Below are 144179 nucleotides of genomic sequence, written 5' to 3'. Positions count from 1 at the left end.
TGGTTACTATTGGAGCACATCGCCACCATTGAACAATTACCAAGAAAAACCTGATGCATCACATGGGTGCCCTGCCTCATCACATGGAGAGGGTGTCATGGAAAACCCCTACTAGCTCAGTTTATAATCTATAGGTGGGAGAAAGGCATCTCCAAGTAAACCAAGAGTGCCAGGTATCTCAAGTAAGCCAAATTTCCATGAAGGGGGTGCGTAGACATATATTTTAAGAAACATAAACATTAGCGCTAAGTAATGAGGTCGTAAGTACGACCATATATCGTTTGAGGGGTTAACCAAAAATTATAATGTGTATATCATAAAAAAACATTGCAATATGTGAAACCATTGAATTATATCCACACTGAAATCTAACCTTAGCAAAGAGGTGTGTGAACCTAGGAGTAATCATGGTAGGCGTTAGATCGCGGTAGCAAAATTAGGATAATTGTGAACCAATTATAAAAACACATAAAGTGGAGTCGATCTTAATTCCATAAGGCATATAGGTCAAACCTGAGATGCAGTAATTCTGGAAGAGGATGGGTGTATTTATGACAATAAAGGAGTTATTGTTATAGATAAGTTCATTTAGTCTAGAATGTTAATGTGAATACATTAAGTTATGAATTGGAAAAAAACATTGGTTATGTTTCTTTATAGAGGGGAAATTTGATAGTACAAGAGTTGTGCCTCCCAGTCAAAGAGATAAAAGAATGGACCTTTGCCTCATCCTCTTCAATCTATTGTATTCTGCAATATACTTCAATCTGTCTTATCCAATTGTTTATCTTTTCTGCATTAGGTTCTTTATTAAACATGGGGAAATCAAATTTTACATCCAACCTAAAAAAAGAATTTTTAGAAGAATCATTATGCTGATTAGTAGAATGGTGGAAATAAGATGAAGAAATGGAACATTCACTTGAAGGTGGAGATGGAGGCTCAAGAGGTTCTCCTCAATTTCGTTGATTTACTGAAGCATTGTCCTCTACTTTCTCTTTCTTCTTTTCCTTTTTTTCCACTCTCTTCTCATATTCTACAAACAACTTATCTACCTTATTTTCCATGTTGTAGAAGGAATTTACAAAATCTTTCTCATTCCCACTAGAAGCATCATCATCTACCATTTTCCTTATTTATTTTGTATGTCCAATATCTGGGTCAAAAGACTTAAGTTTTCCTTCACCCTTTTTGAGCTTAGCCTTATTCATACTCATAAGTCACATCAGTAAGAAAATCACTTGGATACCAAACTTGATCTAGTATGCTTCTGATACCAATAAGATCCAAGATCTTTTCTTTGGTTGATTTTAGCAGAATTGCATGCAAGATAATGTAAAAGACATGTACAAAAATACTTAAATAAAAAGAAATATAAAGGATACCATAAAGACAACACACACATAAATTTGAAAATAGAGTTCATCCAATGTGGACTTCATCACCGAGCCCTACTTCAATACAAGGGGAGGTCACTTCATTCATCTCAACAAAAATTAAAATGAGTACATGGAAAAATACATCATTATACCTCAAATCCTTGGATTGACTTGAAGTTTCATTGCTCAAAACATAATAATCACAACACTAGCAGGCATGTCTCATCCTTTTAAGACTTTTGACTATAAACATAAGCCACTTTTGAAAGGTGCATTGTTGTCTTGAACGCCATGTCCAAGAATTAATAAAAAATGTGAGCTTCTGCCATGAGTTTGGATATCCACTGCTCATATGCAAATATAAACCATTCCATTGAAATACTTGTGAAATTATAGTTTAAATGAGTATCAACTCATCTATATTCTACCATTGTCATACCTAGACCCCACTGAGAATCTTTAAGATTCCTCAATAGCATTTAAAAATAATATTCTAAGAATATTTTTGGGAATATTCCACCATAATATGATTTTTCAACATGTGTGGCCATGGCAAAGTTCCACCCACCTAGTCATGGTTCCATTACCTTTGAATTCTGCCTGTTAGCCTCTGCTCACAGCTTTGTCGACATTCGTTGTAATTGCCAACCATTTGTATAACCGTTATATATCTATATATATATATATACATATATATATATATATATATATATATATTACAACATGAGTTTTAAATGATATATATATATATAGATAGTTATATATATCATTTAAAACTCATGTTGTAATAGATATATATATATATATATATATATATATATATATGTATTAAGCCAATAAGCGAATTTCTAACCACTAAATAACTAACCACTAAACGAGTTTAAGTATATGTGTTATGTTATAAAATTTTCCATTTAATTTAAATTGTGGGCCATTGGTTTGATTTATTTGCCATTTAATTTAAAATTGTCCACCAAGTACATAACTCCCACAAAGTTTATTTAGTTGGATTAGACCAATAGGCCACCAACGGGGTGCTAAGTGGGACCATCTGATTGGGCCACATGGCTTCTTATTATTGGGCTACTTAATGCCACTAAATTTAGCGAGGTGCCACCATATTTGTTAGTGCTCCTAACTTTAACCCTAACTAATACCTTCACCATATTTAGCGAGACTATCCCAACTTTAGCTGTTAAGTTGGTTGGAGTGGAATTTTGGCTGAACATAAATTCTACATACAAACCCAATTTGATGCTTCTTTTGCAGTATTGGAAAAATTATGACGAGTTCTCCAATCTACTCTTAATTTCATTGCAATATGAGAACCTTTATTTTTGTGCCATTAGGGATACACCATGATCAATACCCTTTAATATTCCTAGATTTCCTATTAGCGAGCTTCTTAATCCTGAACTTGACATCTTCTAAAGAAAAAATATCTTCCTTTATAGGAGTATTTGTAATGTTTCCCATGGTGTCCGAGGAGTCATAAAGATTCTTAATATAGATATTCTGATCCTTCAAGAGGATTGAGTTATCTTCTTTCATTTTATGAACAAGAATATTCCTCCAAAACTTTATGGGCTCAACTTTAGAGAGGTGAAGAAGACACTCATGCCTCTTATTCATATAACACATTTTCTTCCTTTTCATAAGAGCTTTATACACTCTTATTTTTTCAAGTTCTATACTCTCATTAGGAGCATCTCTAATCACTTTCTTGACAAAGTTACAATCCTTATCATACCAAGGATTGGAAGTTTTATCATTCTTTTATATGATACCTCGGTAGAGAATTTGTTAATGGTAGTGGGGAGGGTTGTAGTAAAATTGTGGTAGATGTGATCATATTATCATTATATGTTAAGAGACCTAAATCCCTTATTAAATATTTTAAGAATAGATCCATTTTACTTTTGTCAAAATGAGTGTTCGTTTGGCTCTCACCTTTATTTTACATGTGGTTGGTGTGCATATCAATATTTAGGGTCAAGAATAAAGGTTTGTGGTCAGAATCATGCTGATGGTCATCTAGGAGGTCAAAACTAACAATACAGTTGAGAACCCATCAAGGATAATTTTAGGGGCGAATGTTCGCCCTTTGGCGAAATTAAGGGGTTTTAAATTTTTAGTGGGCGAATATTTTGTATCATAGTACATTTTTATAAATCACCTCAAATAGACCACCTTATTTTAAGGGAGAGGGTAAAAAAGGTAAATTTAGCCCTTGAAATTAGGACTTACAACCTTCCATTCGCCCATTTTCAAGAATAGGTTTTATTTAAGTGAATCCTATGGGAAAAATACCATATTTATAAAAGAGGTATGGTAAATTAATAAAAATATAAATAAATGAGAAGTATGGTAAATAAAAAAAACATTCTTTATATTTACTCCATAAGTCACCTTATATACATGTAACGGTGTAAACAAATAAAAATATAAGTAAAGTAGAGGTATGGTAAATAAATAAAACGTCTTTTTATACTTACTCAAATGGTATGGTAAATAAATAAAAATATAAATAAACTAGACGTATCGTAAATAAATAAAACCTCTTTTTATATTTAGTCCATAACCCTCATACTATTTATGAAGGCTCAAGAAAGAGGTTTTATTTAAGTGAATCGTATGGGCCAAATACCATATTTGTAAAAGAGGTATGGTAAATTAATAAAAATATAAATAAACGAGAGGTATGGTAAACAAATAAAACATTTTTTTATATTTACTCCATAAGTCGCCTTATATTTACGAACACTCAAAAAATGGGTTATATTTAGGTGAAACCTATGGCCAAAATACTATGGGACAAATACCATGGACTAGATTGTTATTAATACCATGCAAAATACCATTATTAACCCTAATATTAGAATTAATAAAAATAAAAATGGCACATGGTATTGACCCATGGTATTCACCAAAATGGCACATGGTATTGACCCATGGTATTCACCAAAATGGCACATGGTATTGACCCATGGTATTCACCTGGAATGTAGCCTATTTAAATGGAGGAATTAAACCAGCATGTAGCCTATGCTAAGATTCACTAGGACTTTACAAAGTTTTATTATTTAGTGAAAGACTGGCCAAGATCTTACAAGATTTTATAATTGAGTAAAATATTCGCCATGCCTGGTGAGAGATTCGCCAAAAAATTATATATACATATTATATTATTGATAAAATCGCCTTCCATTTTTCCTATATACCATGGAGATTCGCCCATTTATTATATTTATAAATTTAGGGGGGTTCTTAAAATTTTCCCTGGAACCCATGTATCAGATATTGCATAGTCCATAACATTGCTTCCAAGCCCATGAATATAATTCATTTGGCCAAATGTGGGCCACTTATTAATCTTGTTACAAATAATCAAGTCTTGTGAGTTGCAAAGCTTGATTAACTTGATACCAAATAAGTTATTAGTTATATATTTTGAATTTACTGGCTAAGTCATAATCCTCAATAAATCACAAGGAATTAGGGTTAGTGTTATTACTTAGTAGAGTGTCTTGGTTCGTAGCAATTCTAGCATTGAAGTCCCCAAGCATAAGGATAGTTGTAGTCTAACTTATAGACAAAATGATTTTTGTCATAATTTGGTAGAGATTTTTAAAAACTTGAGTTGAACTTGTCTAATCCGTAGAATTCTAGTGCCCCTAGGATTTTTGATAGTAATTTCTCCCTTTATGTATTGAAAAATGTGTTTTAAACAAGTACTAAATCCGTATAAGCATCCAAAAATGTTTTTTGAACAACAAAAAATCACGCTTTTGTTTCAGATTGTTGTCTAGTGAAAATACCATTTTATCACTACACAACTATATATGTATATATATTAATATCCTACAAGAAAATCAAAATTTTAGTTAATAGAAAAAAATTCTATTTTATTTAATTTTTAAATAGAATTAATACATTCCATTTTAAAAATATTGATAATAATTTAAAAAATATATATAAATTATAAATTTATAGATAATCATAGTGTAGGAAGTAAAAATATTATTATTATTTTCTTTTAAATTGAAAACATGTAATAAAATCTTTGTCAACCAAAAAAAATTATAAAATAATTTATCGTTACCTATGAAAATCATAAGTAAAAAACATTTTTATTTTAATATTTTTTATATTAATATAAAAACACTTTAATAACCATAACCATTTCTATACATAATAGTTATCTTACATTTTATTCTAAAATTATAAATATATTTGATTGTATAGTTCATATATACATATTGTAATGTAATATATATATATATATATATATATATATATATATATATATATATAACTACTTTATTGTTGCCTATCATATATATGTGTGTGTGTGTGTGTGTGTATGTATTTTCTCCCTACAATTTTACTCAAATTTCAAGCTGGAGCACTCGCTATATGCATAATGTAGTTCATCATCCAAAGAGTGCCCTTGTTTCTTACTTTTGATGGACCTTGCTACACAAAAAATTATAAACACATGAAAAAAAATGATTGCAATCAGGTTTTACATGTATTTCTCAAATTTTTTGTAGCACGGTCCATCAAAAGTATAAAATATGGGCACTGCTTGGATGAGAAATTAAATTTTGCATCCAATGAGTGCTCCCACTTGAATCTGAGTAAAACAGTAGGGAGATAAGTTGAAAATATGAGTTGAAAAAGTAGTTTTTTTTTTCTACATTTTTACTCCAAAAATGGTGAATCATACCCCATGGTAGACATCATCATGATGAATCATATTGGTTCTTATAAAGCTGATTTTGGTTTTACACTTTTGTTTTGAGACCTATTTTTGACCTCAAAATTTCTCTAATTAACAACAAACGAAAGGAAATAAGTATACTTGATATTCACATTCCCACAATATTCTTAATTCATTTCCTTCCACCTCCGAAACTTTTAAATTCTTATTGAGAATCTAGGAGGGCGGGGATGAATGTGCTCACTTATAACAGTCTAGAGATATGGTGCTTGCACCGTTAAATAATTATCTTCAACTACAAAAAGTTGAAAATTCAAAATACCACAAAAATGGAAACTATCTAATAAACATTTGAGATAGCTCCCAAATAGGAAGAAAATAATAAGTAGATTACTAAAGAAGGCAGATATATTAAATTGAAGTAGGAAGATATATCAAATCACGGAGCTCAAAAGGTTTGAGATTTTTCAGAACTATCAGAAGGTGTAAGTAGATGATTGAAGTGGATGCAGGTGGATTAAAACACTGAGACCCTTTGTAAATTTTGTAGAATTTACACTCCATTTTAAATTGAATATTTACCAACCCTCTATCCATAATCATGAAGTGACTATGCCAATAGTTTTAACACTCCTCAAATTGAAGAGTGATTTTTTAATCTAATCTCTATTTGTGAAGGGTGAATTTATTATGTAAACATCATTTTGGAAGAGAAAAAATTTAAACAAAATGTTCCTTGATGGGAAGTATAAAGGCTCAAAGTGTTAAAAGAATTTGATTGAATGGTAAAGAGAAATCCAAATTCCGTCCCTAGTAGTTCGTAAATTAATCCATGCTCAATGTCACCCAACAAATACATTCTTGATCCTTCGTGATGTCACTTTCCATAAGCGACGTATCACCACAATTACAGTCATGATTTTGCCACCCAATCTGCATCCAATTTTCACATCACCTACAACTATATATATTGTTGTTACGAGAAAAGAATAATAAGTGTGACCATTGACCAAACCTTTGCAATGATTGATCCCCTTGTTTTGTAGTCATCCCTCAATCACAACATTTCTTCACCTTCCTAATTTTCATTTCAAACATCATCATGATGAAGACGTCATTTCTCTTTAGTAGAGTGTCTTGGTTGATAGCAGTTCTAGCATTGAAGTCCCCAAGCATAAGGATAGTTGTACTGTAACTTATAGACAAAATGAATTTTTTCATAATTTGGTAGAGATTTTTAAAAACTTGAGTTGAACTTGTCTAATATGTAGAATTCTAGTGCCCGTGGGGTTTTTGGTAGTACTTTCTCCCTTTATGTATTCAAAAATGTGTTTTAAAAAAGTACTAAATCCGTCTAAGCATCCAAAAATGTTTTTCAAACAACAAAAAATCACACTCTTGTTCTGGTGAAATTACCATTTTATCACTACACAACTATATATATGTATATATATTGATATCCTACAAGAAAATCAAAATTTTAGTTAATAGAATTAATTATTTTTTAATAAAAGAATTCTATTTAATTTAATTTTTAAATAGAATTAATACATTCCATTTTAAAAAATATTGATAATAATTTAAAAAAAATAATATAAATTATAAATTTATAAATAATCATATTGTAGGAAGTAAAAATATTATTATTATTTTCTTTTAAATTAAAAACATGCTATAAAATCTGTCAACCAAAAAAAATTATAAAATACTTTATTGTTACCTATCAAAATCATAAGTAGAAAACCTTTTTATTTTAATATTTTTTATATTAATATAAAAAAACTTTAATAACCATAACCATTTCTATACATAATAGTTATCTTACATTTTATTCTAAAATTATAAATAAATTTGATTGTATAATTCATATATACATATTGTAATGTAATATATATATATATATATATATATATATATATATATTCTTTTTATTAACATAAAAAAACTTTATTAACCATAATCATGTTGGACACAGATTGTCATTGATGTCAATATGGCAATATTCAAGAGGAGGAGACAGAGCATATCGGAGCCAAGAAGAGCAAATGGAGCCAAGAGGAGCAGACCAAGCTAGAGGAGCCACATTGGAGCTATAGGAGGAGCCACATATATATATGCCATATATATGCCAAGAGGAGCAGAACTCATATAGATATGTTATCGGGCTAGTAAAACCCATTTATGCATGCTTTAACATTATCGGCGGTTAAAAATCTTATATATATGCATTCACAACTATTGGCGGGCACATATTACAAACACACTATTGGCGGAGAAGTTTATATATAAAGGCATATATATATATATATATAGATATATCGGCGACATCGCTAATCGGCGGTTCAGCTATGTGCCACCACTGAAACCTCCGATTGCGATAATAAAGCAGACCCGATGCATAATTATGTTATGGTTGAATGCTATATCGCATCCGCCCATCGCAACAACACACAAAGGCATGACACTCTCCCGATCGCCGATTGCGATAAGGCTGCGAACCCGATGGGAATATAGACTGTGGATTAATATCATATCGCATCTCAGTGATCGCAAGTCATAAGGGATGGCACTATAATCTGCCGATTGCGATAAAGGCGTGGACCCGATGGACTTATTAAAAACAATCTATAATATATCGCATCCAGAATGTTGGAACTATTCAAGGTGCAAGCTCTGAAATCCGGAGCCGAAACTATTATCAAGTGAAGTGTAAAACCATATCGGGTCCGCAGAACTCTTGTATCGCATCGAAGCAGCGGAGGTAGCGATCGCCGAAATCATCCGGAGCCGAAATCATATTAGAGAGCAGCCTAAAGGGAGATCGGGTCTGTTAAACCTTTGCGTTACAAATCCGTTGAAGCGAACCTACCGATATCCTGGACCCGAATTCAATATAGAGACGGGAGTATAAGAAGGTGTCGGGTCCGTGTTCCATCGGAGGATCGGGACTATTGTTTACGGCAAGTGCCGATATACATCGGACCCAAAACCGGTATAGAAGGGAGTCTAAAAGAGCATCGGGTCCGCTCCTCATCAGAGGTCAGGCCTTAAGAGTTTTGTTATGGTTGCGAAATCCGGACCCGCCGAAATTGTAAAGGCGGGTGCATAATAATTGAAGTTTGGCATTTGAATTAGAGCGGGGGTTTATAATGTTTTTCGTGTATTATATGATACATGGCCACGGGGTTAAGATATATATTAAAGCCTGTGTGATGGTTGATTAATGGCTCGGGTGGTGGCTTCCGATGGTTGATTATTGATAGAAAGCACCGAATAAAAGGTGGCTTCCGATGGTCGATTAAAGTGCTCGGTGATGGTTGATTAAAGCGCTCGGTGATGGTTGATTAAAGGCTCAGTTGGCGGCTTCCGATGGTCAATTAAAGCGCTCGGTGATGGTTGATTAAATCGCTCGGTGATGGTTGATTAAAGGCTCGGTTGGTGGCTTCTGATGGTTGATTAAAACGCTCGGGTGGTGGCTTCCGATGGTTGATTAAAACGCTCGGGTGGTGGCTTCCGATGGGTGATTAAACGCCTCCGATAAAGCCTGTAAGGTATTAACCACAGGTCAAGGGCCGAGTTTTATTTAAGAAAGGGGAGTTTGGGTTTGTTCTACTCAGATTTTGGAACACGTGTATAGATAGAAGAAGCAAAGGAATGGAAGCTGAAGTGTCAAAGTGATCAAGTGAGGAGGAAGCCAAAGAGCCAGCATGTAAGAGGAAACGAATGGACAGGGGCATGGAGCATATAAAAGCAGCAAAAACAGAGAACTATGTAGTCGTTGGTGGATGGCATAACTTGAGCATGAGATAGTGGAAGCAACAGAAGAAAAGGGGGCAGCAGAAGCAGTGGAAGCTAAAAAGAGCGTAGCAACACACCAGTGTATACCAAAGAGGTTGGAGCCTCAGAATTGAAAAGGATTGAAGTCCTTGGGAGTTGGTGCTCCTAAATCCAAGATTGGTGTCTTGGAAAAATAGAGTTGGTGCTCAGGAGGTTGGAGCTTCACCAAAGTCCAAGTTGGAGCTTGGCAACCAATTGTGACATTCTATTTATTGTATTTATTTTACTGCACAGTTATATTAATAAAAGAATTTATTCCTGCTATTCATTTTATGTTCTGAACATATATGATTTAACTAGTAAAACAATAGCGAGAAAAAGAAATACTGATTCACCCCCCTCTCAGTATTTCCAACAATTGGTATCAGAGCAGGCTTCTTCATTCTAGCCTAACAGCTTGAAAAAGGATCAGCAACCATGATGAGAAATCATCAAGCATTAGGAAAACCTCCTCTGTTCGATGGCACTAACTTTGGTTTTCTGAAGAAAAGAATGACTTACTATTTAATGTCCCTTGGACCTGAAGTCTGGCATTTTTGTCAAACTGAATACCAAGCGACTTCCACTCTTCCAACAGACCAAGACGAGAGGAAAGCCTACATTGCAAATGCAAAGGCCATGAACTCCACCACTAGTGGAATCACTGATTCCGAGTTTACAAAAATCATGCACTGTAACTCTGCCAAAGAAATGTGGGAGAAGCTAGCTAGTTTGTACGATGGAGACTCAAAAGTCAAAAAGGCAAAGCTTCAAACTCACAGAAGACAATTTGAAAGTTTGAAGATGGAAGAGGAAGAAGATATTGTAGCATACCTCCTCCGAGTAGCTGAAGTGGTAAATTCTCTGAAAGGATGGACGAAAAGGTTGAAGAAAGTACTATTGTACAAAAGGTATTAAGGTCCCTTCCAGACAGATTTGACTCCAAAATAAGTGCTATAGAAGAATCAAAGGATCTTGACACCCTCAAAATGGATGAACTCCATGGAATTCTCACTGCCTATGAAATGAGGAAAGGTGGACCTAGCTCCAAAGATGCAACATTCAAGGCCTCAAAGTCAAAGAAAGGGAAATAAAGGAATGACTGTAGTGATGAGTCAGATGTGGAATCCGAATTGGCTCAATATGTATGAAAGCTGAAGAGAGGATCTAAGATTAAAGGCAAGTATCCTCTTATCTATTTTAAATGTGGTAAAATAGGTCATTATGCAGCAAAATGTCCTCATAAACATGACAGTGATGATGAAAGAAATTCTAAAAGAATGACATACAAAAAGAAAGGGTTCAATAAGAAAAACCTTCTCTCCAAGCAAGATGAGTCTGATGAGGATGAGTTTATGGTCATCAAAAAGAAATCAGATGAGGAAAGCGATCATGATGAAAGCCAAGAAGCATTATTCATGGCACTCACAGATGATGATGACTCGGAGCAAGAAGGAAATGTGGATGAATCGTTATTAAGTGCCATTGAAGAGAACGAGAAACTACAGAACAAAATTATCTCTCTCAAAGTGGAAAACGAGGAAATAAGAAGGAGAGAAGATCTCTTGGAAACAAAGCTTAAGGAAAAAGAAGAGACTTGTGAAGAACGTGAGGCCGAAGTAGTATCTCTGAGAAAGGAGTTGGAGCAAATTAAAAAGGGTTGTAAAAGCTCTCAAATACTTGATACTATTCTGAAAAATCAAAAACCTCAACATGATAAGTCTCGAATAGGTTTCAAGGGAGAATCCTCAAGCACTAAGAATAATGCGAAAAGCTATGCTGATGCACTTTCCTGCAACCCAAAAGATGAAAAAGTATCTTATCAAAAGTGCATCCCAAATTCCAAGAATCAAGAAAGAGTTATTCCAAAGAAGAATGTGGAGTCGAATCATGGACACTACAGCAAATACAAACCTGTACTTCACCAAGGGCCCATCAAAAATCCAAAGGACGAGGGAGGAGTAATTCTCAGAAAGGAAGGCGAATTAAACTGTGGTTGCTTCAAAACCATATTTCTTGGACACTGTTTTCACTGTAAAATCTTCGGTCACCAAGCTAGACACTGCATGGCTCGCAGAAGTGAAAAGACAACGCAAAAGGACCGAGTAATCAACTCATATGCTCACAAAAGATAGGGACAAATCAAAACCTTCAATTCATTCGATCCCTTGACTAAATTTGATCTGACTTGCTCTTTTTGCTACAATAATGGACACTATGAAAAAAATTGCCCACTCAAAGGAAGAAAGACGAGTAGCAAGATCTCTACAATGGACAAATGCGGCTTGGCTCTATTTGCGCAAAATAATGGAAACCAGTGGTTTGTGGATAGTGGATGCTCTAGACACATGACAGGAGACAGAAGGAAATTTATCTCACTGAGCAAAAAGGAAGGGAATGTGTCCTTTGGAAGCGGAACTGGCAAAATTGTAGGAAGAGGAATAGTTACTCTAATCAATGGAAAAGGAAAAGCTCAAGATGCTCTGTTGGTTAACGGACTCAAACACAACCTTCTGAGTGTCAGCCAAATTTGTGATCAAGGACACAAGGTTGTCTTCAACACCAAAGACTGTGAAATAAGGAACTCTGTCTCTGGGAAACTTGTGGCAAAAGGAGTAAGAACACCAGACAATATTTACGTTCTGAACAAGATTCAGGAGAACAAATGTTACTTGAGTCAGGGAGATGAGAGTTGGTTGTGGCACAAGAGACTTGGGCATACCAGCTTCGAAAATCTGGTCAATATCAGCAAAATCAGAGCTGTACAAGACATCCCAAGGTTGTCCAAACCAAAGAAAGCAGTGTGTGGTCCATGTCAACATGGAAAATAGACCAGAACCAACCACAAGACAAAGGAACACTGTACATCAAAGCCCTTGGAGATCATCCATGCTGATGTGTGTGGGCCAACTAGAAATCAAGCACTCCAAGGAGAAAGGTACTTTATGTTATTTGTTGATGATTATACTAGAATGATGTGGATATATTTCATAAAGTATAAATCTGAAACTTTTGAGTGTTTTAAGAATCTAAAAGCCCTTATAGAAAACGAAAAAGATTTAAAAATTAAGTGTCTCAGAACATACAGAGGAGGAGAATTCACATCAAACGAGTTCAATGAGTTCTGCAATATTCATGGAATTAAAAGGGAATTCTCGGCTACAAGAACACCTCGGAAAAATGGGGTAGTTGAAAGACGAAACCGAACTGTCCAAGAAATGGCAAGAGCCATGCTATTAGAAGCAGACCTACAACCAAAATTCTGGAGGGAAGCAGTAGGGACAACTGTCTATACATTGAATCAGACTCAATTAAGACCAAATTGTGACAAAACTCCTTATGAGCTATGGAAAGGAAGACCTGCTTTGGTGAAGTACTTCAAAATATTTGGAAGCAAGTGCTTCATAAAAATAAATGATGGTTCACCTGGAAAATTTGATTCTCGGGTTGATGAGGGGATATTTCTTGGATACTCTCCATGGAGCAAGGCTTACAAGTGCTACAATTTTCGACTGAAGAAAATAGTGGAAAGCATCGATGTTAAGGTTGACGAAGATCTTCCAAAAAAGGAAATTGAAGAACAAGAAGATGACTTTCTCATTGAAGAAGAAGAATCTAAAGAAGAAGAGATAGATGATGAAGAAGAAGAAGAGGAAAGAGAACCGTCTCATACTCCTTCAAAGATGAAGTATGTAGAAAGATACCATCCAGAAGAACAGATCATTAGCGATAAAGATGAAGGTGTGCAGACCAGAAGAAGGATAACAACCTCATCCAAGAGAAAAGCCATTGCCCTCCTATCTATGATAGAACCAGAAACATCCACAGAAGCAAGTAAGGATCCTCATTGGGTAAAAGAAATGGAAGAAGAAATGTCCCAAATTGAGAAGAACAAGACATGGGAGCTGGTACCTCGTCCGAAGGACAAAAACATAATAGGAACCAAATGGGTGTTCAAAAATAAAATGAATGAGGAAGGACAGGTTATCAGAAACAAGGCAAGACTTGTCTGCAAAGGCTATTCACAAATTGAAGGAGTTGACTTTGAAGAGACATTTGCACCAGTGGCCCGTATGGAAGCTATTAGGATGTTCTTAGCATTTGCTTGCTCGAAAGGATTCAAAATCTATCAAATGGACGTGAAATTAGCATTTCTAAATGGCGAACTCAAGGAGGAAGTCTACATGGAGCAGCCAGAAGGTTTTGATCTGACAGTAGGAAAGGACCTAGTCTGTAAGTTGAAAAAGGCTTTGTATGGGCTGAAACAAGCCCCTAGAGCTTGGTATGCAAGACTGGATAACTATATCCAGCAACAAGGCTTCAGAAAGGGAGTGGCTGGAAGCAATCTATACATAAAGACAGATCAAGGTAAGTTACTAGTTGCTCTTGTTTATGTCGATGATCTGGTTTTTGCTAGTAATAATGATGAAATGAGCCATGAATTTTCTCAAAGCATGGAAAAAGAATTTGAGATGTCGATGATAGGAGAACTGTCCCACTTCCTTGGACTTCAAGTATCTCAAACCAGAGCAGGATTGTATATATCTCAAGCCAAATATCTAAAAGACATGCTCAAAAAATATGGAATGGAAGACTGTGCACCCATGAGCATCCCCATGACCACAAACTACAAACTGAGCAAAGATGATGACTCCCCTCTAGTAGATGCAACTCATTACAGGTCAATGATTGGAGCCCTCCTATACTTAACAGCTACACGACCTGACATAATGCAAGCAGTAGGAATGGTGGGAAGATTTCAATCGGCTCCCAAACAATCCCATTTATTAGCCGTAAAAAGAATCCTCAGATATCTAAAGGGAACTTCAGATTTCGGTCTTTGGTACCCAAGGAGCTCAACACTAATTGTAAATGCATACACTGATGTTGATTGGGCTGAAAATATAGATGATCGGAAAAGTACTAGTGGAAATGCATTCTTCCTAGGAGACTGTTTGGTATCCTAGCTCAGCAGAAAATAGTCATCCATATCATTATCCACAACCGAAGCCGAGCATATTGCTGCAGCAGACTGTTGTACTTAGATACTATGGATGAAGGAAGCGTTAAAGGATGTAAACATATGTACAGATCAACCAATTACTGTTTATTGTGACAACACTAGTGCTATGAGTCTCAGTAAAAATCCAGTGATGCACTCATGAACCAAACATATACCAATCAAGTATCATTTCCTCCGTGAGCAAGTAGCTGAACAAAACATCGCTCTGGAATATATAAGTACTAAGGAGCAGATAGCTGATATTTTCACTAAACCTCTTCCTCGGGAAGCATTCGAACACCTGCGACAAAAGATGGGGGTTATTCCTTTATCATCACTCAAGTCTATTCATAAAGATGCAGCAGGACAGGGGGAGCAACTTGACAGGGGGAGTTCGTATGCATTCCTTTGCCATTGATGTCAAAGGGGGAGAGAGCAGAAGAATATTGCCATGAATAACAAAGGGGGAGATTGTTGAACACATATTGTCATTGATGTCAATATGGCAATATTCAAGAGGAGGAGACAAAGCATATCGGAGCCAAGAAGAGCAAATGGAGCAAAGAGGAGCAGACCAAGCCAGAGGAGCCACATTGGAGCAAAGAGGAGCTATAGGAGGAGCCACATATATATATGCCAAGAGGAGCCACATTGGAGCAAAGAGGAGCTATAGGAGAAGCCACATATATATATGCCATATATATGCCAAGAGGAGCAGAACTCATATAGATATGTTATCGGGCTTGTAAAACCCATGTATGCATGCTTTAACATTATTGGCAGTTAAAAATCTTATATATATGCATTCACAACTATCGGCGGGCACATATTACAAACACACTATTGGCAGAGAAGTTTATATATAAAGGCATATATATATATATATATATCGGCGACATCCCTAATCGGCGGTTCAGCTATGTGCCACCACTGAAACCTCCGATTGCAATAATAATGCGGACCCGATGCAGAATTATGTTATGGTTGAATGTTATATCGCATCCGCCCATCGAAACAACACACAAAGGCATGACACTCTCTCGATCGCCGATTGCGATAAGGCTGCGGACCCGACGGGAATATAGGCTGTGGCTTAATATCATATCGCATCCACAGTGATCGCAAGTCATAAGGGATGGCACTATAATCTGCCGATTGCGATAGAGGCATGGACCCGATGGACTTATTAAAAACAGTCTATAACATATCGCATCCAGAATGTCGGAACTGTTCAAGGTGCAAGCTCCGAAATCTGGAGCCGAAATTATTATCAAGTGAAGTGTAAAACCATATCGGGTCCGCAGAACTCTTGTATCGCATCGGAGCAGCGGAGGTAGCGATCGCCGAAATCATCCAGAGCCGAAATCATATTAGAGAGCAGCCTAAAGGGAGATTGGGTCCGCTAAACCTTCGCGTTACAAATCTGCCGAAGTGACCTGCCGATATCCCGGACCCAAATTCAATATAGAGACGGGAGTATAAGAAGGTGTCGGGTCCGTGTTCCGTCGAGGGATCAGGACTATTGTTTACAGCGAGTGCCGATATACATCGGACCCGAAACCAGTATAGAAGGGAGTCTAAAAGAGCATCGGGTCTGCTCCTCATCGAAAGTCAGGCCTTAAGAGTTTTGTTATGGTTGCGAAATCCGGACCCGCCGAAATTGTAAAGGCGGGTGCATAATAATTGAAGTCCGGCATTTGAATTAGAGCGGGGGTTTATAATGTTTTCCGTGTATTATATGATACATGGCCGCGGGGTTAAGATATATATTAAAGCCTGTGTGATGGTTGATTAATGGCTCGGGTGGTGGCTTCCGATGGTTGATTATTGATAGAAAGCGCCGAATAAAAGGTGGCTTCCGATGGTTGATTAAAGCGCTCGGTGATGGTTGATTAAAGGCTCGGTTGGTGGCTTCCGATGGTCGATTAAAGCGCTCAGTGATGGTTGATTAAAGCGCTCGGTGATGGTTGATTAAAGGCTCGGTTGGTGGCTTCCGATGGTTGATTAAAACGCTCGGGTGGTGGCTTCCGATGGTTGATTAAAACGCTCGGGTGGTGGCTTCCGATGGGTGATTAAACGCCTCCGATAAAGCCTGTAAGGTATTAACCACAGGTCAAGGGCCGAGTTTTATTTAAGAAAGGGGAGTTTGGGTTTGTTCTACTCAGATTTTGGAACACGTGTATAGACAGAAGAAGCAAAGGAATGGAAGCCGAAGTGTCAAAGCGATCAAGTGAGGAGGAAGCCAAAGAGCCAGCATGTAAGAGGAAACGAATGGACAGGGGCATGGAGCATATAAAAGCAGCAAAAACAGAGAACTGCAGAGTCGTTGGTGGATGGCATAACTTGAGCATGAGATAGTGGAAGCAGCAAAAGAAAAGGGGGCAGCAGAAGCAGTGGAAGCTGAAAAGAGCGCAACAGCACACCAGTGTATACCAAAGAGGTTGGAGCCTCAGAATTGAAAAGGATTGAAGTCCTTGGGAGTTGGTGCTCCTAAATCCAAGATTGGTGTCTTGGCAAAATAGAGTTGGTGCTCAGGAGGTTGGAGCCTCACCAGAGTCCAAGTTGGAGCTTGGCAACCAATTGTGACATTCTATTTATTGTATTTATGTTACTGCACAGTTATATTAATAAAAGCATTTATTCTTGTTGTTCATTTTGTGTTCTGAACATATATGATTTAACTAGTAAAACAATAGTGAGAAAAAGAAATACTGATTCACCCCCTCTCAGTATTTCCAACAAATCTTTTCTTTTTTTTTTTCACCTAAGTGGAAAAACCTATCAACTCAGGTGTCAAAACCAACAGTGAGGACAGCCATCTCTGGCTGCTATCCGCGAATGTCGGTTTGACTCATCATAGTTAGATAGGAAAACCACGCCACCTGAAATAACCCGCTGGTGGTCCGTAAGGGAGCAGGCTCATCACTCCTGCCAGATGCCTCTGGGTCTTGGGCCGTTAACCTGTTTCCTTACGTCCGAGGAAGACGAGCTCTTAGCCAAGCAGAAGCAGTTTTACGGCATACTCCAGGCCGATTCCAACAAATCTTTTCTATATATAATAGTTATCTTATATTTTAATTTAAAATTATAAATAATTTTAATCTAAAATTATAAATAAATTAGATTGTATAATTCATATAAAAAAATTAATAACCATAATCATTTCCATATATATTATAATTATCTTACATTTTAATCTAAAATTATAAATAAACTGGATTGTATAATATACATGAAGGTCTGGTCATTGGTCCCATTTATTCTTATTTTCTCTAATTTGACAGAGAGCAGGTGACATGGAAAGGATGCAAAGTAAAAATGGGAAAGAGACAAGACGAATGGGGGCGGTTGACACTGAGCAACACACTCACTTCGATGTGGAAAGTAAATATGGAAAGGACGTACGACACATGGAGTGGGTGAGGAAAAGCAACGTAGTCTCTCGCATGTAACTTTAAGATTAAACATATGGAAAGGAGACTGAATTGACCCACCACTTAAAGTAAAGATGGCAGGGACAGAGGACAAATGGGGTAGTTGACAGTGAGCATCGAGTAATTGACCCACGACTAAAACCAACACAGTCTCTTCGCATGTGGAAAGTAAAGAAGGTGCGGAAATGGATTAGCATGCGTACTCAACAGGATTGTACGTATACTTTTCTTTATGTCTAATTGTGACGAGGTGCAATAACGCAATCGATAATGTCGTTACCAACTTTTATGACTCTTCGATTTATTGCCTGTCCTCTAACCATTCATTCTTGCAGAGTCGATCAATCATGTGGAAATCGTGCGACTCGTTTTCAATATCGCTTTTTCAATGAATCGACGGTTTTGTTTTTCTACACGATCCTTGAAATCTGAGGCATTTTTTTTTTAAAGTAACATTTCAGAGTGTTTAAAGAATCTTTTATATAATTTAATTAAAATAAATTAACATCAGAAGTCTTTATTTCACCAACTGACCAACAAACTTATTATTCACAAAGTATGATAATATATTTCATCATAATAAGTTGTAGAAGTTAATTTTAATTAAAATATGAAACAATACAAACCCTGCGACATCTTGGCAATGATAATATGGGAGTGATGGGACCGTGGTGTGATTATACGTGCCCGTAAGCAGGTTTATATTGCAATTTGTTGGTAATTTTTTTTAGATTTCGTCTTAAACCTTTTTTTATAAAGAAACTATCATATTAAATGAATATTTCAGAAACGATTTTTATAGAGTTTATTTTAGGATGGTATTAATTTTTTTTTTATAAAATATACATTTGAAAAAAATAAAGTAAAAATGACATGTAGTTTATAATTATGAAATAAACATTATTAAATATTATGAATTAACTATATTTTAAATAACAATTATAAAATATTTCATATAATTTTTTATTAGAATTAGAATTATTCAAAGTTATACAATAACAGGAGAGGTTTCGGGTTTTAATTTTGGTACGTTTATTTAATCTTGCATACTCGACCTACTTTCTACGTACGCAACTTAGTCTATGTAACTATATTAATAGAGATATAATTGTTTTACTATTAATATATATGTGATATGATGTAAATCTACAACCACGTAATTCCACAAGCTCAGATATGTGTGATCATAGTAAATAGTGGAACCAAAGCTTTATGTAGTTAAATGTAAAATTACTACTTAGATTTGGTCGTTTTTCGCTATATATAGATATATATTTATATTTTTAATATTTATATAATATAATATATTATATTATTTTTCGTTTATATTTTACTCAGTAATGTATATGATAATTAAAAATTGAGATGGTTTTTAAATTTTTAATTGGAAAAATCAATGTAATATAAAATAAATAACCATATGTTTTTTCGTTATAGTATTCACCTAAGTTAATTTATTTAGATAAATGATAATTTTTTTTTTTTATGTTTTCTTTTTTATATATATTTAGAATTTTTAATAAAATTTTTTATTTTATAATAATAATAATAATTTAATTGTAAAATTACTATTAAACCAAACATTAACAAGAATTTACTATGTTTATATAAAATAATTTACTATGCTAAAGAAAATAACATGTAGATATGTTTTTGGATAAAAACTAAAAAAAATGCATTATAACACCTCAATGCAGAAACTAAATAAAAATTGTTTGCAATAGCTAAAAGAAATAGTTACAAAGAGACACTTACCCATCTATAGATGGGGAAAGAATCCACAAAGGATATCGTGGAGCTGGGTGAAATCAACCAGTGAGAGAAAACTCGCAGACAGTAGGACTTGGCTAGACAATGAGTTCTGAGGCCCAAGGTACATGCTGTAGCTTGACTGATCTCAATTGTGAAGAGAAGAAAGTGCTCGGGGGAGAGTCTGGACGTGATTGCCAGGCTCGCCGCTGGGAGGAGAGACTTTCCAGGAGTTGCATGTTTGCAAGTATTAAATAGATAAGTCACTCGGATTTATATTTAGGAATTAATGATTAAAAATGAAAAATTAGTCGTTTGACTAATAGAATAAATTAAGGAGAAAAGTTTCATAAAAGTGTGTTTGGAACAAAACATAGAATTGAATTACCTATATTCCAAAGAACAAAAAGTAAATTTCATAAGCAATGCATGATAGAGCTATTTCACTATAACAAACAGATACACATGTATCCTTGAAACTACAAAAATAACATCTATAAGAACATGTTCAGAATCTCGAACAGATAATAGCAAGAAGGAGAAATAAGTTAAATATGTAAGAAATCATTGTTTGTTCATTCAAATTTTTACTGTTTTAAAAGAAGAGAAACGGAAAACGGAAAAGAGCCTACCCATCATTATAGGCTATAGACAGTAATGAATATATACCAGTAGAGGGAAACATAAAATTCATTCTTTCAAATGAAAAGGACTGAACATATATAGACTGTAATTTTAAAAACTTAAATTAAGCTGTAGCAGCAGAATTGGCTGTTTGGCCTGAAAATGTCACAATCATGAAATAACCCAACTCTCGAATAATTTTTAAATAGATGTCCACTCTTCAACATTTATTTTCTTTCAAAGAAAAATACCCAGGTAAACCCACAGTCAAAACTCATAACAACAATTCAAAACCCATGCTAATGCGGGAAGAAAAACATAACCAATGTACATAGACATCCAAATAAAGGTCTAACTCAACAAGTTTCGGTGTAAAGCCCCTGCCTGGAAAACATTTCTTCCATAGTGCAAATTACCATATAACTATTAAACATTTATGAACCATAGAGGATTTTTCGGACCTATAAACAACCAAGGAGAGTCATAAGCTCTTAAAAGCATAAATTATGTTGTCTTAACCACGCGAATAGCTTGTCGGCTACAGTGGGATACTTGAAATCATGTACCAGTGACCATAGAAGCCATTAGGAAGGTAAACCTGCTAGTGAAAAAATAAAAAAGATTCCGAGAAGGTGGCGACCGTACCTGAGACTAGAGGATTCCAGCAGATGGCTTTCCGCCTTCATTCGAGTAAAATTTATCAGTTAGCTGAATTTGGAAACATAAATATGCATGGAAATGTTAGAAGAAGTCTATGGAAGATATGAACAATAAGAAAATTGTGTTCTTACCTTCCGGTAATCGACCTCAGACCTGACTACCTTTCGTAGAATGGGAAGACCATCGAGCCACCCCTAGACGGTGGAAGCAACCAGTTAAACACTCCACTAGATGAAAGACCGAAGTGGATCCCAAATTCAGATAGTGTAGAAAGTTGAAACAACATTGGGTCAAGTAGTTTAGGATACCTTCCGGTGCGGGGCTGACTAAAATCTCCATTGCACACAACTGAAATGGTCATGAGCCAACCTAAAACCATTTAAAGTCCAACCTTGTTGTAGAACAACGAAAAACCAAAAGCCGCCAATAGCAAATGACTCCACAACCGGCCGGACACGGGGAGTTGGTTAGATGGTTAAACCCTAAACCCTCCCCACCATCAGATTTCCCATCAAAGATCAATGGGAGTAAATCAGGCCAGGTGTCACAGGTGAGCCCAACCCTTTGATGGACACATGCAGTGGGATCAACCATGGGTATTCTGCACATACTAGAGTACAAGAAACATTTAGCTGAGGTTCGATCATGGACAGCTACACCCATTGGGATCCATGCGAAAAGTAATTGCAGGCTAGCATATACATCATGAACTATGTTGTATTTAATATAAATAGTCAGGCCATAAGTGTGTCACTAAGAATCATGTAATCATTGTTATGTGTTAAATATTACTAATTATTTATTTATTTATTTAGATATTTCATAAATTATTTGTTTATGTTGTTACAAATGGTATTAGAGCTCAGGTTCATACACTGAGACTCTTTGGGGAATTATGTATATATGAATAAATGTGACATTAATCAAAATAACTAAGTTTGTGTGCATGTGAACATAGAGACCTGCATCAACACAAGAGGGGTCAGAATGCAGAGGAGCCCAGAACCACAAAACCCGCGAGAGACAACTTATGTGAATGCCAACCCTCACATTTGGATACAGCTAGGAGAGGAAACTCGTCAAGCTAATGTTGTTCTACTCTAAACCATTTAGCAACTGCATGTTGAGATGACAAATTTAATAACAGATAATGAATGACTACGACTAGGACATGAGAGAATTCTTAGAAGTCTATCCAATCAACAGAACCAACGAGATCTGGACCCGGTGCTGAAGATCAAGAGAAAAACCCAATGACTCAGCATGGAGAAGAGAATGCTGAGTCAACTGAGAAACATGGGGAAGATGAAGAAGGGCATTCAAACAATGTCTTCGACCAATGAAAGACAAAAAGACAAAACTTTGAGTTACAAGGAGAATTCAAAAAGTTTAAACTGTCACTCTTTGAAGGGGAATCTGAAGAGGAAGTGGAAGCTTGGTTAATTGACATGAGAAGATACTTTCAGATTTATGATTACATCAATAAATGGAAATCATGTTTGGAAGCTTATCGGTTAGGAGCTAAGGCTACCCTTTGGCAAGAAGAAATCAAAACGGTGAGAAAAATCGATGAAGAACAGGTTACGTGGAAAGAATTTCAAGGATAAGTATCTAACTAAACATTATTATGATGAAAAAGGAAAGGAATTCCACGAGTTAAGATTGGGAACCTTAACCATGGATGAATCCGTGAAGCAATTCACCTCCTTACTTTGCTATGTGCCTCATATGCAAGAAGAAAAGGCCAAAACTCTGTGTTTCATTAGTAGCCTACCCAATTTTATGAAGGAGAAGCTTGATTTTGATCACCCAAGAAACATGGATGATGTAGTGCGAAAAGCCCGCATCTACTACTAGCAAATGAAACAGAAAAATGAGGGACCTAAAGGAGGATTGAACAAGAAGGGAAGGAACTTGATCTGAAACAAACAAACACAATTTACTAATGGCAAAAATATATAGAAAAAACCTCTCGTTAAGTTTCCAGCAAGGAATCAGCCCAAGGCTACATATTCTGAAAGTAAATAGTCAGAAGGTGTTAATAAATCGGTTAATGACGAGTAGTCAAAACCACCTCTGCAATGTTGGGAATGTGGAGAACCCCACTATTACAAAAATTTTCTGCATAAAACAAGCACAAAACAACTATCAAATATGCGAGAAGCTTCCATGGTTGGAGAAGTGGCGAGGAGCATGCCCAAAATTATTACTTCTCTGGATGACCATCAAGTAGAATACCAGCCCACCATGATTGAATATGAAGGTATGATTGCTAAGCAACCTGTCTCTGTTCTGTTTGATCCTAGTGCTAGCCTAAGCTATGTTAGTCCTAAGGTTCTATAAAGTTGTCAACTACAAAGCAGTAAGTTTCCAAAACCATGGTTAGTGAAATTAGCCATCGGGGCAAAAAGAAAGGTAATTGAAAAAACATAACATTATCCTATAACAATTTCAGGACAACCCATTTACATTGACCTTAACATACTCCCTTTCGGTTCGTACGACATTTTAATAGGGATGGATAGGTTGGAAAAATCTTGGTACCTAGTTGATTGCAAGCAAAAAACTATTAATTTTATCACTGGGTCAGGCCAAAGGAAGCAACTTCAAGGAATCAAGACATATACCAAGTTGCATACTATTACTGCTAGTAAGCTAGGAAAACGCATTTGGAAAGGCTGTCAGATATATGTTGTCTAGGTGGGATTTACGAAGTCTAAAGATAAAATGACCTCCTTAGACAATATTCATGTTATTCATGAATTTTCTATTGTATTTTGTGAATCCATTCCTGGATTACCACCCAAGCATGATATTGATTTCATTATTGAACTAATTTTGGGTGCGGCCCCTGTATCCAAGGCCCCTTATCGCATTAGCATACTTGAGTTAATAGATTTCAAAATGCAGCTCCGTGAACTTCTGGATAAAAAGTATATCCGCCCTAGTGTGTCCCCTTGGGAAGCCCCCGTACTATTTGTATGAAAGAAAGACAAAACCTTGAGATTATGCATCAATTATCGTTAGTTAAATAAACTGACCATTAAACATAAGTATCCCTTGCCACATATTGATGATCTATTTGATCAGGTGCAAGGAGCCAAAGTATTCTCAAAAGTCGATTTAAGGTTTGGCTACCACTAGATAAGGATAAAGGAGGAAGACATTTGCAAAACTGCATTCCGAACTCGTTATGGTCATTACGAGTTTGTGCAGTTGCTATTTGGCCTCACAAACACCCAACTACTTTTATGAGTTTGATGCACGGTATTTTCTAGCCTTATCTTGATAAATTTGTACTGATTCCTATTGATGACATTTTAATATACTCCAAGAATCAGGAGGAGCATGAAAATCATATGAGGATAGTGTTGCAAACTCTGTGAGAAAATCAATTATATGCTAAATATAGCAAGTGTGACTTTTTCAAAAGTTAGATTCAGTACTTGGGTCACATTATATCAGTAGAGGGAATAGTGGTGGACCCAGAAAAGATCAAAACCATTATGGAATGGACCATCCCAAAGACGGTTGCTGATATCAGGTCATTCCTAGGTTTGGTCGGGTACTACCATTGGTTCATCAAAGGATTTTCAAAAATCTCTTTCCCAATGACCTCATTATAGAAAAAGGGACGCACTTTATGATGGACAACTGAATGTTAACAAAGCTTTGAAAGACTAAAGCACCTACCTATCACTGCACCTGTGTTAAAGGTAGCAGATCTAGAAAAGTATTTTGTGGTTTGTACGGATGCTAGTAAAGAAGGTGTTGGTGGAGTGCTGACATAAGAGGGAAAAGTTATTACTTACGAATCAAGGAAATTGAAGTAGTATGAGTAGCGATACTCTGCTTACGACCTTGAATCAACAGTAGTGTTGCATGCACTTAAAATGTGGTGACACTACTTGTTGGGGAAGAAATTTTTGCTATTAACAGATCATAGCAGCCTTACAAATTTCTTTAACCAGTCTAGCTTAAATGCTCGGCAGGCCAGATGGACAACATTTTTAAGTGAGTTCGATTTCGAAATGAAACATCTTAAAGGGAAGGAAAATCGAGTGGCCAATGCATTGAGCAAGAAATTACATTGTATTTATGAGGTCCAAATCAGTCAGGTACACTCAAACATCCTTGAAATCATAAAGGAAGCCTCCCTCAAGGATCTAGAGTACACTTTTCTTTGGCAATAGACAAAGGAAGCTCAGTTGAAAGGGGAAATATTAGATTTTGAAATAAATTCAGATAAGATCCTCACCTTCAAAAACAAAATATATGTTCCTAACCAAAATTATGTTAAACAATTGATATTGGATGAGTTCGATAGGAAACCATGTGTTGGTCACCCAGGGTACCAAAAGTTGCTTTTAGCCATCAAAAGGTTATTTTTCGCCTAGGTTAAGGAAATATGTCATTGAGTACTTCTCTAAATGTTTTGAATGTCAATTGGTGAAGGTGGAACATAAGCATCCCGCTGGTTTGTTACAACCATTTCCCATCCCAGAGTGGAAATGAGAGACCATATCTCTAGAATTCATCTCTGGCTTACCTTGCACCAAGAAGCATCACGACTCAATTATGGTGGTGGTGGACAAATTGAAAAAAACCACTCACTTTATACCTGTGAAATCCACTTACAAAACTGTGGAAATTGCAGACATATCTATGAGGGAAATCTTTCGTCTGCACGAAATACCTAGGGTGGTAATTTATGATAGGGATGTAAAATTTACATTCACATTCTGGAAAACCCTGTTTTTAGGATTGGGTACCCAGGTCTAATTTAGTATAGCTTACCATATTGAAACGGACGAACAAATCGAACGAGTAAATCAAGTGTTGGAGGAGATGTTATGTATGTTTTTGATGCAAGAGACACATAAGTGGGAAGACTCTCTCCACCTAGTGGAATTTTCTTATAATAATGGGCATCATGAATCATTGGGCATGAGCCCCTTTGTGGTTTTGTATGCGACAAGGTGTATGGTACCCATAGATTGGAATAATCCAATTAATAAGCTAGCCTTGGGTCCTGACATGCTAGCAAAAATGGAGGAGATGGTTAAGAATGTTTGACAAAATCTAAGGGCTGCCCAAGATAGATAGAAGATGTATGCAGATAAAAAGAGAATATACACATAATTTCAGCTAGGGGATCATGTATATCTAATAGTAAACCCCAAAAAAGTTCCTTACAATGGAGGGGTTGTGCCAAGTTAGCACCTCGGTACTGTGGACCCTTTCAAGTCTTGGAACAGATTGGACCGGTAGCCTATAAGCTTGCGTTACCAACCCATATTCGGGTCCACAATATTTTCCATGTTTCCCTGCTAAAACAATATGTGTACAACCCTCAGCATATAATTAGCTAGGAAAATATTCAGGTAATTAGTTAAGTAGAATACATAACTTTTGGATAAACTGTTTTGAGGAAGTTGTGATTGTGAATTGTATATGTGCAGGTCGAACCAGAAGGAGAGTTTCTGGCAGAACCTCTTCGTATTCTCAATCAGAGAGAAATCACCTTGTGGAAGCGAGCCATCACCTAGGTTAAAGTGTAGTGGAAGCACTTTGGCCCAGGTGAGGCCACCTGGGAAGAGAAGGAATTTACGAAGAAAGCCTATCGGGTGTTATTTTCTTAAATTAGAACGAACACCAGGGATGGTGTTCCTCATATGGGGGGGGAGATGTAAGACCCCAAGCTGCATAAACGATTACTGTAGTTAGTAAGTTTTATTTTTATATTTTACTGCATTAATTTTCTTAGTTTATGTTGTTAAAATGATAAATGGCTGAGGATGGAAGGCCAAGATATATTTGGTTACCTAATTAATGGATAATTAGGAGTTCAGGTATTTTAACAAAAATAAAAATTGTTTCCAATAGTTAAAAGAAATAGTTACAAAGGGACAGTTACCCATGTGACCCTGGGAGGGGAGATATATATGGGGGAAGAGTCTAGAGAGGATATCTTGGAGCTGGGTGAAATAAACCAGTTGGAGAATACTCGAAGATAGTTTGCAAGGTACAATACTTGAGGCTGGATAGTGAGTCTTGAGGCCCAAGGTACTTGACTGTAGCTAGACTTATCTTAACTGTGAAGAGAAGAAGGTGCTCGGGGGAGAGTCTGGACGTGATTTCCAAGCTTGCGACTTGGAGGAGAGACATTCTAGATAGGATTGGAGTTGCATGTTTGCAAGTATTAAACAGATAAGTAACTCAGATTTATATTTAAGAATTAATGATTGAATATGAAAAATTACTTGTTTCACTGACAGAATAAATTAAGGAGAAAAGTTCCATAAAAGTGAATTTCGAACAGAAAATAGAATTGAATTACTTAGATTCCAAAGAGAAGACAATAAATTTCATAAGAAACGCATGATAGAGCTTTTTCATTATAACAAACAGATACACATGTATCCTTGAAACTGTGAAGATAACATGTATAAAAACAGGTTCAGAATCTTGAACACATAATAGAAAGAAGGAGAAATAAGTTAAATATTTAAGAAGTCATTGACTGTTCATTCAAGCTGTAACTTTTTAAAAAAAAGAGAAACAGAAAAGAACCTACCCATCATTATAGACTACAAGAATCAGATAGTAATTAAAGTATACCAGTAAAGGGAAACAAAAAATTCATTCTCTTAAATGCAAAGGACTGAACATAGATAGACTGTAAGTTGAAGAAACTTAAATTAAGACATAGCAGCATAATTTTCTCTTTGGCCTGAAAATGTCACAATCATGAACTAACCCAACTCTCGAATCATTTTTAAATAGATGTCCAATGTTCAACATTTTATTCCCTTTAAGAGAAAAAAACCCAGGTAAAACCACAGTTGAAACTCATAACAACAGTTCAAAACCCATGCTAATGTCATGCGCAAAACATAACCAATGTACATAGACATCCAAATAAAGGTCTAGCTCACCAAGTTTCAGCATAAAGCCTCCACCCAAAAAACATTTCTTCCACGGTGCAAATTACCATATAACTATTAAACATTTATGAACCAGAGAGGATTTTTCTAACCTGTAAACACCCATGAAGAATCATAAGCTCTTAAAAGAACAAAAGGCGTTGTCTTAACCACATGAATAGCTTGTCATCTACATTGGGATACATGCAATCATGTACCAGTGATCACAAAATACATTAGGAAGGTAAACCTGCTAGCAAACGAATCGAAAGATGCTGAGAGGGCGGCAACCATACCCGAGATTGGAGGATTCCATCAGGTTTAGGTAACCGAATCTAGAAACAGATACCTACAGGGAACTGTTAGAAGAAATCTATGGAAGATATGAACAATAAGAAAACTATGTGCTTACCTTCCGGTAATCGACTTCGGACCTAGCTACCTTCCACAGAACCGAAAAACCATCGAGCCGCCCCTAGATGGTGGAGGCAACAAGTTGAACACTACACCAGATGAGAGACTAAATTGAATCCAAAACTCAAATAGCGTAAAAAACTGAAACAACATAGGGTCGAGTAGTTTAGGATACCTTTCGATGCGGGGCTAACCAAAGTATCCATTACACACAGTTGAAATGGTCATGAGGGAACCTAAAACCACCGAAGGCCAACCTCGTTGCAGAACAACGAAAAACCAAAAGCTGCCAATAGTAAATTACTCCATAGTCGGTCTGACGTGGGGAGTTGGTTACATGGTTAAACACTAAGCCTCACCACTATCAGATTTCCCATCAAAGATCAACGAGAGTAAATCAAGCCAGCTGTCGTAGGTGAGCCCAACCCTCTAACGGATACATGCAGTGGGATCAACCATGGGTATGCCGCATGTACTAGTGTACAGAAACATTTAACTGAGGTCCGATCATGGACGGCTACAACCATTGGGATCCATGCGAAAAATAATTGCAAGCAAGCGTATACATCGTGAACTGTTGTATTTAATATAAACAGACAAGCCATAAGTGCACCACTAGGGATCATGTAATCACTGTTTTGTGTTAAATATTACTAATTTTATTTATTTATTTATTTACATATTCCATAAATTGTTTGATTGTGGTGTTATATGCATAAAATTAATTATATGAACATACAAATCTATATCTCTCTACTCAATTAAATGATTTGTGGTTTGAAGAGGTTAAGAAAGTATTATGATGCTTTAAGGTCATCAATCTCACCCTTATAGTAATTTAGCTAGTCAAAACTTGAGATTATTCAACTTAAACTCTTTATAACATTCACTTTTACATGGTTTTGAATATATTTACTCTATAACAATTTAAATTCATCCAAGTCTTGGTCAACAACTCAAAAACCTCATACTCTTATTTTATTTAACATGAATTAGTAACGTCAAAAATTCCAAGTCTACCTTATATGAGGGTTTATGATTACCATGTAATAGATGATGTACAATTAATATATAATAATTTAACCATAAGAAAAGTTATAAATATCAAGTCTGCCTTAAATTGCGGTTTATGATTACTATGTCTTATACTTTATATGTAGATACCTTAAACTATGGTTTATTATTACTTTGTAATATATTTTGTACAATTAATGTATAAAATTTTAATTATAAAGAAAGTTATAAATCCAAGACTATATTAATTTGAGGTTAATAATTGCTATGTAGCATACTTTATATCTAGATTGTTTAGGAGATTTTTAGTTCTATAAACATTTAAATTAATCTAATGTAACTATCAATTAATTTTTACATAAAAGGATCGTACAAGGAGCAACTACTTGTTATAATAATATATTATTCTATATAAGACTAGTTGTAATTATTACACCAAATATAATTGTTTGGCAGACTTTAATTCACATAATTGTTAAAATAAATTATTTAAAAAATCTAATGATTTTTTTTGACAAATGTTTAATAATATTTATTTTATATTAAATTATAAAAACAAAAATAATGTAAGTACGAAAATACCATAACATAAAATAATAATATATAATTTGTATTTGTATTTTCATTTTTTTTAATAATATAATAAAATCATAATAAAATGTTTAACAAAGGAAAAAATTATCTACAAAATAATAATAATAGAACATGTTTCTAAAGAAGAAAAACTTGGGTGGAGGAGGAATTAAACCCGCCTTCCACTTGAGCTATTATTTTTTAATGAGATTAATCTAATTTGGATGAATTGATGAAATACAAATAATATAGAAAAGGTTTATCATTTAATGAAAAAAATATTTTATTTTAAAAGATTCTAAATTGTTAGATATAAAATATGCAAATTCCACTAATGTATATACCATGTAAGAGGGAGTAGATCAAAATAGAACCAAGTGCAATACATATCATCAAGAAGGAGTATATTTAATGAAGATCTAAAGAATCTTTAAAATCTAGGAAACATGTTACAAACTACTATTCTACTACATATTACATAGTACAGATAATTGATCAACATGATCTATCATCAAGATTATCATCACTAGCATATACATGGGATCCCTAATATGAACTACAAAATCATCCTTTTCCATAGAGTTTTTAAACTCCTTAGAATCCATAGGAACATCTACAACTACAATAGTATAACTTGCAAAAACATGGGCTAGCCAAGTGGCACATGCAGTCTTGGTATGTGCCATGCCTAGTGCTAGGTTGTAACTTACACTGAATCCTACTAGTGGATCTAGATCCTAACTAATTCCCCCGATTTGAAGTCATCAATATCAAAATTAGGATCAAACTCTATTGGGTGAGAGTCCTCCTCCAAATTCAAGGTTGGATCAACATCATCTAATACAATGATATTTGTATTAGGCCATCTATGTAAAACTAAACACACCCTAGTTTAAGGTTCCATTGCATGGAGGTGAGGTCATTTCAATAATTTTTCTCGACTTGGTTTTTCTCATTTGTGTCAATTCCATCAAAGATATAACAATTTCAATCACACCTAGAAGCACTAGAATTCTAGCCCATGACTCAAATTGTAGAGTTTTGTAATTAAGAACATTGGCTATCTAACAAATCCCACCAATGTGCTATGAAGATAAAGTTATTTTAAAAAAATAGATTTTCACATTGGATAAAAAATAAGTATTCAAGGGTTGAAAAATTTATCATTAAAAAAACGTAATTTTTTTTTATGATTGATTACTTTATTGGTCAACGTATCTTGCAATCATTGCTAGGCTTTTTCCAAAGTTACACATGGTTCTAGTGATCTATTAATGCATTGCTAGTTACTCCATATCATTAAGGACCATGCACTCCAAGAACTCATATAATCCACCTTTCACCTCCTTAGTTTGATCTTCTCCTAATTGAGTTATGTAATGATACCATTGGTTTAGGAAAAGCCGAAATTCATATATATGGTGATGGAGTTGATTGTTCCATATATTATCAGTGTTCTGCTAGATATGCATATAATTGGCTACTTTATCCTTGTAGGTTGTCCTTCTCTACTCCTTTTCTTGATAAATAGCCTTATAGATGTAGTTGATAGCCAGTTTTACCCCATCCCATAACTACAACACCTTAATAATGAGGTTGCTAATTTTCACAAGCGTTGTTACTTTTCTCCAAAAAATGTGATCCAAATATTTGATTTTTGTGTATATTCCACATTATTTTCAAAATTCATGATATCTAATTTAGTTCATCACTTGAGAATGTTTTTCTCAAATCTTTTGCTTGGGAAAGGAGAATTTGCATTATAAGGAAGTGAGCTGTAGATCTGATGTTTGAATCCATAACATGGTACTTTCCCTTAGTATTTCTTATCATATGGTTCAACACTCATGAGGGTTGTAGATTTATTACATGATTCACTTGGCATACTCTAGAGTGTTTTTCATCCAATCCTCTTTTTTTATGCCTTCAAGCATGAGGTCTAGGTAGTGTGTAGCCTATAGGGTCCAATATATGGTTTTCTATTTAGATTCTAACAATTTACTAGTAAAAATCTTTGATGGGGGTGTTAATGGTATTTATGAGATTTCCTTGGGGGCTTTGCTTCCTACCCTTAGACATGATGGTCATTTATGTTGAGTTGGCATGGACATCCCCTAACATGCATGTGCATGCAGGTCTCTAAAGCATCCCAAGTGTTTTAAAGTCACTCATGCAATGGACTTTAAGGCAATTGGTAGAGGTTTTAATAAAGGAGGCGAGGTTCAGTCCTCGACTTCCCTATTGTTGTTGTCTCTCTTGATTTGTGGTGAATGGTTCCTCCTTTACGAGTTTGTGTATGTTGTTGATATGGTGAATCCTGGGCTCATGGATTTCCCGTGGAGTAGGTCTCTATAGAGGGTAAAGTCTAGGCTTAGGGTCTTTGACCTCACATTGGTGCTCTTGGTGCACACTCTAGAGTGAGATAATCCTTCGACCCCCTCCATTATATTACAGGTCACCTAGCCCCTTTTCTTGTTTAACTATATTTTCTTTAATGTAGAGATTGAGTTTGTGTATTTCAAATTTTTACATTTGATATGGGCCCGGTCTCGGTATTATCATTTTGCCTAGTTTTGTAAGGTTTTATAGCTAGTTAGAATCTTATGGCTGGTGTTTTCCATAGAATTGGAATGTCTACTTTTGTCTTAAATTTCTTTGTGTGTTATCCTATTAATTTGAAGGTGAAGGCCTATGTGTTGGACCGATATTGGCTCTTCTAGTATCTGAAGCATCATTGTAACTCAAGTTTTTTGGGTTTCATGTGTTCTTACTCTTGCTTAATTGCACTAGGGTGGGGGAATTATTTCAGTTTCAACATCTGTGGTGCAGTCTCGAGGGGAATTCTCTCGATGTGAGGTATGTTTCATGAGCATTGGTGATGATATCACGGGTTGGTGCTCTAGCCATATTGAGGTTTCTTATGGTTTCATCTTTTGTTTCATTGCAGGTAGAGGTAAATTCAACAACTACTTCAGGTGCGCTTTGTTGTTGTTTCCATGTTTCCTAGGCAGTGTATACATTGTAGAAGTGGGGGTGGGGGTAATATTCCATATGTAGAATGAAGAGCGATATTGCTTGCTCGAGATTTGGCTACCTCAAATTTCAATATAGTGCTGCCAGAAACAAGAAGGGAAATAAAAAAAATGGAAACTAAAGTTGAGGTGGAGGGACTCCCACTCTAATTCATAAATCTTGGAGGATATGTCTACATGGATTCTAGTCCGCTGCCACACTAGGGGAATGAAGAAGAAATACCTGAATTTTGTTGCATTGCATTGGAGAATGAAAAACCTATTGGGGTGGTTTCTAAAGGATAAATAGGTAGAGTGGTACAATGTCATTTCCACCTGGGAGGACATTAAGAGAATGCTAAAAAAATGCTTTTGTTTGGAAAAAATTGATGCGTGATGTTTCCATGAAGAGGGGAACATTCACTGTGAATTTGATAATTCTGAACCTGCAGATCCTCTATGATCAAGTGCGAGAGCTCCTGGTACTATCTCTTTCATAATAATTTGAATGATCTATTATGTTTGTTAGTTTCTTAGTCTTTCTATTCATTTAGCTTTAGGTTGAACTATTCATGATGGCTTTGTTTTCTATCATGTACCTGGTCTTAGTGGTATTTTGAGTTTTGAGAGTTTTGTGAACATGGATGTCTATAAATGTTTTGTGAACATGGATATCTATAAAAATTTTGGTTTGTTAAATTCATGGTAGTTGAAATGAATACTTGTAAAGCTGTCAGTTGGATAGCTGCCAAAATAATGCAATCATGATTTTTTTTTAAAAGAGAAAGAATTAATTTAAAAAAATAGCAGTAAAAACATAGTTAGATTCATTGTTGTGATGAACTAAACAAAAATTTCATCTCCTTATTAACATGAAAATATAATATAAAAATATAAATAATGGGTTTTCATATTTCACATTATTAGGTGCATCAATAGATGTAAAAAAAACATGGTTCCTAGTTATCAAGTGGAAGGAAATTTATGATTTTATGGTTCTCTCAATTAGTACATCCATTTTACATGATGGTACAACCTATTTTGGTCCATGGAACTTTAAAATTCTTGAAGAATCTTTTTTTAAAATATATGCCCTCAAGTTATGCATATTATGGCCTTGTAAGTTCTTTTTGTAGCAATACCATTATCCCACATAAGTTGGTAATAAGGAGATCAGGATATAGTGGAGGCCATATCTACATCACACCACCATATAGTGATGTATTCAAATTTAATATATTGGTATTGTTTTTTCTAGTGTTTATATGAGGTAGGCTGAGTTTGACTTCATTGAGAGGAACTAACAAATATGGGGGAAGGTGTAAAATATCTTTGGATGTCATTTTTATTTTTAAGTTTCATATTAGGAGGGAGGGAAAATAATGATAGGGGTTCATAAAATTGGGATAAGGGATCAATGAAGATCCTTCAAGTAAATCAATACTATATTTTATTGTGATTGTAACAAATTGCCTCTTCCCCCCTATTTCATAATTTATTTATTTCCCTAGACTTCTCTTCTTCGAATTTCTCAAACTAATTCTGAAATTGTAATCTAATATATCCAATATCTTGTAATGGTTACTTATATGGGGAAATTTGGCTTCTCAAACTAGCCAAGTTTTGTTTCAACATATTAATTCCCCCTACCCATCTTTCCCCTTGATGTGTTTCTTACAAAATTTGCAACAAATCTCATTATACACAAGCTTAGCATTGATCCATGTAGGGTATTTGACTCTTAGGGAAATAATAAAATTTAAATGGAAATAAATATGAAAATATGAAACAGTACAAAGATTGTCTTAAAATGTAAAGTCATAGTACATACTCAAAAATTAAAGCTAGTCGAATTTAAGAAGATTGAAAGCATAAAATTTTAAAGACATATTTAAAATGTGAAATTTAATGGGGGGAAAAAATAGAGATACATTATCATTTAATTCTCAACATAGTTTGTAATGGGAAGAATAGAAAGTGTCCATGCGAACATGGCCCAGAAGTCCTCCATGCTGGAACATGGGTTGTATCCCCCTCACGTAGATGCCGAATTGACCACAAATGACCTAAGATAGCCTCCAAATATGCTTCAATCTCACTATAAGTCATTGCTATTAAATGTTTCTCTAGCACTTCAAACTCTCAAGGACAATGGTGTGAGACAAATGGAGGGTGTGGGAAGGGGTGGTGTGGGTTCACTTTGTAGTTTATTTTAGGGTTTAAATTTTTTTAAATTATGTAATAGGCGATTTAAAAAAGGTTGACTTAGTCATAGGCTCGCTTTTTAGTTTATTATAGTGTTTAAAATTCATGAAATTATGTTTTAGGTAATTTAAAAAAGGTTGAATTAATCATGTATAGGTCATGGTAGTGGGGGCCAAGGAAAGACTCACCCAAGTAGGTGCATACTCACTTGAGTTGTACTAGTTTGATACTGAATTAGATAATTCAAGATTCAAGTTCATTGGTTTGGTACAAAAATAGCCATCCAAAATAATCAATTAATCGGGTTAACATAAACTTGGATTGACATAACTAAGTTGAACAAGATTGACTTAGATTACGTGAAGTTGGGAACACTAATTTACAATACATTAAACATAACTTTATTATGTAAAATTATGAAATGATAACTCTTAAACACCATAACTAAAAAAATAATAAATTTTTTTTTTCCAAATATTACATCCATTTACATATACTAATTACAACTTCATATTTAAATATTTAATTGTTAAAATTGGAATCCCTTTACATCTACAAACCACATTCTTATATATATATATAATATAATATAATATAATATAAATGCAATTTGAGTGCACCTAGAAAGAAACTCAAAACAAGATGAGTACAAAGATTGAAATTATGGGAACTCAATTAAAAAAATGAAAGTATATATATATATATATATATATATATATATATATATATACATATACTTTCATTTTTGTAATTGAGTTCTCATAATTTCAATCTTGTCCTCTTCTTGTTTTGACTTTCTTTCTAGGTGTACTCAAATTGCGTTCATAATTAAGGTACCAAGTTGAAGGGAAACTAATCCTTTTCAGATATGTTATCATTTTTTTGTCTTTTTTGTATTTTTGCATTAGGTCTCAACTAGTTTACTTAACTTCTCCTACTATGCTATCTTTATATTTTCTTTAATAGAGTTATTATTAAAAAAAATCTACCTTATAGATAACAATGAAAAAAGTAAAGATACATAATAAACTTCTAACTACGTTACTATTATATGTTCAAGTAGATATTTTTACAACACAGTTGCAACTAATCATCCAATTAATGAAATACCCCCAACAACAAATGTCCATCATGAAAAAAATATATGATCAATACATTTAACCATCGATGAAGTTTCATATATTTCAAATAAATTGATCCCCACCACCATCACATTCACCTCCTCTAGCTAGAACGGCCACATGTGTGCATAATAGGATCATCATTTTCATTGGTGGAAGCATATATTTCTAGTGTGACTACAATTGCAAAATTTACCTACACAAAATATTGAAGCACCCAAAATGTTTCTTACTACTTTGGAGGAAGAGAATAATAAACTTTTAGACACGCATCACTAATTTCTTTTACATATTCAACCTTTCTTCTTTATTAAATAAAATCTAAACAATAAAGACATAATTTAAACAACAAGTCATTTCTCTTAAACTCTTATTTCTTCAACAAAACTATAAATTTTTTCTCTATAAATAGCTAATTAAATTTCCTATTTTAATAACGTAGCATGTTTTTCTTAACAAAGTTTTACTTCTTCTTTATGAAATTTTATAAAATTTTCCATATTCATAACATCTTTACACTGTCTTAACTCGTTGCAAAAATATATTCTCCATCTTCATTGGAATGAGTTTGATACCTTCTTAAACATGGTAATAGTTGTAACACAACATAGTCCCTAGTTCTATCGCTATCTAATAGATTAAGGCTATGTCTCTCTGTGTAGGTCCCACATTTTGTCGTTATTCAATAATTCCCACATTTTCACAATCTACCATTATTTCGACATCAACACCTCTATATCCCACACAATGGAAGCCACTTTTGCATAGATTTCCTTTGCACCTTCATATCTTGCATAATGAAAGCCATATTCGAAAAGATTCATCCATACTTCCACACTCTATAAAATTTGTGCAGTGCATAGAATGGAATATTTATCAACATCTTTGCGTTCTGAATGCTCGCATTTCGACAATCTACCATTTTCTTTTTATCTGAGAATTCTTGCATTTCCGTAATCTATCATTGTTTGTGCATCCGCACCTTTATATCCTACACATTAAAAGTCACATTTGCATATATTTCATCCGTACTTTCGCATAGTGTTGTCTACACTTCCACACTCCAGAAATTTGTCGTAGTGCACATAATGAAAGCTTTATCCCCATCTCCACATTCTAAACGTCTAAATTTCCACAATCTACCATTATTTCTGCATTCACAAATCCATGTCAAAAACATGAAAGCCACCTTCTCATAACTTTCCTTTGCACCTCCATATCTCACATAATGAAATCCATCTTCACATAACTTCGTCCACACTTTTGCTCTCCACAGAATTTCCATAGTGTGCATAATGAAATCTTTATCTACATCTGCACATTCTACACAATGTGTTATTAAGGTTATGTCTCTTTATTAATCAAAGAATTAGTTCAGGTGTTTATTCAATAAAAACACATCCTTGTGTTAATAGGTTCAATCCCTTAGAGACTCTTATGGCTAACCTCTCTCATGGAGGATTGGTTATGGGTGAAAGAGGCCCTGATACAAAACTTACTGAACTCATTCAAGAGCACATGATTTTGGTTTTAATGAGACTATTAAAGCACATTCCCTATTCTACACATGTCCCTTTATGGATTTTTCATACACTGGTATTCGCATCTATAAGCTAAATCCTTTCATGGCTTCACCCCATTATAAATGCATGGGGAATGTCTTAGGGTGGCATATTCACTATGATTTTGGTTCTGATGTGGAAGGGTTCCAACAATAGTGCTGCTCCTAGATGGCAAGGTTGGTTTCTTTAGATTCTAAGGAAGGTGTGTCTTCGTCCCTATTGTCATCACATTACTCTTATCACATACCTCCCTGATACAATACTAATAACCACATACTATGCTCCAATTTCTAATATTACTTCATCCAAATTTATTTTTATCAGTTGTCACATATAGAATTATTTAATCATCTTATAAACAAGGAGATCACATGCAATTATATTCATATTCTAAACTAATCAACAACATAAAGAATAAGGAGGAAAAAACATCGAGAACATCTTATGCAATTGAATCAAACTAGATTAGCTAAAAGATTGTCACTTGGAAAATCGAGCACCACCACCCAACCTGGAATTGACTTCCTCTAGTTGACCCCCAAGCCGAGAGTTCTTTCACATTGATCAACAACCTCTTGTTGATCTCTTCAATCGGTATTTAATTCCCTACTTCATGATATGGTTTCCTTTAGTGGTGTCCTGCTTTTGAGGATATTTTTATTAACCTCGCTAGGCTTTTCCCATAAAAGATCGCCTTTCTCTCCCATGAGGCTTTTATGTTTTTCCTAAACTTAACTTTTCTGTAGCTAAGAAACTTAATGGGTACTTATCTTCCATCCATTAATCTTATCTAGAATTTGAGCTAGAATTCTTATCATGAAAGAATTATCTATTCCCATTCACCAACAAGATTTCATTTTGCAAGAATATCATCTCTAGGTGTCTCGTTTTCCAAGCATTTAAATTCCCTTTATTTATTTGGTAATAAATTATTTACTCCCATTTTTACCCCCATGAGACCTAGCTTTTGTACTATAACTTAGTCTAGCTTTGGTCCAGCATGATAGCAATGGAGGGGTATTACAACTCTTATTATTTACCATATTGTCATTTATTTCTCTTGTATCATATCTGTAGTTTCTCCAGCTTACGCAGGGGTCCATGTTTTTTTTTCTTATTTCTCTATAACACAGATTCAATTCCTTCTTTCAAGTTGGTCATTGTAATGTCCACTTCATCACCCCAAATCTCTGAATCGAGGGGTATTTTGTTTAATTCTCTCATATTGGTTTGTGGAGTATGGTACCTTCGTAACTTCTCCATTTGGTTTTGATATTGTCAGTAATTAAGTTAGTAATTTTGTAGTTACCCTAACTTTTCTAGCTTCATTTTATCTTTGTCCTTTTCCATAATTGGTCATTTGGGATGTAGGGTTATCAATTCTGTTCGAGCTCAGTTGCACCATGTTATATCCTCCACCAAAACATAGTTAACTATTTTTTCTCACGGTCGATGATTTTTTCATTGTCCTTGGGTTCTCTACATCCTTAACATTGTCTATACATAAATGTCTGTTTCTAGTACCTTTAAAAATCTCACATTATTCTACTCCCTAAATAACCATGCCTATGAGGAAGCATCTACCCAGTCGCCATGGCAGGGCACTGGGTTCATCTTTGCCTCATCGTTGGAATTTGTTTTCCTAGGACTAAGTGGAAAACCACTTTGATTCAGCTCTTTCTAACAGGAGGAACAAAATTCTTCACTTAGAGGCAAAGGAGTTTAGGGACCGTTTATATTTTTTTGAATCAAAGATTAGTGACAACTGCCTTTGATGGATTCCTAATCTAGGAAAAATCAGGAAGAAGAAGCTACACTTCCTCCACTCACTATCTATACATTTTCAGTTATAAACATTGTTCCATCTGGTCATTTGCGATAAGGAGGTCATAATTTACAAGATATTTGTAGGGAAGGAGGAAATCAACAGAATTCTTCTGGATATCCACTATAATATGGACGATATCATGGCCAGGTTAACAAGGATAGAGTGGTTCATGCTGTCTCAATCAAATATTGAGTTTGATGCACAACTGGAAGCACTGAAAATCATCAATGCTCCTGCTAGGATTTCTCCTCAAAGCAACTCCTCTCCACTCTCTCTGGTCATCATTTTAGACTAAGACTTTCATCAGGGATATTGCACTTCTTTTTTGCATTTGGTTATTTTAGGTTTTTTGTTATAACTTTAACATAATGGGTTGATGAAATGCCACTTTGAAATATTGGTTTTTTTTTTGTATAGGTTTACTCATAGTAAAATCAATGCAATGGCATTGTAATTAGGTAGTTGGTATAGTATTATTCATAATATTTTTACCTAGTCCTATCCTTCTAATACTGACTTCTATAAGTTTTGTAAAGTCTTTGCGTAGTTAAGTTGTGGCATCTTAGGACTTCAATGATAGTAATGATGCATCTTGGGTAATCATCTGTTGAATTATGAGCTCCTAGAGTGTTGCCTTGATGTAAAAGGAGATATCAATGTAATATATTTCATCAACAACGAAAATATATTAGCTAACTTACAAAAAAAATATGAAATGTTTAGTTTTCCAATAAGAAAATTTAATATTTAAAAAAAATAGGCGTGAGGTTGGGAATTTCTACCCTTTTGGTTTGATCTTATCAAAAAAAAAGTTTGAAAATTTTGTGTATATGTTAATTGTCATTGTGTTAAATTTATGAAATATCTAGTTTCCTTCTATGTAAATTCAAGATTTATAAAGAATAGGTCTCTCACTAAGATTTTCTAACTTTTTGGTTTTATCTTTGGGAAAATATGCAAAATAATTAGAAAATTCATCTAAACAGTATTTGAAAAATATTTTGCAAAATAAATAATTTAAATATCTAATTAAAATTAATACTAAATAATTGTAAAACCATAACTAAAAAAAACATATTATATAAAGACGAATTAAAAAAAAAATTAAACCATTATAAAACACAAATTAAATATTGTATGAATAGGAGCAAATGAAATTATTTATTTATAACATTTGATCTTAAAAAATTGTACAAAGAAATTTTTATTCATGAATTTCATGAAAGTAATAATATAATTTCTCTACTCGATTGAAATTTTTATGCTGAGACATTTTATGAATTTTCTATATTCAATAATGTTTTAAATAACAAACACTTAGTATAAAGTGAGCTTGTTTCTACTTTAAAGGAAATAGAGTTTGGGGCGTTTGGGTGCAATGTTTTGTAAAAGGCCATCAAAGGTTATTGAACAAAAATCCTAAATTTTACAAGGCTTGTCTTTTCTGTTGCACATTTATTACATATTTAATTTCACATTGCATTTTCTCAAGAGTTGTATTTTGTCCCACACATTAACTACCTCTTTAATTTCACATCGCAAGATTGTTTCCTAAAATATGCACTCAAAGCTCATGGAAGGAAAGAAAACTTTTTGTTTATAGGGTGATTATTGTTAGCTTTCTCTTATATGGAATTATATTAGAGAAAAAAAGAAATTAGCACATGGCTAGAAAATTGGGAATAAAGGATAAAGGCAAAGATGGATTTAGAAAATATCATCTATGGATCAGGTAGCTTCAAGTCGGATCATAGTAGGAAATAAAATTTATCTTATATGTTGTTTTATTGATTTTAAGCAAGTGTTTGATGGAGTGCTTATAATTAAGTTTAGTAATAGGTTAGGAGAGTTGAAGTTTTTGTTTAAATTTTACATTTATATCATAAATGTTGTACAAGAATCTTCTTTCTATGTTTAACAATACAAATTGTTGGTTGAGAGAAATCAATGGTAATAAAAATGTTAAATAGAGTTGCCACATATGTTTTAACCTTTTTGGCATTTATTTTCACATGTTAAAGGCATATTTAAATCATGTAGGTTGAACTAACACTTCTTTAGTTATAGTACTCATCATCTTTATTTTGTACAGTAACCATATTTTTCATATGGTAAGGCATCTCTTTGATCTCAACAAACAAGTAAGAAAGCTCAAGGATTTTTGTTCTAGCGTAATTGTGTGATTGAATATTGATAACACAAAGGTTATGGTACTAAAAATAAAAAAAGGATATCCTATGCTAATATTTTTTTAAGGGTGGTTAACAGACACTGAGTGGTCACTACATCCATCGGAAAATATAGGTAGATCAACCCGAAAAGATCTACCCATCGTCCAAACTAGAAAGGCCTAATTTGAAGGGCGTCAAGGAGATTTGACCCCATGACCTCCCAATAGGCATGATACTTAGAAACAAGAACTTGACCTATTGATCTTTCCCTTGGGGTTATCCTATGTTAATCTTATATATGAAAATAACTACTTAAATAAAAATTTCCCAAAGAAATATCTTGGAGTCAACATTAATAATAAGCTTGGTTCAAACTATAAGATTGTGAAATTTATTAATGCATTTCTAGCTGTGGGAAAAAAAAAAATCCTCTTTGATGCTATTGTCACTCCTATTATCTTATATGAATGTGATTTTTTAGGCCGTAAAATATCTAAAGAATCACAAAGAAATATTGAGAAAATCCCAAAATGTATAGTTTGTAAAGGCAATGCACCCAATCTTATCCTCCTCATATAAGTTGGTCTTTCTTTCATGAAGATTATGGCTATGACTAGGTAACTAGTGTTTAAGTATAACACAACTAACCTGAAAGAAATAAATTCTTCCTAAGATTACTTCAAACTAAAGTAAATGACACTCATGACTTAAGAGGGGTTTGCATATGCCAAGAATTGGCTAAATCATTAAGGAATAGAGGAGAAGTTCATTATGTAAAATGTTGAGATCATCAAAGATACTATTTCATTTAAGTTTAAGAGTGCGGTTTTTGTCACTAACTGCCAAATGTGTTTTCAGTTGTCCAATGTGGAAAAAAGAAATAAAGATTGAATCCTTCTTCTAAGACACAAAAGCTTTCAAATTAAATAATTCTCTCTCCATTGGATAGTGCCTAGAACAAGCTTTCTGATGTTATATGGAACTCCTAAAATGGACCCCAGAATCAAAAGATATGGCCTATTGAAGTTCGAAGGTTTCATTGCCTTTGAAATAAAGGAGAAGAGCTTATTGGAGGTCTGGGAACATATTGAAAACCACATATTGGAGGTCCCTGGCAGCAATGAGGTAAGTGGATAAAATAGAAAACTAGCGATCAACGATCACCGATATCAGAGATCAGAAGTTCCAGCAATCCCGCATATCGGTGATCGCCGATGTCAGAGGTTCGGGCTAAAGTGTATATCAGCGATCACTGATCATCGATATCGGCAAGGTCAAAGCAAGCCTGCGATGGATTGATTGCCGATATCACAAATCTCATATCAAAAGGGTCTAGGGCTTCGCACATCAGCAATAGGAGAGTTGACATGTTGGCAGGGTAACAACTCTAAAAATGTTACGAAATGGAAAAGTTATGATATAGTGTAAAATCACCAAGAGGGCTGAAAACATTTTAAGAAAGGAGTTTAGCAAAAAACGAAGTATCGGTGGGCATTTTCTCTCTCCTCTGGGGGGCATGTGATAGAAAACTATTAGATTTGATAAGGTCATGGGGCAATTGATGTCATTATGACATGGCAGTATGGAGGAAACATGGCATGCTGATCTGGCATTTTCAGGGGTCATATGTTGGCATATCCAGGTGACACGTGTCACCACTCAGGAAGCGACATGATCTAGGAGGATACTGGAGAATTGATCCAGGTGGACCTTCAAAAGGTACCAGTGGCATGGTAAAAGGATCAAAACTCAAAGTTGTAGAATCTGGATAAACTTAGCATCAGATCGAAGTGCTTGTCATCCTGATTCTAATGGTGCTAATGACACTGGAATCTGAGTTCATATGAAGAAGTTAGAGCAAGTCAAAATTCAAGTTTTACTTATCCAGGTGGTAGAAGGAGATGACGTGAAAAAAGTCTCAGCGAATGGGGAAGCGCCAAGTGGCAGGCTTCCGTTGCATCCCACATATCACATATCGCAGAAAAACAGAGGTCACCGGTTAAGGAATCGACCCCTAGCATTGCTGATTTATGATGTGATAATGTATATCACGGATCAACAGTGGAAAAGTGTTTTAAGAATTGGCCCCTGGTAGATCCAGTTGCGATGCGATAAAATCACAATCACAAATCGCAACGTGAGCATGGACTATCACCCCGGTCACCGCTGATTACGATTTGCGATGGGGGACTTTCGGACCTGATACTTTTATGCACTATATTTTATAACCCCAACAAGTCCATTGTTATCACAGTTGTATGTAATTTGATATTTGTGATGGGAACTGTTGGATGTGATGTTTAATATGTTGTGTCCTATAGCTTGGTAGGTCCATTGTATTGCAAAGTGCCTGATTTTCTGGGCTTGGGACTATCCGCTGATGGTTGGAAACACCGATACTAAAAGCCTCCGATTTCCATGCATAGTTAAAGAAGTTTCGTGCCATGTTTGTAAGGGGTTTCGCCATAATTCTAAGGTTGTTTCCATGTATCATTCTTGCCTGAGATCCCTAATCTTAAGACAATCCCACTTGCTTAACTTGGTCTATTGTTCAGAACTCCCCGGGGTTTGAGGGATTTACTACCATGCTTATTTAAAGGGCCCTTTTGTGTGGGAAGACGGTAGAGAGGCCTGGCTGAATAGTTTAGAGAAGAAGATTGCAGCAGACCCTAACCCTGGCAGTAGGACAAGACCTCACCTTGAGCAACCTGGAGGTTTCGAGAAGTTGCAGAAGACTCGATTATCCAAATTGGGTGTTTCGATAGGTGTTTTTGCACGATTTTTCACCAGGAATTTAGTGGCAATGTCTGTTTCTAAAGTTGGGCTCTCCATTATTTGTCCATCTTCCATCTTGGAGGTATAAGGATTGTAAAGAACATTGCTTGTACTTTTATCTTGTTTTATGCCACTTAATGAATGAAGGCCTCCCCATTATTGAGCAGGGCCCAGAGACGTAGTCCAAATTGGAAGAACTCCATAATCGAATCATTATGTCATGATTTCATGTTCTTATGGTTATTTTTGCATTGTTTATATGCTTTCAAGTTCCACGGTTAATTAGATATGTGATATGTAATTCTGATGCACATGTAAGTAAGAAATCTTAGATCGAGTTTTGTATTAGAGGAGGTCTTTGTAGATGAGAATTACAAGAGATTATGCTAACCCGGAACAAGCTACGAAAAGGAGAAGGAACACTTAATTCCTTTGATCCTGAAGTAGGATGTGCATAACAAAGAAGAAACATGGCCAATGAAGAAGCTTGTTGGGAAGAGGAGTAGAATTTCAGCAAGGTATTCTACAATATGGGAGGAAAAGTGGAAAAGTTGTTCGTAGAGTATTAGAAGGCACTTGGGCATGAGAATAAGGATGCCGATGGCCATGGATTAGCAAATCCAAAAGGTGGTGGAGGAGATATTCCTCCCTCTCCCTCTTCAAGTCATAATTCTCATCACTCTCTTTGAGATTCCAATAATTCATCTAAGAAACTGTTCTTCAAGTTAGATGTAAAGATTGGCCCGCCCATGTATAATGGAGAGTATAATGCAGACAAAATTAATAACTCGATAAGATAAAAAGAGGTTTACTGGAAGATCCAGGAGATCAAAGAAGATGAGGCGAAAGCCCAATTACCATCTGTTCGGCTCAGTGGTACTGATCTCATTTGGTGAGAGAGTAAGTTGTAGAAGGGCAACACAAAGTCAAGTAACCTTCTGTCCTCTTGTTCGAGTTTTATTTCTACATTGAAAAACCAATTTTATCCTTTGGTTTATAAACAAAAGGCACTTATGGAATGGAAATGTCGGATGCAAGGTAAAGGCAAAAATGTGAAAATATTCACTTCAAAAGTTTGGAAACAAGCATTGAATTTGGGCATCTCATTATATTCGCCCAAGGCTATAAATAGCTATGTAGGTGTGCTACACAGTTACATAAGACACTCACTACTACTGTTCGAGCCTACTACAATTGATGCGGCCAACGTAAAGGCTATTCATCTTGAAATCTGAGGCAACAATGATAGAGATGAGAAATCCAAGAAGACATCGTTCAAACCTCAACATGGAAAATTCCAGAAGAAAGGCAAAGGGAATGATAAGAAGATTGTCGCAGCCAAGAAAGGGGACAGAGCAAGACCATCTTTCACTCATTGCAAGAAAGATGATCATGACAAGGACCACTACTGGAAGCCGCAATTTGAGATGAGACCGAAGAGATTTAGTGGAAAGGGGAATTAAAAGATAGTGGAAACATCGCCGGACATTGGATCGGATTTCAACAATCAGACATTGATCACAACTGTCAGTACAAGAGGTACTCTTTCTGTTAATGATACTTCTGATTTGATTCCAAGTACTAGTTATTTGAATGAGTGTAAGTAATGAGCAAAAGAGAATTGATTTATTCCATGTTAGAGTTGTTATAAAAGATATGAAGTTGGAAACTCTATTCGATTCAGTTTCCCAAGTAAACTTAATCTTAGAGTCCTTAGTGAAAAAGTTAGGCCTTGAAGCTAAGCCTCATCCGAGTCCATACCCGCTTGGTTCAGTAAGTGATAAAGACAAACTATAGTTAACCAAGTAGTGTAGCACTCGATTTGTTATTGCTTCCAAATTATTTGATGAGGTAGAGTTAGATGTTGTGACTTTGGACATCTATGGAATCATCTTGGGAAGCCCATATCTATATGACAGAAAGGAAGATTTCTTTCGGCATGAAAACAAATACCACCTTACAAAGGATGGGGTAGAACATGTAGTCAGAGATCATCATACTAAATTTAATGCTAGCCTTGTAAGAATAGGACAACTTAAATGACTGGTTAATTGCAGCAAAGGGTGCATGCTCATGATAGCAAGAGTGAAAGAGGTAGAGATGGTTGATGCTTTCAAAGGTTGTAATCGTGATCAAAAAAGAATTATTTGAAATTATTTTTGATTATGATGGATTGTTCCAGGAATTGAGAGGATTGGCCCCAAAATGAGAAATCCAACATGACACCAATTTGCAACAGGATGCTCCTTTTACCGAATGTTGGAATATATAGGATGGCTTCTATCAAGATGGAGGAGATCAAGAAATAGGTGCAGGAACCATTAAATCAAGAAGTCATCAGACAAAGTTCTTCTCCATGTGGCTCACCAATCGTGTTGGTGCCAAAGAAATATGGCACATGGAGAATGTGTATAGACTATAGGGCGCTAAACAAGATTACGGTGAAGAATCGTTACCCTCTCCCTCACATTGATGAATTGTTAGATCAGTCGAAAAATGTTGTTTATTTTACAAAGCTGGATTTGAAAAGTGGATATCACAAGGTTAGCATTGCAGAGCAATATGTTTGGAAGACTGCGTTCAAAACCGAATAGGTATTGTTCAAATGGATGGTGATGCTATTCGAACTGTGCAATGCTTCGGCCACGTTTATGAGGGTATTGAATGATCTTCTTAGGCCTTTTCTTGATCATTTTGTGATTGTATATATGGAAGATATTCTTGTTTATAGTAGGACATGGGATAAACATGTATGTCATGTGAACAAAGTGCTTGATGTTTTGAAAAATGAAGAAGTATAATGAAACTCTCAAAGTATGAGTTTTGGTAGATGTCTCTGGTTATTTAGGGCACATAGTTGGTAATGGGAAATTGAGGATAGATCGCTCTAAAGTAGATGTGATTATGAAATGGCTTGAGCCCACAAATGTTACAGAGGTCCAAATTTTTTTGGTCATGGTACAGTATTGGAGAAGATTCATTGTGAACTTCTATGTTATCACAACCCCCTTGCACACATTGACCAGTGTGAAGTAGACCTTTTAGTGGGGAGGAAAGCAACATAAATCCTTCGACAAGCTGAAAGAGAAGATCAACACAGAAACAATTCTAGCCTCACCAAACCTTCAGAATCCTTTTGAGATTGAAATGGATTCCAATGGATATGCCATCCACACTATATTGATGCAACAAAGAAAGCATGTATGTTACCATTCAGAGACTTTCTCCCAAGCTGTTGTGAATTATACCACGTACGACAGGGAGTTGTATGCCTTGTTTCAATGTTTAAAGAAGTGGAAACACTACTTGATCAACAAGGAGACTATCATCCATACAAATCATCAACCCTTGTAGTACCTTCAGTCACAAACCAAGCTTCAGCAAGCTCGTCACTTCAGATGGATGGGATTCCTCTAACAGTTTCATTTGGTAATATGATATAAGAAGGGCACCAACAAAAAAATACCATATATTCTTTCTCGCCCTCTTATTTGTACATCTCTAGTTTTGTAAAATGTTTCTTTATCCTTAGAAATTTATGCTAAACAATATGCTAACAATGATGATTTTAAAGAGATTTATGAAAAAGTGGCTCGTGGATCGTAAGTGGACAATTATCGTTTGCAGGAAAATATATTATACCACCTTGGAAAACTATGCATACCAATTGATGAAAGGGTTCATGTAATCTGAGATGCCCATATCTCTCTGGTGTCTAGTTATTTTGGGATTGAAAAGACTTTATGACATTTACAAAGGTTTTTCTTTTGGCCTCATATGAAAAACATTGTGAATCCCTTTGTAAAGGGTTGTGTGTTCTATTTCAAATCCCTCTAATAGAAAATCTGGGCTTTACACACCACTCCCTATTCCGACTCGACCATGGGAATGTATTTCCATGGACTTTGTAGGAGGTTTTCCTATGTCTACAAAAGGTCATGAATATTTGTATATCATTGTGGATCATTTTAGTAAAATGTGTATTTTAATGCCTTGTAAAAAGCAGGTCACTGTTGATCAGACTGCTTATCTTTTCTTTTAGCATGTTTGGGTCCATTTTGGGTTACCCACATCTATTGTGTCAGATCGAGACTTTCACTTTCTTGGAGAGTTTTGGACCACCTTTTGGAGAAGGATGGACACTAAGATGAAAATAAGTATGACATTTCACCCAGAGGCTGATGGGTAGACATAGGTTGTCAACCGCACCGTGGTACACTTGTTACAAGGCTATTGTGGAAAGCATCCCAAGTTGTGGCATGAAAATCTTCCTTATCTACAACATGCATACAATCAAGCAACACATTCATCTACATAGAGCTCATCGCTTGAGACATGTTTTGGCTATTTACCAAGAGATCCCTTAGACATGGTATTTGGGAAATATGAAGATGGAAATGAACAAGATGATAAGGAATCATTAGGAAATACAGGAGCAGTTGGAGAAGAGTTAAGCTCAGTATAAATCTCGACATGATAAGCACCGAGTTGACCATCAGTTTCATGTTGGGGATAGTTATGCCTCCACATCAGCAAGGAAATAATGAAGGGAGAAAGGAAGAAATTGAGACTCATTCGATATGGTCCCTTCACCATATTGGCAAAGATTGGAGACAATGTTTCTTGTCTTGAATTTCTTGCTTATATGAAAATGTATTTAGTAGTAAACGTTGAAAACTTAAAGCTTTATGAAGCTCCATTGATTATGGATACTGAAGAGGTTCCACAGATTCCCACAATGGATGATTTTGCACCATAGTATCTAAATAAGTTACATGAAGATATCATACTCGACCAAAAAATTAGAACTTCATGACGGGGAGATGTTGAGTACATTCATGTTGGCTTCAAAGGAATGCATCCAGGTAAAGCTTAATGAATGTAGATGGAAAACGTGGGGGAGCAATATCCTCACTTTCCAATTGACTGAAAAGGATTTTGGTTGTCCAAAAGCTCTTAGCGGGGAGGATTGATCCAGGAGGATGTTGGAGTATTGATCTAGGTGGATCTTCAAAAAGTACCAGTGGCATGGTAAAAGGCTCAAAACCCAAAGTGACAGAGTCTAGACAAACTTACCATCGGATCAAAGTGCTCATCATCCTCATTCCAATGGTGTGAACGGTACTTGAATCCGAGTTCATATGAAGAAGTTAGAGAAAGTCAAAGTTCAAGTTTGACATGTCTAGGTGGCACGATGAGATGACGTGGAAAAAGTCTCAGTGAATGGGGAAGCGCCAAGTGGTAGGCTACCATTGGGTCTTTCATATCATATATTGGAGAAAAATAGAGGTCACGGGTTAAGGAATCTACCCCTAGCATTGCTGATTTGTGATTGTGAAATCGCATATCACGGATTGACAATGGCCAAGTGTTTTAAGAATCGGCCCCTGGCAGAGCCAGTTATGATGCGATAAAATAGAAATCACACATTGCAGTGGGAGCATGGAGTTTAACCCTGGCCACCACCAATTCCGATTTGCGATCGGGGACTTTCGCACCCAATATTTCTATACACTGTATTTTATAACCCCAGCGAATCCGCTGTTATCACAGTTGTATGGATTTTGATATCCGCTGAGGGAAAGTGCTGATTGCGATTTGCGATGGGAACTCCTAGATGCAATGTTTTAATGTTGTGTCCTATAACCCATCGATTTCGTTGTATCAAAAAGTGCCTGTCTGTTTGGTCTTGGGACTGTTTGCTAATAGTAAAAGTCGTCGGTTTCCATGCAGAGTTAAAGAAGTTTCATGCAATGTTTGTAAGGAGTTTCACCATAACTGTAAGGTTGTTTCCATGTATCATTCTAACCTGAGATCCTTGATCTTAAGACAATCTCGACTTCTTTACTTGGTCTATTGTTTAGAACTCCTTGGGGTTTGAGGGATTTGCAGCCATGCTTATTTAAAGGACCTTGTTGTGTGGGAAGAGGGTAGAGACAATTGGATGAATAATTTAGAGAAGTAGATTGCAGCAGACCTTGACCTTGGCAGTAGGCCAGGACCTCAACTTGAACAGCAAGGAGGTTTTGACAAGTTGCAGAAGGTCCAATTATCCAAATTGGGTGTTTGGATAAGCAGTTTTGCACGATTTTTCACTAGGAGTTCAGTGGTATTGTCTATTTCTGAAGCTAGGCTCTCCATTCTTCGTCCATCTTCCATCATGGAGATATAAGGATTGTAAAGAATATTCCCTATATGTTTATCTCTTTTTATGCCACTTAATGAATGAAGGCCTCCCCACTATCAAGTGGGGCCCAAAGACGTAGTCCAAATTCGACGAACTCTATAATCAAATTTTCATGGTTTCATGTTCTTGTAGTTATCTCCGCATTGTTTATGTGGTTTGAATTTCATGGTTAATTAGCTCTATTATATGTAATTCTAATGCATCTGTAAATAAAAGATATTGGATCACAACATGTGGCAGTGATGATGTCACTAATTGGAGATCGACGTTCACAGGATGAGGCATGTTAATACATCAAAGTTAAATCCCTGATTGCAATCCATCGATAAAGGGTCGTCGAAAAGGGAAGTAACTCACAGTTATAAGGATTCAAAGAACCAAGAGCTAGGAAACAAGGGGTGATCACATATGAGCGGTCGGAAACATGGAGTAGCATGTAATAAACGTTCTATAAAGGTTCATATTGGGGAAACACCTGATATTGTTGGCCCAAACCAAAGTGGACATGTGTTATAAGGTGGGTCACATGATTATGTGTGCTTTATTCATCAAACCAATGGTTGGGCGGTGAAGTTGTTAAAGGTATTTTATGTGTTAAAGCCTTTGCATTGGCTATCCCTTATCCTCTTTCCATGTAGGCCAAACCAAATCTCATATCGCAATCGCAAGAGTTGGGAGGGTGCAACCAGAGGAAAGGATTAGAGATTCCCAATCTATGAGCTCTGATATTGTAAAAGGGTCCCAAGCGCATATGTAGTATGGACCTACATATTATGTGTTGGGACTGATTACAATGCAATATATCAAAGAATTAGTCATCGTTCCATTTAAAGAGGTTTTAGCTCCATAAGGCTTAGGCGTTGAGTCCCCAAGTTTCTACCATGCACTTTTCACCTAAGCCCGTGAGGCTAAGGCATAAGGGGCCAAAGGAGATTGACGATCGTAGCTTTATGAAACCTGCTCAGTTTAAAGTTCTCGAACTGCTTCATCCTTGATACACTTGTATGATTGTTTCACGGGGCACGATTGGTTCCGCTGGCTTAATAAAGAATGTAAGAAGGGACAAATGAGTTGGTAGTTATGTTTAGAATTTATTATGGCCATTATGGGTGATCGTACTAGTTCCTATAAGTGAAGAATTAAATTTGTTAAGATCGAAAGTGACAGGGAACCGACCAAGAGAGTATGAGGCGTAATTTAGCAGAAACATGTTGGACTAGAGGCCAGCAAAGAGACTGGCATGGAGATATTTTTACAGGACCATCATTTCAGTTTCACTGGTTAATTTTGTTTTACTAATTTTGATTTCTATTGTATTATTTTTTATTTCCAAGAAAAATATCTTTCTGTCATAACTAGTCATGCAGACAGTTGGAAGGTCTGGCTTGAGATATTTTATAATTTGCATGTTCTCCCTCTCCTTATAAAAGGGAGGAAGAAACACTTAGAAAATGTTATGAATCCTAAGATTAACTACATGTTATTTATGAGATTGTACGACTTCAAGACTTGCATATTTCAAAATATTAATGAAATGGTGGTGATTCCTACATTCAAGTACTACGATATGTTCCCTCTCTATTTAAATTGCACTATGTTCACATTTCCTCTCTGATTTCATGTAATTATAGCTTCAAGAAATAGTTCATATGTTCTTACAGATTCATTTGTATTGACTTGTTAATGCACATCCCTATATGTATCTTTGGGATTATATTTTTAAATAACACTCCATGAATCATAGAACCCAATCCTCTTTTATCTATTATGTCTGCATTTAACTCAGATAAGTGTAGAATTATTGAATTTTCAAGCTCTATATGATGCGTTATGCTATCTCCTTGTCTTATTTTATTACTCTGCAATAGCTGATTAAACTATAGGTCCTCGAACTACTCGGCCTCCACTAGTTCATACATATATTTATGTGAATTCTATATGTGAAAGAGTACTAGAAGTACATGGCTTATATTCTTGGATGAATGAACCAACCCATGTTGTTTATTGTATGTATTTACATGTGTAAAAATTTATATGATGTCTATGTTTTCCTGAAAATCATATGAGACACATAAAATCTAGGTGTTACTAGGCATTGGTCTTGTAAGCAATATGAGGTTATCTCTGGAAGCGACAACAATGGTTATGACTAGGTAACTAATGTATAAGTATAAAAAAACTAACATGTAAGAAATAAATTCTTCCTAAGATTACCTCAAACTAAAGTAAAATACCCTCATGACTTAAGAGGGTTTGGCATATGCCGAGAATTGACTAAATCATTAAGGAATAGAGGAGAAGTTCATTATTTGAAATTTTGATATCATCAAAGATACTATTGCAGTTAAGTTTAAGCAGAGACTGTGGTACCATAAATAATTAAAGGATAAGATAAAGTTAACATATTAAGAAGATGTAATTGACCCTAATCTAAATGATAAAAATTAGTTTTTCATTATTACATCAATAAGTTTATATATTTTGGAATTGAAAGGGAGATTCTGTATTGAAAAATGGGGATGTGTTCAATCATAATCCTCCCTTTTAATCTCACTATCCAATGTTAACCATGCATGAGGGTTAAAACCACTCCAAATACATGACCATCACTTCTCAAGAAAATGATCTATAATTAGAACGAAATGATTATTTTTTCATACAATTATTTGAATGATATATTTAGTTGTTGCAATTAAATATTTTTCCCAATGTTATAGTGAATGCAGATACCAAACAACAATGAAGCAACATGTGACAATAGTGTTGCAGTTGTTTTAGGTGGGAAAATACTACAGTGGGTTATACTAGTGAGAGATTGAATATTAGAGGTTTTAAAATTGTAAGATATGGAAAATTAGGGCATTTTTTTATTAGAAGTGTATATATAAATTATTTTAATTTTGATTAATTATGGAGAGATTTATGGTCATTTTTACTATTTAAAATCAAATTTAAAAATTAAATAATTAAATTTAGATCATTATTTTGGTTTATTATTAATTTTTTATTAAATTTATTGTCAAAAAGATGATATACATTTGTATAATTAAATAAATATGTACATTTATAGAAGGTGAGTAATTAGTTTATTGTATTTTTTCTTTTCATTTTCTTGTGTAAGAAATGTTTGATGATGAATTTTCCCATGTGAGGAGTTATGTTTCTATGTGTTTTCTTAGAGGTGGTGGTTTTGTGAGTAAATGTTGGTAATTTTTTGTCAGTGTTCATCAACAATTTAATTTATATTTTTCGATTGATAAATTAGATTAAGAAGAGAATTTAAATTTCTAAGATAAGAATAGACTTTCACCCAAAAAAATGAACAACAATCGTTTAGAGAAAGTCTTAAAATATTTTAAAAATATAAACAATTCATAATGTGTAAAAGTAATTAAAAAGTAAATATTATTATTATATTTTTTATAATTAAATATATTTTTTGCATTGTCAAATTTACAAAATAATTTATTTATATTAATTAAACCATAAGGAATCCCCATGTGGACCTTAAGTCACCCATATTCATTGGATTATGTTATACAATCGCTTAATCAATTATGATAATTTTCCCTTTGATATACTTTGGGAAGTTAATCAATTGTATAAAAGAGAGATATTTTTCATACCATGTACATAGGTTTATCACTAAAATATGCATGCGTCGAATATTAGTAAAATTTACAGAAGGGAATTCCAAACTCAACTAAAATAATTGCTTGCAACATTCTCCATTTGATGCATATGGTTTCTCTGTTTCGTACATTTCATTGTTAACATAGGATGACCACTTTGTCAAAATCTATGATTCCACAGTTAACAAAAAAGAGATATGCGTGGCACTAATATGCAGGAGAGGAGTAGCTTCACCTTAACATCTTGTAGTTATTAGTATAAACATTTTGTAAGTATATTAAATGGTATATATCCTTTACAAATTCTCTCTTATAACCAATTTCTCTATTTAAGAGTGTCTTTCCAAGAGATACCATATCCCTTGGAATTCTCAAAGTGTTTGAAGCCCTACAATTAGACACCCTTAATGTCTTCAAGAAGTTAAGAAAACCATGAATTTGTTTAGCACTTGTTGATAAGAAAATTAAAAAATGTGTGTATAATGTGAGATGTGTTTATGTCAATCTAAAGAAAATATTTGACATGCGCAAACACATTTAACATAGTCAACATTTTCAACCTTAATTGGTTATAATCAATCACAATGAAACAAAGATAATTATTCTCAATCTACAATCAACCATAGTGACTATAAATAATAATGAACCAAAGTCAATTATTGTCAACATTAGTCAACTATCATCAAATGTATAAACATGGTAATGTTATAGTCAACCATTGCAAACTTGTTTTTCAACTTCAACCTATAATCAACTATAGTTAACCATTTTGATCTCTTCTTAACCATATTCAAGCATCAAACTCAGCGATAGTTAGTTTTAGTTAGCACAGTTAATCTTTGACACATGCAAACATATTTAACCAACCGTGACATTTTTATGATAACATCTACTATAAGGGAGATGAAAATTACAGATATGAAAAGTGTCATTATATGGTTGTAAACCTGACACATACGAGACAAATGAGCCTAATCATTCTTCCCTTTTCTCTTTTAAAGTCCTTTGAATCTGCACATGTAAGCGCAATGAAATTATTAATTTTATTTTATATTTACAACAATAACTTGTAAATGTTTGGGCCTTATTCTCACGCTTCAAAATTTGTTTATGTTCCTATTATAAAATTTGGAAGGATGCACACTTCATTTGGCTAATTACATCAAAACATTTTCATGGAATTTTCAACTCTAACCGTAGAATACCAATATATTGCCCATCACCTCAATAGATATGATACAAGACATAGAATCCAAAAACATAGAGAGGAACCTCTTTTCCAATGATATTTCCACTTCAATACATTGAAATCAAGAGGTAATTTCCATTACAATATTTCAAGTATATACTGAATAATATAGTTTCTCAACTTATTGGATCATGAATATTTATAATGTACATTATTCCTCTTGAACTCTTTTCAATTTTGACAAAGTGAGGGTTATGATCATCCAAGAAATTCCATGGATATTAGTGATTATTGGATGAAAAAGTGGACATGCTTTTGGTTTGATATATTTTGGTCCCCTCACATTATTAAAACCATTTTACCAATAATCATGATGAAGGAAAGTTTGTAAAAGCAGAATGGTCAAATAGAAACAAATATTTGCTCAAAGAAATATGTCATGAGAAAGAAATTTTTGAAGAAATGTTGTACGTCATCGCCAAAAGGATCGTCATTATGATACACACTACATCGCTATCAAAGATATCTTGATAAAATGAAATGTGTTGCACAAGAAACCTAAATATGGTGCAACTTTTCATAACAAGGGAAAGCTTGGAGCAATGTGATATGCCAGAAGGAATGTTTTAGAGAGTTCAATGTGCCACACATAAACAAATGTTTCCACAATGCAATATGTCATGATAAAGGAAAATTTGGATTGATGGGATATTTCATACCTAAATGCATTTTATGTATGATATATATTGTGTTGTGATGAAGGAAAGTTTGAGAAATTTTGATTTATAGCATGCAAAGTATATTTGACACAATCTAATATATTATAACAAAGGTGTTTTAGGTATGATAATTTTCATCGTGATGATAGACATTTTGAGAAAGTGTTATGTGTGACATGCATGGAGACTTTGAAATGGTGTGAAAATTCACCAAAACTAAAAATTTGGAGCCAAGTGATATGCTTCAACCAAAAAATGTTTATGTTGATATGGTGAAAGCAAACAAATTTTCAAAAAATGGAAAAAACAATTTCCAAGTAATGTAATATGGTACCGTTCTTTGTGATGTAGAGACTGAAAATTTTAGAAGTTGTGATATATTACAAGGGAAGAAAATTTTATACTCAACGATATGTGATGATAGAGAAAACATTGGATTGATGCAATACGTCATGGCCAAAATCATTTCAGGTCCACTACACACACTTTCTTTTTATGCCCCCTCACAAAAACTTATTTTCCATTATGTATCATGTGGAACAAAACTTTGGTGTGGTGTGTTGTGTACCAAATACAGAAATTTGGAGGGAATACAATATCTCAGGAGGGATGTCTTTCCAAAAATTTTCTTGTCGTGATGAAGGATGGACTATGTGATGTGTTGCATTAAAAACAAATGACACAATATAACATGCCAAAAGAAAGGAAAGTTTTGAGTGATGAAATATTTCATGATGTTACATAGAAGAAACCTTTTATGCAAAATAATATGCCAAATAAAATGAAACTTTTATGCAATAAAAAATGTCATGCCTAGACAATGTTTATAGCCATGCAAAACAACATGGCCAAAGAATGTTTATTTCTATGCAAAAAATTGAATGATTTTTTTTCCATAATCATGGAATGTTGCACCAAGACATTTCATACATTAACATGCAAGATAAAAAGTTACATTGTGCACATAAGAGAAAAAAATTGAATCAACGCCTTACACCCAAGTCTAGGTATGACTGATACACATGAAATGAAATCTCCTAATATTATGTTGTGCATGGTTCAAAGTTTTCCATAGAAATACAACATGGAAGAGAATTTATTTCTGTGGTGATCAATAAAAACATAAACTTTACCACAAATTTTCTTTTACATGCACTCATAGTTATTTTTTCCATGACATGATGTTCTGCACTAAAATTTAGTTTAATCCCGAAAAATCACATAATGTCTTATCTACATCACACAACACACTTTCTCAAACATTGCTTCATAAATAAAAAGGGAAAATTCCTAATTTTTCCTTCACACTATCACAACAATCTCAACGTACTCAACCAATTTCAAAAATCAAACATTTCAAACATTTCACCTTATAATAATGTACTTTTTGCACCATCAAGAAAAAAAACAATTTGTAATATAATCGGTCAAAGATATCACAAGGATGATTTATTGTGATTGAAGTTGACAAAATTGAGTCTAGGTGAGTAATTGGACTCTGAAAGGTGTGTTAGCATCAACAACCATATTAAGGAAGAAACGAGAAGTCCCAACTAATAACATTGGTGCACTTTTTGTCAAGTTGGAAATGGTGATCCTAACCAATGTTCTTTGACAAGGTGGTAACGAGAGTGATCCTAACCAATGTGCTTTGACAATGTCATAAGAGCATGTTCACTAGTTTGTCTTATCTAGGAAGGTCATCCACTACATTAAGGACCTGTTGGAAACAATGATAACACTGGGGGGGGGTTGAATAAATATTAAGCCTAATTTAAACTTTTTACTCCAATTTAATTTTCTAATTCATAATTGGAAACCATCCATATAATGAGCAACAATATAAAATCAACATAGAAGCACACACAAGGTTTTACTTGGAAGCCCTTTCGAGAAAAAAACCACCAAATCTTGTTGTTGTTATTGATGTAAATAAGAGCACCTACTCTATTAAATCAATCCTTTTTGTGAGTAACCATTCAAAATAAGCACCAACCCCCTTTGATTGTTTGGTAGCACCAACTAACAGGAATCACCAAATCCCTCTTTTTGTAGACACCTGTCGAGCTTACCAGAAGCCCCATGTAAGGAACCAACCTCACATATTTTTTGCAAGGACCAACTTGCAACTTCTTGGAATTATTCAAGAGAAATTATAGGAGGCACCAACACCCCAGCCTTCTGAACCACCCACTAGAGATGGAAGCACCAACTTCCTGTATGTCGGCACCAACCCACACTCCAACAGGAATTGTATGCTCTCTGTAATTTGGCAGCCACTTTGCTTGATATCAGCTCTGTTCTCTCTACCCACACCGGTCACTTTGCAACAACCCACTATTATGCTCAACAATAGTCACTCATCACATTCCTCATAGCTATGTTCTCTTCTCTTCATCAACAGTCACTCAACTCTCAACCATTTTCTCTCCAAGGCACCCATATAGCTCTTGGCCTCTTTCACTTCACATACACCTTCTTCCTATCTCACACAAGTAACTTCCCCCTTACACACAACACACAAGAAACTTCCTCTATTCACACAACAATGCAGCTCTCAGGGTCTCCTACCTCTGTATAGGAATTCTCGACCTTTCTCTACAGAACTAACTCTCTCTCAGTCTTACACAGTATTTCACTCACTCAGACATTTTCCACTTATCTCACTTGCAAATATGCTACTCTCCCACCACATAACTCATTTGAGATTCATGGTTTTGTTCCTTTTCCACCCCCCCAATAGATGCTTCTACTTTGTCCTGCATTCACACTACAAGAGTGAACCTTGGTAGGGCTCTTCCATTCTACTACTACATATACCTTGGTCTTTGCCACTACATTAACCATGAGAATGGGAACTTTGTCAGTTTATCCATACTAGGAATGAATTCTCATTCCACCAGCACACTCCAACTAGGCACAATCCTCTCCGTGAACAAAAATCCTGTCACTGAGGCTCTCCATGCTTATTCATGGCTTCGCACAACTTGGTTGTACTTCGACACGACTTCTCTATGGACCATTATCTTCATTTCTTTATCTCATAGTTTTCTCCTGATCTTACTGACTCCATGAACCAACCTCATTGATCTACACTTTTTCTATGGTAGCCAACCCATTCATCCACTTAACTCACTAAGATGTGCATCAGAGAACATGAATAGCTTGCCTCCCCTAAAGGAAGATCCACCACTCTTTCCCAAATATTGTAGTCCTTGCTGCCTTGACCAGGGGATCTTTGTCAGTGACCATTAATCATGAGAACAACTCCTTTGTTTCTACATTCAACTTTGCATTTTATGACCCATATGCTCTTTAAATCCCTATACTTCCTTATCAGAGCGATTCCATATCGCAATCTTCACAATGGTAAAATATTCTAATCTTCTGATTTCCAATATTTGATAGGACTTATTGCAATAGTGTTATATCATAGCTTTTACTCATCGGGGCTTTTATTCTTAAATAGATTACGAAAACAGATTTTTGATGTCCTTGGCACCTTTTCTTTAGCCCCTTTCTATTTTTCCTCCATGGGACTGGGTGAACTGAATGGAGGCTTAACCTTAAGGTGCTAGGGAATTTTGTTCTTGCTTGGGGGCTATTAGTCCTTTTTTAAGAGCTTAGAGCCCTTGGTTCTATAAGTTCTTCTCAAACATGTACCATTCCAACATCGAAGGCCCCTTATCGACACTTTTTCAATTACCAACTATTATAAAGTGCTAACATCCTCAACCTTTGATATGCCAACCTTTGATAAGATGTGATCACTCCACGTGAAACTTCCTGAGTGGTGACACGTGTCACCCATATTTTCCCCCTTACGCCCTTCAAAATGCCAAAACTTCCTGCCCCGTGTCCTTCCGTAGCGCCACATCATGTTGACATTAGCTCCCACTCTACCTTATCGAGCCAATTAGATGCTGCCATGTGTGTTTATCAGAGCTAATCACATGTTTCCATGTGTCCTTATTGGAGCCAATCATATCTTTCCACGTGTCCTACTAGATGAGATACAAAAGGGCTCACCCACCTTTGTTTTTGCGATGAAATCCTTTGCTAATCCTTTATTGGAATTCCCAACAGATTTTAATGTTATCAACACTTCACCCATATCACAAATTTTACAAGGTTCTCACTTAGAAAGTTCTAATTTTATGATCATGGATCTCAAATGTCTCTAGACCTATGATATCCAATGTGTTGATATGCTTGATGCTCTTATGTTGTGATGCGATGGTATGCCCTACCTCTGATATGCAATCGTCGATATGGATGATGCTCTCGTGTTGCGATAGCCAATATGGTTGATGCTATGATGTTGCTATCGACAATATCTATTGACCTCCAAGATGTGATCGTTTATATGTTGATACGCCGATGTGTTGATCTCCGATATCCTAAACCTCTGATATTTTAGTATTATTTAGGACTTCAATTCCCTCATCATTGGCAAGCCATAACTTTTAATCTAGGAGTCCATTTTTGGACTTCCACATATAGTTGGAAATCTCTTCTAGAGAACTTTCGAATGGAGAGGGTCCGATGTAGGCTTTGAGTCCATCTGCTAGCTCTAATATAGCTCCAAACTCTCTGACATTATTTTCTCCTTAACTCTCTGGATAAAGGAACTCACAGCCAACATAATGATCCTCTTCATGAAGCCTGCAACTATCATGGACTTCCATTTGGTCCATTACTGTAATCATCCTTTTATGGCTTCTCCAGTAAGCTTGCTAGTATGATTATTTTCTACAAGAAGCCTGTAGCTACCATTAGATTCCTCCTGGGCCATTACTGCCAACATCTATTGCGCCAAGAATCCGAGCTTCTCTGGTTGAAATCAATGCCAAAACTCCTGTCAACAGCTAGGAAATTCTCTTGCCAATAGTTAGGCAATGCCAACTTGCCAACACATCTTCCTATCATGACTATTGACATCAATTCCAACACACTTCCAGATGCCTTCACTAGGCCACTGGCCATCTAGACAATTCCAATTGTCAAACAATCTCCCCTTTTGTAATTGATGGCAACAATCCATCCTTCTCTTCATGTGATGTCGGAACCTCATGTTGCTTCAACACATCTCATTGTGTGAGACACCAATGTCCTTCTTTCTTCTGGACATGCCATCACAACTTCTCAATAATTATCTCCCCCTTTTGAAATCAATGGCAAGGGGTTACAAATTTCATTTCTCTCCCCATGCAATCACTTGGCTGTGAAGACTAGAGTCTAGTTGTTGAGATGTGCATTCTGCCTCATGGACATATCTTCCAGGACTATCACTACTACTGCTCCATAAACTGGGCATATGAGATATGCTCCCCCTTAGCATATACTACCTCTAAATTTAATCCCCCTAGTTTTGGACACCTTATGGCTATTGGTTGAGCACTCTCTCCACTAATGCATCTTTTGTATCAAAAGTATTCATACCCATTAAACTGCTCATGGTATTGCTGCTCTTGAAATTACGAATTAATGATTATGGATGTCAGCTCGAACTTCTTCACTGCTACTACTACTTCTGAGACCGTGCTCACATTATTTGAGGATCTCCAATTCTCCCCTTGATATCATAATCATACAATAGGTATTGCTTCACATCTAATACCAATTGCACCAAAATAAATGATACAAATCAAACAATGTACCAGGAAAACTCTAATATTTCTTTTCTAAAAAAGAAATGTCCATTTACACACAAGGTTACTCAACATGACCCCAACACAACACATTGACATTGTGATACCAATTGAGGGTTAAGGGACATGAAAATCTTAGACCAATTATTTTTCATGAACAAAAGACTACAATGCATAATCAAACTCACAATTTAAATTAAATAAGGGTATTTCACCAAAGATGCAAGCCTTTCATTTTCTCAGCAATTTCCCTTTTTGAGGATTCCCATTATTGCTTGCTACTACTTATCAAAGTAGCTCCCCGTGAGCCAATGATATTTGATCCCCTGCAACATCTTTCTCACTTCTGTGTGAGGAGTGATTCTATGGACCTGACTTGACTATGAGCTTCCTTTCGTTCTACACTTCCACTGCAGCCCGTCTTCTTCCCACAACATAATATATTGTTATGTAATCCTCTTACTGGGTGCACTCCTCCTTTTCAATGCTGATACATTCAAAATAATTTTTTTATTGTAGTAATGAACAAGAAAACACAGCCATACCTTCGTCAATTAAACGCACCTTTCTGTTCACTCTCCTTAACTTCCTGCATCTAACTTATTTCGCCCCCTTGAGGCCCTTATCTTCCTTCACTGAAGAGAACTAGAGGATTTACTCCCCCTAAGTAGATCATCCCCCTTCTTTGTCCATACCTTCAAAGGTCGAGTTCTCACAAGAGAATTACCATCTTTCTTCTTATTTACCCCAGTTCAGGTCTTCTCTTGATTGCGCATGAATAAATGAAATTTATCTTTCACCTCTTTTTTCTTCACCCAAATCCACTTGGAGGCTTTTTGCCTTACAGAGGGTCTGCTACAAGAGTAGGAGGATCATAATCTCTATTTCTGCCTCCTCTATTCACCTCTCTCTATTGACACAGAGTGTTGAAGAAAAAATTGTATTTCTCAACTCCGTTGTTTGTCCTTGTCTTCAAATCTCGAACTGCTATATTCACATACATACACTAAGGAGTATGCCATTTCTTCTCATTTCTGTAGGGAGCTCTCTTGTGCCCAAGATTACCATGGTTTTAACATTCAACATGGCTTAAGAATGGGCCAAAGGAGTTACTCCTTTTGCCAATATTTTGTCAAAACTCCTATCGCCATCAACATTCCTTCTACTAGCCTTTTTGTGCATTCTTGGGTTGCTGCTACCCAACGCATCTTGTTTCCTTGCATGCCATCTACATTTTGTGGCTTTATGTCCAAAATTATTGCAAGAAAAACAATACCCATAGAAAGGATTATGTTGATAGATGTTACCCTTCCTTTGAAGGCGATGTTGTTGAGAAGGAAGGGTCCTCTACTGGCTCTTCATGTGCCTTCTGCGACATCTTGCATTGCTTCCATGCACTCTTTCTTGCAGCTTCCTAGACCTCTTCTGTTGCACTACCAGCTATTGCTTCTTGGCCATCTCTGACTGCCTTTTCTTCTCTTGTTGTTGTTTCTTTCCATGTTTCTACTATTGTCCAACAACCTTTCTTTCTTTGTTGTTGTTGAAACCTTGGACTTCCTTTACCTTGGAAGTTAAACTTTCAGCCTTTGCATTATTGGAGCTAGGCTCTTCCTTGAAACCCAAACAAGTCTTAATGAGAGAGGATATTTTCTTGCCAGTCATCTCATCCAAGACATTCTTTCTCCCCTAAAGGTTTTGATAATGAGACAACTCTTTATTTGAATTTTCTAAGTCATGTCTCAATGATACTACCTCATTTTGTAGTCTCCCATAGTAAGCTTCCTTCTCACACAAGGATAATTTTAAGGATGAAAGTTTGTCTTAAAGTTTAGAAACCTTGGTGAATCCTAATAGTCTCCAAATTGGAAATTATAATTTTTTTTTTGATATATTTATAAAAACAAGAAAATTTCTAATAGTTTTATATGTAGTATTTATACAGTTTTGGAAAATTTTAAGCTAAAATAATTTTATACTATAAAATTTGGGCGAATCATCTTTAAAAATAATGGAAATTAGTGATTTGTTTTTTTGAAAAACCATGGAAAATTAGCAAAATTGAAAATATTAGCCCCTAAAATTTTCCACGTTCTCACCCAACTGATTGGTTAACTTTCCATTCAATCTACTAGCCTCTTTTTGTTGAGCATTTAGTTCGACCATTTTTTTGCTCAACTTGTCATTCTTAAGCTCATATATTTTCAATTTCTTCTCTTGCTTGAGATTTTCCTCTAATAGGTCCTTGATCTCCTTTACAGCATATATCAAACTTTTTCTAAAAATATCCTTCATTTAGGTCCTTATCTTCACTATCATAGGTTCTAGCTGCATTACCGCAACGATCTAAGCCCATGTTTATGTCCATGGAGTCTTCCACAGGTCTATGGTTTGTGGCTTCTTGATCACTTTCAGTGATACCCCTTTTATCTCCACACGATGTATTCTATTCTCCTTCAGAGGATCCCTTCTTTGCTATTGCCAGTAAAATGGGTCTATCTTCATTAAAGCTACTATATGCATGGTTCTCTCTATCTTCAAGTGAATCACATGAACATCTAGATAATGAATTATGTATTTATTTACATTTATCACAAAGAAATAACATACCTTCCAAGAAACATGGTCTCTCCTCTGAGACATCTTCATGATCAACACCAGCGTGATGAGCAACAACTTCTCCATGTTTGGTTCATTGTTGGAGCAACAAGGATCCTTAGCCTCTTCTTGGGCCACATGCCTATCTTCATCATGTAGACATTGCAGTATGTCCATCACCTCTATTGTTGACTTACAATTCCTTAGTTTATCAGCATCTATCTTTCACAGCCCTTTCATAATGACCTCCTTGGATTTTTCATTATCTTCATTCTTTTCTCTAATCATAATGGAGATATGCATATCATCATCCCAAAGTACCAAATAGGCCACTATTCTAACCTTACAGACTTCATAGTGAAACCATGGTCTGATTCATTTAATAATGGGACTCATCCTCTATTACCCAAACTTTATTAGTCATTGTTTCCCTTTGATCTAACTTCTAGAAAATAAGTTATTCCTGAAGGAACTTCGCTCTGATACTTATTGTTGTAAACAATGATAATACTGAGAGAGGGGGTGAATTAGTATTAAGCCTAATTTTAAATTTTTAAATTTACTTTTCTAATTCATACTTGGAAACCATCCAAATAATGAGGAGCGATATAAAATCAACATAAAAGCACACACCATGAGCATCATAGACATGAGACATAAGGTTTTATGTGGAAATCCTTTCAAGGAAAAACTTGTTAGCTTAAGGGGGGCTGACTTAGGTGTAGAGTTGTTTGCTCCAAACAACAAAACCCTAACTGCTATCCCTTCTGGAAACAACCTGTGTAGCAGAGGCTGTAGTCTCACCTGAAGCACTATTGGGGGATGCTAGAACAAGGTTCCTACATCCAGGGACATGTGATAAGTGGTTCTCAATCTCTGACGGCCTAGATTTGTCTTCATGCACATCAGTATTCTTCCAGGGCTTGTTACTATAACTAGGGAAAAATGGCTTCTTGACCTTCACGAAGGTCTATGATCAGTATTTGTGGACCTTAAACAAACAATTTATCCACTTTCGTGAATTAATCAACAACACTAGATCTGATTTTGTGCAGATCTACTAAATTCATTGGAAAACGTAGCAGAAATAATTGTTATCTTCGCTAAACTAGATAACTACTTAAATCATGCATAAATGAGACAGATTCAATGGTTTCATGCAACATTCATTCATTATTCCATAGAGAACACATAATAAGAGACAAAATATAACATAAACAAAATCAACAGAAATGCTCAAATTGCACAATAATTCTTCAAATTCAGCCTTTATTGATCTTCATTGTCAGATTAGAAACTCTTCTACCCTACACACTCAGCTGCAGGGGTCCATGCACTCATCTACGGACTTACCAAGGCATCCTATGCACTCAGCTACAAGAGCCTTCCCTTTTCTCGCCTAAGCACAGGAAGCAAAGCCTTCCTGCCTTAACACTCACCCAAACAGTTTCTATCTTGATTCTTCGTTATCCTTCCTCTTCTAGACTTGCTATGACTCAAATATATAGCCTTCTCAATACAATACCATGGTCTGTGGACCATGGGTGAATCTTCAAACTGACTTAAACAAGGGGCTAATACCCTGTTGACTCATATCTACCTGCGTGTTGCACATCCACATTTCGAGGAGACTTTACATTTTTTACAAAAAATTATACAAAACTTGGGTTAACTAAGCCCAAAACTGACCCTAGGGACCCTATCCCAATAGGCCCCTAAAACAAATATTGTGACTCACCCTCAAGACACTTAGATGGTGCCTCGATCTTGCTGCGTAGACCTTCAAGCTCAACCTGTAACACTCCAACATCAGCAGTGCCCTGGGTCATAGCTTGTTGCACTTCTTCAACAAATTTTTTAGTTGTTGGGCACTCCATTGCTAGGTGCATCATCCTCTATGTCTGCTGTAGCACCTTAAGATTTTCCTTAGGTGAGAAAGTAAGATGACAAGCTTCCTCTAGCCACGGTTGTAATTTGGCCTTTAGCAGGGCCTCTTTCCTCTGTAATTCTTCCACTTGTGCTTGCAGTTTCTTCCCCTCTTGTAACATCGTGAGGTATTTTGCTGGCACCAAACTGCATGCATTCACTCGGGCCTCATCATACTGCATTGTGCCTCGAGGACATCATGTTCAGTTTATGTAGAGTCGGGTCCTCCTACAGATTTGTCCATAATTCCATTGCTACATCGAAAATCATTGTGTAGTCATTGACTGTGGCATCCAATGTGCCAATATTCTCCTTGATGGCTACTTTATGTTTCTCCCATATATTTGGCAAATTCGTTGCCTACAACTTCAACTGTAGCTATGTTATGTTCATTTGGAAATCGAAAGTCCCCCTGCCGACTTCCTCCTTTGATGCACGTACTGCAGGAGCCAATTTCCTTACTTTTGTTGTGGGTTTGGCATCCACAGGGATGTTTAGTTATGGCATTATTTTGTAGTCCTGTTCTATCGCTATCTCCAGGCTTTGATGTCGTGTCTGCATCTCCTCCTTTTCCTTCAACAGCCGAGTTTTCTCCATGAACAATTGATAATTGTTTACTTTAAACTCACTTATAACAGTGAGGGCGCGCTGCTCTCTAATCCTCAATTCCTTTGAAACCCCCTCATGTAGAACATGGAGGGTATAGAAAGAATTTTATTAAGAGCCCAATCATGGAGCTAAGCGGGCATATCTTGCTACCATAACTACTACCTGAGTAGTTGGGTGACTAGAAGACGATGTGACAAAAACAATAGATGATGGAAAAAATTGATGGGGAGAAGTTGAAATAGATAGTGGAGGACCCCAAATGATGTAAAAACAGTACCAGAACTTGAATTGACTTGTGAAGGGACTATTTTTTGAGACAAGACTATATTTTCAACAGTTTCCTAAACTTTATTAACCAAACTTTTTAGTTTACTAAACTGCTGAAGAATATTTCGAGTGAATTACTTTTCTGGAAGTGGGGTATAAGGACTAACAATAGATGAATCCACTAGAACTTTGGGAATATAGAATCAGGATCTAGTTTTGGAGAAAGGAACTTCAGAAGAAATTTTTGGTAAAGAGACAGATCTTCTAAGAGGGATATTACTTGCTTGACTTTCCACAACAATCCTCCCCTTCCTAAGTACTCTTTCAAGATCACAAACTACCACAAGGTGATTTGGATTAGGGTTCTTCCTATTATACCTCCTAGAAGCCAGTTTTTCTCATATAAAGTTGCATGAAGCTAATTTCACTAACAGCCAAAGAAACTATGAAAATTTCAGCCTATGATGTAACTCTAAAAATAAAACAAATCCCCAGGAAAATAATGGCAGAAGTGTCCTCAGACACATAATTTTTTTAATCAGAAAAAATAATTACATAATTGATTTGCAAGAGCTTACACCCGAACAACCAAACACTCTTGCAATGAGCTATTTATAAGCTCCATGTCCTAACTACCTCTAATTATGGATCACTTATTAAATAACAAATGTCCATTTACATTAAATGCTATTCAAACCAACTAGATAACTAATCTCCTAAAATAGAGCCTAAGATACGACACATTTGGATAGTCATATCTTGTTACAACAATATACTAATTTCTAATTGTCTCCATTAATTAATCATTCTAGAATAATAATTATTAATTTAATTCCCTAAATTAATAATTATTTTATTTCAATTTTATAACCTATGATAATAAATTATTTTTGGATCATCTAACATTCCCCCCTATGATCCAAAGATACATTACAACAGATACCAAGTTCATCCCTGAACTTAGTAAATTTTATTCTGCCAAGCGGTTTCGTGAAAATGTCGGAGATCTGATCTTCGGAAGGACAATAAACTGGTTTGAGGACATATTTGGCAATGCGAGACCTGATATGATGATACTTGGTGTCCACATGCTTTGTCTTTGAATGAAAAACTGGGTTCTTGGCAAGTTTGATGGCTGACTGGCTGTTAATGAACAATGATGTAGCTTCTGCCTAAGAAATGCCCAAGTCCTGCAAAATTCGACGCAACCAAACAATTTCACATGCTGCTTCCCATGCTGAAATGTACTCTGCTTCTACTGAAGAAGTGGCCACTGTAGCTTGTTTCTTACAACTCCAAGGTACTGTTGATGATCCCATGTTCATTAAATAACTGGATGTTGATGCTCGATCATCAATACTCCTAGCAAAGTCGGCATCAGAATATCCACCAAGTATAAAATTTTTAGTCTTTGTGTAAAGAAGACCAAAATCTTTTGTTCCTTGGATATATCGAAGAACTCTTTTGGCTGCATTCCAGTGGCTGTCTCTTGGTTCCTGCATAAAATGGGAAAGAATACTGACTGCATAAGATAGATCAGGACGAGTATTTGTCAAATAAATCAAGCTGCCAATCAACTGTCTGTAAGTTGTACTGTCCACCTTTTCCCCCCATTCAAATTTTGAAAGTTTCAAGTTTTGTTCCATGGGGGTGAGAACGGGCTTGCAATCTTGCATGCCAAATCGCTGAAGAACCTCTGCTGCATACTTACTCTGAGAAATGAAAATATGATGTGGACGTTGGAAGACTTCAACTCCAAGATAGTAGTGAAGTAATCCCAAATCTGTCATCTTAAAACCTGCATGTAACTCCCTTTTTACCTGTGCAATATGATCATCATGGTTGCCAGTAATGATCAAATCATCTACATACATAACAAGAATTACCAGATATTTTCCCTGTTGTCGCACATACAAAGTATCATGAGATTCACTTCGTTGAAAACCAACTTTCTTAAGGTATTCGTCCATCTTTGCATACCAAGCTCGAGGAGCTTGTTTTAATCCATATAAAGCCTTGATGAATTTGCAGACTTTATGTTCTTGTCCTTCAACTTCAAAACCTGGTGTTTGGGTCATATACACTTCCTCCTGTAAATCCCTATTGAGAAAAGCAATTTTCACATCCATTTGATGAACTTTCCATCCTTTTTGAGCGGCCAATGCAAGTGTTAATTGGATGGTGTTCCATTTAGCTGTTGGAGCAAAAGTTTCTTCATAATCAATGCCTTCCTGCTGTGCAAAACCTTTTGTGACAAGTTGTGCTTTATACTTGTCAAGTTCACCCTTCTGATTATACTTAATTTTGTAAACCCATTTACATCCTATGGGTTTAACATTTGTTGGACAATCAACAAGTTTCCAAGTGTTGTTATCAATTACTGCTTGATATTCTTCAACCATAGCCTGTTGCCATTATTTATGTTTTACTGCTTCTTTGTATGTGGAAGGTTCAGTAAAATCATTTGCTATCAAGGAAAAATTTCCTTCACTTCTATGTGCCCTTCTAGTGCCAGTTTTATTCTGTTCATCAGGCTTTACATCTTTCAAAAGTTGAACTGCCCATTTCGGAAGTTGGTGCTCACTTGTTTGCGCTTCTGTAAAGTCCCCATCATTGTAAAGAGGATTAATATAAACTGATGTTCGTCGTTCAGGTGAATAATGTGGAGAATCACCGTCAGAAGAACTGCTGCTGCTTGGAGATGCGGATGAACTGCTAGAAGACCCAGATGATGTTGTTGATGTAGATGGACTGGATGACTCATCTTCAGAGGAAGGAAAATCAAGTTCATACCAATTTGGTGAAGTTGGTTGACTTTGCATTTTTCCATTTCTTTTACTTTCCTTTGTTTCTAACTTGTGAAGAATATTTTCAATTTCTTCAGCACTCTTACTCTCTGTTTCATCAAAAATGACATACCTGCTCACAATGAATTTTCCATTGGTCAAAAGATGATACCCTTTCTTCTCATCAGAATAGCCAATCATTGTGCATTTTAAACTTCTTGATTCAAGCTTAGTTCGTTTTTCTTTCGGAACTAAGGCATAACACACTGACCCAAAAACTATAAGATGTTTAACTCGAGGTTTGAAACCAAACCAAGCTTCATAAGGTGTGATTCCATCTAAAGAAGCAGTTGGAGATCTGTTTCTTAAGTAGAGAGCTGTATGTATTGCTTCCGCCCAATATCTTGGACTTAACGTCTTGAATGTTAACATGGATCTCTCCATTCCTAACAAAGTGCGATTCATTCTTTCGACTACTCCATTTTGTTGTGGAGTGTAAACATTAGTGAGATGTTGTCTTATGCCATTTTCACTGCAATAAGTTTTGAATTCATTTGAAGTGAATTCTCCCCCATTATCCGTCCTGAGAGTACCTATCTTTTCTTTGACTTCATTTTCAACAAGTTGGCGAAAAATTTTAAACTTATCAAATGCTTCTGACTTGTTCTTCAAGAATTAAACCCAAGTCATTCTGCTGAAATCATCAATGAATAGTAAGAAATATTTGCAACTACCAAATGAAGTTTGTAGTGGACCACAAACATCACTGTGAACTAGTTGTAGCCGCCTGTTTGCACACCATGAACTTGTTGGAAAACTTTCACGATTTTGTTTGCCATAAATGCAAGCTTCACATTTTGCATTTTCCCTTTTGAATGTGGGAATTCCTTTAACCATTCCTTGTTTCTGCAATTGAGAAAGACTCTCAAAATTCAAATGTCCATATCTTACATGCCATAGTCTGGTAGGTGAAATACCTGTAGTCACTGCCCCTACAAAATCAGAATGCCTTGGAATAACTGTCCCTTTCATTCGTAACAATTTTCCATCTTCATAACTTGTCATAACTATTTTCAAGTTCTGTTTCACTGAATTAATCTTCACTAAACCATCTTCCATAATCACCTGATGTCCTGATTTTTGAATCGTGACTAAAGAGAGCAAATTTTTCTTGAAACTGGGTACATACCATACATTGGAAATCATTTTTTCTCCAATGTCAGGGAGAAAAACTTTTACTACTCCGTTTCCATAAGGAGTATGTTTTGTATCATCAGCAAGAAAAATGGAATTAAGTTGGCATTCTTGAAAATTCCAGAAAAAATCACGTCGACAAGTCATGTGCTGAGTTGCCCCGGAATCCAAGATCCAGGCATCTTCATAGTCACTTCTAGGATGGGATGAAATTTGTGATGCTGGTGAGGAAGTAAAAACATATTCTGAGTTATCTTCATCTTGATCATTTGCAAATTGTGCTGAATGCTGCTGAAACTTAGGAATTTTATTAAGTGAAGTTTGACAATCTTCAGCATAATAGCCAACTTTGTTACATCGTCGAAACACAATTTGACTTAAGTCTCTTCCTCTTCCTGAAAATTGTCCTCTGCCTCTGCTTTGACCTCTATTTTGAGATTGTCCTCTACCTTGATTATTATATCCTTGTCCTTGAAAATTGCCTCTTCCTTGGTTGTTTCCTCTACCTTGAAAATTATTTCTTCCTCCTCTGTTAAAATTGTTGCCTCTGCTTTGGCTTCGACCTCGATTATGTGCTGCTTGATTCAGATTCCATCTGCCTCTTCCTCGAGAACTATCTGTTGATGACTTACTAGTGCTGGCCTCTGTGAGAAAAACATCACCAACTTTCTTCTTCTTCCCAAAAGTTTTATCATGTTGACTCAACATTTCACAAAGTTCATCAAACTTTAGTTTTTCTAATTTCCCAGTTACTTTTAAAGTCTCTAAAAAATGCGTGTAGGAAGAAGGAAGTCCAGCAATTACAATTGTGACCATAAAGCTATCATCAATTGCGGGAAAACCAGCATTAATAATTTCCTGCCTAATATTCTTAAGTCTGGAGAGATATTCAAGAATATCACCATCTTCAGTTAATTTTTGTTGCAACAATTTTAACTGTAGATCAACCTTCTTTGATTCAGGCTGAGTATCAAAGAGGTCTTTAAAAGTTTTCAAGGCAATCCATGCATCTAAAGCATTTTCTATATGGACATACATTTCATCATTCACAGACGATTTAATAAGAGCTAGGGATTTAGCATTCTTGATTTCCCATTTTGCCAGTGCATCTGCATCTATGGGTTTATTCGGCTTAACATCTCCATCACATATTCCTTGTCATAATTAATTGTAAATGAGTGTGCTTTCGATGAGACGATGCCATGTTTTATAAGATTTGGTGCCTTCTAGTTTGTCGGAATCAGAAAACAAATTAATCAACTTAGACATTTTAGCATAGAAGCGTCGCACCAAGAATCAGAACAGAAAGGACAAGATAGTCAACACAACACACCATGTAAAAAACACGATCTATCGGGGCTTGGCCTTGACCCTCGAATAGTCGTCAAAACAGGAGAAAATTGACTGAGCTTTGCACTTGGCTCTAGTCAATTTCTCAAATTTTTACAAGGCAACTCTCAAAATTTGACTTTTTACAATGGTGCTTTTGCACAATATGGTAAAAAAGAAATTACCCCCCCTCAAAGTAAAAAATACTTTGAGTTACAATGTGATGATCCCAAAAAACTTCTTAAAAACAAATTACCCAACACACCTTATCGCTCCAAAAAATTACAATCACCTTATTGCTCCATCAACCATAAATTTAAAAAATCACCATATTTCTGCACAATACAATATTACAAATTTAATTCAGCTTCCATACATTCATCCTTGCCACCTTCAAGATTGTTGAAAAAATCAAGATTCAATTCTTGCGCGGTGCCATTTTTTTCAACTTTCGACACTGTAGTGTCATGGAACAAATCCAACAAAAACCACAGCTCCCGTATGTTTCATATCCTTATTGGGAAGTCCAGCAAAGTCAATGGGCATCTTGCTTTGAATACAACTACTGCAGATTACTGTTTTTCAGATGTTCAACGTATCTTGACTAGTGAGGGTGCAAATGGAAGTCTTCCTTTGATTTGTTCTGCTCAACCATCGAAACTCACTGAAGGCTCTTGTCCTGTTAAGAATGTAAAAGAGGTTGAACAAGCAATTAATGGGAGTAAACTTTTGACTGATTGCAAAACAGTGGATCCAGTGAAAAAATGTTGCAACCCTGTTTGTCAGCCTACCATTTCAGAAGTTGCAAGAAGACTTGCTTTGAAGGTGCCTGGGTTATTTAGTCCAGATGATGTGCGAGTGTCACCCGTTCAACAATCTGTAGTGGATGATTGTGAGAATGTTGTCCTTCGATGGCTGGCAAGCCAGCTTACCTCAGACAAAGTCAAATCAGTTCTCAGAGTGCTTTTCAAAATGCGACACCACTTGTCACATTTTGAATCGCTTCGCATCCGGTTCCTTTTTCCGTATACAGCGTTATGAGAACGCTTCTCTCTGTCATTCAGCAATCTCTGTCATACATTTAATCATTCTCCATGTTTTGAACATTGTCCAGCACAGAGAACTAGAATTATCACTCTTCTTGACGATGATGAAGACTTCAAGGATCATGTAGAGGAAGACCATGCACCAGGCGCAGCTACTGGAATCGTTTTGATTCTAAGAGATAGTCGGCAGCTTATTATAAAAATTGGATAATTAAAAGAAGAACACAAATACGATAATAGAATGGGGTTAGTTGGCATGAGGTTGCACTGAAGCGCCTTGGATCTGCTCTCACGCGCATTGACCTGCTCTTCGCACGCAGGCTCTCAGCATTTGAACACCCCACGTTTATAGTCGTTCTCTCTTGACGCGCAGAAGCAACATCTGTGACTTCCTACTCCCCTGATGTCTATGTTTTGTGGACTGGCAATATGAGGTTTGTGAAAACACAAATACATGTGGTGCGAAAATTCAAATATACAGCGCTATCATACAGATTTGCATTTGCAGATTTTTTTTTTTTTTTAAAATGATTTTAGAATTGGCAGATCTAAAATCAAGAAAAAAAATTGTTGCAAATTTCATACCAATTTTTGCTGATCACTTCAACAGAGTTGAGTTTTTCCACGATCTGATAGAGCTGGAATCTCCTCCTCAAATCAACTGCTGGAATCTCTTCCTCAAATCAACTGCAGCATTACTGGAGCTCTGATACCACAATAATGGCAGAAGTGTCTTCAGACACATAATTTTATTAATAAGAAAAAATACAATTACATAATTGATTTGCAAGAGCTTACACCCGAATAACCAAACACTCTTGCAATGAGCTATTTATAAGCTCCATATCCTAACTACCTCTAATTATGGATCACTTATTAAATAACAAGTGTCCATTTACATTAAATGCTATTCAAACCAACTAGCTAACTAATCTCCTAAAATAGAGCCTAAGATACGACACATTTGGAGAGTCATATCTTGTTACAACAATATACTAATTTCTAATTGTCTCCATTAATTAATCATTCTAGAATAATAATTATTAATTTAATTCCTTAAATTAATAATTATTTTATTTCAATTTTATAACATATGATAATAAATTATTTTTGGATCATCTAACAGAAAATTAGACCTTTCGATCCCCAACAACGGTGCCACTATGTTAGCACCACATGATTTCATTTTAGGATGAGGGAAAATGATCACAAAGGTAACCAAAAACCACTTTTTGTTGATACACTGGTCTTCTTCAACCAAAAAGGGCTCCCTCACTTGTAAAACTCAGAGATACAAGACTTTGGAACACTAATTCTAAGAGAGACCATATCTGAAAAGGGAATTTGAAATATTCAGTTGAAGTATGAATTGCCAAATAGGATGGAAATATGTGATCAATTTGACTTGCTACCTATTTTACTTCTGCAAATAAAAGCAAATATCACCCACAAAAGCTTGTTAAGCATAAACTTTGGACATGAGAAATGAGTTGTAGTATACAGGAGAAAACAAAAAACAAAAATTATTTCCTTGAACATAACAATATTGCTTATACATAAGAAATAAATTGAACAAAAGTAACAACATGCACTGGTATGCAATATTCCATTTCCAACTGAAATACAGACACAGTTGTTTTAGAGCAGTTTAAGCAAAATTCTAGCCCAACAGAAATCACTACATGGATAAAACAAGAAATTATACAGAAGAACTAATTGAATCACAGATAAATAGACAAAAAATACTCCAAAGTTTCTTAGCATAAGTATCCTTGCAGAAGATAATTGGTGAACCCTAAAGTCATAAGCATTCCATTCATAAAAATTGATCACAATCACATAATTTCTGATAACCAGTTCAAAATAACGTTGAACCAACAAAAACCTGTTTCATATGTGTTTATGATGGGTATGAGATTTTTGGGGTTAATCAAAATCTCTTTCCCTAAACAGATAGATTCTGAGGCCTGTGGGTTATGGCCCACTAAGCCTATCGAAAGCGCCTTAGGCTTTAAGCCTTTAACCTTTAACCATGGACTTACTTTAGAATCAAAGCCACCATACTGCACTATCAGTAGCTTTAACTATCGAGAGATTACACATGCCTTTATGCCTTAAACCTCGTTGCCATGCATTAATCGCATTACACAGGAATAATGGTGAAACCTCGCTCCGGCCCACATAATCCGAATTCAAACTATATAAGCCACAACTAGAATTGTCAGTGAGTCTGCTCTCGTCGTTCTCCTATGTACCGCGCCAACCTTCAATCTCTGATAGCGATCGCTCTGATCACTTATCGGCGATATTAGAATATCATCCCTTCGCATTATCTTGTCCCATTTCCATCCGCCTTCGATCTCTCTAACATGTGATCATTGATCGCATATAAACCACCGATCGTTGATTGGTCTATTGACGATATTGCTTATCGGCCTTCGGTGTATCCACCATCCAGATTCCTCTGGTCCTTTTACTCACTGATCTGTAATCAGCCTTCTGGAGCTGATTGGGTTATATACCACTCTGTATAAAGGTTCAAGTCTGAATTCTCGGATCCAACTGTGTTTACACTGTTTCTTAGTGTAAATAGGAATTCGCTCGCATTTGATGGGTTTATGCCTTTCCCAGGCTTCCTTCTTCCATACACCGCCAACACACAACATAACATATACAATATTTCATTGGATCTCCATCAATCCTATAGTGGTCGATGGTCGATCAGCATGCATTCATAATTGGCTTTAAACGATCAGTGCATATATACATAAGATAATTTGAAAGAGAAAATATTACACAGGCATGTAGGAAATCCACAGGACACATATGTATTATATTATAAATAACAAGGTTATAGCTAAGGCATTTCAGACTTAAAACTGGTTCTTCCCTGACTACATCAGTGTAAGCACTGATTACACAATCTATTCATGTCACTCTGTGTTCCCTCTCTTCTCTCTTGAACACGCAAAACACATATTTATGAATGGAAGATTTGTTGGATTATTGTATCGGATCACTGAAAGGATCCGATCATATCCTCTAACAAAAGCCCTTAAAGCATGCTACATGCATAAAAATGGCAGATCACAATAATAACAAATCTTCAAGACTTATCCTATTCCACCCTTTAAATATGTTATAAAACAAATTCTTCTCCTTGTTTTTCTCCCTTGGTCAATGCTCTCCTCTTCTCTCTGATTTGGGTTCCTCCGTTTGTCTAAGGGTGATTGATGCTCCTGCATCAGACTCCTGAGGCACAAAAATTTTCTGACCTCCTGGTCATATGCTTCTCCTTGTGCTTAGCAATTCTACCTACTACATTTCTTCAATGGAACTGCCTTCATGGTCTTCTGTGAGCTGCAACCCAACCTCTGCAGTAACAGTCTCCTTCTACTACATGATACCTCCCCAAGCCCTCCTCACTCGGTCTTTTGGCATCCTTCAAGTTCTCTCCTCTGGAACCATATGAGCACTAGGTTGGTGCGGGCCTTTTAACACAAAAGCATGTGTTATCTCTCTGATAAGAGGAGATCAGAGTCAGAAAAGGGTGATGGAATATAAGTGTATGACCCGTGAGGGGAAGCCGATTAGCGATTGCGATAAAGGTAAGGCGTTGGAATCTATGCTAAAGCCGTATTAAGGAAAAAAAGGGTTGTTGCGGAGTAATTCCTTTGTAAATGGATTTATGTGGGAATAGAGCCAATATGAGGGTTATACACTAAATACGTATACCTAATGGAATTGGAAGAATATATATGCAGCCGAGGGTTATGAGGGTTGTTTAGAAACTCCTGATAGAAAGATTTAAGAGGGAGCCTTTAATAAAGCAAGGATATGAAGGTTAAGGGGTGATTTAAATCCCGATAGAGGTTTTAGGTGGGTGATTGAAGTTCCTATACCTCTGAAGAAAGCCAAAGACTAGGTTGGGTCTTGAGGAAGAAGCCAGTAGAATGGCATGAGATGTAGAGAAGGCTGCAACAAAAGAAAGTGAAGCAGTTGAAGGGAAAACTAAAGGAAGTTGAGTTAGAAATGTAAGAATCCATTGTGAACCAGAACAAGGAGAATTTCTGGGAGATAGTGAAGATGAAGACTTGAAGACTGAAACTTCAAGTAAGGCTGAAGGGTCACATGGTTATAAATCTGACAATTTGTGTATGTTTGCAGGTGAAGGAAAATTGGCTGATATTGTCATGAAGAAGGAAAAAGACTAGCAGAATCAAGATTCTATTATGGGAGAAGATGAGGTAGATAGATCTCATATACAGCAGGTAGAAGATGTCAAGCAACTAAGTGAAGGGCTTGAGGAGATTGAAGAAGAGACCATCGAAGAATTTTTGAATCATATGAATGATTTAGAACAACAAGGAGATATGGTGGCTTAACCATCAAGTGAGACCATAGGGTCTTATATTTTTAAGACTGATAGTTTGTGTATGATGGCAGATATTGCAGGAGAAAAACAACCTTTTGAAGATATCTTCATAGGAGATAAACAGCAAGGGACTGAAGGTAAACTTGAGGAAGAGACTATGTTAGCTAAAAACATAGTAAAGGATTATGAATTCAATATGATGATAGGCACAGTAATGATAGCCATGGAAACTATTGAGACAGACAGTAGGGAAGAAGGACATCTACTAAAGGATGTTAAGAAGGAGGAACCCTATGCAAAGGATTTAACTTTGGGAAAAGGAACACTAACAAAGGAGTGTTTTGAAGAGGACGGACAGTCTTTTGAAGATGTCGAAAGTATGGAGGAGTACTCTAGGAGAATAGAGTATAATGAAGAAGACATCTTGAGTGAGGGAAGTAGTGATTTGCTACAACAAAAAGACCTTGAGATGACAAGGGTCAAAGGAAGATAGTTTTTTAATACTGTAACATAGCATGTGAAGGGTGAAGTTGGAACAGAGCATTGGGACAAAGTGCTTGCTAGGTCGGAAGAAGAGCTTAAACTGCTAGAGAAATTGATGAGATCTAGGTTTGGTGCAAGTCATCTCACCTTCTGTTGCCGCTATCTGCATGATAGTAAGACCACAAACTCTCCAGCTTAAACAACTGTACCTCTTTCTTCTTCTTCCTTCTCTCTGGAATCCACCTTCGACCTCTCCGATATGTGATCACTTATCGTCCCTTCGCATTATCGGCATCCCATTGCCATCCGCGTTCGACCTCTCCGACATGCAATCACAGATCACATATAAACCCCTGATCGCCAAATAGCTTATCGGCGATATCGCTTATCGGCCTTTGGCATATCCACCATCCCATTTCCTTTGGTCCTTTGGCTTGCCGATCTACAATCAACCTTCCAGAACTTATTAGGTTATAGACCATGCTTTATAAAGGTTCAAGTCTGGATTTTCAGATCCACTGTCTTTATGCTATTTCTTAGTGTAAACAGGAATTCCCTAGCATTTTATGGGTTTACACCTTTCTCAGGCTTCCTTCTTCCATACACTGCCAACACACAACATAACATATACAATTTTCCATTGGATCACCATCTATCCTATAGTGGTTGATTGTCGATAAACATGCATTCATAATTGGCTTTAAACCACCAACGCATATATACATAAGAGAATTTGAAAGAGGACATATTACACAGGCACGCAGGAAATCCACAAAACACATATGTATTATATTATAAATAACACAGTTACAACTAAAGCATTTCAGCCTTAACACGGGTTCTTCCCCAACTACATCAGTCTAAGCATTGATTACATAATCTATTCATGTCACTCTTTGTTCCCTCTCTTCTCTCTTGAACACGCAAAACACATATTTATAAATGGAAGCATTGTTGGATTATTGGATTGGATCACTAAAAGGATCCGATCATATCCTCTAAGAAAATCCCTTAAAGCACACTACATGCATACACATGGCAGATTACAATATTAACAAGTCTTCGAGACTTATCCTATTACATCCTTTAAATTTGTTTTAAAACAAATTTTTCTCCTTGTTTTGCTCCCCTGGTCCACATTCTCCTCTTCTCTCTACTTTGGATTCCTCTCTTTGTCTAAGGGTGCTGGATGCTCCTGCATCAATTTACCATTTTAAATAGAACATAGACAAAACATACTAAGTTTCTAGATTCGTTGCATCATTGATCCAAATAATGGATCGATCCAAAACCAAAAAGAAGAAATTTTTTTTTTAGGTCCTTTTCCTAAAAAAAAAAACTAAATACGAAAAACTAAACTTTATAAAAGAAATGATAACTTCTAAAAACATCATCGTGAAATGAAATGACAAAAAGAAGAAAAGTGCTATGTTGATTGTGCAAAGGTTGTGTGTAGTTGCACAATAATTATGATGGTATTTTTTCCTTCCAAAGTCAGCACGTGGTTGACAACTGATGATTTCAGTTATCTGCCACATCTCCTCCATGTTCACACCGTTAAACCTTGATAGTTTCCTTCTTCCCAATACCCATGCAAGTGTGTAGGTAGGGCCCGCATAGCAGCTGTGCATCAACTAGATAGTGCATTTTCCAAAACTACCTCTTATATGCCCTCCAGTCTTAACGAAACACCACCATGCTACTATAAGAGGCAGTTTTGGGAAATGCACTATGTCTTTATTGCACAATTGTTGTGCAAGCCCTGCCTACACACTTAACTGCCTCTTATATGCCCTCTAGTCTTAATGAAACACCACCATGTTATTATAAGTTTCTCCAAACATCAAAAAAATACCATTAAATTGATCAAAACAACATATGCAACTTGGATTTAAGCTAAAAACAAAATTTCAAACTTTAGGCAAGGACATGTTACATCCTCTTCCTTTTTGCTAGAGATTTTGCTCGTGGAAGCTTGGGTCTTTGAAGCTTGAGGTGTGGGATCATTTTTCCCAGTGGGTAGTGGCAGGGTAGGTTTTCCTTCATCCATAGCCTTAGATATTAGCCATTGCACTCTTCTAGGTAAATGTTCTTTGGCTTCCTCCTTGTACTTCTTAACTAGTCCCCATGCCTCATCTAAACTATTTTTCATACTCCTCAACTTTGCATTCAATACCAGGTTCCTGACATAGAGGTTTTTACACTGTCTTCTTACAGGAAGGGACCATTTCAAAAAACGTTTACCTTGGTGGCCTGATATGATGCCACCTAAACCTTGGTTTCTTCACTTTTCTCTTTTCGTTTCGAAAATTGCTTCTTACCTTGCTTACCAAGTTTACCTATAGACTCCTTGTTGTGTTTTTTATACATTTCTTAAACGAACAATGTCTCTTTCACTATGTGGGTGGCTTTCTTCTCATGTGTTTCATGCACTTCTTGTTCCTCCTCACAAATTTTGATTGATGAAGATTTTGTCTGTGGTAGTAAACCAATGCTAGGTAGAAAGTCTAACCAATAAATCTTCTTCTTATCAACTGCAAACTTGACCAAAATTTTAATGAGGAAAAAATGGAGAAGACTGGAAATATGTTTATCCTTTTGAAGCTGGAATTTTGTTTCCACCCTTTCTAAGCTTTTGAATAAGAAGAAAGGTAGGTCCATGGGTTTTTTCTATGTGAAGTGCCATAAAAGCCTCAAATGACATTGATACACCCTGTTGAATCTACCCTCACATGTGAAATACCTTTGGATCACTTTCAAAATCTCACTGTAATTGTCCTAGAGGTAGATTATGGGGAGATTTGTAGCTAACTTATCACTTAACTCAAGCTTGACAAACTGTTTAAAACCTAAAATATCAAGCTCATCACCTTTGAACCATTTTCACCTACTCTGGGGAGACTTGTGGCATTTGCAATGAGTTTTTATGTGACAATGATTTCCACATTCCCTAACTTAACTCTGTTATCGTGGAAGTTTAGGGAAAAGAGACTAGCTAATATTGCATTATGACCCATTTTCTGGACTTTCTGATAGAATGGAATGCAACCAACATTCTCGAAAGTGACTCTAATGGTTGGGGAGGATTTTATTAGGTTTAGGGTGTTAGGATCAATCCATACAATATCCCATCCTTTTCTACTACTAGTGGGAGCCATTAAACCTACACTTGGCAAGTTCAACTTAACCTTAATGTGAAACTGCATGTATACGTCAGACAGTTAGATACTTGACAACCATGAAAGCACAAACTTCACCAATCAACAATATTAGACAGTGATGACAGAGCAAGTTTCTAACATTCAAGACAAGCGGGAAAAAATTCTATTTCACTTTACAAATTTCCCTCACCACTTAGCATTGCATGATGGCTCGTTTTCTAATTAACAAGACATGACTTCAAGCTATAAATTTGACTGTACAAGTAGTGTGTGCGTAGCGAAGTTTTTTAAAAGGAATGCAACAATATATTTACTTTCTGTAATTTGAGTGTTGAAAAATAAATTCACAAAATAGGAAACTGACTCCTCCCTCCCACACTAGTGGAATTTCTCTTTGTTAATGCCGATGACATCAGGACACACTGTGCAGTGGTTGCATAGCACTCTGTGTATCAACAACGCACCACAATTTTTGAAATTCATATGCAGTTTGCCTTTCAATGCATAATTGGTCTTCAACTCTCTTGCGCGATGAACCAATACATTTTCTTGTGATAAAAAACAACGAAAATGGCAGCCTCCTCGAGTGATTTGAAAATGATTCCTAATCTATGATGACGTAATTAAACATGGTGTTTAATTAGCACTCCACCTGAAAGTAATCATATTTGAATTTGGGAGCATGATCGGATCTGAGAAAATGATATGGGTATGATGACCAAAGTTCGTGTATGGTATATGTGGACCAAAGTTGTGTATTGTGTATGTGGGTGAGGTTCTCTCATCATACGCAATAATGTAATAGAAGGGGATTTAGGCTTAGAATAGAATAAGAGATAAGATGAATATTTTGGAATAGGGAATAGTTTGAGAGAATAAGGGGATAGGGCGAATAGGATAAGTAGGGCTAAGGAAACAAATTGGGAATAAGGAATGGGAAAATTTTTGAGGAAAATAAATGATATTAGAAGAGGGAGGGAAATTGTGATATTTGTAACCATGCTTCTTTAGACATCATCCTTTTCACTATAAACACATTTCCATGTGAACCCTCTAACAAACCCTTAGTTTGAAATGAACCTGACTCAAAAATTATAATGACAACTATCAAAAACTTTGAACACCCCTTCCCATTATCGATCAGAACTTTGATGACCAAGTGATGAAAAAGTTCATGTTGACTTTCCACGTAGTGGTTGGTCGATCTCATAACAACAAAAATGTTTGTGAGTTTGACCTTTTCCATGACAACAAAATTATTTGCGAGGACATTCGACTACTAATAAACTAACTGACTCTAACAATATCTATTGAATATAAGTTTAATCTTTTAATTTTGAAAAGGTTTAGATACTATGCATTCAGTCTTTTTAATATTAGTGTATATGCTATGATCCAAAGCAATGGTAAGATATATACAATGAAATGTATATTTTACTTTTAAATCCAATAATATTTATTAGATTATGTAAATCATAACATAAGCGATATTAATGACTCTATCTTTTAGTTTTTGTTGATAACATTCAATATTTTTACTATGTTGGTTACCTTATATGTCCAATAAGATCTCCTTAGTCATATCTAATATATAGAAATGCTATGGTATGTCCATGTGAAGCACATTTGATTTCAGGTTCCTGATGTTTTATTGTTAGTGTTCCATGAAGTTTAAGAACAAGACTCAAGATTTAATAAGTCATTTTCTTGTGATGGTCATTTTGTTTTTCTATTTATGATAAACATGTGAAAATTTTTAACATAATTATGTTATTGAAGGGTAAATTTTTTAATCAAACCTTTATTGGTGAAGGGTTAATTTATTATGAAAACATCAAGCTTGAAAGGCAAATTTTTAAACATAAGGTTTCTTAATGGGAAGCATAAGAACCCAAAACATCAATTTTTTTGTATGATGGTGTTGAAGCCCCGAAAATCGGGTCGACAACAAGGGGGATACCCACCCGGTCTGGACCTTGGTTGGCAGCTCCTTATCCGTTTGGTATAGAGGGTCCGACTGGGGATAATGGGACTAGTTTCCCAATCTAAGGGTGTGTGTGTGTGCAGAGTTGGATGTTGTTGATCTAAGAATACTTGAAGCTAATCTAATTCAAACTTTTAAACTAAATCTATGCTATTGTAATCTAATGAAAAATAGCACATCTAATCTATGCTAACCCGGGGTGTATTTCTTCTATTATGCGATCTAAAAAGATTTCAAACAATAACTGGTAATAAAGATCATTCAGCTATAATAAGAATAGAAATCAATTAAGATGAACTACTTTGCATAAAAAGTTAGGCAAAACAGTTGTGAATAGCATATCGCATAATAAGTTATTCATATATCAAACATAAATAAATGGCTCCACCGTACAAAAGTGCCAAATGGTAACTCACAAATTCATGCAATAACATATAAACAGCTGAAACTATATATCACTTTCAGAATATAAGCAGAAATGGCCAAGAGATAAAAGTACCATTTATGACTGATCCTACTTATAAGCTTCAAGCAAAAATGATTTATCTCTACTTGTTCTAACATCTACTAAGAGTACAAAAGTGCAACATCAGTAGCAGACATCAAATGCAAACATTAATAAACCTCGATCCATCCATTCATCAAAACCTCCTCTGAGGGTGCAGAAGTGCATGTTCTGAGGACAAGTTTTTTGACAAATTTCTGGACCCCCTTCCAAATGCAATGAGAAGGGTTAAAATACTACTTCCTAATTCTAATAATAGTTTATTTACAAAATTTAGGATGCGGTTTTCAAATGACCGTCCTTTTTCTAATCTAATTCTAAAAGAAAAAACAACATTCTAAACAAGGCTATTTCTGAATCTGATCTTTAAAGTTGCAAGTGTTCATCATGGGCTTGAGGAGAGTCGGATGGCTGATTTCTGCTCTGAGCGGGGTTGCGAAAACGGAATCTATGAGAGCTGGCACTACTTTTTCGGCCGCGTTTATGATGCATTTCACAGTCATCCATTGACTATGCGGCTTGACCAAGTATGCCCAGTAACACTCCCAATTTAATCTGTTTAATGCTTGGATCACTTTTCCCTTCTCCTGCGCCTTCTGCTTCCATTCTGCTTTCAGCCGTAGTTTATTTGGTAGATACCCCGGGGTGGTCTCCTTGATTAAATTTGCTCTATGCAAATTTTCATTTACACAGTCGATAAGAATGCTTGCCTGCGCGGCCGCTGTCTCCGGTGCTTCTTCTGCCTACCTGATTTGATCGTCCCATTTATCAAAGAGCAATTCTTTATGATTCTCGTTTATTCTGGGTGCACTTGCTCTTTTCCTTTCATCTTCATCCTACCAAGCCAAGTACTCCGTCACTCGTTTGTCACTCTGATCATAGTCACTTCGCAAGTCTACCACTTGATTGGTGATTTTATCACTCAGTTCGCAATAATGACTCCACTGTGATATCTTACGTCCCAACTCTTCCTGTTGCTGCAGTAGTTGTTCATTTAAGCCAATAGACTCTGAAATAAATTCTGTAAGCTTAGGCTCATCTTTATGCATTTCTTGGAAAATTTGTAATTGTTTTCCTTTCTTGTCTAGACTTCTTTGATAGCCTATCTGCATCTGCTGAAAGTCTTTCTGCAACTTCTCGAGCTATTTGTTAGCTTCAGTATTACCATTGGCTTGTTGGAATTGTTGTTGTAGTAGATGTATTTGATCTTCTTGTTCTTTCAATAGTTGCTTAACTTCCGATGCCTTGTCAATAGTTGCAGAAGAATATGCTCCTGCGATCTGAGACAACTTAGTGAGATTTTTAGATGGGTTATTGTTGGGGTCTTTCCATAAGACGTCCAATTGTTCAGCATCTCGTGACAGTGTATTTTCTAGTTTTCTTTTCTTTCTCTGTCTTCTTACTACTGCTTTATGTTCGGGACTATAGAATACATCCAGTGGAGAAATTTCTTCTACATTAAGTAGAATCTCAGAAGGTGGAGCGATAGGAATGTGCTTTATTTCTGTGACACTGCTGACTATGGTCGAAACCACTTCTTGTGCTACCTGTGTATTGCTCACATGCATTCTTGGGGCTTGCCCTTCAAGATTGATCAGCTCATTGAAGGTTTCCCATTCTTTGTCTAACTCTGTTGTGACAGGTGGCGTTTTAATGAGGAGAGGAGGGACATCTCTTGGCGGAGAGGCGATAACATGCTGTTGCGACATTGCACTTGACTGAGCCGTGTCCTTAGCTGTTTCTTCGTTCTTGCCTTGGTCGCTTCTAGACCCTTTAGAATGTTTAGGTACTCCTTGCGCAGTGTTAGATTTAGATCTGGAAGTGCTTGAGTTCCCACTGAGGCTAACGCTTGGAGTCGGTTCTCTGGCAGGCAATCGCAGCTTTTCTAAAGGAACACTGGCCAGTCTTCTTTCCCTGTATACCATGAATTTTTGGAGGTCATCTGGAGACAATTTTGATTGAGCTTCCCGCAAAATTTCCTGGAGTGAGCGTTTATTCTGAAATAAATCATCAAATAAATCCTTCTTTCCAACAAATACCTTTATTTTCACATTCGTTGTGAAATCTTGAGAAACTTCATTAGGGTCAAATGGCCTTGCTGGGAATTTAAATAATTGTAGACACGTCACATTCTCCACTTCGGTGAACGCGTGACCTACATCGAACAATGAAAAGGCCCCACAAGCTACAGGAAACTGAGGCCATATGGCCTTCTTTTTGTCTTTTAGGTCCTTAGTTAGGCCGCCTTCTAAACAGGTTTGATAAGCAATTTCTCGAGCCAACAGTTTGTCAGGAATATACAAGGGCAGGACATGAGGAGGGACGGTGCTTCCAAATACTCTAATATAGGTGAACCATTCTTCCCCAAACCATCTTGCGATGGGGATGATATCTATCTGTGCCTCGGGTGAGCACCTCGGGGGGTCTTCATCATACATCATTCTATACAAGGGTAAGATAAGCCCGTGACAAATCTGGTAGAAATGTGGGATGAAACGAGAATCCCACAGTATCTTATGATAAACATGGATAGGTAATGGGTCCTGGGTAGTCCATTTCCAACCCATAATGGGAAATTTAGACATATAACAAATAGAATCCATAATATATGCGGATAGATAAAAAGGAGGATAGATCCTTTGAGACAAGGATCTCTTAGACCGGTAATTGATAATAGCCATGTATAGATTATCAGAAAAGATCTTGGCCCAATCCATAATATCGGCATTTGTGGCAGCATCTATTAATGGTAACCATTCAGATGAAAACTTATTGATATCTGGCATCCCAAATAATCTACAAAGCATGGCCGCAGCAAAACAATACGGAGAGGTGAGGGAACCAGTGCTGTACATACCGTTTTTGTCTTTCTTGAGCAGTTCCTCTTTTCTGGACCAATCTTTGGTGGTCTCTGATAGGTCTGGGTTCTCCGCCACAAATTTCTTAACGAATTGTGCATTGTAAGTCGCCTGCGGTTCAGGAAGATGATACATAAGCTTTAAATCTTGTGCAGCGAATGATCCGATGAGCCCTTGCCCTTGAATCTTGAATTGTCTGTCGTTCATGTCTGCATTGTCAAGTATCCACTTGATCATATCCGTATATGGTAGAATTTTGGGTCTTGCTGCTATCCGATGAAGAAATGAGCATGCTAGCTCTTCTAAGGACGCTTTAGAAGAGCGTTGTGAGCCCGTGACAGCAGTAACCTTCATTATTCTGGGATTATCCTCTTCAAGCAGTCTGTACATGCTTTCCCACGTTGATATCGTTGCGTCTTTGTTACAGGCTGTGTCTGTATACAAAGGCGCCATTTCCTTTGTCTTTTCCTTCACCTCAAAGCCCTGAGCTCTATTTTTCTTTCCCATTTCTTCCTGCGTATGGCTGTTTATCGTCTTTCGCTCTCCGTTTCTGCAGCTCACAAGTGAAATGGAAATGACTGATCAAGAAAGCTGATGGGAGAGTTTTAAATGCAGCAGATATATCAAATATGCCACCTTACGTGAAGTAATTCTTTACAAAAGCACGCGTCTACATTTCATTTAATAGCTGACAACTAATCCCTTTACTATCATTAAAAGTGCATGATCTTGAGTCAGATTATGGTAAGTGGCTTTCCTTGAATAGCGTGCCCGAAGGATTCGTAATGAAGTGATTTTACGATTTGCCTACGTAACATCGCAGATCGCGCCATTGCAGATCGCACCATCGCAGATCGTGCAAACACACGAATATAACATCGCAGCGATCGCAACATTGCAGATCGCAGAAGTTTTATGCTTGCCAAATCTTGTCAGCTCATTTTCTGCGATATGCGATCTTGCGATCGGTGTTATCGCAGATCGGTAAATCTTGAAGTTTTTCTGTTATGAGTGTTACTTTATTGCGATGCGATATATTGCTTAGCATGAGGGTCTTGTACATACCAATATTATAGTGAAATGGAGGCACTTCCGATCCTTTTTTGCAATGCGGCTTTAAAGATTTTTCCCTTATCATAGACTTAGGCTTTAAAATATTCAAAAGATCTTCGTAAGTTTACGATGGTAACCTTACTTTGAAGAAAGGAAACTCTTGCTTTTCCTAAATTTTAACTAAGGGTCCCCATTCATTTAGTATTTTGGACAACACTTAAATGAAAAAAGGGGGTGTTGTTGCTAGCCACAACAATTGGCGATTCACTTGGGAGAACCAGTTATTTTTGCATTTTCTATTGAATTTTTCAAACTTCCGAAACAACAATTTTTTTTTTCTTCAGAAAATTAAACTTTATTATAAAAAGATAAAGCATATTATACTCCAAACTGTCAATGATATCTTGTTTCAACTTCTTTATTTTTTAATTGTTTGTTTCCTGAGCTTATCCTTGCATTTACACCAACCATTACTTGGTCTTGTAAAGATAAACATAAAGTCTTCCCTACATAGCAGCTTTTTTAAATATGCTCCTTTGTTGCAGGTAGAGCCTCTGCTGCCAGCAAGTGTCCATAGCCTCGACAGGGTTACCTATTACCCAGTAATGATCCTTTATCCTGTTTAAGGTGATCTACAACCTTCAAAGAAAAATCTAGATTGACACTTTTTCCTTTTTTATTCTTAAAGAACAATGTCTTGGTTTGGTAGCCAAATTATGACATAGTCATTCACTTGATTTACACTTTCGTTGAACAAGCTGGCTCGTGATGAGACCCCTTGTCTTGTGATTTTAATAATCTTAAGTCGTTGCCCTGTTTTGGTGGACAGTAATGGCAAAGTCAGCAAAGTTTATAGTATCTGTGATTATGATAAGCCGGCTCGTGATGAGACCTCTTATTCTTTGAGATATAGTGTTTCTTGGATTGTCTCTCTGAATGCTGCGATTTTCTCTAACAGGGAGGATATCATCGCTTTCCTTAAGAAAGTTCTGGACGACAATAATAGAGTTTTTTTTTTTTTTGGAAATGGTTGTTTCTACAGGGGATCCTTATTTTGTTATTGATACCTTTCATTGTACTGATATAAAACAATTTCTTCACTAAGATTGCTTTCGTCAAGTTTTTTGGAAGTTGAAACTAGTATCATATCTGGTTTAAAGTTTTTAACTATATCTATTAATAATAAAGATCAAGTTTCTAAATTTTTTTTTTTGCTATTTATACAAGCAAAAGTTCAAAATCTGATAGAGAAATGGTGTCTTTAGTAAATGACAAATGCTGTTAACCACAACAAATTTTATTAGGAAACAAAAACATTCAAAGAAATGAGAGGTTGAAATTCCCTAAGATTATGTACATAATAGGGATAATCTCTTCTCTTATTTTTCCTACCAATACTTAAAAACCAAATTATCCACCTAATAACCTAGCTAAATTACTCCTACTCATATTGTAATTATACACAGAAAAATTAACTAGGTAAAATGATATTTCCAGTGGAACCATCTTTTCATTTTTATTCCTACACGTATGTACCTTTTAAACATCAGTGTTGAGAACAAAGCTTTTCTTGAATTGTGAACATTGGATGTGAAATTAGAAAGTGTAACTTCAGTCGAAATCCTGTCTGAAATTTCTTTCTTATGAAATCTTCTGTCCAATTGGATACCTATTGGATCATAAAAATCGGGATGAATTTCTGTTATGGATTGGTGATCATGTAATAGGAAAGATGACAAGCCAGGTTGCGAATATGATTTTTCAGTTTTAATGGCCTGTAATCCATTAGGCGTAAGAGTCAAGCTTTTAGCAATTTCTTGTAAAAGGAAAGTTTCCATATATAAATCACTAAATAAATTAATGAGGAATAGATAGAAATTTGTGACAAGAGATTTATCTATTAACGCGAACTGCTGGCAAGTTTCCAAAAATACTTTCTTTCGTCGATGATGTCTTGGAGGACATAGAAGTTTTTTAAGAAAGTCTGATATTGATTGATCTTGGAATTGAAAAAGTTCTGTACTTCCTTGACACAATCTAGTTTTCCAAAATGGTAGTACATCTTTCGAATGTTCTTTGATAAGGTGCTCAGTATACCATAGTAATCTATCAAAAGTCTGAAAATTTAAAGCACAATCTGATTTTGTACAAAATAAGTGCAAGTGAGAAAGAATGAAATGATTATCTGTACAAATAATGTTACAGCACAACTAGGATTGACTTGAAATATCTTCTTTTCCACAAGAACTGGCCAGAATTATGGGATCCGAGCAATTTCGAATTTTGTCTTGTGAATCAGAAGACAAGTTATGATTTTGAACAGGCATGGGGGTTTTTTCATGATATGAATCATAGATCGGGGTATTGTCTTGGATAGTAAAATCATGCAAATGATCCTTTACTTTGGAATGAGGATTGACTGATATGATTCTTAAATTAGAATATCTCTCATTATCTGAGCTTTGTTGAGTTACTTGAGATAAATCAACAACATCATTGTCAGCAAAGTAGCTATCATAAATGATTTTACAGGTTTCCCTAGATTTCTCTTTTTGATTGAATATTTTCAGACAAGGAAGGTCAAGTGGTTCTTGTTTGAAAATGATCAAAGGATGTTCTATAGCTGTCTTTTTATCTTGAAAACCTAATGATGACTTATTTGAGTAATCCTCTGTACCTTTTGAGATATCTTTAATATTGAGAGGGGAAAAATTATCATCACTAAAAACATCAGGATAAAGAGAAAAATGCGATTCTGGAATAATGCATTTGAAAATATCATCATGGAAAAATCTTTGTTCATCAGATTCATCATAGACATCGAGCTTTAGATCATACCTTTGTGTACTGATACTTTTCGAAAGAGAATTAGTTTGTTGTTCTAACCTTGGCATCTGCATTTGTTGACTTCCAATGATATTATCTGACCTTGTATCAAAGTCATCTCCTGGTTCCAAGGCAAGCTTTCCTCCATCATTCTCGCTTTCGTCTTCTTGCATTAGAGCATGCATGTCTCCTAGGCTTTGGGAACCTTCTCCATCATGAGTGATTTGTATATTCAAATTGGTATTCTCATTCATATTAGAAGAAAATGAGACACAGCTTGGACTAATTTCTGCTGGATCGGACATAGGAGGCAGGGAATGCTCAACATAATCTGAAGATTCTTCATCCGTGAGTTCACTTTCAAGATCATACTCTAGAAAATTAAGATGAAATCGCATATTAAAATACCTAAAAGATTCATCTTGTTTCCGTAGATAATCAATTTCATCATATACCTGTCATAACAATCAAATTTACAAATGAAAGTCTTGACGAATTGGTCCCAGCTGTGAATTGAGGGAACTGGGAGGGTTCTACACCATTTTCTAGCTTCCGCCGTGAATGTAAGAGTAAAAATTCTGCATAAAACGCCTTCATCAATTCTTTGAACGTTCGAACTTGTAACTCTTTGAATAAATTGAAGAGCATGATTAAAAGCAGAAGAATTATTCTTACCATTGAATTTTACCTGAGACGAGAGTCTTACCACTTCAGGTGGAGTGTTGGAAGAGGCACGAACATGGATGCAACTCCAAATGGGAAGTTTGTGAGCAACCATCCTAATTCAAATGTTACAATTGAAAACCATTCCAACAGACACTATGTTCAGGCCCTCCTTCTAGCGCCAAATATGTTGAAGCCCCGAAAATCGGGTGGACAACAAGGGGGATACCCACCCGGTCCGGACCTTGGTTGGAAGCTCCTTATCCATTTGGTATAGCGGGTCCGACTGGGGATAATGGGACCAGTTTCCCAACCTAAGGGTGTGTGTGTGTGCAGAGTTGTATGTTGCTGATCTAAAAATACTTAAAGCTAATCTAATTCAAACTTTTAAACTAAATCTATGCTATTGTAATCTAATGAAAAACATCACTTCTATTATGCGATCTAAAAAGATTTCAAACAATAACTGATAATAAATATCATTGAGCTATCATACGAATAGAAATCAATTAAGATGAACTACTTTGCATAAAAAGTTAGGCAAAATAGTTGTGAACAACATATCGCATAATAAGTTATTCATATATCAGACATAAATAAATGGCTCCACCGTAAAAAAGTGCCAAATGGTAACTCACACATTCATGCAATAACATATAAACAACTAAAACTGTATATCACTTTTAGAATATAAGCAGAAATGGCCAAGAGATAAAAGTACCATTTATGACTGATCCTACTTATAAGCTTCAAGCAAAAATGATTTATCTTTACTTGTTCTAACATCTACTAAGAGTACAAAAGTGCAACATCAGTAGCAGACATCAAATGCAAACATTAATAAACCTCGATCCATCCATTCATCAAAACCTCCTCTGAAGGTGCAGAAGTGCATGTTCTAAGGACAAGTTTTTTTGACAAATTTCTGGACCCCCTTCCAAATGCAATGAGAAGGGTTAAAATACTACTTCCTAATTATAATAATAGTTTATTTACAAAATTTAGGATGCGGTTTTCAAATGACCGTCCTTTTTCTAATCTAATTCTAAAAGAAAAAACAACATTCTAAACAAGGCTATTTCTGAATCTGATCTTTAAAGTTGCAAGTGTTCATCATGGGCTTGAGGAGAGTCGGCTGGGTTATTTCTGCTCTGAGCTGGGCTGCGAAAACATAATCTATGAGAGCTGTCACTACTTTTTTGGCCGCGTTTATGATGCATTTCACAGTCATCCATTGACTATGCGGCTTAACCAAGTATGCCCAGTAACACTCCCAATTTAATCTGTTTAATGCTTAGATCGCTTTTCCCTTCTCCTGCGCCTTCTGCTTCCATTCTACTTCCAGTCGTAGTTTATTTGGTAGATACCCCGGGGTGGTCTCTTCGATTAAATTTGCTCTGTGGAAATTTTCATTTACACAGTCGATAAGAATGCTTGCCTGCGTGGCCGCTGTCTCCGCTGCTTGTTCCGCCTGCCTGATTTGATTGTCCCATTTATCAAAGAGCAATTATTTATGATTCTCGTTTATTCTGGGTGCAATTGCTCTTTTCCCTTCATCTTCATCCTACCAAGCCAAGTACTCCGTCACTCGTTTGTCACTCTGATCATAGTCACTCCACAAGTCTACCACTTGATTGGTGATTTTATCGCTCAGTTTGCAATAATGACTCCACTGTGATATGTTACGTCCCAACTCTTCCTATTGCTGCAGTAGTTGTTCATTTAAGCCAATAGACTCTGAAATAAATTCTGTAAGCTTAGGCTCATCTTTATGCATTTCTTGGAAAATTTGTAATTGTTTTCCTTTCTCGTCTAGACTTCTTTGATAGCCTATCTGCATCTGCTGAAAGTCTTTCTGCAACTTCTCAAGCTATTTTTTAGCTTCAATATTAGCATTGGCTTGATGCAATTGTTGTTGTAGTAGCTGTATTTGATCTTCTTATTCTTTCAATAGTTGCTGAACTTCCGATGCCTTGTCAATAGTTGTAGAAGCATATGCTCCTGCAATCTGAGACAACTTGGTGAGATTTTTAGATGGGTTATTGTTGGGGTCTTTCCATAGGACGTCCAATTGTTCAGCGTCTTGTGACAGTGTATTTTCTAGTTTTATTTTCTTTCTCTGTCTTCTTACTACTGCTTTATGTTGGGGACTATAGAATACGTCCAATGGAGGAATTTATTCTACATTAAGTAGAAGCTCAGAAGGTGGAGCGATAGGAATGTGCTATGTTTCTGTGACACTGCTGACTATGGTAAAAACCACTTCTTGTGCTACCTGTGTATTGCTCACAAGTGTTCTTGGGGCTTGCCCTTCAAGATTGATCAGCTCGTTGAAGGTTTCCCATTCTTTGTCTAACTCTGTCGTGACGGGTGGCGTTTTAATGAGGAGAGGAGGGACATCTCTTGGCGGAGAGGCGATAACATGCTGTTGCGACATTGCACTTGACTGAGCCGTGTCCTTAGCTGTTTCTTCGTTCTTGCCTTGGTCACTTCTAGACCCTTTAGAATGTTCAGGTACTCCTTGCGCAGTGTTAGATTTAGATCTGGAAGTGCTTGAGTTCCCACTGAGGCTAACGCTTGGAGTCGGTTCTCTGGCAGGCAGTCGCAGCTTTTCTAAAGGAACACTGGCCAGTCTTCTTTCCCTATATACCATGAATTTTTGGAGGTCATCTGGAGACAATTTTGACTGAGCTTCCCGCAAAATTTCCTGGAGTGAGCGTTTATTCTGAAATAAATCATCAAATAAATCCTTCTTTCCAACGAATACCTTTATTTTGACATTCGTTGTGAAATTTTGAGAAACTTCATTAGGGTCAAATGGCCTTGCTGGGAAATTAAATAATTGTAGACACATCACATTCTCCACTTCAGTGAATGCGCGACCTACATCGAACAATGAAAAGGCCCCACAAGCTACAGGAAACTGAGGCCATATGGCCTTCTTTTTATCTTTTAGGTCCTTAGTTAGGGCGCCTTCTAAACAGGTTTGATAAGCAATTTCCCGAGCCAGCAGTTTGTGAGGAATATACAAGGGAAGGACATGAGGAGGGACGGTGCTTCCAAATACTCTAATATAGGTGAACCATTCTTCCCTGAACCATCTTGCGATGGGGATGATATCTATCTGTGCCTCGGGTGAGCACCTCAGGGGGTCTTCATCATACATCATTCTATACAAGGGTAAGATAAGCCCGTGACAAATCTGGTAGAAATGTGGGATGAACCGAGAATCCCACAGTATCTTATGATAAACATGGATAAGTAATGGGTCCTAGGTAGTCCATTTCCAACCCATAATGGGAAATTTAGACATATAACAAATAGAATCCATAATATATGCGGATAGATAAAAAGGAGGATAGATCCTTTGAGACAAGGATCTCTTAGACCGGTAATTGATAATAGCTGTGTATGGATTATCAGAAAAGATCTTGGCCCAATCCATAATATCGGCATTTGGGGCAGCATCTATTAATGGTAACCATTCAGACGAAAACTTATTGATATCTGGCATCCAAAATAATCTACAAAGCATGGCCGCAGCAAAACAATACGGAGAGGTGAGGGAACCAGTGTTGTACATACCGTTTTTGTCTTTCTTGAGCAGTTCCTCTTTTCTGGACCAATCTTTGGTGGTCTCTAATAGTTCTGGGTTCTCCGCCACAAATTTCTTAATGAATTGTGCATTGTAAGTCGCCTGCGGTTCAGGAAGATGATACATAAGCTTCAAATCTTGTGCAGTGAATGATCCCATGAGCCCTTGCCCTTGAATCTTGAATTGTCTGTCATTCATGTCTGCATTGTCAAGTATCCACTTGATCATTTCCGTATATGGTATAATTTTGGGTCTTGCTGCTATCCGATGAAGAAATGAGCATGATAGCTCTTCTAAGGATGCTTCGGAAGAGCGTTGTGAGCCCGTGACAGCAGTAACCTTCATTATTCTGGGATTCTCCTCTTCAAGCAGTCTGTACATGCTTTCCCACATTGATATCCCTGCGTCTTTGTTACAGGCTGTGTCTGTATACAAAGGCGCCATTTCCTTCGTCTTTTCCTTCGCCTCAGAGCCCTGAGCTCTATTTTTCTTTCCCATTTCTTCCTGCGTATGGCTGTTTATCGTCTTTCGCTCTCCGTTCCTGCAGCTCACAAGTGAAATGGAAATGACTGATCAAGAAAGGTGATGGGAGAGTTTTAAATGCAGCATATATATCAAATATGCCACCTTACCTGAAGTAATTCTTTACAAATGCACACGTCTACATTTCAATTAATAGCTGACAACTAATCCCTTTACTATCATTAAAAGTGCATGATATTGAGTCAGATTATGGTAAGTGGCTTTCCTTGAATAGCGTGCCCGAAGGATTCGTAATGAAGTGATTTTACGATTTGCCTATGTAACATCGCAGATTGCGCCGTCGTAGATCGCACCATCGCAGATCGCGTAAACACATGAATATAACATTGCAGCGATCGCAACATCGCAGATCGCAGAAGTTTTATGCTTGCCAAATCTTGTTAGCACATTTACTGCGATATGCGATCTTGCGATCGGTGTTATCGCAGATCGGTAAATCTTGAAGTTTTTCCGTTATGAGTGTTACTTTATTGCGATGTGATATATTGCTTAGCATGAGGGTCTTGTACATACCAATATTATAGCGAAATGGAGGCACTTCCTATCCTTTTTTGCAACATGACTTTAAAGATTTTTCCCTTATCATAGACTTAGGTTTTAAAATATTCAAAAGATCTTCCTAAGTTTACGATGGTAACCTTATTTTGAAGAAATGAAACTCTTGCTTTTCCTAAATTTTAACTAAGGGTCCCCATTCGTTTAGTATTTTGGACAACACTTAAATGAAAAAAGGGGGGTTTGTTGCTAGCCACAACAGATGGATAAAAAGAAATCCAAATTCCAAGCTTAGTGGGTACTAAGCAACAACACTACATAATACACTTGCTAATTATTTATAAAATATTTAGATAAATTTAATATTTTTATATATAATAATAATAATTATTATTTTTAATATATTGAGATTGTTTTTAATATATTTAGACTTAATTTTAAACGAAATTGATTTTAAAATATATTAAAATACATTAAAAAAAAGAAAGAAAGAAAAAGAAAAGAGGAGGAGAGCTTAGAATCTTTGACGAGCCTCGAGTATCTTCATACAAACAACAACGGGCTCATCAGACGTTGAACTTGTGAACTGCCCAGTGCCAGGCCATTCTTGTATAAGGAACATATTGTACTGGAAATTCTGATATTATTGTTTAAGGCCATGGGTTGTCCGATGGTTCCATCTAGATGAAAAGGGGAGTAGGTTATTATCCATAGTCTTGCACACTGCTTTATCATTAATTGTGAGGTGATGTAATGGATATTGTCTTTACTAACTTTTTCTGACTGTTAAAGTTATTGCTCTGCCTGCTACATTAGTGCTGTCATACGGAAATCCCTATTTCCACCTCTATAGGCGCATTAATACACCCTCTGAGGACATTGGCACATGGGGAGACTCTGACATCTATTTACCAGTCAATCTATATACGTAATTTTCAGGCGAACACTTTCTGGTTAATAGTTATGGAGCTGTTCATGATATGATCATCCATCTCGCTGTTTGTATTGATGGTCATTGAAACGCGGAGGCATGCGTAACATAGGCCCATCCATTCTTCTGATATTGATGGCCATGAAATGTCTTCATACAAAACAGAAGACGCGAGCTCGATTGATGATAAATACTGTATACGAAATGATGTATCAGGTGGAATTAGTATTGTATGCATTAATACCATTTATTTATATTCAAATTCAAATTCGAAATTTGAACTTTGAACTTGTAAACCTGCCCTGCCCAAATTCGAAATTTGAACTTGTAAACCAGTAGCGACGAGAAACATGGGTCAGAGGCATTCAGGCCTTTCTGGAACCTTCAACGAATCTTGAAGGCACCCCCCAATTTCCTTCTCTATAAGGGGGAGGAGGAGGGGGGAAAGGCTCTGTAGCTTTATCTTTTACAGAAATGGGCATTGCACAGGTTGTGATTCCCCTTCTGGTTGTGTTTTTGGGATGTTCCTTTTGCCACTGCATTCAGTCTCACTGTCCTCAATATCCTCTCGATGTCGAAGCCTCTCAATATGACTTCAATTGAGTTTATTTACAGCAGGTTTGCAATTTTTGTATTATTTTTCTGTTTCAGTATTGGTTCTCTGTTATTGGGCAGGATCAAGAACAATGAATAAGGTTTGAGTAGTGAGAATTTATGCAGAGGAATTGGCTGGGGCTGGTTTTATATTTTTCAATCTCTACCATTGTATTTATTTAGGTGGTTATTGTATTTTTAATCGGCACATGTATATGGGATTTGAGATTTGAATTTCTTTGCACATAACAAATTATTTTTATAGCCATGAGATTTGAACTCTTCTCGCACATAATGTGTTATTTTTATAGCTATAGAGATTTGATCAGATTTGAACTTTGAACTTTAAACTTTTAGCCATAGAAATTTGAATCTTGAATCTCCTCTTACATATCATATCATTTTTATAGCCACATTCAATTAAACTACCCAAACACTACCGTGAAACTGCTATTAATTCAAGTACTGTAAATAGTTTTAATGGTGGATTTGTGGGTTTAAAGTGAACAAGAAGATTACATGGAATCTTGCTCTAGCACGAGTGAGGTAGGGATTTGATTCCCTAGAATCTTGCTATGGCATGACTGAGGTAGGGATTTGATTGTATTGTTTGAGAATATTGGAATGCTCGGCAGAGCTACAGAATGGGTTTTACAGACCGGCCTCGTTTTAGTATCTGCCCTACGATTTTTCCATGTGTTTTACTATATGGATTGCAGAGCCGGTTCTACTCAGTTGAAGGCTCGGTGCATTTAAGAAAGTACGATTTTCGATGTATTTTTTGGGGTTAATTTAATTGAGAGTTACCAATGCCCCGCTTCTATTTTTGGTAAAGGGTTCGGATTGGGAAATTTAGAAATGGATGGATCTCAGTTACTTTTTCTGCAAAGATAAATTGATTATGCCTTATTAGCTCTTGGTACCAAATTGAGTGAACGTTTGGTAATTTTCGTTTCAAAAAATTGTGTAGATTTAAATAATTTGTTTTTTTTTTTGGATTTTTGAATAATTATTACTGAAATTTGGTATAATTATCGATCAAAGTGTAATTTTTTATACGAATAGCTGATCTTCTAACTATTTTTCACATTTTGGAAAATTTTGGCATATTTTCTAAGCCATTGTATTTGAAATCTAGAAAATATTTTTTTAATTACAAGTTTGAGTCATAATTTTTATGATACAGGTGTTCTAAAAAAAATATTAAATCTATTTATGTAATGAAAAATATATTTTAAATGATAAAAAATCACAATCCACTCATAATTATAAATAAAATTTAAATTTAAATCAGGCAAAAAATAATTTAATTATATAATTTTAATAATTACTATTTACCATTTTTTAAAATAAAAATAAAATATATATATTTTTAATAAATATTTGCTATTAAAAAATATTTTAATTTACATTATATTTTTGTATTGAAGTCTCTGTGATTCATAATGAATTAAGTAAAGTGTTTTGGTAGAAATTACATAAGAGAAATTTTTGGCGCGCTTCGAACTAATAAGTGTGGTTTATCAATGATGAACCACACTTGTTAAATGATGAACCACCACACTTGTTAGTTGGAAACGCGTTAGCCAAAAATTTATCCTATGTGATTTGTACCAAAAAACATTACTTAATTTATTACATTACATTTTTAAACAAAACAATTAAATCTTTATGAACTAGATTGCAAATTCCTATCTATATTGTCTTTAATTCCATTAACTTTCTTTTAAAATATAAATATGCAACTATGTCTCACCTGAAACAATCTTGTAAAATAGCACTCCTTAATAATTATGTGCTAAAAAATGGAACTGTTTTGTTATTTCATTGTTACTAACACAATATACTTTACCTTGATTATGTATTTTTACTTTGATTATGTATTTTGTTCTTGAAATCAAGATAAGTATTGTCTTTGAAATCAAGATAACAATATACTTTACCTTGATTATGTATTTTGTTCACGATAAGTATGGTTCTTGAAATCAAAATAAGTAGGACAAAATGAAGGGTATTCCAAAAAAAAATTTCTCGATGTGAAACTCTCATAAATTTTTAAGCTGTTATTATTATATTTGAAATCCAATAATTGTTATTATTATATTTGAAATTCAATGATCAATTCGTATCTAGTATTTATAATGAGAATTTACATGGAATTTCTTAAAAGATTCAATATTCTCCTACTTTAGGGGTTAATAAAAAGAACACAATTATTTATTTCTTTATTTTCAAACCCACTTTTTGTGAGAAATTAGGGTATTCAATATGAGGCATTTTGCAAGTTGCTCACCACAAATACCCTTTTGGCAAATTTCATACACTAGATTTACAAATAGAAATTTTCAAAGGCTAGATTTACAACTAATCCCTTCTTTATGTGGATAAAGAAATGCAAATAAGTATCTTTAACAAAGTTTATATGTAATTTCAAGAGATGAGTAATGGATAAGAACTCATAATTTTCAACTTCAATATTAACTAAACTTGAAATATTTGTTTTCAAGCATGTTTTATATTTTATGAAGGATAAGTGTTTATGAGTATATGATGATCATAGGAATGTTTTAAATTTTATGAAAGTTTAATGATTGTAAGTATGAAACTTAGGTTTAATAAAAAAATTTATTAAAAATATGTATTATGATTTGTTTTTAAAATAATAGTGTAAAATTATTTTACCTCTATTTTTCTCTTAACAAGGTAAAGAAAAGCAAAAGAAATACAAATCTCTCTTTATGTGAAAGATCAATTTTAAGATTTTATGCGAAGGAAATTATCAAAGAATTAAAGATGTGTAAGTGGATATATATTTAAAATCTCAAGGAGATTATATATATATGGGGTTTTATAAAATATGATAGTTGTCAACATCAAAACAAATTTTCAAAAATCATTATTATTTTTTGTCAAACATAAGAGGTTTTATAAAATATGATACATGTCAACATCACAACAAATTTTAGAAAATCATTATCATTTTTTGTCAAACATTAGATATTGGAATACATTAAGTTTAAATTAAAATGAATCTTGAAGAAGTGATTCTTTCACACTTTGTATATTCACTCATTATGAAAGAATACATAAAAATCATATCTAGAGCATCTTTTGATCTAAATTATTAACAAAAACAAAATGGGGTCTATAATTGGGGAGAAAGGAAGAATTTCAAAAAATTCATATTGTTATGCCTTTGTGCTATTTAGAATTAAGGTGATTCTCGTAGAAAAGTGATGATTATTTCTCTGGTTCCAGGTTAAAATACTAATTATATAATCCTTGAATTCACTAAATAATTGGTGATTCCCAAGTCAAATATAATTGAAAAAATAGATCACCAGGACACAAAACAATATGAGATAATTGATTTGCAATTAAACATTAGGAATTATACATCTATTAGATCCCTATAAACAATTAGGGAGACATTATTTTGGGTTCACCCTCAATGGAATCACTAGAGTCCATCTTAAATATGAAGAAGTTTTTTATATTTTTCTACGAAAAGAAAAATAAAATAAAACTACAACAAATTACCATGGGGGCTTCACTGAATGAGCCTCTGACATATCACGTGTGTTCGTGGCATACTAAGAAATACCCTTAATTTGACTACACATTGGAAAACACCTCTAAAAATCACATTATTCAACCCCCTACCAATACAAAACCAATACACCTTCCCAAACTAGAAAACCCATATTTTCACTAGATGTTGTAGGTATCCATTTTTTCATTAACCTTTTTTATACCCCTTTATAATTTTTCATTAACTTTGAGCTCCATTTTTTATACCTGCTAATATAAAAATCCTTTACCCTTATATATCCCCCAATATATTATGTCATTTTTTCCTCAATATATATCCCCCAATATGAATGCATGTGGTATGGTATTTCTCCCATAGTGAAGGCCCCATGGAAATTACATTAGAGCTAGTTTTAATAACACTAGAGGACATAAAAAATATCTCAAAAGTAACTCTTCAAGAAAACAAAAAATTAATGCAAAATATGCAAAAAGAAGTTGGAAAAACTATCGCAGACAAAAATAAAGATATTTCTTACTTCAGGGACCATAGTGAAAAATTACTCAAGCAAATTAATAATGAAAATAAGTTGTTGGAAACAAAGGAAAAAAATTCATCAAGAAGGTGTTGTAGTAGCTATAACAACCAGACTATATCTTTTCTTACAAGAGCCAAATTTAGGGTTACCTCATCCAAAAATATAAGAGATTTATGTAACGTAGACCTTAATACCATTCTTCATACCCTTGAGCTATAATAAATGGGAAGGTGTTAACATAGGAAATTTGAAAAAAAGAATGGCACATCGCAATCGTGCATTCCATCACATCACATTCATGCACCACAATTTTTTGTTGCAATTAATTTTGTATACCACCCCCTTTCATGCACTTTCCATAGTGGAATAACAACGTATATCACCCCCTTCCATTTCATTTTCACCATGTTATGTCATTTTAATCCTTCCTTTCTCTCTTGCACCATGTTGATTGGTAGCATATCCTTGCCATTCCATCTTGTGTTGCATCACTTGGAGTTTTAACAATCGTACCCACCCACGCCATGTTGCAAGTAGGTATTGCACATGCTTCTCTTGCATCTGTTTTGTTAGAAAACCATAAGTGTTACCCTATTTTCATGTGATCATTCGTATGTCCAACTTTCACCTTCCACATATATAAAAATATAAATCAATATTATTACAATCTCCAACACATAGCCACTTTTTATTTCCCCTTGTTGGCGCATTGTGATTTCACATCACATCGTTGCATTACCATTTTGTGCAACACACATCACGTTTCATATTGAAGTGTCACACCTATTTGCATGTCGCATCACAATTTTGTTTATCAATCTAATTTTTAATATTTCACTGCAGTGAAAACCCTTTACTCATCATGCCATGAAATTTTGCAATGTGATACACAATCACACCATAATCCATCCCTGCATCACATAACATATTAGTTTGTTAGTCTAGGCATAAGTGTTTCTCTATGACACAATTGTTTTGCTTTGCATGTGATATTATTTTGTCATGTATTTCATAGTTGAGTTGCCATACATCGACACTATGGCGCATTACTAAGTCATATCACATCGCAATCTTGATTAGCGCAAAAACACATCTCTTAGCCTCAAACTATACTTGTTTTTACATTGTAAACCAAGTCTGAAATTGGGTGAAGTGCAGGGGGAGTATAGGGCCATAGCACAGAGCTGCAACAAACATAAGAAACAGAGCTTTATAGTTCATTTGTTCTAATTAATATCTTTGATATTCTAGGTTCAATTGATTTGTAGTTCTTCATTATATCATCATCTGAAGATATTATGGCTGTCATACTCATCTTGATTCAAAATGTGTGCAGCTCAAGGAAATTTTATTAGCCATTTATATAATGCATGCATGGATTAAACGAAACCCTAATTCACCAAAGGCTTTGTCAAGAAAAGATGAACTAAGTCGGGAAAGATATTAAGCTAAACTCAGACTTGCCATCCTGGCTCAAGAAAAGCTTGAAAAGGATGTGATGAAAACTATGAATACTACCAACAATATCACATCATGATGAGAAAGCTAATAAAATATCACAAGTTAGTATCCATCAGATCCTAAGGAGAGGTGAGGTTTGAGCAAGATATAGAACAAGAAATATGCGAAATGATTCTCACACAATGATCAACACTCATAAAAAATTATACAAAGCTGACCAAAGAGGCATTTGAACAACACTTGGTGGAGCCCATTAAGCTGCACACAATTCTCACTTCATTCTTTCATAGAATCTAAGCTGACCTAAAGACAATGGTGCCTAATACGTGTGACTACAAATTCATCAATCAAGGTTTAATTTCAAGATTTTTTTTTTATCTATTGTAGTAGATTATAAGGCTTGGCACACTCATATGACCCAAGGATTATAAGCCTTGTTAATTTCGAGGTTGATCTCATGTTAGGTTTCTATTTCATTCAAAAGATTATTTTGGAATTTTAATGAAACAAAATTAGAACATAAAGTAAATTAGAAATTAGACAGGAGGAAAGTTGAGAAGTCATGGAACGTGAACAATCACCTCATTTTATATAAATATAAACCTCTAGTAAGGAGATGGGGATCTTATTTTTTGAGACTCTTTGCATAATTTTTTTTAAAGGGAGAAGCTTCTAATAACCTTGAGGACTAGTTTTAACTTTCTGCACTCCCACTATTCAGATTCTTGAAGATAGTTTGTGACATGGCATTGAAATTTCATCTCTAATAATTAGAAGCTTGAAGGGGCACGACAATGATTTTCTATCATGTGTTATGTATTGCTATAAGACTTTTCTTCATTTATGTTTTATAAGATATGATTGTTGTATATTTGTGGTTGGTTCATGAACTATTACGTCAGTTGTAAGCTCTTAATATTCCAAGAAATTCTTGTTGATTTTTGTATTTGTTTATGATGGTTGTTGATTCTAAATTGTTTCAAAATTCATATTAAATATATTTTAGCTGTCATGTGTCTTAATAAGAGGTTTCCATCACTCTTTCTTCAAAATTCACACTTATTATAAATTTGTTGTAGAATTATTTGTACAAATTCATTTAAAGTATAATCATTAAAGTTTATTTTTATTACATTACATCAAGGAAATTATTTTGTGTTTCCCTTTCATATCTCTGTTGGCATTATGACACAGGTTTGGCTATATGGAACAGGTGTTGTCCTTGATGGCAACTCACTCAAAATGGCAGATCATAGTTCAGCCTCTCAGATTGAAAGAAAATGGGGTATACGAAGGTTCCTCTTAATAAAGTTGTGTATACACGTGGTAGTGCTGATCAAAAGTAGTGTATGTGTATGCACACACTTTCATGCATGAAAAAGCGCGTAAATGTGGGAAAACCTATGATTGGTTCATGGTATTGACTCTGACATATTTGAACCTATGGTTTTGGTCTTTGGTACTGCATCCAAAGTGTTGAACCCAGGTATTGGATCCCTGGTATTATTTCTAAATGGTTTTGGACCATGGTTTGAGTAAGGCCTAAGTCTATAAAACGAGAAGGAGATCATTTGGCAAGGCATCAATTCAAGAATTGAATATCTTAAGAAGAGTAAGATCTGGAACACTGGTGATTGGTTTATGGTGCATTGATGGATCAGAACCAAGGAGGAACCCGAGCGCTAAAAGATGGATAAGCTCTATTGATGAGTCTCATCTCAAGGGTTTAAGAGAAGTATTGTTGTGTGTTTCTGATCTGTTATATTTGGCACCTGTGTTAATCTATAAATCTAATGTCTGAATACTTGAAAAGGGAAAATTTTCTTTTATAGATCTGTACGCAAGTTTGGCGCATCAGAGGTGCGTATGCACGCAGGTTCATCAAGAAAGCATATACGCTAGTTGGATTTGATACAGCTACGTATGTACGTAGGTTTATGCATAATGAAGTAGCGTACATCTTTTGAAATATGTTTTAGTTTCTTCTGTTTATTGTTGCAGTGTTCTGGGTTCAGCATTGCTGTCTCGTTACTGGTATTGTTTTCTGGTTACAACATTCTGAGAAGTGTTTTGTTGATTCGACATTGGGTTGTACAAAGGAGATTTATTATTGCAGATATACTTGATGTATGATTGATGTTATTCATGGATCCAGTCTGAAAATTTATGAAACGTGGTCCCTATGAGAAAATAGATTTTTGTAGCCTTCTGTAGGTAGTAGCGTGCGTACTAGTACCTTAGCTATTACAAGAGCTAAAGGGGGTTGTAGCTCCCTTCCAGGAGAAGCTGGAGAACGAGAGAGGGTTGTAGCCCTCTACAGGTTGTAGCCTGCGTACTTGTAAAGGACTGCACCAATACAGAATCATTGTAAAAAGAATTTTCTAATTGAAAGAAGATAGAGACAAATTATAGCAAGTCGTTTGCACCCACATTGGGTTTCCACCTTACATCTTGTGTTCTTTTATGTGACTGTCTGCTTTATTTTTCTGTTCCTGGTTACTGTTTATATGATTCTGACACAGAGACTAATGAACAACATCTGAAGAATAAACTGAATTATAAGTCTGCAAGTTATACCCGAGTTTCATTAACCAGAGTTGCGTATACACGCTATTTTCACTAACTGAAGTTGCGTATACAAATATTTGTATGAATTGAAAAGAATTTAATAATACTGATTCACCCCCCAGTATTATTTCCAACAATTGGTATTAGAGAAGGTCATTCAGAAGAAGCTTGATCGCTTGAAGGAAGATCTATCATCATGAGCAACTACGAAAGGGAAGCATCGATCAAGCCACCAATTTTTGATGGAAGCAACATCGTTTATTGGAAGGTAAGAATCACAACCTATCTGCAATCTCGTGGTACAGAAGTCCGGGATATCATAGAAATAGGATATACATTTCAATTAGCAACTTCTACAGATACGAGTGGTAAGAAGTAATATGAAACAAATGCAAAGGCTATCAATACTCTATTAAGGAGTCTATCTCAATAAGAATTCGTTAAGGTTATGCAGCTCAAAACCACAAAAGAAATATGGGACAAGATCGTTCTGAGCTATGAAGGAGATGAACAGGTAAAACGAGCAAAACTACAAACTCTCAAAATTCAATATGAAAATCTCAAAATGTATAATGATGAAAGTGTGGCTAACTATTTCCTTCGTATAGATGAGATTGTTAATTGTATGAAAAGCTTGGGTGAAGAAATAAAAGAAGTTGTTTTGGTTGAAAGGTACTAAGATCTTTGATTCAAAAGTTTCTACTATAGAAGAAAAACAGAATCTACAGAGCCTTACCATGTCACAGCTGCACAGAATCCTAACTGCTTATGAAATGAGAAAAGGAGGACCATCAGATAGGAGAGAAGCTGCATTCAAAGCCTCAGGAAAAGGAGATTAATATCAGTCAGGATATATGTCTGAAGAAGAGGAAGAATGAAACTTTGTCAAAATTCTTCAACGAGGAACTCGAAGATTCAGAGGTAAGCTGTCTTTCAAATGCTTTGCTTGTGGAAGAGTCAGTCACTATGCTACAAAATGTCCTCATAAAGATAAACTAGACAAAGGCAAGGAACCTGTTAGATGGAACAGAAAAAAGAATGTAAATAAGAAGAGCTATTACACACATGAAGACAATGATGGTTTGTCAAATAGTGATGAAGATGAACAACGTAATGATGATAGACTTTTATGGCTTTTGAAGATGATGACTTCTTGGATGCTATAAATGAGGAAGATATTTATGAAGAAATTTCTAAACTTAAAATTTGTTTAGAGGAAAAGAATATGATTATAGATACTTTCACATTCCAACTTGCTAAAAGAGATAAACACAATGAAGTGTTAGAATGTGAAATTGTGGGACTTAGAAATGAAATTGAGAAAACAAAAGCCCTTAATCTTAGATTTTCTAAAGGATCTAAAACTTTAGATGAGATTATCAAAGTGCAATGTTCTCCTCTAACCAAGACAGGTCTCGGATATTCCGAAGAAGGGTCTCAAGCACAGAAGCAAGCTCAGAAGCCATCCACTTCCAAAAGTTATCTTGATGCAGCAAGGAGAAGTGAACATGTTGACAATCGACAACAAAAGCATAATGCAGATCACCAGGTAAATTAGGGACCATTTGTTTCACGAATGATCAAAGATTATCAAGTAAAATAGGGGTAATCTACTTCAAGGATGAATAGAAGCTTCAACCGACCACAAGTAAATCATTCTCAATTTGTCTCAAGAATGGATGTCAATGGAAACTACAATCATTTGGTCGGTAGATTTGATAATCATAGGAACTTCTTCTATGGCCAATGTTTCTCTTGCCATAATTTTGGTCATAAAGCAGCTCAATGTGTTGCCTACAAGATCATGACTAGGGAATCTCAAAAACAAAGGAGTATGACTGGGATCATGAAAAGGACCTATAATAACTTTTATGCTCTTGAAGATGAAATAGAATTTTCTATTTGTAACAACTTCGGTCACGAAGAGTCTGAATGCAGGAGTAAGTTTTGGAAAACAACACAGAAGGAGCAAGCTTCATTGAATCCCAAAGCATGGAAAAAGAAAGAACCGCAACCAGAAAGATGTGGGATAGCCTTATATGCAGAAGGACAGGAAAATCAATGGTACATTGACAATGGATGCTCAAAACATATGATAGGTGATAAAGAAAAACTTCAGTCATATACTGCCTTAGAAAAGGAAAAGAAGGTCTCATTTGGAAATGACACGCCTACACTCATAAAAGGTAAAGGTTCTATTCATTTGAAAGAAAAAGTTAAAGCTGGAAATGTTATGTATGTTGATGGCTTAAAGCATAATATATTAAGTGTCAGTCAGATGTGTGATAAAGGAAATGAGGTAATTTTTCGATCAAATGGATGTGTTGTTCGTGAGCTTGATACAGGAGAAACAATGATCAAAGGCATAAGAACTCCAAATAACTTATACATACTAAAGGGAGGACAACAACAATGCTATTTAAGCAAGAATGATGAACACTAGCTATGGCACAGAAGACTGGGCCATCTAAGCTTCCCTCAGATAAGGAAAGAATGCAAATACCAGGCGGTTCGTGATCTTCCTGACATCAGAATTCTAGACAATACAATATGCAAATCATGTCAATTTGGTAAGCAAACCAGAACTAATTTCCCTGAGAAGGAAGGATCAGCTAGCAGGCCACTTGAACTTGTCCATACTAATATATGTGGTCCAACTAGGAAGAGGCCACCTCGAGGAGAAGAGTACTTCATATTGTTCATTAACGACTTTTCAAGGATGTGTTGGATAGGACTTATGAAGTATAATGATGAATCTTTCGAAAAGTTCAAATCATTCAAAGCATTGGTTGAAAATGAATCAAATCGCAGAATCAAGTGCCTCAGATCTGATCGAAGAGGTGAATTTACTTCAGATGAATTTTTCAATTTTTGTGAAGAACATGGAATAAGAAGGGAATTCTCTGCTGCAAGGACTCCGCAGCAAAATGGAGTAGTGGAAGGGATGAACATAACGGTTCAACAAATGGCTTGTGCTATGCTTGATGAATTTGGAACTCCCACAACCTTCTGGGGTGAAGCCACATTTTCTACTGTTACTATTCTCAACAAGACAAACGTCCGGGTAAACAGCACTCAAACTCCTCATGAACTTTGGTATGGTAAGACTCCCATGGTAAAATACTTCAAAATTTTTGGAAGCAAATGCTACACTAAAAGGGCTGATGAAAATCTTGGCAAGTTTGAACCTAGAGCAGATGAAGGCATTCTAGTTGGCTACTCTCCTCACAACAAAGCATATAAGTGTTACAATAAAAGACTTGGTAAAATTGTTGAAAGTATTGATGTAGTGATTGATGAAGAAGGAAACACTCATAGGCAAGTAAAATCTGAAGATTTCAAAGATGATGAGGACTATCCTTCAACATCAAATCAGATTCATGATGAAGAAGAAACCCATGAGACACCAGAAGAATAGGTAAGGATAGAAGAAAAGACTCCATCCAGATATGTTCAGAAGAATCATCCAGAATCTCTAATTTTGGGGTAGAAAGAGGTAGGTGTACAAACAAGGAGAACCATTTTAGAAGCTTCAAGCTATCTAGCATTGCTCTCCTCCACTAAACCACAAAATGTAAGAGAGGCATGCAAAGATGAATGATGGGTCAAGGCCATGGAGGAAGAACTTGAGAAGATTGAAAATAATAACACTTGGGAGTTGGTTCCTAGGCCAAAAGATAAGAATGTCATAGGGAAAAAATGGATTTTCAAAGATAAGCTAAATGAAAATGGAGATGTGGTTAGAAACAAGGCAAGAATTATGTGTAAAGGGTATGCACAACAAGAAGGTATAGACTTTGAAGAAACTTTTGCACCAATTGCTAGACTTGAGGCTATAAGAATGTTCCTTGCTCTCTCTAGCTTTTAGAAGTTCAAAGTATTTTAGATGGATGTAAAATCTACCTTTCTAAATGGAGACTTGAATGAAGAAGTATAAATTGAGCAACTAGATGGGTTTATCCTTGGAAATGATCCAAAAATTGCATGGAAGCTCAAAAAGGCTCTCTATGGCCTTAAATAGGCTCCAAGGGCTTGGTATTATCAGTTGGATAAGTACCTTCATCAACAAGGGTTTACAAAAGGATCAACAGACAACAATCTATATATAAAAATTGACAATGATAAGTTGCTAATACTTGTTGTGTATGTCGATGATATCATTTTTTGTAGCAGTGAAGAAGACATGAGTCAAAACTTTGCCTTAGTGATGCAAAAATAATTCTAAATGTCTCTTCTTGGTGAGTTCACATATTTTCTTGGCTCACAAGTCCAACAAAACAAAGACGGCATTTTTCTATCACAAACCAAGTATCTCAAGCAGATTTTGAAGAAATATGGGATGGAAGATTCGAAACCAGTATGTACCCCTATGGTAATAGGATGCAACCTCAGCGCAAATGATGAATCAGTAGCAGTACATCAACCAACCTATAGATCCATGATTGATAGTCTGCTTTATCTAATATGACCTGACCAGACATTATGCATGTAGTGGGAATAGTTGGAAGGTTTCAGGAAAACCCAAAGGAAACCCATCTTCAAGCAGTTAAGAGAATTTTCAAGTATCTTCAAGGAACTCAAAAATATGGCCTATGGTATCCTAGAGGTACAGATCTCACACTTCATGCTTATACAGATACATATTGGGCAGGAAGCGTGGATGATAGAAAAAGCATTAGTGGTGGTACATTCTTTATGGGGTCTAGATTAGTATCTTGGTTCAGCAAGAAACAAAGCTCAATTGCATTATCTACGGCTGAAGAAAAATATGTGGTTGCTGCATCTTGCTGCACACAACTCCTCTGGATGATGCATACATTGCAAGATCTTCAAATCACTTGTACTCCACCTATCTCCATTTATTGTGATAATACAAGTGCAATCAGTATTTCAAAGAATCCTATCATGCATTCAAATACCAAGCACATACCTATTAAATATCATTTTCGCCTGGAACAAGTGCTTGAACAAAAGGTCAAATTGGAGTATATTCCCTCCAAGGAATAGGTTGCTGATATACTCACCAAACCACTGCCCAGGGAGACATTTGAATATCTCAGACAAAAGCTGGGAGTAGTTGATGCATCATCTTGCTGTTGAAACTTGTCTGTTTCATAGATTAATGGTTGTACGTGTGTTTCGCATGGCTTATTCGCGTACATATGCTGGTTTATGAAGATACAGTCATCTATATGTTGGTTTGAAGACATTCTGTGGGCCAGGCTCTGGATGAAAAGAGACTGATTTGGGTCTGACAGAGACCATCTGGCACAGGTTCAGGGGGAGCATATATTCTTCTAATAATGCATTGTTGGCATTATCATGGTTTAATTCCACAATCATTTTTGGTTTCAGGTGGAACAGGTGCAAAGGGAGATCATGGTTGCTAGTCTAAATGATGACTGACAGATGCTATTGATGTTAGTTATTCACATCTATCATAATCTTGTTGTAGAAATTTCGTCTCTATGTCTTGTATTTCCTTTCTTATCAAGGTCATGTAACGGCTTGTCTTGGTTTCCCCACTATGTCTGGGATGGATTATGTAATGTTCTTGTTTTATCATGTACCCCCAATTGTTTGGGTGGATGAGTCAATATTGATATCTTCCCACTTAGTTGGGAGTTGGATGTATGTATGAGAATTTGGTGATAGGAAGGTCAGTTGTGATGTAAAAGTCATGTTTCTTTTTGTAGATCATCTTCTTGCAAATCTTGCCTTCAATCAGGGGGAGTTTGGTCAGCACAGCAGAGTAGAGATATACTCAGGGGGAGCATAACCCTTTTCCCTTGATGTTAAAGGGGCAGGATGATTTTGAGTGACTTGGGGTTGCCATCAAGTCTAAAGGGGGAGATTGTTGGCATTATGACACAGTTTTGGCTCTATGGCACAGGTGTTGTCCTTGATGGCAACTCACACAAAATGGCAGATCATAGTTCAGGCTCTCAGAATGAAGGAAAATGGGGTATATGCAGGTTCCTCTTAATAAATTCGCGTATACACACGGTAGTGCTGATCAAAAGTCGCATATGCGTATGCACACACTTTCATGCACGAAAAAAGCGTACATGTGGGACAACTTATGATTGGTTCATTGTATTGAGTCCGACATATTTGAACCTATGGTTTTGGTCCTTGGTATTGCATCCAAAGTGTTGAAACCAGGTATTAGGTCCCCGGTATTGTTTCTTAATGGCTATGGACCATGGTTTGAGTAAGGCATAAGTCTATAAAAAGGCAAGGAGATCATTTGGCAAGGCATCAATTAAAGAATTGAATATCTTAAGAAGAGTAAGATCTGGAACACTGGTGATTGGTTTATGGTGCATTGCTAGATCAGAACCAAGGAGGAACCTGAGCACTGAAATATGGATAAGTTATATTGATGAGTCACATCTCAAGGGTTTTAGAGAAGTGTCGTTGTGTGTTTCTGATCTGTTATATTTGGCACTTGTGCTAATCTATAAATCTAATGTCTGAACACTTGAAAAGGGAAAATTGTATTTTATAGATCTGTATGTAGGTTTGACACATCAGAGGTGCGTATGCACGTAGTTTCATCAAGAGAAGAAAGTGTATACGCTGGTTGGATTTGATACAGATGTGTATGTACGTAGGTTTATACATAGTGAAGTAGCGTACGTCTTTTGAAATATGTTTTAGCTGCTTCTGTTTATTGTTGTAGTGTTCTGGGTTCAGCATTAGTGTCTGGTTACTGGTATTGTTTTCTGGTTACAGCATTCTGAGAAGTGTTTTGTTGATTCTATATTGGGTTGTACAAAGGAGATTGATTGTTGCATATATACTTGATGTATGATTGATGTTATTCATGGATCCAGTCTGAAAATTTATGAAACATGGTCCCTGGAAGAAAACAGAAGGTTGTAGCCTTCTGCAGGTAGTAGCATGCGTACTAGTACCTCAACTAGTACAAGAGCTAAAGGGGGTTGTAGCTCCCTTCCAGGAGAAGCTGGAGAATGAGAGAGGGTTGTAGCCCTCTGCAGGTTGTAGCCTGCATACTGGTAAAGGACTGCACCTATACAGAATCGTTGTAAAAGGAAGTTTATAATTGAAAGAAGATAGAGACAAATTGCAGCAGGTGGTTTTCACCCACATTGGGTTTCCACCTTACATATTGTGTTCTTCTGTGTCGCTGTCTACTTTATTTTTTTGTTCCTGGTTACTGTTTATATGATTCTGACACACAGACTAATGAACAACATCTGAAGAATAAATTGAATTATAAGTCTACAAGTTATACCTGAGTTTCATTAACCAGAGTTTCATATACACGCTGTTTTCACTAACTAAAGTTGCCTATACAAATATTTGTATGAATTGAAAAGAATTTAATAATACTGATTCACCCCCCTTCTCAGTATTATTTCCAACAATCTCATCTATCCAAAATTAAACATTCACAAAATCATAAGATGGCAGGCAGGCCAGGAAACCTTAGGAGACTCATCCCAAATGATGTAAAGAATAATTGGGACCTCATATTGGAGATATCACCTTAAGACTATAAGAAATGCATTTAGCCCTGCCAACATCACAATAAATATGATCATTGTTTCAGAAAATCACTATAATTTTTTGTGAAATATCAGATGCCAATTGAATAAGACCCTTCTGTGAAATTATTAGACCATTGTATTGTGATATTGGAATAAATTAAGTTTAAATTAAAAGGAATATTGGAGAAGAAAGTCTTTCACACTTTTTACATTCATTCATTACGAAAGAATACATAAACTTCATATCTAGAGCACCATTTGATGTAAATTATTGACATAAAATGAATTGGAGTCTATAAGGAAGATTTTCGAAAACTTCATATTGCTATGCTTCAATGCTATTTAGAATTAAGGTGACTCTTGCAAGAAAATATATTATTATTTCTATGGATCTAGCTAGAAATAATAATTATAGAATCCCCATATTCACTAAACAATTGGTGATTCCAGAATCAAATATAATTGAAAAATTAGATCACTAGAAAAAAAACAATATAACATAATTTATTTATAATTAAACATTGGGGATATAAATTTATATTGCAAATCACTGTTAGATCCCTATGAAGTGATAAAGGTGACATTATTCTTTGTTCACCTTGGATGGAATTACTAAAGTCCTTCATCTTAAATATGAAGAAGAATTTTTTGACATTTTTCTACAAAAAGAAAGAAATAACACTACACGACAATTTTTTTTGTAAGTTTGGCATTCGTGAGCCTACATCATAGACATGTGCAAGAATAACACCCAAATAGGGCGGGGAATTGAACAACTGATTTAACATCTAGGGGTGCCTTAACAGTGCACTCTATCATCATCTATCTAAGCCCCCATGGACAATACTACATGACATTATATCAGAGCTAGATTTAGTAACAATAGAAGACACAAAAAAATATCTTGAAAGTAATTCTTTAAGAAATGAAAGATCAATGCAAAATGTGCAAAAATAGGTTGAAAAAATTATCACGGAGAAAAATAAAAAAATTTCTTGCTTCAAGGATCACAATGAAAAATTACTTATGAAAATTAAGTTTTTGGAAAACAAAGGACAACAATTTATCAAGAAGGAAGTATCAAAATATTCAGATGTGGAAATTCAAGTTGAAGAAAAGGGAACAAATATAGATGTTATTAATTTCATATCTCAATTAAATTTGAATCCAATTGTTTTCAATTCAAACTACATAAATTCTAAGAGAACATCTAGTAATCAAACTAGCAACATAAATATACAAAGAAGATCATACGCCAAAAAAGTAAGGAAAATTCCACAAGTACAATAAAATAAAATCAGGACACAAGAAATCCTTAGTGACACCCAAAAAAAAGAGAAAATATCTCAACCATTCAACAAATCCATAACACTTAAGACAAAAACAATTGAGTTACATTTCTAAGAATAGCAATGTCAACACAATTAAGTGTTATGATGACAATCCATCTTTGGAAGCCTATAAGTGCAATGTTGCACAAAAGATTGATTTTGGATGGTTATACCATTTCATAGTATGAAAATTATGTACCATTATTAGAATTTCATATTATCTTGTATCATCAAAGATTAAATCTTTAAGAATTGAGAAATATGAAAATATGTTACAAGACAAGGAAAAAGATAACACACCTTTCCATCTGCAAGGTTTGAAGACAAAGCATTTCTCAAGGGGAAGGAAATGTTATGAACATGAATATGGAATAATTAAGATAATAAATAATAAAAATAATAATAATTCATAACTATGAAAGGGCATGTCTCAAAAGATAAAACCCTTTATGAAAGGACACTTACATCTAATATTTATATGAGGTCCATCATTTTATTCACTAGTATCACTTTTGTACTCGAAGCATTGATTTATAAATATTACTTATCCTATGATGGATATTCTCATATTTTAGATATTTTGAATATGTGTGATAATGAACTTTGTTCGTATCAAACATATATGACGGAGAGATATGTTAAACATCTTCCCCCATAGAAATAAAATTATTGAATATGGAGGTGTTCTACTTGATGAGTTCATTAGAGAATTTTGAGCTTTAAAATGGACCTCCTAAGAAATGTTATAAAATAATAATGGAAATAATAAAATAAGATTAGATTACATCATCAAAATTTTAGAGGGAAAAATAAAAAAGCTACTTTTTCAACATGTATTTTAAACTTATCTCCCTATGATTTAACTCAAATTTTGAGCAAGATCACTCATTGGATGCATAATTTAATTCTTCATCCAAGGAGTACCCATCTTGTATACTTTTGATGGACCCTGCTACACGAAAAATGAGAAATACATGAAAAATGTGATTGCAATCACATTTTTCATTTTTATTATAGCAGGGTCCATCAAAAGTATGCAATATGGGTACTCCATGGATGAGGAATTATTTTTTTCATCCAATGAGTGATCCCACTCGAAATTTGAGTAAAATCATAGGGAGATAAGTTTAATATATATATCTATATATATATATATATATATATATATATACCTTTTTACTCCAAAAATGGTGAATCATCCTCCATGGTTGACATTATCATCATGAATCCTATTGGTTCTTTTAAAGTTGATTTTTTTTGTACCTTTTTTTTTGGAGGCCCATTTTTTGACTTCAAAATTTCTCTAATGATGGTTGTTTGAGTTGTTGATTGTTTTTCACTATTATTTATGAATTACCACTAAATTCTTATTTCTTTTAAATGAAATTATGTATATTTTTTAATATGGTTTAATCCATTTCCTAAAATTTATTTGACCTTCGTTTTATGAAACCAAATATCTTCTCAATTAGTAATAAACACATAGGTGTTATCAATAAATTATTTTAATCTTCAAAATAATTAAGAGATTTTATTTTTGTTGTCCATCATATATTAAACAAAATTAATTTGTAGCATTGAGATTTATTAAATATAAATGAAAAATTGGGTATATATTATTTGTTTTTATTTAGCAATGGACATAATAAAATTTGATTTTACTTATAGTAATAGTCACATAGTTCAAAAAATGGCCTTTGGACTACTTCTCTCCTCTATGCCCTTTTACAACCCTAGCCCACACTCCCTTGTCCCTATAGATCACTCCTCAAGAGGAAGTCTACCTCCACCCGCGACACTGCCTCCCCCACCTCCTCTCAACATTCCATCATTTGCAGCCTTGGTTGCACGTTAGATAAAAATGGAAAAAAAATGTCAAATCCATATTTGTCAAATACTTGGAGTAGATAACCAAAGTTGCTTTCCATGTAGCTTAGTCTCAATTGATGGCTTTAAGCCTTGTAGAGCAAGGCTTCATAGGATAATTTACTAGTATATAGTCTTCTCCCTATCCATTAGGAAATTAGGGTTAATAAAAATTGGATACCTATAATTAAAGGTAAACTCTCTCTATCATTATGGAAGAGATTATTTTTCATTTCTCTTTGAAGAGAAGGAAGATATATAGGCTTAATCTTCAGGAGTGATACTTCATAGGGGCCCAAGGGATCTATTTGAATAAATGAATCCCTAATTTTAGCCTCGAAAATGATATTTCTTTTGTTGTTCATGTATGGATTAATCTCCTACATCTCCTTCTTCATTGTTTGAATGATGAAACTTTAAAATACATTGTAAATAACTTAACGAAATGAATTAATAAGGAGGAATTGAAAGAAGGGATGCTTTTTTGTGTAAGACTATGTGAAGAAGTGCACCTTGAATTTTTTTATCAAAGACAATCCAACCCAGTCTTAACAATTGGAGCTGTATTTAAGAGGTAGACTATGACTAATTCCCATTCAAGTGTTAGATATGCCATGAATATCGAAACTTTAAGAAATTTCTTGAAGGCCTCTTAGAAATAACCTGTCACATGCTCATGACAAACCCTCCTCCCACATCCACCCAAGTTATCGTGCCATCCGGGGTAAACATGAGATGATAGGCTACTATTATTAGATTCAATCTCCTAAGTGACCTTAAGGAAGTGGAATCGACAGAATATTACACATAGCCATCCAACACCACCAACAGAACCCTTGCGAGACAAGTCAACCACTCAGAGAATCTGTTCCAGGGTCCCGCTATTGTTCTTGACAATTTAAGGTTCAGTCGCTCTCATGCTATGGTCAAGGGAGCAACCAGAGACCTAAAGTCACTCTCATAGGCCTACATGCCAGTGACTGTGGATGAAACTTACCAATTATGTGCTAGCGAATCCGAGATTTGAGCCACTTTTTAAGGGCCAAAGCCTAGAATAGAATGAAAGCTCTTAATTAAGTAAGGTACAAGGAAACAATGATGAAAAAGTAAATATTTGATCGAGGCCTTAACCATACCCCTACTAGCCATGGCAGGAATTTCATCAAACATATCATTGACATGTAATCTACAGGTGTAAACAACAGAGTTAAGTATAGGGATATCTTACTTTGGAGAATGGCCATGAACCATTTTCTCCTCATGTCACTTCCTTTGCCAATTTCCCTAGCCATCAACAACAAAATGAACACCCATAGGATGTCTTTCCCAACATTCAGCTTGGAATAAGTGTCCCATTCATCCGTGGCTATTGTTTTTAACATTTATTACATGGAATTTTCACTAGGGTTATTACATTCACGTTGTAGATCCATCTGGAACCAACCACTTTGTAGATCCATCCATCATAATTAGGTCGAAACAAACAAATTTTATAGTGGGGCAGCAAATACTTGATGGAATAATCTCGGCTCATGAAATACCTCAGTCTTTGAAATCTCGACGAAGGCCAGGGATGTTGATGAAATTGGACTTATCCAAAGCATATGATCACTTAAATTAGCAATTCCTGTTTTAGATGTTGGCAACCATTGTATTTTCTTAAGACTAGATATGATGGACTAGATCCATGGTAATAACCCCTTTCTTTTGTATTATTCTCAACAGATCTCCCTCAATGAAATTCAACTCCATCCAAGGCTTGAGCTAAGGCGCTTCCTTATCCCCATTCTTATTTATTATCACAAGAGAAGACTTGGTCCATTTTTTTCAAGAGGCAAAGTGAGAGGGTCACATAAAACGAAAAAGATCCCTGAAACTGAACTCTCAGTGACACACCAGCAATTTGTGAGCAATAATATGCTCTTTGGTAGATAACGCTTTTGGGTATTGAAGTTGCGTAATTATAGAAGATGTGTATATACAGAGGTTGCGCCTATATAGAGACTGCATTTTTGTGCATATATGGAAGATATGCGCATATCTTCTATATATCTGTCACTTTCTTATATGTGCATATCTTCCATATACACACATCTTTTATGTATTTGCATCGTATATGTGCAAATTCCATATACAAAAATTGAACATATATGGAAATTGTGCATATATGGAAGGTATGCGCATGTCTTCGGTATATCCGTAACTTTCTTATATGTGGATATCTTCCATATATGCACGTCGTTTATGTATTTGCATCATATATGCGCAAATTCTATATACAAAAATTATGCATATATGGAAATTCTGCATATACAGAAGATATGCGCATCTCTTCCATATATACATAAATTTCGTATATGCACAAATCCCATATACAGAAATTGCGGATATACGGAAATTGTGCATATATGCAATATATGCACATATCTTTTGTATATGTGCATCTACCATATATGCACAACTTCCGGATATGCGCATATCTTCCATATATGCTTAAATTTCTTATATGTACATATCTTCCATGTATGCACGTCTTTTATATATGTGCATCTACCGTATATGTGCATTTTCCGTATACAAGAATTGCTCATATATGGAAATTGTGCTTATACGGAAAATATGTGCATATCTTCCGTACATGCGTAACTTTCTTATATATGCATATCTTCCATATATGTACATTTTTTTATGTATGTGCATCTACCGTACATGTGCAACTTCCATCTATGGAAATTTTTCATATACGGAAATTTCGCATATACGGAAGATATGTGCATATCTTTTGTATATGTGAATTTTTTCTATATGCACATATCTTCCAGGTATATGCGCAAATTCCATATACAAAAATTGCATATATACGGAAATTGTGCATATATGGAAGATATGTGCATATCTTCCGTATATACATAAGTTTCTTATATGCACAAATTCCATATACATAAATTGTGCATATATGGAAATTGTGCATATACGGAAGATATGTGCATATCTTCCGTATATACATAACTTTTTTATATGTGCATATCTTTCTTATATGTACGTATTTTATGTATGTGCATCTACCGTATATACGAAAATTACATATACGGAAATTATGTATATATGCAATATATGCGCATATTTTTCATATATGTCCATCTTTTGTATATGTGCATCTACCGTATATGCACAACTTCCATTTATGCACATATATTTCATATATGCGTAAATTTCTTATATGTCCATATCTTCCGTATATGCACGTCTTTTATCTGTGCATCTATCGTATATGTGCAACTTCCATATACAAAAATTATGCATATACGGAAGATATTCGCATATATTTCGTATATGCGTAACTTTCTTATATGTGAATATCTTCCATATATGTATGTCTTTTATGTATGTGCATCTACTGTACATGTGCAACTTCCATATATGGAAATTTTCCATATACAGAAATTGTGCATATACGGAAGATATACGCATATCTTCTATATATGTGAAACTTTTCTATATGCACATATCTTCCAGGTATATGTGCAACTTCCGTATATACACATAAGCTCCATGTATGTGAAAATTTAGTATATATAACTTCCATATATGTGCATCAACCGTATATGCGCAACTTCCATATATGTACATATTTTCCGTATATGCATAACTTACTTATATGTGTATATCTTTCGTATATGCATGTCTTTTATATATGTGAATCTACAGTATATGTGCGACTTCCATATATAGAAATTGCGCGTATACGGAAATGTGCACATATAAGAAAATTATGTATGTACGGAAGATATTCACATATCTTCTGTATATGCACAATTTCTGTATATGCGCAATTTCTATATATGGAAATTGTGCATATACGAAAGATATGCGCATATCTTCGGTATATCCCTAACTTTCTTATATGTGCATATCTTCTGTATATGCACGTCGTTTATGTATCTTCATCGTATATGCGCAAATTCCATATACAAAAATTGCACATATATGGAAATTGTGCGTATATGGAAGATATGTGCATATCTTCCGTCTATACATAAATTTTGTATATGTGTAAATTCCATATACAGAAATTGCGCATATATGGAAATTGTGCATATACGGAAGATATGTGCATATCTTCCGTATATACATAACTTTCTTATATGTTCATATCTTCTGTATATGCACGTCTTTTATGTATGTGCATCTACTGTATATACGCAAATTCCATATACAGAAATTGCGCATATACGGAAACTATGCATATATGTAATATATGTGCATATTTTTTGTATATGTCCATCTTTTTTATATGTGCATCTACTGTATATATGCAGCTTTCGTATATATGCATATATTTCATATATGGGTAAGTTTCTTATATGTGCATATCTTCTGTATATGCACGTCTTTTATATATGTGCATCTACCGTATATGCACAACTTTGATATACAATAATTTTCGATATACGGAAGATATACGCATATCTTCCATATATGGGTAACTTTTTTATATGTGAAAATCTTCCATATATATATATACGTCTTTTATGTATGTGAATCTACCATACATGTACAACTTCCTTATATGGAAATTTTGGATGTATGGAAATTGTGCATATACGGAAATTGTGCATATATGGAAGATATGCGCATATCTTCTATATATGCGAAACTTTTCTATATGCACATATCTTCTAGCTATATGTCCAACTTTCGTATATACACATAACCTCCATGTACGTGAAACTTTAATGCAAGGCCATATCAACAATATGCTATGACCTCATGCATGACCACAACCATTACTCCATTGTACACATTACTACATGCAACTGACAATATGCATAAGCAATGCCTAACCAAATACAAATAAGCATAAACGCATGTAGTTGAACATAATTGATCAGTTCTTGCAATCAACCTACATGACTGATACATGTAATCAAAATATTTAAAAGTAAACTAACATGCAAGGATATAAGTATTCGACATAAAAGCAACATGTAAGTGACATGTAACCATATGTAACTTGTCACATGCTCATGATGAATACTCTTCATGAAATCAACATCAAATTCTCCATGATAACCATACTACAACCCTAATACATCATCAATCCAATGCAACAAGTATATAAGTGTAAGAGACACACATGCAACTAACATGTATGCATGACTAACACATTCAACCCATTTAGTCTAAGAGTTGATGATATGCACAACTTTCTTATATGTACATATCTTCCGTATATGCACATCTTGCATCTACTGTATATGCACAACTTCCATATATGGAAATTGTGCATATACGAAAATTGTACATATACAAAAGATAAACTTCTCTATTTGCACATATCTTCCAGGTATATGAGCAACTTCTGTATATACGTATAACCTCCATGTATGTGCAATAAACATTTTTTCAATGTCTATAATAACATGTGGGCCATCAATATTTGTACATATACGTTAAATTATATATATCTCCATTTTATTGTATAAATAATATATACATTGTCATGAATAATTTGTAATTGGATATTTGTTACTTGTCCTTGAGTAAAATAATAAACTATTTAAAAAAAATTCAAACTTAATTAAATAATGATATTTGTTTGTCCAATAACAAGTCCTTTGAGACCATGAAAAATAGAATGCCATACAAAGCTGGTTTGAATAATCTTTTCTTTTCTTTCCTTATTTGTCAGAGAATTTAAATTAATTATTTAATATATTTATAATTTAAATATATAAAATAAGAATAATAGTTATAAAATAGTTAGTTTTTATTTTAAAATTATATATCACAAATTTAAAAACTAATTTAATTATATTAATTAAAAAATATTTAAAAATCTATATATTCATTAACACTAATAAAAATGTTCATTAAAAGAAAAAATAATGTGATAAATTAACAAATATGTATTATAAATAAAAATAACACTAAATGTTGAATATATTATAAAAAATGTATATTTTTTATGAAATTTTTTAAAAATATTTTAAACCAAATTTTGAATTTGGAAAACATTTTTAACCACGCTTTGAATTTTTGAAATATTTTCTTTTCAAACAGAAAATTTTAATAATTTTTTAGAAGTATTCATTAATGATTAAGTTATTAACATGAAAAAAACCACAATTAAACTATTAAATTAAAACATGTAAGCTATTTATAAAAATGCAATTAAATTTCTAATGTTTATTAGAAATGTTTGGTTTTTCAAAGTTTTGAAAACATTTTGACACAAACTTTAAATTTTTGAAATATTTTATATGCAATATTTGTTTCAAAATATATAATTTTGATATTAAAAAAAAAGTAATTTTCTTCTAAAAAATTTAGCACTATGTAAGTTAAAAAGCTAATTAGAAGATTTTCAAGATATAAATAAAAATAAATTGGAAAAGACTCATCGAATAGATATATAACGTAGACCATTGAAATTTCAGTGGAAATTTCATTATGATAAAGTTTGATAGATATATAATGTAGACCATTGAATTTATTGTTAAATTATAGAAAATGTTTTATTGAACTAAAGATGGTTAATTGTCACATTTAAAAAATTACCACATACTGTTTTTGTGGAGGACAACCAAGGCCTTAACTTAGGGAAGAAAAGAAAAAAATTCCATATTTATAATCATTAACAGAGACAAAATTTGAGAGGAAAAGAAAGATAGAGTCGTTGTTAGTGAATCACCATTTGGGGCTCTCTTTAGATAAAAAGCTATTGTTGAATGGCGTCATTACATATTTTCAATAAAATCCCCAATCTTTGATCAATGGAGAGACAATGCCAGCGCCATATAATAGACTTGTTGACGATGTCGTTAAACTCATTCGATGGTATTCCCATTCACCTTTGTTGGCTTTCATCGCCAGATTGCATTAGTAGGGCTTTAGAATGGGATGTATGGATGTAGCCCAGAGGATACGACTCATTTTCCATTTCATAAATCAATATATTAAGCTCATGCTCATCTATTACAAGGCACAAAATGTCACATGGGAAAGGAGAAACCTCCTGGCACATATCTAACAATAGATGATTGAATGGAAAGCTTTGAGCATCTCTTGTCTCTGTCATGTAGTCGAAAACTCCCTTCAGCACACATAGCGGGATCTGATTCTCCAATTTAATAATATAGTGCATGATATAGATGTAATAAGCCACACAAAAACCTTTTTTTTAGAGTCTAAGCTGTGTATTGATATAGAATAGGAGGATGCAAGGATTAATGATTGTAAAGGGAAGGATAAATATACAAACCATCATTAGAGTGAAGTTTTGAGAATACTCACTGAAATTATGAGAGCGAAACGAACTTAGCACATGTTATGCGAGAATGTGATCACGGAATTTATCTTGTACCTATTCACCTTTGAAAGCTTCGCACAAGGAGGGTCAGTATCTTTCTCCATATTCTAATGGCGGTAAGGCCCAAGGGAGATTAGCTATGGAATATAGGCTTCTGGTTTCATTGTTAGTAAATGAGTCACTACACGCTGGTTCACAACCATGTTTAGTTGAGGATCATCGATTCAATTTCAAATTGCAAACCAGCAATGGCATGGATTCAAGCTCTGTGGGTGAGCCTTATGCAGTCTCCAAAGTATGCTAGCTGGCTATCATCCTCGGCTTGCCTTCCATACCAGAACAACAGGCTTGAAGGAGTAACGAAGAGGCAACACATGGTGAGGTTTGTCAATGGAACCTGGTGAATCGTTGAAATCCATTTAACTACATTGAAATAAATAAAATAGCACGCTTCAAAATTCAAATTTGAATTCAAATCAAATGGGTATATGGGTATTAATATCGACGAACTGGATTACATACTATCATGTATGCAATGTCCATGAAGCACATTCTCATCGGTATTGTATGGTCATGGAGCAGTCGCCAGAAATAATCGTGTTATTTGTTGCTGAGAAACTGGGGAGATGAGAGTCCCCATATTGAGGAGGCCAAAACCCACTGTCAGGGTACTGTCTCTCGTACTCTTAAGCTATAATAAATATCCTATAGGGGTGGAAATAAGGCTTGTTGTCATTGTGTCACATTGGCCTTACTTTAGGCGTCCCCATCGGCAAGCCTTATTTCCACCCCTATAGGTCCATCACACAAAATACTCTCTCTTCTGATTGTTGTTGATAACCATGACTCTTTAAGCCACAATATCCTCTAGCTTCAACTTTGGGTGATCAACAATAAAGGATGCTATGTGTGACGACATTCTTATAGTATTCAAAAAAGTATTTTGTATTATATATATATATATATATATATATATATATATATATATATATATATATATATATATTGTTTTGGTTCACAGACACCCTGGTCAACGGGTGGCGCTACGTCCATGGAAATATATGGGTTGATCGACCCCTAAGGGAATCTAGCCCTGCGGCCCACTAGCAAGGCCTAACCCCAAGGGCTTTGGTGAGATTGGACCTTGTGACCTCCCAATGGCGAGGCACTAATTTTGACTAACTAAGCTAACCCTTAGGGCTTGTGTATTATATATATATATATATATATATATATATATATATATATATATATATATATATATATATATATATATATATATATATATATATATATAGATATATATGCATATCTCCATCATCAGTGAACAAACTTATATAATATATATTTTTAAATGGTCACTTAGTCATATTCTCCTCACATTCACATCAAGTACAGTTGAGGCACCAACTTGCATCATCCAATTTGGCAAATATGGTCCAATATTACTCAATAGTAGTTCTTGTATAGGTATTAATGTGCATTTGGAAATTGTAAAAGGTATTGTTCCAAAAAGGGCACATTAGGATTACAAATTGGCCATCCTTAGTCTTGTTCAGGTTGCATATATTTTACATGTTATATTTATTCACTATTCCTTGGGGGTTTTTCATCTTCCACTTTTTAATCTCACAATTTAATTTGTGAGAGTTTGTCGTGTCCATTTTTCTTTTCTAAGCATTGAATCAGTATGTTTGCCTTCACAAATTATTTTAGTTTTCATATTCTTTTTAGTTTTAGGCTTTAGCTTGACATAATATTTGTGGTAGTTCATTTTTTGTTGATATCATAGTAGAATAAAGGGCTTTGTTGGAAAGGGATCTTCATAAAAACTAAAAATAAGAATGAATAACAAAATATTTCTAGTAAAACCAAGTGCATTGTGAAATATGATATGTGATAAAAAATAAATCTAGAGTACGTAAATGAGTACCTCCATTGATGAAAGTCACGAAGGCACTACCTATGTTTATTAGCTTGCTAATTTTGTTTCATTGTGTTAAAAGAGTAATGTTTATTTGTGGCTATTTCTATTGGCAAAGCTAGTTGCCCACAACAAGAGCCACTTGTCTGGAATCCATCTGGGGTCAGTCTGACCAACTCATGGTCTCTGTGGACACCACTAGTATACACATGATATTCCACCTTTGAAGTCCAACCATTTCTTGAATCTTAATACTTTGTTAGGAGAAATAATAACAAAACTGTGATCTTTTATGGTTTTTAATTTATGGTTGCAATGTTTCATAGTACACTTTTGGTACATGAACAACATATTTGATGAAACCACTTGAATATTAATACTTTGTTAGGACAAATATTAACTAAATTGTGATCTTTTATAGATTTTAATTTATGGTTGTAATGCTTCATAGTACACTTTTGGTACATGAACAACATTTATGATGAAACCAACCTAGATTGTGATTATGTTTTCTCTTGGATGTTGGCTTATCATCAATACTTAATTATTTGTAATGTGATCTAGCAATGCTTGTAATACCTGTCTATATATATTTCATTTATTATGAAGTTGAAATGCTTGATTTTTGTTATTATACTGAAAGACACTTCCATATCGAGTATGTCACCATATCAACGTCATTACCTTTAAAAAGATGTAGGAAATTAGTGTTTAATGGAAGTACCACTGAGAAAGCCTCGAGTATACTACAAGAATCGAATGTATAAGAAAAGACAGTCTATAATTTGCAAGAATAGAATGTATTGAATGTAAAAGGGAGCAAGGCCACCGAGAAAACTCATAGTCTATGAGTAATATTTTAAATGCATATAATCATCGAATATTCAATGGAATATACAAACTGTTAAATATTCAACCATTGGAAATATTCTCACTCGTCACATATTTAACGATAGAAATTACATATGGAAGCGTCGGTTCCTTAACACTCACATTGGACAAAACTCTACTTTGTCGCATATAAAACGCTTAATCGTCAGATTCCATGCGTCAAAGCGACAACATCTTTGTCACACAATATAATTATTTTGTCAATTACCCGATGTATCAAGGTCACTTTGTTCTATTGATGTGACAACACTTTTTTCACAATATTTACTTATTCCTTCGATGACATGACACTTAAACATCATCTTTTTTTTTCCGTCAGGCACAACAACATACATGTCAAATATCCAATGAGAGAATCATACATGACCAACCTGACATGCGATGTTCTATTGGTCAGATAGATGACGGTTTGTAGCATCAAATAACCGACTTATAAATGTTGGTATTTTAAGGACCATTTTAGGATTTATGTGTCAGATAATCGACACCTGTATAGTCACATATCCGATGGTAGCTAAACTATCAACTATTCAGCTGAATTCCAATGACGTTTTGATAAACACCACTGTGTTGGATAGCCAATGCCAATAATCCACATATCTAACTAATCGTCATTGGATTTTGGCCCCATTTGTACTAGTGCGTCATGAGCCAGAAACCCCAAGTGAAAGTACCATAGATATACAAAATGTTGAAAATGCATATCTAACAAGATAAAATGAAAACATGACACACATGAGGATGAACATGAAATTTGTGTGAACCCCAAAGGTGGAAATTTAGCATGTTGAATTGAGGCTATGAATGAGAAGTGTGTAATTTGTGATCCTAAAGGTCCAAGTGGTATCAAAAATGAATCTTGAGGGCTCCTGCATGGTATGCCTGAAGTTCCAAACAATGCCACCTCATTTGAGCATATAAAAGTGTGGTGGGGCCAGAATGCTATCTCATTTGATCTTTGATGAGTTGGAAATCCATGAGTCATCAAGTGTTCCTAATGTTGTTTGGAGGTCACCAGATACCCCGATCAACTTAACATTGGAGCCTAGTGAGTCTTATGTCCTTACATTTTTTGATTTTTATTATTTAGCTTAGGCTGGTGTTATGGTATGGGTCTATACAACCTTTTTTATGTTTTGGGGCCCATACCGATGTGGGAAATTCAAGGGAAGTTGTGGTGACTGTGTGAGTGGGGAACAAGCAGTCATGATAATGACCACAATTATGAATTGTGTAGTTCCACGAATGGTCGTGCAACTTGGGTGGCCACAGTTGCATCGATTTTTGTGATTATGGGTTGGTAAAACATGTTGTACATCGTTCCTAGGTGGAAAATAATTGTGGTAATAACCATGAATATTCATATCATAGTTGTGTGATGACCTACATACAAAGGGTAGTTACAACGGCATTGATCACACAACTTGTGTTGAACATAATTGCAAGACACCCTGTGCAATTGTATGAGGTATAAATACATGGACTAGTGCAATTGTTGGAGGTATAATCACAATGATCCATCGAAAATGACTGAGGCAATTTTGTGTGGATTGCATTTTTAAAAGGAAACCTTAGGAAACTTTGGTTTTTCTAATTTTTTGTATTTTCCAACATTCACTAGTACACTTACACTTGTCATTCTCTAATGTTGAGCATCACAACTAGTCAAATTGAGTCTAAATTTTTTCAAAGATAACAATGATGGAATGTAATTGATTGTCTATTCAAATAGAATAAAATGTTAAGTTTTTAAATGATTATGGTAAAAATGAACTAAATGATACTTTGTAGAGATGATTGGTGGCAATTCTAATCTATTTTAACCACAACAAGGTCTCATATTACATATTTAGTTATACTAGGTTAATTCTTAGTTAAACCACTTAATAATCGTTGGAAAACAACTAAGAGAGTCATTCGATACTTGGAAGGCACTATAAATTTTGATATTGAATATTCCAATCATTTGAATCTTAAGTTGATAGGCTATTCAAATTTTCATTGGATAGAAGATCTAAATGATGAGAATCTACAAATAGATATGTATTTGTTATAAGAGCTAGAATTATGTCTTGGAGTAACATGAAGCAATCAATTATCTCCTTGTCCTTAATTGAATCCAAGTATAAAGCATTTTTCAATGTTGCCTATGAAACAACTTATTCTTGAAGAAATGTGAGAAAGGAAATGGATACCTACATCTATTGCATATGAGAATCAAAGTTCAATAAATATGTCAAACAATCCAATATATCATGCAAAATCAAACCACATTGAAACTCAATATGACTTTGTAAAGGAAATTGCTCAATACAAAAATTCATTTTGATAATATGGTGAATATATTCACCAAGCATCTAAATGTTATTTTAGTGATTAAAAATATTTTATTTACTTGATATATGAAGCTTATTTTGTTAGTTGTGATTTGTTCTTTGTTCTTTGTTAATTTTTAAATATTTTAATTAATAATGAGGTTTTCTTACTATTTAGTTTATTGATTTCTTTATGTTTTTTTGTGACTGGAAGAATCGGTAATGCATCGACTCTCGTACTCACGTGACATGGGGTCGATTCCTAACGGTTGGCACTATAACTTCTAGGTACCCAAACAACAATGCATGGGTAAGTCGAGTTGTGAACCTGTGACCTAAATAATGACATGGGGTCGATCCCTAATGGTGGGCACTATAACTTCGAGGCCCCGGAACAACAATGCATGGGTAAGTCGAGGTTTGAACCTCTGACCTAAACAATGGCATGAATGTCGTAGCGTGCGTTCGTTGTCCAACAAGCCACACCCGTCGGCGCTATTGCTTTATTTATGTTATTTTCAAATACAAAATCTAATTAATGATAAATAAATTAAAATTTAACTAAAACCAATCATATTATTTTGTGAGGAAAGGGACAACCTACTAGTTTGATTCACCATTTAGTCTTCTATTATGTATCAATGAATAAACCTCCTTTTAAATGTCTTGTATATGTCATGTTAGTAAGAAATAACTGCTAAAGAAATTAAAAACATCTCTTATTTAAGAGAAAATCCTTGCTATTTCCTACAACATCACTATGAAACAATTTATAAATTGAAAATAGTTAATGTAAGACAACCAACAAAAAAATACAAATAAATCTGGTAAAATTAGAAAATTGTAATTAAAAAAATAATATGCATCCATTCAAATAGGCCACATTAGAAAATAACACCATGGGAAAAACCATAGGCTAAAAATATCGTGGGAAAACCACATATTTTCAAAATTATTATTATTATTATTATTACATGTGAAAGTGTCAATGATGATAATGGTTAACGTCCATTGACGCCAAACTTTTGTCTATCGGACCTAAAGAAACTAATTATTATTTTTTTTCTTTTAAGATTTTATTCCCATGCTCAAAAATCTTGGAGAGAATCTTGCATCGTAAAAGGCTAGGAAGGTTAGTATTGCAAAAAAGATTATGAAACTAAGATCTAATGTGTTTGTACCCTAGGACAAAACATGATGGGACAAAACATTACAAATAATTATAACAATCATGATTATTTTAAGCATGATTTAAAATAATCATGTTTCAAATTCTTAGTAAAAGTCGAGTTTAAAGAATATTATGGGAAAAACTATGGACTAAGAATACCATAGGAAAACCATGGATAGGCAAAATTGTTAGTATTTCATTTTAAATTTAACTTAATTTTAGTTTTTATGTAATTTGACCAATTCAAAATCGTAAACAATAGGGGTATTTTATTTTAAATTTAACTTAATTTTAATTTTTATGTAATTTGACCAATTCAAAATTGTAAACAATAGAGGACCTAATTTTATAATATGTTTAAGATAACCATGTTTTAAATTCTTAATAAAAACATAGTTTAGAAGATAACGTGGAAAAAATCATAGGTTTAAAATGCTATGGGAAAAATATGGTATTATTAATTTCATTTTTATATTTTATTTATATATTTAATTATATTTTATGTTTATTGTTATCTAATTTAGCCTAGTCAAAATGTTTACACAACATAACGTAGCATCACATCTTATCACATAACCTAAAATCACATATTTAATACGAAATTATAAATGTTTATAATTTTTTTATAAATGAAATTTAATTACTATCGAATTTAATAAATGTTTATAATTTTTTATTAAATTAAATTTAATTACTATCGTAATTATTTTTTATCGTAATAACTTTTATTTTTCACTAAACTTCTCATGCCGTTTTCAAATGAAGATTTTCAGGGTTTAGAGTACTCACAACGTTTTCAAACCATGATTATCATACAAGCAGTGCTTATTGCTTGAATCCTTTTACCAATTATTCTACATATATTGGAGGATGATTTTAAAAATATTAAAAAAACTAAAAGTATATAATAAAAATATTATTTAAAAAATATCAAAGATAAATTTATAAAAAGTAAATGAAAATAAATGTGAAATATACTTAATAATAGAAATTAGCATATATTTATTTTTATTTATAAGCATGTAGATAAATAAGATCTTTAGATTTTGAAAGTACAAATGTTTTTGTCAAATTTAATTAAAACAAGTCTATATCCATCTTAAAGATTTATCAACTGTGGAGATAAGTCTATATCCATCTTAAAGATTTATCAACTGTGGAGATGGATAAGAGCTTTAGTTTTCTAAAACAAAAAGCCTTTTTATCAAAGTTTTCACATTTGATATTTAAAAAGATATTATTTTAAAATAATTGATTTATCTTAATATTAGATAATAGATATAAATTACTTTATTAAATATATATTTATGGAGTAGTTTCTAGTGAGAATTTTTGGAAGACTTGCTTTTCAATAGAAAATATCTTTTAACGACCGGACTTGATCAAGTAAGCTAACCCTTGGGCTATTTTTCCCTTATTTATAATATTTATGTATTTCTTTTTAAATCCCCTTTAAAATGGATTTATATTTATTTAATTTTTTACTATATATTTTTATAATATTTCAATTTTTTTATTATGTTAATACTCAAATTTATATTTATTTAATTTGAAACTATATATTTTTATAATATTTCAATTTTTTTATTGTATTAATACTTTTTTAAATGTTAATATGTTTTAAATTTCAAATTTATTTTTACTAATGTTAATTTATTTTTTTATATTATAAATAGATATTTAAGGTTGATGGGGTATCTAAATTGGCAATCTCTTGGATATGAAATATTATGTAAACAATGAGAATCAAGGTTCAAATCCTAGTGGTTCAACCCAATAAAAAATTGTTTAATAAATTAGTCTACATGTATAAATATAGGAGTTGTCCTTAGTGGGACATTTTGGACTTTCCAATGCCGGAATCTCACGAAAAAATTTGAGGTGAAATCTTGATTTGTGTTATTTAAAGTGGCTTTTTGAGTGTATATATGAATCCAACACCCTCAAAAACCCCTAGGGCACTTCCATTGTGCAGGGGTTACCCATCAAGCTTATAATTTCAATAAATTCTTGTGAGATTTTAGAGAAATTAGACCAGAAAAACTCTGAAAATATTGATTTGTGTGATTTAAATTGGTTATTTTTAGTGTATATATGAATTCAACACCGTGAAAAACCCCTAGGGCACTTCCATTGTGGAGGGGTTACCCATCCAACTTGTAATTTGAATAAATATTTGTAGGATTTTAGAGAAATTAGATCAGAAAAACCCATTGGAAAAACTTCCGCGATTGAGTTATGAGAAGTAAGTAATTTAACTCACAGAAAAAATGAAATAAAGAAATAAATTAGAAATAGGGGGAAAAATAATTTTAAAAGTTAATTAATTATAGTTAATTATAAATATTAAAAAAATAAATGAATTAGAAATCGGGGAAAAAATAATTTGAAAAGTTAATTATAAATACTAAAATAAATAAATGAATTAGAAATAAGGGAAAAAAAATAATTTGAAAATTTAATGTATGATTAGACTATAATTAATTGATAAAAAAAAATAGTTTTTGAAGTGTTGGGGAAAATTTGATGCAGGAGCATTCTTCAAAGCTTATAAGACCCATGAGTCATTTCACATTTACTAAAGGGAGTGGGTTCCCTTAATCATTTTATTTATTTTCCTAAGTTTAGTTGAGTTGAGGGGATTTTAATTGTAAATTTATTTATGGAGAATATGTTCTGAATGTAGAGATCTTAGAGACAGTTGAGTAATTCTAGGAAGAGTGAGGATTTGAGGGATTTAAATGACTAATTTGGGATTATGTTTGAGAAAAGAGTGGAGCTGGAGGGATACATTGGGAGAGAGTGAGAGATTGTTGGATCTGAACTAAATTGGTTCATGAATCCATTTTTGTATAAATTGTGATCTTTTGAATAATTCGAGAGGTTAGCTCGAGGTTAGCTAGAGGCTAGCTAAGGGTTAGAGAGCTAGAGGGTAGTAAGATCAAGAGTGAGGAGTTAGGAGAACAGTAGATGGATTTTAAGGAAAAGAACTGAAATAGTGGAATGTGACTGTTTTCCTTGTAAATATCTTATAAAAATACCAAAACAGTGTGGATTTGTATATATATATATATCATGTGTGCGAATTTGTGTCTGTATGTGTCTTAATAGCCTTGCGGTACATTGACTATGAATCTGAGAAATATTGTGGACTTTTGTATTGAATAGCATGAATGGCTAACGTAATTTCCTTTAAGAGATTAGAATTTAATTGTCTAATAAAACCTGTGTATAGGCATGTAGAGATCAGCATTTTCCTTTTAAATGGACAGAGAGATCAGTGAAAGTGAGCGCAATTGGTTTTCACAGCAGACAAAGGAAGATTGAGGATTATCTTCTATAGTGGAGAACGCAGGGTTTTCCCAGCTTCCTAAAGGATTATAAAGAGATAGCGAAGGAAAATGGACAGTGGAGTTCATGGCACGTAATCAACTTCGCAATAAGAAAGGTTTATGGAAAAGTGTTAAGTCATTGGCTCAGTGCTTCAGTTATGGTATAAAGTTATATTATGGGTATTCACGCTGGGAGGTCCCACAAGCCATGTAGAAAGGGTTGTGGAATATTTCATTTAATAAGAATAATTAGTTGAAAAGCCTCTTCTTATAGAATTGATTGATGAGAATCAAGAGTAAGGTTGGATAGGGTTTTTTTTAACCCATAGTAATATATAAATGATTAATCACCTAGAAGCAAAGCATTAACCTGGGTTGTAAAACAAGGTTTAGTGTTAAACTTACATGATAGTTGGGTTAAAGTGTTACCTCTGCAACATTTGGTATCAGAGCTAGACTAATGCTCTATGGAGATTGGTTGAAAGATTGAATTTTATTCTCAAAATGTGTAGAATTGCATTGGTAATAGATTCAGATATAGAGGGGTATGATCTGAAAGGAATTGGTGTTGGGAGATCAGAACACAAGCTTTTATGCAGAGAAGAATTTTGAAATGTTACAAGCAATGAATACTTCAGTCGGTTCATTCAAGATAGACTGTGGAAAAAGGATTTGAGGAAGACAGGATCAAAAAAGTTCTTGTAGGTTTTAAACTTCAATGATATATGTAGGTGAATGCATGTAGCAGGTAATGAAGTTTCAGCCAAGTAGTTGTGACAAAGAAGCAAATGAAGAAATTGCAGCAGAGATACTATAAGAAATTAAAGTGAATATGGATATACTCATTAAGAAAAGAAATTTAGTTGAAAGAAGAACTGAAGTGTAGACGATGAGAAGTAAAGTAGTATGTGTATTGCCAAGCCAGTGAAAGGTTAAAGAGATATATCATCAGGTATGAGTTGTATTTTGATGTTGGTTCATTTGAATTTCTTTTATAGAGAAAGAGAATGATAGTAGCAACACACAGTAGCAAACTGCGTAAAGAAAGAGAGGAGTTGTGTTAGTGATAGTGAACCTAAATATTTCAGCTGAAAGTTGGACAGGGAAGATAGTTAAAGTGTTCTCAAGAGAATGTGAGTTGAGGACCTAAAGAGAGCATAAGAGAGTGCTCAAGAGGTTCTAGAGATAGAGAACCGATGTTTACCCAAAGACCAAGTCTAGAGAGGGGATTGGTGAGGTAAATCACAACAGGGAGGACTTGTTGTTGCAAAGGCTTAGTGCAACACATAGTGAGTGAGGAACTCATAGAGATAATGAGGAAATGACTATTTATATTAATAACAGGGGTTCAGAGAGAAGCCACAATAGAATAAATAAATATGCAAAGGAAAATGGCAAAGGAGAGGAGATGAGTCAAGAGATATTTGATAGATACATTGCAGAATTGAAAGCAAGTGTGGATGCCATAATAATGCTACTAGAAAAATGTGAAAAGGACGAAAGGTATGGTTGGACTATGAAAAGAAAGAAGATAAAGTGGAAGTTGTTGGAGAAAAAGATAAAGAGGAGAATGTATATCAAATTAAGAGAAGAACTCAGAGAAGCTCAGTTGGAGATGGAAGATGACTATTGTAGACCTGAGTAAGAGGTTTACCTTGTTGAGGAAGGAATCATTGATGATTTCCTGAACTGTTGGACAAGTTTGGATCAACAGAGAGATGTGATGATTGAAACATCAAAGAAAGAGGAGCCTAGTATTTTTGAAACTGATCATTTGTGTATGTATTCGAGCGATGAACAACCTTTAGAAGATATGTTTATGCAGGTTGCTGGAGAAATGAAGCTGTTAGAAGAGATGGATGTAATAGAATAGTTCTTGATTGAAAATGTATATAAAGACACTAAAGATGGACAAATGTTGAAGACTACTAAGGGGGTTGAGGATGATGAATATAGTCAGACTTGGCAAAATGATGGCAAATAGTCTGAAGATAGAAGGAAAGTGTAGATTACAAAAGGATAAGTAGAAGAGAGGTATGAAGATAACATTATGACAGGAGCAGGAAAGAGTGAATGTGTAGTACAAACACTTGAGGTAATGAAATTATCTCTTCAATTTTTATTCAGAAATTATGAACCTGTATTGATAGTTAATGGACAAGAAATTGTCTTGGAAGGACATATTGGAACATTAATGGAAAGGACTCTTACTAAACAGTGTACTATGGAAGATGGTAGAATAGAGATTTATAAAGAGAATTTAGCCCAAGGAGGTACAGTTAGTCCAGATAAGGCTATGAAGAGGAGAGGAAAAGAGAACAGCCAAGAACTTAAAGAGAGGTTTGTAGAGATTGATGCAAAGTACAAAATTGAAGACAATGTTATTTGTAAAAATTGCAAAAAGAGTAAGGGTGAATGTAATCAACAACTTGGAAAGAGATAAGCAATCTCAGAGGATGAAGGCAAGGATTCTTTCGTGAACTATGCATATGCAGTGAGAAACAAAGGGGTTCAGTGGAATGTGATATTCATGTTGTTGACAGTAATTTTTACTGTTGTAAAAGGGACTTTATAGTCGAATGAAAAATCTATTGTATGTGGTGATTTTGTTTCTTGTAAAGAAACCAAGAGAATTAGAGATTGGCAGATTTTTATTGAAAAGAAGGAGGAATGGAAAAGGAAACTTAGTCGCTTATATATTTGTACGGAAGAAACAGGAAGAATGAAAATAAGTGTGAAAGGAAGGAAGGCCAAAGAGAAGTGCAAAGCACAGAATTCAGAAATTAGACAACACCCAGAGCAAAGTGAAGACCAAGAAGTCTTTTTCAAGACAAGACAACATGATAAGTTTGACATATCATATGCATATCAAGAGGATGAAAAATCAGAGAAAACCTTGAGTAGAGTTAATGAGGAAAGAGATGGAAAACGTGTTGTATTCTATGATTTTGAATTATTAATTGTTGAATGTGGTTTTCAGGATGAAGGACACATTGCTCTTGGAAATATGTTTGCACAAGTAAACATGAAGGAGTATGTAAGTTCTGTAAATGCAAAAATACTATTTTCCTTATGGAAACAAGAAGATGGGAGAAAGAAACTAGTTGACTCAGAAGTTCTAGATGAAGGAAGGAGAGTTGGAATAGCTCTTAAACAAGTCATTGCAGAAGAGAAAGAAAATTACAGAGGATGTGAAAGTACAGTTCAGAAATAGGTTTTGTTCTTGATTCAAAGAAGATTGGAACATCGAGAGTTTATTTTGAATTTGCAATTGAAAATTGGGATGAAAAGTTCAGTTAAATTTAATATGGATATGGAGACAATTGAAAAAAGTTAAATAACTAAATTATTTGCATTTGATGGAAAATATATAGCTTAAAGGTTATATGTTCTTGTATCAAACAAGAAACAATTTTCTTTTCAGATTGGGAGGATTCTACTCAAGATATTGGATCAGTGGATGGTGAAAAATAGAAGGTGATGAGCATGAGGAATTGTCAAAGTCAGCAAGTCAAGGAAAGATGGAAGGATATACAACACAACATAAAGGAAATGGTTTATATACAGAAGAAGATGTTGGTGATTGAGTCAGAAATCAGAATGAACAGTCAGGAACAAGAAAGTGGAAAATACATAAAGTTGGAGCTCAATTCTATTGAGATGATGACAAGACAACAATAGACAAAGGAGCAAAAATTTATGTTCTTTGAGGAGTTTTTTATGCAAGATATCAGTATCAAAACATTATGCAAAGGAGATGCTTATGAAAGAAGAGAAAAAGGACATCCACAACACATAGTTTAGCATCCAGGAGAAAGAGAGAAGGTAGTAAATGCACCTACAATTGAAAAAGGTCAGCCAACCAGTTGGAAGATAAAATCTGATGAAGCTCACAACAGAGGAAGTGGGAAGACTCGTGAACAGAAGTCCATGAGTTATTTCAACATGGGGAGTCTGATGCAGAAGAATTCTTCAAATCTTATAAGACCCATGAGTCTTATTTCACATTTACTAAAGGGAGTTGGTTCCCTTAATCATTTTATTCATTTTCCTAAGTTTAGTTGAGTTGAGGGGATTTTAATTGTAAATTTATTTATGGAGAATATGTCATGAATGTAGAGGTCTTAGAGACACTTGAGTAATTCAAGGAAGAGTGAGGATTTGAGGGATTTAAATGATTAATTTGGGATTCAGTTTGAGAAAACAGTGGAGCTGGAGAGATACTATGGGAGAGAGTGGGAGATTGTTGGATCTGTACTAAATTGGTTCATGAATTCGTTTTTGTATAAATAGTGATCTTTTGAATAATTGGAGAGGTTAGCTCGAGGTTTTCTAGACGCTAGCTAAGGGTTAGAGAGCTAGAGGGTAGTAAGATCAAGAATGAGGAGTTAGGAGAACAGTAGATGGATTTTATTGAAAAGAACTGAAAGAGTCGAATGTGACTGTTTTCCTTGTAAATATCTTATAAAAATGTCAAAACAATGTGGATTTGTATATATATCATGTGTGGGAATTTGTGTCTGTATGTGTCTTAATAGCCTTATGGTGGATTGAACATGAATCTGAGAAATACTGTGGAATTTTGTGTTGAATAGCATGAATGACTGGCGGAATTTCCTTTACAGGATTAGCATTTAATTGTCTAATAAAACTTGTGTATAGGCATGTAGAGATCGGGATTTTCCTTTTGAATGGACGCAGAGATCAGCAAAAGTGAGCGTAATTGGTTTTCACAGTGGACAATGGAAGATTGAGAATTATCTTTTATAGTGGAGGACGCAGGTTTTTCCCAACTTCCTAAAGGATTATAAAGAGATAGCGAAGGTAAATGGACATGGGAGATCGTGGCATGGAATCAACTTCGCAATAAGAAAGGTTTATGTAAAAGTGTTAAGTCATTGGCTCAGTGCTTAACTTATAGTATAGAGTTCTATTATGGATATTCACGCTGGGAGGTCCCATAAGCCACGTAGAAAGGGTTACAGAATATTTCCTTTAATAAGATTAATTATTGAAAAGCCTTCGCTTATAGAATTGATTGACGAGAATCGAGAGTAAGGTTGGAGAGGGTTTCTTTTAACCCATAGTAATGTATAAATGATTAATCACCTAGAAGAAGAGCATTAACATGGGTTATACAATGGGGTTTAGTGTTAACTTTACGTGATTGTTGGGTTAAAGTGTTACCTCTACAACAAAATTCTTTGTCTCTTATGACTCAATTGAATTAACTTTCTTGTCGAAGCTAAGAAGAAGATCCAAAACTTCGACTCTTCTACAAGAGTTAGGTCGGGCCTAAGAAGATCCAATACTTCTATTCTTCTACAAGAGTTAAGGCTAGCCCCAATGTGGAGGACATCAAGTATTTTAGTTCTCAGCAATTCTAGAATTACTATTCAAAGCCTCATTAAGAAGGCACTACCAAAAAAAATTTGGGGCTCCTAAAGAAATTTGAGTCATGTGAATTGCACCATGTTTGAAAACACAATCAAAAGGAATATTCGTTTGCTATTATTGGTGTTTCATTAGCCTCAGGAGAAATTAAAATGATGAATAATTCTTAATCTCTTCTGAAAGGGAATCTTGCTCCTGCTCATTTATTAGTCTCTACTGAAAGGGACTCTTTCCCTTACTCGTTTATCAGTCTCTGCTGAAAGGGACTGTTTTCCCTAAACATTTACTATCACCCACTAGAAGGAGGTACTACCCCTTATTTGTAAGCTACGACTTACCAACCCTGTTGATCCATCTTTCATCTATTTTCAAACTAGAACCAATAGGCCTGTAACAATCGATTAAATCTTCTTCATTGCTACTGGTCACCAAAGACACCTTACAAACACATTCAACAGTATTGTATTATTCATGCAAACACCTTCAAAAATATCTTATTACTAATAAAAACACCAATAAGATCACCTTCAACAATTTCTTATTACTGAAAAAATCATGCACTACCGACACCAATAGCAATCACCAATGCACTTCTTTGCATCTTTAAAAACACCTTCTAGATGCCAAGATTGGTCTCTGATATAGCTCTAATGCATACCTCCATTATGCATCATGCTACACCAACAACCTCTAATCCACACACTCTAATATCTTGCAATTCTCTTAGCTTTGCTACTTAAATTCTACTTATAAAGATTTATAGAATAATATTTTTCAAATTGGACTTTAGTTATCTCCTTCTTCAAATATTTACATGAGTCTCTAATTATTTCCTTTTTCCTTCTCATTTCAATATGCTGACTATGTTCATCAATTTATTAACCTTCAACAAATATTCTCTGCAATTTAAACTAATTTCCTTCACTAATTTATGCAATTTTGGATTTTTATAGGTTTTACGAGTGCTTCCTCCACCTTTATTTGTAATTAAATTCCACTTAGCTGCTTAATTAACTGGCAAACTGATAGTTCTGCTAAATTTATGCTTAAGCCCTTGCTAAATTTATGCTTAAGCTCCCTATCTTGATGCTTTACCTCTGTGCTTCTTGTTATAAATTTTTGGGGTCTATCTTACGAGATGAGTTGTCTAGTGGGATCCTCCAAACCTCAATCTCATTTACTACCACTTTGTTAACCCATCTATCCTCCACGTCCCGACAGTCACTTCTTGGTACTTCTAGTGTGCTTTGTTAACAAACCTGTTGGGGTCTATCCTAAGGGGTGAGTTTTCCTAGTGGGGTCCTCCTGCTGTAGCAAGAGGCAATAGAAAATCTCTCTGGGGTGAGTCAACTCCCTCATCATCTTGATGCCCAATCATTTTGATGATTTCCTCTATCTGCTACTTCAAGTCCTCCAGGGTCTTGTTAGCAAGATGATGTTGTGATGACATCACATGTGCTATGTATCAACCTGTGATAGGTGACACGTGTCACTCAAATATGGGTCTTTTAGGTGCCCAAACATGAAAAATATTCCTGTGACATGTTATGATCTGATTGGCTGGTGCTGACATCATCATCCTCCATGATCTGGGCCAATCAAAATTTTCCTCCTATCCTATGTCAGAAAGGGGAGAGGAAGGGTCCTCAAGGCCTTTATTTTTCCAACAATTTCCTTTTTTAATAAAAAAACGTCAGGTTCAAGAAACCAACCTCAACACCACTCCATTATGGTTTATGGTATTAGGGGGAGTGGTCCCAAAGTGGTTCTCTATCGTTGATCTATGTGATCGATAGTATGGGAAACCACCTCCTAATGTCTGAAGGCCTAACGAGAATAACGTTTATAGTGTTTTTGAAAACCTATCATGTGTACTGGCACCTATCTCCCTTTTTGAGTTCGCCCTCAGTAGGCTGAGTTTTGGAGTGGGGACCTCCTGCCTTTATTCTTCCCCTATCCACTTTGTTGAGCCACTACTAGGGTCCACATATGCTTGCTCAAATGCTCTGTGGTGCACTCACTATGATAACTCTATCGGGATGGTGTCATCACTTGGCGTCATCCCACTCCATTAATCCTAGCACTAAGACTTTTGCGCCATAACCATTCCATTGGGGTACTACATCTAGGTGGGATCCAATAATGCCCAATAGAAATGCTTCCCGCTGCCACGTCTACCCTGTCCTCCTTTTGGTGACTATGTCAGGGTTTTGCATTTGGTTTGGCACTTGTGCCAACTTTGGTTATCTGCCAAAAGCGTTTCCAACCACCTCAGCTCTACTAGTTTGACTTCAGGGCCTTGCAAATTTGACTAGCTCTAACTTTCGATCCAAAAGGCCATTTTCAGACTTTCACATGACACTGGAAATCTATTTCTGAGATATTTCCATATAATTGGGTTTTACATGTATGTGAGGTGACCTACTGCTACAGAACATGCTCCAAATATCTACACCATTCTAATCAATGATGATATTATTATGATTGGTCCTTTTCTATGCTTTCCATTTTCCACCTTTTCCGTTGCCTTTTCCTTTTTCAATAATGAAAATACCATTTACAATGCTTTGACAATTTTTATGATTTCCTTTGCCACCTTTGTTACTTTTTCCTTTGCCGCAAATGGTAACCATGCATTTGTAGTTGTTGCTGCTTGCCTTTGCCAATCTTTGTCATTGCCTTTACCTTTTCCTTTGCCATCAATTGAAATAAATTTCCAAATATGTATATAAAGAACACTTAGGAGTTGTTCTCGTTTCAATTCTATGTATAAATATTGTCATTATTATGCATGATACATTTATTATTTGGGTAAACATTGTATTGCTATGCCAAGTTGAATGGTTCAAACTAAGGAAATAATCTAAATACATTTTATTTTAATTAACTAAAATATCTAGTATCCAACTGAAACATGAATTCTTATAGAGATACCAAGATACACTAGTGGATAAATGTTATGGGGCCCAAAAAGGGAAATATTGTGTCTAGATACTTATACCTCTTACTCACTTTTCCATTCTATTTAATTTATACTCATTTCATTGATAACTATGGTTAATCTAACCTATATTTTCAAAATAATAATGAAGCCTTTCCTAAACTATTGTCTCCCAACATCTTTAAATCAACATGTTAGAATTAGTATGGTTAACTAAACTTCCAACTCATGAGTGAAAAGGCAGTTTGAAATGGAAAACATAGACCATAAATTCCTTCTAAATTCTTTGTGATATGTTTCCCAACATATTTAAGCTAATTTGTTAGAATTACTATGGTTAACTAATCTTCCAAGTCATGAGAAAAAAGGCAATTCGAAATGGAAAATAGAGGCCATAACTTCTTGCTATATTCTTTGTGCCTCCAACTTCTTTCTATATTCTTTGTGACATGTTTCCCAACATCTTAAAATAATGTGCTTGGCTTAGTATGGTTAACTAATATTTTAACTCGTGAGGAAAAATTTACTTTCAAATGGAAAAGGGAGACCATTAATGTTAGTTGGAATATTTGAAATGGGAAAGGGAGACCATTAATGTTAGTTGGAAAAAAGAAGAGAAAAGATGAGAGCATGGGATAAAAACCATATATTTTTGTGTGTATCCATGAAGATACAACATTATAAAATTATAAGCCTATTTTGAGGCCCAAAATCATTGTGGGAATAATTATAGGTTTGGAAAATGTGTGGATTTCAATCATTGCATTATTCTAGGTTTGCAAAATTCGTTCATTGCATTAGCTAGGAAAGAAAAATAGGCATAAGGGATTACGTGGTAAAGAATGTTCTCACTTCAGTGTTAAGTAATATAACAAAGGAATAACTTCACATAGTGGAAATATTGTATCCAGTAGGAGGAATCCATGTCGAAACTTTTACCAATAAGATATTGAGCATTCTAATTTTTTTAAAACTAAGTTCTCATAGTCTTTCATCTTAGGGGCATCATTCCTAGGCTTTCGGGTAGTTAATTGTGAAAAACGTGGTGAAAATTTGCCTACGTTGGGTGGAGAAGACTTCATCATCAGCTGGGACAATTTTACAATTCCAAAGCAGTATTATTTCTATGATTATTGATTCCGTTACGAACAATTTTTTCATTGGTTATGACGTACACCACTTATTGATATAAGTGAAAAATGAATGCAATGCCTTGTAAATAAGGGAAATTTGAAAAGTATCATGGCTTTGGAATCTCCAGATATTATCTACAAATATTATCGACGAATCTTCATGACTTTTACCTATTGACGTTTCTAAGATAATTAAGTTTTATCAAGATGATTTGCTTGATGCTAGCAATTTTCCATGGTGTTAATTGTGTACAAAACTAGATGTTTTGTTAAAAAACAATTCATAATTTAATAAGTTACGATCTTGATCTACTCTTGTGTTTTCTCGTAGGTGTTTCCAACATGAAGATTTGAATAAAATAATGTCTACAAAAAGATGTCAATAGATGAAATACTTTTATTTCTTGCAACGTGTTTGTAAAAATAGGTTAATTGATGAAATAAAAGGAATGATTTCAAAGTGTTTGCAAAAATGTGTTAATCACTTAAATAATGTGTATGCCTACAAGGTGTTTGTAAAAATGTGAAAGAAAAAGAATGACTGCAACGTGTTTGAAAAAAAGGTGTTAACCACTTTAATAATATGTTTTTATACAAAGTCTTTGTAAAAATGTAATCAATATAACAAAAAATATGCTTGCAAAGTAATTATAGAAATGTGTGAATGGTTGAAATGAAATGAATCCTTGCATATTACGTTAAAAAAATTTGTGGATAAAATCAATGTGTAATCATATTTTTTAGCTTTTGTGGGAGTGATATCTAGGAAT

The sequence above is a fragment of the Pinus tabuliformis genome, chromosome 9 (genome assembly GCF_031772625.1).
Source record: "Pinus tabuliformis cultivar Carrire ecotype Pingquan chromosome 9, CPIR1, whole genome shotgun sequence".
NCBI lineage: Eukaryota > Viridiplantae > Streptophyta > Pinopsida > Pinales > Pinaceae > Pinus > Pinus tabuliformis.
The sequence above is the reverse complement of the archived record's forward strand: the minus strand, read 5'-3'. Positions refer to the sequence as shown.